At 39.7% G+C, this 143,213-nt stretch overlaps 10 protein-coding genes across 14 annotated transcripts; 8 read left to right on the plus strand and 2 right to left on the minus strand.

Annotated features, from left to right (window-relative positions):
* The first annotated feature begins 6,110 nt into the window (after positions 1-6,110).
* On the plus strand, positions 6,111-13,444 carry LOC117376079 (uncharacterized). Its single transcript, XM_033972482.1, has 12 exons — positions 6,111-6,366; positions 6,503-6,560; positions 6,649-6,796; positions 6,895-6,991; positions 7,069-7,325; positions 7,407-7,893; positions 11,764-12,045; positions 12,121-12,178; positions 12,269-12,416; positions 12,501-12,597; positions 12,675-12,931; positions 13,013-13,444. Exons 1-12 carry the CDS (start codon positions 6,111-6,113, stop codon positions 13,442-13,444), a joined length of 2,577 nt encoding a protein of 858 aa, XP_033828373.1.
* Positions 13,445-15,448: 2,004 nt separating this feature from the next.
* Positions 15,449-17,976, plus strand: LOC117376080 (arrestin domain-containing protein 3-like). Its single transcript, XM_033972483.2, has 6 exons — positions 15,449-15,773; positions 15,910-15,967; positions 16,040-16,187; positions 16,270-16,366; positions 16,444-16,700; positions 16,782-17,976. The coding sequence occupies exons 1-6, from the start codon at positions 15,518-15,520 to the stop codon at positions 17,331-17,333; spliced, it is 1,368 nt and encodes a 455-aa protein (XP_033828374.1). The 5' UTR covers positions 15,449-15,517; the 3' UTR covers positions 17,334-17,976.
* Positions 17,977-20,885: 2,909 nt separating this feature from the next.
* Positions 20,886-23,480, plus strand: LOC117376455 (arrestin domain-containing protein 3-like). The gene is made up of 6 exons (XM_033972944.2): positions 20,886-21,210; positions 21,387-21,444; positions 21,568-21,712; positions 22,222-22,318; positions 22,432-22,688; positions 22,839-23,480. The coding sequence occupies exons 1-6, from the start codon at positions 20,955-20,957 to the stop codon at positions 23,283-23,285; spliced, it is 1,260 nt and encodes a 419-aa protein (XP_033828835.1). The 5' UTR covers positions 20,886-20,954; the 3' UTR covers positions 23,286-23,480.
* Positions 23,481-24,040: 560 nt separating this feature from the next.
* si:dkey-245n4.2 (uncharacterized) lies at positions 24,041-29,430 on the plus strand. The gene is made up of 6 exons (XM_033972017.2): positions 24,041-24,176; positions 24,710-25,083; positions 25,380-25,518; positions 27,359-27,475; positions 27,790-27,880; positions 27,961-29,430. The coding sequence occupies exons 1-6, from the start codon at positions 24,125-24,127 to the stop codon at positions 28,157-28,159; spliced, it is 972 nt and encodes a 323-aa protein (XP_033827908.1). The 5' UTR covers positions 24,041-24,124; the 3' UTR covers positions 28,160-29,430.
* Positions 29,431-31,216: 1,786 nt separating this feature from the next.
* Positions 31,217-35,431, minus strand: aqp3a (aquaporin 3a). The gene is made up of 6 exons (XM_033972018.2): positions 35,219-35,431; positions 32,866-32,992; positions 32,649-32,786; positions 32,445-32,560; positions 32,142-32,359; positions 31,217-32,049 (listed from the first exon to the last, which is right to left on the minus strand). Exons 1-6 carry the CDS (start codon positions 35,324-35,326, stop codon positions 31,839-31,841), a joined length of 918 nt encoding a protein of 305 aa, XP_033827909.1. The 5' UTR covers positions 35,327-35,431; the 3' UTR covers positions 31,217-31,838.
* Positions 35,432-41,230: 5,799 nt separating this feature from the next.
* On the minus strand, positions 41,231-51,941 carry nol6 (nucleolar protein 6 (RNA-associated)). Of its 2 annotated transcripts, none has more exons than XM_033972015.2 (26): positions 51,802-51,941; positions 51,342-51,554; positions 51,151-51,267; positions 50,879-51,058; positions 50,629-50,797; positions 50,431-50,559; positions 50,197-50,360; positions 49,975-50,095; positions 49,848-49,906; positions 49,674-49,775; positions 49,485-49,600; positions 49,178-49,355; positions 48,942-49,064; positions 48,720-48,868; positions 46,273-46,348; positions 45,905-46,045; positions 45,710-45,827; positions 45,408-45,562; positions 45,116-45,279; positions 44,895-45,047; positions 44,671-44,768; positions 44,415-44,539; positions 43,210-43,299; positions 42,931-43,131; positions 41,970-42,071; positions 41,231-41,555 (listed from the first exon to the last, which is right to left on the minus strand). In XM_033972015.2, exons 1-26 carry the CDS (start codon positions 51,838-51,840, stop codon positions 41,406-41,408), a joined length of 3,432 nt encoding a protein of 1,143 aa, XP_033827906.1. In that variant the 5' UTR covers positions 51,841-51,941; the 3' UTR covers positions 41,231-41,405. The 2 variants fall into 2 exon arrangements, with proteins under 2 accessions (XP_033827906.1, XP_033827905.1); XM_033972014.2 differs by having other exon boundaries at positions 51,342-51,557.
* On the plus strand, positions 46,307-48,725 carry LOC117375702 (uncharacterized). The gene is made up of 2 exons (XM_033972016.2): positions 46,307-47,971; positions 48,053-48,725. The coding sequence occupies exons 1-2, from the start codon at positions 46,487-46,489 to the stop codon at positions 48,602-48,604; spliced, it is 2,037 nt and encodes a 678-aa protein (XP_033827907.1). The 5' UTR covers positions 46,307-46,486; the 3' UTR covers positions 48,605-48,725.
* A 601-nt stretch (positions 51,942-52,542) lies between the features above and the next one.
* wdr54 (WD repeat domain 54) lies at positions 52,543-54,897 on the plus strand. The gene is made up of 9 exons (XM_033972823.2): positions 52,543-52,856; positions 52,945-53,007; positions 53,081-53,147; positions 53,236-53,292; positions 53,888-54,015; positions 54,100-54,200; positions 54,292-54,454; positions 54,552-54,626; positions 54,712-54,897. Exons 1-9 carry the CDS (start codon positions 52,632-52,634, stop codon positions 54,841-54,843), a joined length of 1,011 nt encoding a protein of 336 aa, XP_033828714.1. The 5' UTR covers positions 52,543-52,631; the 3' UTR covers positions 54,844-54,897.
* Positions 54,898-63,008: 8,111 nt separating this feature from the next.
* Positions 63,009-91,533, plus strand: rhobtb4 (Rho related BTB domain containing 4). Of its 4 annotated transcripts, none has more exons than XM_055223983.1 (12): positions 63,009-63,151; positions 63,729-63,839; positions 78,447-78,648; positions 78,716-78,819; positions 82,010-82,195; positions 82,626-83,445; positions 83,869-84,088; positions 84,970-85,088; positions 86,977-87,127; positions 87,208-87,296; positions 87,377-87,482; positions 87,597-91,533. In XM_055223983.1, exons 3-12 carry the CDS (start codon positions 78,457-78,459, stop codon positions 87,773-87,775), a joined length of 2,166 nt encoding a protein of 721 aa, XP_055079958.1. In that variant the 5' UTR covers positions 63,009-63,151; positions 63,729-63,839; positions 78,447-78,456; the 3' UTR covers positions 87,776-91,533. The 4 variants fall into 4 exon arrangements, 3 of the variants coding, with proteins under 3 accessions (XP_055079958.1, XP_055079957.1, XP_055079956.1); XR_008648797.1 differs by lacking the exons at positions 63,009-63,151; positions 63,729-63,839 and adding an exon at positions 73,623-73,950 and having other exon boundaries at positions 87,597-87,835; positions 89,071-91,533; XM_055223982.1 differs by lacking the exons at positions 63,009-63,151; positions 63,729-63,839 and adding an exon at positions 67,600-67,669.
* Positions 91,534-95,970: 4,437 nt separating this feature from the next.
* si:dkey-40c11.2 (drebrin-like protein A) lies at positions 95,971-121,091 on the plus strand. Its single transcript, XM_055223984.1, has 16 exons — positions 95,971-96,339; positions 108,982-109,037; positions 109,955-110,067; positions 110,228-110,302; positions 113,157-113,303; positions 113,936-114,013; positions 114,089-114,240; positions 114,319-114,373; positions 114,828-114,902; positions 115,473-115,575; positions 115,667-116,146; positions 117,355-117,840; positions 118,138-118,236; positions 118,317-118,459; positions 120,083-120,134; positions 120,261-121,091. The coding sequence occupies exons 1-16, from the start codon at positions 96,248-96,250 to the stop codon at positions 120,404-120,406; spliced, it is 2,352 nt and encodes a 783-aa protein (XP_055079959.1). The 5' UTR covers positions 95,971-96,247; the 3' UTR covers positions 120,407-121,091.
* Positions 121,092-143,213: the final 22,122 nt, after the last annotated feature.

Genomic DNA, 143,213 nt, shown 5'->3' on the forward strand with positions numbered 1-143,213 from the left:
ACTATACTTAAATATTTGGAGTGCCTTTATTCTCTCATCCTGCATTTCCCTTCCCTTCTCTGTGAGTGTTTTCACTCTTTCACTTCTCCTTGGTTGAGTGACTCCTTCTTCTTTGGCATGGGATCAGTATCTTGCCTTTCTCCTGGCTCCAGGGGCTCTGCGCTAACCTCGACTTGAACTAGAGACTCACTTTGTTCAGTCATTTTTATGTTTAGTCAACTTAAGCTGTCACTAAATAGTGTAAGCTTAAATAAGAACTTAAATGCCCCTTAAAATGTACTTGAACTATTTGAAAATAAAGGCTTAAATTTGTAAAATAAAACTTTTCCCTTTGATCATAAGAAAATAATATGAATAACTTAAATGTTGATTACATCAATTTCAGTATTACCGAAATGTAACCAAAATGTTCTTTGAGCACTTAAACTTAAAATAAAATGCAGGATTCACATTACTGATACAAATGTACAAATATGAAATCAAATGTACAGCTCGATCAAGTGGAGTTAGCTTTAGCTTATAACTTACGGTGGCTGTGACGTCATAGTGAAGCCTTAGCAGAAAATGTTACCTTTATTAACAGTTCAATTAGTCAACCTTTATAATTGCCCTTTTTTACTTGGACTGTCTCTTGACTTGTGAGTCCAATTTCTTATGGCCTTATCTTGACGGCGATCCGCAGTCCCGTGCACAGTCCTGGGTCGCTTGTCTCTTGGTCACAGCGCACGTCCTGATCAGGCCCTGACATGTCCCCGCAGCCCCATGTGTCCAGGTAATGTTGTAGTGAGGGTTTTATAATAATAGGCGAGTCCGGCTCCTTTGTTCTGGCCCAACCGGGTCAGCATTTTATTTAACAAGTCACACTCTCCGTTCCCACATTGTCATTCTGCCGGGCGTAAACCCGTAAACATAACTCATGATCGTCCTCTAGTGGCGGGTCTATTGTGTGCAATTCAAACAATATACCATATTGTTACATCTTTTCTCCTTTTGGAAAGCTTTTCTTCAATTATATTTTTTTCATGGCTTTACCGAACATGGAACGTATTACAATTGTAAATAAAGATACCCAACACATATAACATCTGAAACAGTATGCCATTTTAAAGTGGCATGACCCCAAAATTCTAAAACCAACAGTGCTATAATTTCAAAACTTTCAAAACTTTTTTTTTTTTTTTTTTTCTCTTTACCCCCCATAATGAAATAATCACCTCCTTTCAGGGGAACGAGATCCCTGGCTGATCGGTTGTAATATGCACACTGACGAAGTTGATTGCTCCATAGTGCCTGCTCAGCCTGAATCACTGTGGGTTGGAAAAGGCTGGTTTTGACTGGGAGTAATGTCCTTGTGTGGCAGCTCAGCAGTCTCTGTGCTGGGCTGGTGTCCAGTCCTTGAGATGGTGTGTTGTGATGATCTAAGAGTGCAAGGTAGGGGTCTTGTCCAGAGGCTTTCGCTTTGTGTAACAGTCTCTTTGCCATTTTAACTGCAGACGCTGCTTTTCCTTTACTCTGTGGGTACCCTGGAGATGACGTTTTGTGTTCAAATTCCCACAACTGGCTGAATCTATGGAACTCTTGGGATGAATACTGTGGTCCATTATCAGAGACTACAGTGCTGGGGATGCCATACCTAGAAAAATGTGCCTTTAGTTTTTTTTTATCACTGCAGTAGATTTGATGTTTGGCAAAAAGTCTATTTCCCAATAGTTGGAGTAATAGTCAACTGTTACATGGTAATCTTTGTTGTCAAACTGAAATAGGTCAACACCCACTTTGGCCCATGGTCTGCTTGGTATATCATGTGGGTGGGGTGTTTCTTTTTGTTGTCTGTCATCCACTGACCTGCAGATATCACAACGGGCAATGTGTGTCTTAATATGGTCGTTCATGCCAATACAGAAGACGCATTCCCTGGCTCTCCGCAGACATCCTTCTGCACCCAGATGAGAGGAGTGTAGGCGTCTGGTGATGTCTTTATGGAGGGAAGCAGGAATAACAACACGCTCTCCTTTAAACACAATGGCATCTTGGTGACTTAGTTCATCTTGAAATGAAAAGTATGGTCTGATTTCAGGTGGTATGACTCTCTTGTCTGAAGGCCATCCCTGCTGCATCATTTTAATAACAGTTTGCAGTGTTTTGTCATCTTTTGTAGCTGTTCCAATCTGACTTGGACTGTTATTTGTGATAGGTAAGTGTTGCACCATATTAACGGTCTCTATTTCAGCTTCCACAGAGCCTTGAGGTGAGCATTCTGGGAGATAGGCTCCACTTAAAGTGTCTGCCAGTAACATGTCTTTGCCTGGGACATACACCACATCTAGGTCATATTTCTGAATGCGCAGCATCATTCGCTGAAGTCGTTTCGGTGTGCTCAACAGTGGTTTCCGGACTATGGTCTCTAATGGCTTATGATCAGATTGGACAGTGACTTTATGACCATAGGTGTACTGATGAAACTTTTCTATACTGCAAACCATAGCTAGAAACTCTTTCTCGATCTGGGCGTAACCACGTTCTGTATGTGTGTGTGCTCTGCTTGCAAACGCAATAGGCTTACCCTTCTGCAGGAGCGCTGCCCCCAGACCTGTGTCTGATGCATCACACTGAACCACCAGATCGTCCTCAGGGCTGTAGTACTTCAGAACAGGAGCATCTGCAATAGTCTTTTTGAGTTTCACAAATGCACTCTCATGTTGCTCTGTCCAGTCCCATTCTATGTCGTTGTGTGTCAACTGTCTTAACACTTCACACTGGTCTGAGAGATATGGGCAAAACTTGTCCAGGTAATTTACCATGCCCAACAGCCTCTGTACTGCTTTCACATCTGTAGGCCTCGGCATTTGCTCAATGGCACGAACCTTGTCCGGGTCCATCTTAAGCCCATTTGCCGTGAGGCGGTGCCCAATGTAGTTGCTTTCACTTTGTCTCAGTTTGAACTTTTCTGGATTCAGTTTAATGTTTTTTTGTTTGCATCGTTCCAGAAAAAGTCTCAACTTTGCATTATGGTCTCGAATAGCTGCTTCCTGACTCTCTCCTTGACCTGTGATTAGCACATCATCAGCAATAATGTACAGGCCTGGCAACCCATCCAGCGCTTGGGTTAGTTTTCTCTGGAAAACCTCAGGTGCCGGACTAATCCCCATGGGCATTCTAAGCCACCTGTACCGCCCAAATGGAGTAGCAAAGGTAGTTAGGTAACTCGGCTCCTCAGACAGCTTGACATGCCAGAATCCGCTCTTGACGTCACAAACTGTGAACACCTTAGCCTTAGACATGTCTGGAAGTACATCCTCAATAGTTGCTAATGGAAAGTGACTGCGTTTGAGTGCCTTGTTCAGGGGTTTTGGATCAATGCACACTCTTAGTTTACCACTTTGCTTTTGCACCACCACCATGCTACTGATCCAATCCGTGCTACAGTCAACAGGGGTGATGATACCTCGACGCTCAAGGTCCTGAAGCTCCTCTTTCAGCGGCTTCATCATGGCAACTGGAACTCGCCTCTTTGGAAGTTGCACTGACTTCACACTCGTGTCTATTTCCATTTTGTATTCCCCTTCCAGACAACCGTCTCCTGTGAACACATCTGCAAAATCTGTCTTAATTTGCTCAAATGTCCATTGCCCTTTAGTGTCCTCTTCTTTTGTCACAATACTGTCAATAGCCATAATATTTTCATAGTGCACCTTAATCAGTTTCATAGCCTCACTTGCTCTTTTACCAATCAATGGGACATTGCAATCTTTGTCTACCACTTGGAACTCTAGCTGGTACAGTTTTTGGTTTCTGGGGTTTCTCAGTTTCACTTTACATTTGCCCAGTGGCTTTACTTTGCTACCATTGTACATCACTAGCACAGAACTAGTCTCATCCAGTTTTACATCTCTGTTTAACAGATTAACAGGTAACACATTACATGTAGCTCCGCAATCAATCTGAAATCTGACAATATCTTTGCCTAAGAGTATACCTGCAAACAGTTTGGTGTCTTTTCTTGTTTCAGAGTCTTTAGTATTCACATTGTCATTTCGTCCCTCATCTCTAATACACAGAATGTCCTCATACTCACTTTCACATTCCGTTACATTGTGCACTGTTTTCTTCTTACTTGTTTCAGTGCGGGCTTTACATTTAGCAAGTTGTTGTTCCTACGGCACTTTTTTCATTTCTTGCCGAGTGCTGGACATTTTTGCTTGCTCTTTTCATGCGTCCTGCCGCAGAACTTGTATTCCACTGTGTCGTCTTTGTCCCTCTGCTGATGGCACGAAGCTCCGTGTACGACGTGAACTTCCTCCACTGTTATACCTGCTATGGCTTTGCAGTTCTCCCGGGACAATTCAGCTGCTCTGCAGAGTTGAACGCAAGTGTCCAACGACATGGCTCTTTCCCTCAAAAGCCTTTCCCGCATGTTGGCATTGTTGATACCAAATACGATTTTGTCACGAATGAGGGAGTCTCTCAAAGTACCAAAATTGCACGTTTTAATGAGCAGTTTAAGCTCAGTCACATAACTATCAATCGACTCGCTGGAGCTGTGATTCTTCGTGAAAAATTTGTACCACTCCACTGTCTCGTTCACCATGGGACTGCAGTAGTTATCAAACGTTTCAATCATGTCCTTAACCTTCCAGTCAGACTGCGCCGTGGCCCCCATTAAAGTATCAAGCAGCTCTCTGCCACTTTCACCAACCAGATAACGGAAGAGTGTCACTCTATTTTCCTCATCATCTGCGGCCACAGTTAATCCAACATACAGTTGAAACTCATCCCTCCATGTCTTCCATGCTTTAGACAAGTTGTCGGAGTCTAGACACAACGTCTGTGGAGCCTTCAGTCCGTCCATGCTGCTAGCTTGTTCACGTGCGATGCTAACCTTTGCTAAACAGATTGCACTTTTCCGTCTTCCCCGGTGCCTCCATGACACACGGCTCTAAGGGACGCAAAAAAGAAAAAAACTTGGGCAAGATTCACTGCCGCTGCCACCATGTTGTAGTGAGGGTTTTATAATAATAAGAGAGTCCAGCTCCTTTGTTCTGGCCCAACCGGGTCGGCATTTTTATTTTAACTAATCACACTCTCGATTCCCACATTGTCACTCTGCTGGGCGTAAACCCGTAAACATAACTCACGATCGCCCTCTAGCGGCGGGTCTATTGTGTGCAATTTAAACAATATACCATATTGTTACAGGTACTACAGACACAAGTGGTTTCCTCTACTGACGAATTTATTAGCATCCATCCTGCACATGAATCCAAATAAATACACTCGTGAAAACTAAAACACGCCGATAAAACAATAATTAACTTAATAAAAAATAAATACATTTGACAATTACCTTTTGAAACTAAAACAGACAAAACAAACCTCATTGGCTGTATACCGAGAGGGATAAACTTAGATATCTTCTTTCTTCTTAAATATGTCTTTAAACTGCGACTTAATTATCTGCTTTTAATCATGCTACTTTTCTTATTTTGCTGAGATCGCTTCTTCTACGCGACTAGCGTTGCTTCGCGTGTACACAGACCTTAAACTGCGCTACTGCGCTCTCTAGTGACACTTCACAAAATTACACTTAAATAATATAAAACACATGGAAATTAAAATGTGGCAGTTACACAACTCAATCAGTACTGAGTATTAAGTATTTATGAAAGACAATTAAAAGAAAACTTACACAGCCCTGTACAGTGCAGATGATAACAGATGATGACAGACCCTCTTGATGAGGCAGACTCCCGAGCACGTGCTTGTGCCTAGTATCCGCAATGTGTGCGCATGCGCATTCTTACATTTATTATTAGATTAAGCTATTTGTGTGAATGACTTTGAATTATTTCATATTTGTAACCTGGTAAGGCTCTTTCTTGTGTTTTTTCTCTCTTGAGCTCAGGGCCTTCATAGTTGCCCTGTCGCTGTACTCTGAGGGGACACTAGGGGGCAGCAGAGACCGCTGCTCCGCACTGTGAGGGGCCAAAGGCGTGGTCTGTCCCGTCAGAGGACCAGCTCCTGACGGGATCATGTTTGTGCTTTACGTTATCATGCTCAAGCAACAGTTGCACTTTTTGTGATCCTTAGTTTTCTTGTTTTCTGTTTTTAAAATGCCTACAGTGAAAAGATTAGAACTGACTTACGATGAGTTAAACGAGTATGGGACGTTTTCGGAGGGGGACACGATAACAGGGAAGGTTACTCTGGAACTAGAAAAAGAAACCAAGATCGAAAGCCTCTTCGTAAAACTTAAAGGCGACGTTAGAGTTAATTGGTCTGAAAAATATGGGGATAAATCCAGAAACTACAGCGCGCACACGAGACTGTTTAAACAGAAGCAGCTTCTCATCAGACAAGAGTCCAATGGTACGAGGGGAATAAGTACAAGAATCTGAGTGTTGGGTGGTCTAGTCTAATATTAGCTCTAACTACAAACATTCACTGTACCTGAAGCAGTGTTGAAAATAATTCATACTAAATAAACTGTTTATTACTTTTGCAGACACCAAACGTCCTGCAGGGATTCATATGTTCAAATTCAGCTTGAGTATACCACAAGGGTAAGTAAACAGGAAACAGGGTATCACATTTCTGTTTAAAGCATAAGTGTAGGCTGTAATCTTTATCTTTTTTGTTTTTGTTTTTTAGAAATATGCCCTCATCTTTTCGAGGTACTTATGGAAAAGTTGTTTACAAACTTGAGGCCAAGCTGTCGAGAAACTGGAGGATGGACAGTACAGATGAAAAGGAGCTTTGTTTTCGGTCAAAGGCATTTTCTAATATTGATCAAATGAATGTGAGTAATATCTCTCCATATGGTTACAATGAATACATATTAAACTGTCAATACTACTAAATTATTTATTACGACATCCAACTGTTTTTGTGCTCTAGTTGCCACAGGTCCGCTCAACAAATAAAGAAGTTGGTGTCTTCAGAAAAGGGACAGTGCAGATGGATGTTACAGTTGACAAGAGAGGTTATGTCCCAGGTAAGATATTGGTCTATAAGCTGTCGTAGTTGTCTTGAAGGTTTTATTAATCCCAGTAATATGTCCTTTCCTTCAAGGTGACTCTGTGTTGATAACTGCAAAAGTCAACAATTCCTCATCCAAAGATGCCACACCCAAATTCAGCTTCATTCAAGATGTGTTGTGCCGAGCAAGTGGAAATACTAAGCATGAAAAAAATGTAATTCACAGAGAAATTCGAGAGCGTGTTAAACCTCAAACTTCTAAGGAACTCAGATTTTCTTTCAAGATTCCTTCCAAAACACCACTGTCCATTCAGAACTGTAACATACTGTCTGTGGTTTACCGCATTAAGGTAAAACCACTAATATTGTCAACAGAATTTATCAGTATTGATGGAAAATTAGCATGTACTCATTAAGATTTTTATTTACAGGTATATCTGGATATCAGTTTTTCCTTTGATCCAGAGGTTGTGTTACCAGTGGATCTTTTCTGGATCAGTCCTCATTCTGCAGGTGGCGCGGTTGGAGGCCCGAGCGCCAGTGATTTCCCCGCTCCAGTATCTTTTGCTAGTCCTTATTCTCCAGCTGCAGGAGCATCTCTGTATCCAGAAACAGCTCAACACCCACACAGTCCTCCAGTGTACTCCGGAGCTCAGCCAGATGCATACGGATCTCCATTTTCCTCATCATCATCAGCCTCTGTTCTTTACCCTCCTCCTCCCGCTGGGCCAGCACACTCCCAGTTCACTTCAGCGCCACCGTCTTACGATACGCTGGAACCTCCTCCACCAAGTTACTCCTTAGCCCCACTTTCCTCTGGAGTAACTGTGCCTTCTGCCCCTGTGATGACTGAAAACTTCCTCTCCCGAACAGATGAGGAGCCTCCATCGTATGAAATCCTCTTCCCCTCATCCAATGGTTCAAATTCTCATCCAAAATAATCCAGTGTTCCCTTTGATCAAATTGTAAAGGTATTAACTGCTCTAGTTAGCTGATATAACAGTATTAATAGTGTGCATTTTTACATATAGCCTAACTCAGGGCAAGGCAAGGCAAGTTCATTTGTATAGCACAAGTCGTACATGAGGTAATTCAAAGTGTTTACAGAATAAGAAAGACATTAAAATCACATAAATAATCACAAATAATCATCATAAAATTACCATTAAAGGAGAAGAGTGCAGAATAAAAACCTTTCAGTCGTATGCACAGCTAAACAGAACCGTTTTGAGCCTGGATTTAAACATTGTCAAAGTAGAGGCCTGTCTTACATCTTCAGGAAGACTGTTCCAGGTTTTAGCTGCATAAAACTTAAATGCTGATTCCCCATGTTTAGTCCTGACTCTGGGCACCAGCAGGAGGCCGGTCCCTGAAGTCCTCACAGTGCGAGATGGTTCATATGGCACTAACATGTCAGAGATGTACTTTGGACCTAGGCCATGGAGAGAGTTATACACAAGCAGAGCTGCTTTAAAGTCTATTCTTTGAGCTACAGGAAGCCAGTGCAGAGACCTGAGCAGGGGTACCCAAACTTTTTGCAACGAGGGACAAATTTGGTGTGGTGAAAATGCGTGGGGGCCATTAATATTAAATGCAAATGAACTATTTAATTTTATTTTTTTTTTAACTTTTTATCACAAATGGCTTTCACCTTTCACAACCAAAATGAATGATACACAGATTATAAATATGAAAATGTGAACATTTAACCTGTGGTTTTGATAATCACAATAAAATAAATTCACTGAGATTTTAGAATGTATTCACCTCAGAAGTCTAAAAAGTTACTTGCTGCACTAATGTGAAGGGTCAAACTGAGATCTGGACTGTAGTAAAGGGTGAGAGTCAGTCAGTCTTGTCCTCGCATGTTTCTTGTTGAAGTTCATAACCAAAAATGTCTTCTCACATAAATATGTCGAACCAAACAAACTCAGCACTTACTTAGCAAAGGTTTGAATTACTTTAAACCTGTCTTTATCCAGTTGGTGATAAAAGTCAGCGAGAGCATGGCCTCTGTGCACAGCTCGGATTCTGCCATTTTCTGGTAAAATATAATATTGCTTGTATATTTGTATTTGTCGTAATGCTGGGTAATTTGGACCAAAAAGTGCAGTACTCGGGGAAATTTTACAGTGTATTTACAATATGTGAAATATCCTTCAAAAGTGGGGGTAGATCTGGCAGGGAGCAGGACGCTGGGTGTGGGCGGTGCGATGGGGCAGACGAGGCGGACAGAGCCGGGATGGGGAGCAGAGCGTGAGCCGGGGTCCGGGAATGGGGGGTGCTGAGATGGAGACGAGGCGAACTGAGCCAAGACAGGGAGCAAGGTGCGGAGCAGGGTCCAGAGACGTGAGATGCAGGGAACAAGACAAGGCAAGACAATATCAGGACAGGAACGAAGCCGGGAGCGCAGGAGCCGGGAGGAACCAGGGAACGGGATGTTGACACGCGGACGATCTGGCCCCAAGCAGGAGGTAGACACGCAGACGATCTGGCCCCGAGTGTCTGGTCCTGGCTCCTCATGGCAGGTGGTGGTGATTCCGCTGATGAGCTGCAGGTGCGCGCGGGTGGAGCCAGGAGCCCCGCCCAGCTCCGGCAGGTGAGGGAGGGAAGGAGCAGGACAGGAGGTAAAACAAGGACAGGAATAGTACAGATCGTGACAGTATTTTACACTGGTCAATAGTGCGACGGGCCACACATAATTATTTTTATTCCAGAGGCTAAGGCCAGTAGAAATTTGGGTATGCTCGTCCTAACTAATCAAATGGATTTAATAGGCTGGGTCCGTGTCTCATTACAATACTCTTAAAATGCTTATGGCACTCTTGCGTGATGATGTCATAATTTTTTTTATCACTTTCATCACCGTTCACGGGCATACATATTGATGTTTTGACAGACTTACAAAGTTGCTTTACTGCTTTGTAAAATGCTGTTTTCAAATTTGAAACTGCAGTGATGAGCATTCTCTCATTCACCTCTAGAGGTGATTTTCAGACATATGTTACCAAATTATGTTTACCATTATTGTTCTATGCAGTGTTTTTTGTGTCACAACTGTGATATCATACATTCTTACTTTTATCATACATTCTATGATGAAATGTGCTGTTTTACTCTGATATTCAGATTTGTCAGCCTGGTTTATGGTTAAGAACTCTATCATTTCTGGGCCTATCAACATGAAACAGACATGTGTGAAATCTACCCTGATATAAATATCTATAGCTTCAGGAAGTGGTGCTATTATTTTACTCCAAAGATGTGTTTGATTCTGTACGAAGTTGGAAGGTATGTCAAACAGAAAATTGTGGTTTGTGTGAAAGCCAAAAAGTAAAGCGCCCAACCAAAATCCAGTATATTTTGTTTTCATTTTTGGTTGGAAAAGATGTATGAGCTCTCTTCTGCATATTTATTCTGATTTCAGTGAATGCATGCACCCATACACACATACACACACACACATGCTGCATGTACACATACACACATACAGCAGATAAGATAAAATATGCCTTTATTAGTCCCACAGTGGGGAAATTTCAGTATTGCACCGCAGTTAAAGAACAGAAGGAAAATGGTACATGCAATAAAACAAGATAATAGATACATAGCTTAAAAATAGACTTAAAAAATAAACTCAAAATAGACTCTAATGTAACATCTCTGTAAAGCACACACACACACACACACACACACACACACACACACACACACACACACACATGCTGCACACACAGCACAGACACACACCTGCAGCAGGTTTAATGATCTTCCACAAAGTTTAAATTTTCCCATTAAAGGATCAATGGTAAAACCACCATTCTTTGAACACGTGCGCTTATTTATACACTTAGACACAAAATCTACAAATCATGTTCACTTATATTTGATGATTTAATTTTAACCATAGAATGTTATATTGTATTGTAAAATATTTTGTATAATACCGCATTACTTTTTGTTGTGATATGTGCCCAATGTGATAACTTCTGTTGAATTAATTATACAACTTGTAATTCCTCCAGGTACTACAGACACAAGTGGTTTCCTCTACTGATGAATTTATTAGCATCCATCCTGCACATGAATCCAAATAAATACACTCGTGAAAACTAAAACACGCCGATAAAACAATAATTAACTTAATAAAAAATAAATACATTTGACAATTACCTTTTGAAACTAAAACAGACAAAACAAACCTCATTGGCTGTATACCGAGAGGGATAAACTTAGATATCTTCTTTCTTCTTAAATATGTCTTTAAACTGCGACTTAATTATCTGCTTTTAATCATGCTACTTTTCTCATTTTGCTGAGATCGCTTCTTCTACGCGACTAGCGTTGCTTCGCGTGTACACAGACCTTAAACTGCGCTACTGCGCTCTCTAGTGACACTTCACAAAATTACACTTAAATAATATAAAACACATGGAAATTAAAATGTGGCAGTTACACAACTCAATCAGTACTGAGTATTAAGTATTTATGAAAGACAATTAAAAGAAAACTTACACAGCCCTGTACAGTGCAGATGATAACAGATGATAACACACCCTACTTTTATTATTAGATTAAGTTATTTGTCTGAATAACTTTGAATTATTTCATGTCTGTAACCTGGTAAGGCTCTTTCTTGTGTTTTTCTCTCTTGAGCTCAGGGGCCTTCTTAGTTGCTCTGTCGTTGTCCTGAGCGGACACTAGGGCGTGGTCTATCCGGTCAGAGGACCTGCTTCTGACTTCTTACGTTATCATGTTCTAGCAACAGCTGCACTTTTTGATCCTTAGTTTTCTTGTCTTCTGTTTTTAAAATGCCTTCAGTGAAAAGATTAGTACTGACTTACGATGAGTTAAACGAGTATGGGACGTTTTCGGAGGGGGACACTATAACAGGGAAGGTTACACTGGAACTAGAAAAAGAAACCAAGATCAAAAGCCTCTTCGTAAAAGTTAAAGGCGACGTTAGAGTTAATTGGTCTGAACCAGATGGAGATTCCCCAGGGGGCATCTACAGGGCGCACATGAGACTGTTTAAACAGAAGCAGTTTCTCATCCGCCAAGAGTCCAGTGGTACGAGGAGAATAAGTACAAGAAATATGTGTTGAAAATAATTCATACTTAATAAACTGTTTATTACTTTTGCAGGCACCAAACTTCCTGCAGGGATTCATATTTTCAAATTCAGCTTGAGTATACCACAAAGGTAAGTAAACAGGAAACAGGGTATCACATTTCTGTTTAAAGCAAAAGTGTAGGCTCTAATCTTTATCTTTTTTTTTTTTTTTTTTTTTAGAAATATGCCCTCATCCTTTCAAGGTACTTATGGAAAGGTTGTTTACAAACTTGAGGCCAAGCTGTCGAGAAGCTGGAGGATGGACAGTACAGATGAAAAGGAGCTTTGTTTTCGGTCAAAGGCATTTCCTCATATTGATCAAATGAATGTGAGTAATATGTTTTCATATATGGTTAAAATGCCAAGACTAGTAAATTATTTATTATGACATCCAACTCTTTTTGTGCCCTAGTTGCCACAGGTCGGCTCAACAAATAAAGAAGTTGGTGTCTTCAGTAAAGGGACAGTGCAGATGGATGTTACAGTTGACAAGAGAGGTTATGTCCCAGGTAAGATATTGGTCTATAAGCTGTCGTAGTTGTCTTAAAGGTTTTATTAATTCCAGTAATATGTCCTTTCCTTCAAGGTGACTCTGTGTTGATAACTGCAAAATTCAACAATTACTCATCCAAAGATGCCACACCCAAATTCAGCTTCATTCAAGATGTGTTGTACCGAGCAAGTGGAAATACTAAACATCATGAAAATGAAATTCACAAAGAAACTCGAGTGTCTGTTAAACCTCGAACTTCTAAGGAACTCAGATTTTTTTTCAAGATTCCTTCCAAAACACCACTGTCCATTCAGAACTGTAACATACTGTCCGTGGAGTACCGCATTAAGGTAAAACCACTAATATTGTCAACAGAATTTATCAGTTTTGATGAAAATTCAGCATGTACTCATTTAGATTTTTACTTACAGGTATATCTGGATATTAGTTTTTCCTCTAATCCAGAGGTTGTGTTACCAGTGGATATTTTCTGGATCAGTCCTCATTCTGCAGGTGGCGCAGTTGGAGGCACGAGCGCCAGTGACTTCCCCCCTCAGCTGCCAGATGCATACGGATCTCCATTTTCCTCGTCATCGTCAGCCTCTGTTCTTTACCCTCCTCCTCCAGCAGCACCACCACCTCCTCCCGGGCCAGCACACTCCCAATTCGCTTCAGCGCCACCAACTTACAATACGCTGGAACCTCCTCCACCAAGTTACCCCTTAGCCCCACTTTCCTCTGGAGTAACTGTGCCTTCTGCCCCTATGATGACTGAAAACTTCCTCTCCCGAACAGATGAGGAGGCTCCATCGTATGAAATCCTCTTCCCCTCATCCAATGGTTCAAATTCTGACCAAAAATAGTTCAGTGTTCCCTTTGATCAAATTGTAAAGGTATTAACTGCTCTAGTTAGCTGATATAACAGTATTAATAGTGTGTATTTTTACATATAGCCTAACTCAGGGGTGTCCAAACTTTTTGCAAAGAGGGACAAATTTGGTGTGGTGAAAATGCGTGAGGGCCATTAATATTAAATGCAAATGAACCATTTAATTTTTTTTTTTTTAACTTTTTATCACAAATGGCTTTCAGCTTTCACAACCGAAATGAATGATACGCAGATTATAAATATGAAAAAGTGAACATTTAACCTGTGGTTTTGATAATCACAATAAAATAAAATCACTGAGATTTTAGAATATATTCACCTCAGAAGTCTAACAAGTTACTTGCTGCACTAATGTGAAGGGTGAAACTGAGATCTGGACTGTAGTAAAGGGTGAGAGTCAGTTAGTCTTGTCCTCGCACGTTTCTTCTTAAAGTTCATAACCAAAAATGTCTTCTCACATAAATATGTCGAACCAAACAAACTTAGCTTTTACTTAGCAAAGGTTTGAATTACTTTAAACCTGTCTTTATCCAGTTGGTGATAAAAGTCAGCGAGAGCATGGCCTCTGTGCACGGCTCGGATTCTGCCATTTTCTGGTAAAATATAATATTGCTTGTACATTTGTATTTTACACTGGTCAACAGTGCGATGGGTCACACATAATTATTTTTATTCCAGAGGCTGTGGGCCAGTAGAAATTTGGGTATGCTCGTCCTAACTAATCAAATGGATTTAATAGGCTGGGTCCGTGTCTCATTACAATACTCTAAGATGCTTATGGCACTCTCACGTGATGATGTCATAATTTTTTTTTATCACTTTCATCGCCGTTCACGGGCATACATATTGATGTTTTGACAGACTTACAAAGCTGCTTTACTGCTTTGTAAAATGCTGTTTTCAAATTTGAAACTGCAGTGATGAGCATTCTCTCATTCACCTCTAGAGGTGATTTTCAGACATATGTTACCAAATTATGTTTACCATTATTGTTCTATGCAGTGTTTTTTGTGTCACAACTGTGATATCATACATTCTTACTTTTATCATACATTCTATGATGAAATGTGCTGTTTTACTCTGATATTCAGATTTGTCAGCCTGGTTTATGGTTAAGAACTCTATAATTTCTGGGCCTATCAACATGAAACAAACAGACACAAAGTGCGAAATCTACCCTGATATAAATATCTATAGCTTCAGGAAGTGGTGTGATTATTTTACCACAAAGATGTGTTTGATTCAGTATGAAGTTTGAAATTATGTCAAACAGAAAATTGTGGTTTGTGCGAAAGCCAAAAAGTAAAGCGCCCAACCAAAATCCAGTATATTTGTTTTCATTTTTGGTTGGGAAAGATGTATGAGCTCTCTTCTGCATATTTATTCTAATTTCAGTGTATGCATGCACCCATACACCCCCCCCACACACACACACACACACCCCTGCTGCATGCACACATACACACACATGGAGCACACACATGGTGCACACTCACACATACAGCAGATAAGATAAGATATGCCTTTATTAGTCCCACAGTGGGGAAATTTCAGTATTGCAACGCACAGTTAATTCAATTCAATTCATTTTATTTTTGTAACGCTCAAAATCACAACAACAGTTGTCTCGAAGGGCGTTCATGTTTTGGTTGATGGGGGAAACCGGAGTACCCGGAGGAAACCCATCCAGACACGGGGAGAAAAATGCGTAACTCCACACAGAAAGGCCTGGGTGACCCGGGGATCGAACCAAACCTTCTTGCTGTGAGGCATGAGTGTTGCCACTCAGCCACCGTGCTGCCTACAAACTTACACTTTCTTGTGTTTTTTCTCTCTTGAGCTCAGGGCCTTCATAGTTGCCCTGGCGCTGTACTCTGAGCGGACACTAGGGGGCAGCAGAGGACACTGTTCCGCACTGTGAGGGGCCAAAGGCGTGGTCTGTCCCGTCAGAGGACCAGCTCCTGCCGGGATCATGTTTGTGCTTTACATGCTCTAGCAACAGCTGCACGTTCTGTGATCCTTAGTTTTCTTGTTTTCTGTTTTTAAAATGCCTACAGTGAAAAAATTTATGCTAACTTACGATGAGTTAAACGAGTATGGGGCGTTTTCGGAGGGGGACACTATAACAGGGAAGGTTACACTGGAACTAGGAAAAGAAACCAAGATCGAAAGCCTCTTCGTAAAACTTAAAGGCGACGTTAGAGTTCATTGGTCTGAACAAGATGGAGAGGACTCCAGAAGCTACAGCGCGCACACGAGACTGTTTAAACAGAAGCAGCTTCTCATCAGCCAAGAGTCCAATGGTACGAGGAAACTAAGTGCAAGAATCTGAGTGTTGGGTGGTCTAGTCTAATATTAGCTCTAACTACAAACATTCACTGTACCTGAAGCAGTGTTGAAAATAATTCATACTTAATAAACTGTTTGTTACTTTTGCAGACACCAAACGTCCTGCAGGGATTCATATGTTCAAATTCAGCTTGAGTATACCACAAGGGTAAGTAAACAGGACACATTTCTGTTTAAAGCAAAAGTGTAGGCTGTAATCTTTATCTTTTTTGTTTTTTAGAAATATGCCCTCATCCTTTCAAGGTACTTATGGAAAGGTTGTTTACAAACTTGAGGCCAAGCTGTCGAGAAGCTGGAGGATGGACAGTACAGATGAAAAGGAGCTTTGTTTTCGGTCAAAGGCATTTCCTCATATTGATCAAATGAATGTGAGTAATATGTTTTCATATGGTTACAATGCCAAGACTAGTAAATTATTTATTACGACATCCAACTGTTTTTGTGCTCTAGTTGCCACAGGTCCGCTCAACAAATAAAGAAGTTGGTGTCTTCAGAAAAGGGACAGTGCAGATGGATGTTACAGTTGACAAGAGAGGTTATGTCCCAGGTAAGATATTGGTCTATAAGCTGTCGTAGTTGTCTTGAAGGTTTTATTAATCCCAGTAATATGTCCTTTCCTTCAAGGTGACTCTGTGTTGATAACTGCAAAAGTCAATAATTCCTCATCCAAAGATGCCACACCCAAATTCAGCTTCATTCAAGATGTGTTGTACCGAGCAAGTGGAAATACTAAGCATGAAAAAAATCTAATTCACAAAGAAGTCCAAGAGTGTGTTAAACCTCAAACTTCTAAGGAACTCAGGTTTTCATTCAAGATTCCTTCCAATACACCGCTGTCCATTGAGAACTGTGACATACTGTCTGTGGAGTACCGCATTAAGGTAAAACCACTAATATTGTCAACAGAATTTATTAGTTTTGATGAAAATTCAGCATGTACTCATTTAGATTTTTATTTACAGGCATATCTGGATATCAGTTTTTCCTCTAATCCAGAGGTTGTGTTTCCAGTGGATCTTTTCTGGATCAGTCCTCATTCTACAGGTGGCGCGGTTGGAGGCCCGAGTGCCAGTGACTTCCCCGCTCCAGTATCTTTTGCTAGTCCTTATTCTCCAGCTGCAGGAGCATCTCTGTATCCAGCAACATCTCAATACCCACACAGTCCTGCAGTGTACTCCGGAGCTCCAAGGACATATCCTGGAAGTTACCACAACCCTGTTCCTCAGCAGCCAGATGCATACGGATCTCCATTTTCCTCGTCATCATCAGCCTCTGTTCTTTACCCTCCTCCTCCCGCTGGGCCAGCACACTCCCAATTCGCTTCAGCGCCACCAACTTACAATACGCTGGAACCTCCTCCACCAAGTTACCCCTTAGCCCCACTTTCCTCTGGAGTAACTGTGCCTTCTGCCCCTGTGATGACTGAAAACTTCCTCTCCCAAACAGATGAGGAGCCTCCATCGTATGAAATCCTCTTCCCCTCATCCAATGGTTCAAATTCTCACCCAAAATAGTTAAAGGTTCCCTTTGATCAAATTGTAAAGGTATTAACTGCTCTAGCTAATACAACAGTAATAATAGTTTGCATTTTTACATATAGCCTAACTAATCAAATGGATTTAATAGGCTGGGTCCGTGTTTCATTTCAATACTCTAAGATGCTTATGGCACTCTTATGTGATGATGTCATAATTTTGGCTACTTCCGGGTGCACTTTCATCGCCTTTCACTGGTATCATATTGGTGTTTTCATATTTGAAACTGCAGTGATGAGCATTCTCTCATTCACCTCTAGAGATGATTTTCAGACATATGTTACCAAATTATATTTACCATTATTTTTCTATGCAGTGTTTTTTTTGTGTCACAACTATAGTATCAAATTGAACTGGAGGGCAGGTCAGAATTCTACGGTGAAATGTGCTGTGTAACTCTGATATTCAGATTTGTCAGCCTGGTTTATGGTTAAGAACTCTATAATTTCTGGGCCTATCAACATGAAACAAACAGACACAAAGTGCAAAATCTACCCTGACATAAATATCTATAGCTTCAGGAAGGGGTGCTATTATTCAACTCCAAAGATGTGTTGGACAAACCTTCCAACTTCACACAGAATCAAACAGAAAATTGTGCCAAAAAGTAAAGCGCTTAACCAAAATACAGAATATTTTGTTTTCATTTTTGGATGGGAAAGATGTATGAGCTCTCTTCTGAAGCTAACATGTTGCATTTCTCAGCTTGCTCCACTCTTGTGATGTTTTGACCAATCAGCTTTAGCCTATTCATCATGATGTTCCACCTTTTCCTGATCATTTTCTGCAAGAGTCTTTTCTGATTATTAACGTGTGCAACTTAGAGTACTACAGATATCAATAGGGTGTTAGCCAGGTTAGATGTGTCTGAAAAAGGTACCTAATTTAACGACACGTACCTCGCGTACCTCACGGGAGCATCAAGTAGACTACAGTCTATGGTACAAACAAAGCTTAATGCATAAAATTGGGTAGTTTTGTGGACTCAATCTCTGACAAATAATAAAAAGCTCAACATTATAAATTAGGATTGTTTTGCAAAAACAGTGAATCTCCCATAGAGTATTTGCACTACATCTGAAAATATTTAATAATCAAATCTTAGTACATGAATGTAGCCTCTGCCATGTTTTTTGGAATGTTTTTTTCTTTTAGTTTGTTCTGTTTTTTCAGATGTTTTCCTTCCAGTTGAACTTAAATGTATGTTGTTCACATCTTGTACCTATGCCTTAATTCTAACTTGAACCCCACAGCGAGGCCCTAAACATAAAAATGTGCGGACAAAAAGGCTCTAAACTTAACCAAAACCTCATGAGATCATCCTGACCTTTACCATAACTGTGCCACAGGCCTTTAACCATATCAGAGCTGTGTGAACATGGGGCAGAGGGAAGAGCTCACCCCCGTATGCTACTGCCCTGTGCATGATGTGCTTCACTCTTTAGATGTATAATATTGTGTATTTTTTACATGTAGTTCAACTAAGCAAATGCACTATATATATATATATATATATATATATATATATATATAGAGAGAGAGAGAGAGAGAGAGAGAGATTATTGTGTACATATTGTCAGGACTACAAGTCGCACCTTTTTTCATAGTTTGTCACACTGTGAGGACAATCTAGGCTTGTTTACTAGTATATACTGCTCCTATACCATTGAAAAAAAAAAAAAAATCAACATTACAGTAATTTAAAAGACACCAGAGAAAGACTAAACTTTTGTTCATGCCTCCTAAAAGAAAACTAGTCTGTTGACAGTTGAGTTGGTGAAGTTGTTTAGAAGCAACACAGAGGATGAAGAATTCAAGGATTTAGTGATTTGGAGTGAGATCCAGAGTAAACTTGTTAGCATGTTTTTTATGCTTTAATTATCTGATTAACTGTTAATATTATGTCAGGGTTGTCCAAACTATGGCCTGGGGGCCAAATGCGGCCCCCAGACCAAATTTTATTGGCCCTCAGGCCCTCAGGCCTTCAGTTTAACTGGCCTAATTCTTCATAATCAGTACTTTTTATAGCAAATTCCAGTAATCCTCCCAATATAACCTAAATAACAACACATTGCATTGTCATACAGAGCTAATATTACTATTTCAAGCCTTATTTAAAGTAAGAATTATCCACTGTATTGATCACTGGCCTGTGGCCCTCCGTGTCAAATATTTTTCAAGATATGGCCCTCAGTGAAAATAGTTTGGACACTCCTGTCTTACATTAACACCAGTTCCAGTTCTTCTCCAGCTCTGCTTTGAGCCCCTGGTATTTCTGGTTTCTTGTGTTCCCATCACTTGGTACTCTCTCTCTATCTCCCTCTCTCTCTCTCTCTCTCTCTCTCTCTCTCCTCTCTTTCTCCTCTCTCTCTCTCTCTCCCTCTCTCTCTCCTCTCTCTCGCTCTCTCTCACTCTCTCTCCCCCCTCCTCTCTCTCTCTCCTTCCTCTCTCTCTCCTCTCTTTCTCCTCTCTCTCTCTCCTCTCTCTCACTCTCTCCTCTCTCTCTCTCTCTCCTCTCTCTCGCTCTCTCTCTCCTCTCTCTCCTCTCTCCCTCTCTCCTCTCTCTGACTCTGTCTCTCCTCTCTCTCTCTCCTCTCTCCCTCTCTCCCTCTCTGTCCTCTCTCTCTCTCTCCCCCCTCTCGCTCTCTCCCTCTCTCCTCTCTCTCTCTCTCTCTGTCTACAACATTTAATCATTAGTTTATAATCTGTCACTGACATGTGTCAATGCCAGGAGTTCTTTTACCCTGTATTTCCTGCATTTTGGTGCATTTTACCAGGTTGTCCAGGTGACTGAAGACTCCCCCCAAAGGAGGTGCATGGCCCCCAGGACACTTTTTAATTATTTTTTTTAATTACCTTAGTTGAAGTTTAGCCCAGATAAGCAAATATAACTTTACCAACACCAGCCAAATGCAATGAGAATACAAACAGAAGGGGTCTATTTTTCAATAGCTTCTAACTAAGGAGACCTAGGGCCCTCACACAGAGTTATTATAGTGGCCCTAGTTCTCAGGTATCACTAGGACTTTCATAACTTGGTTTGGGGATCCTGGGTCACCTGCCTCAGAAGATATTGGAAAAAATCACTGATTTTCAAGTGGGAAATAAATCATGAAACGTTCACAAAGGGTTAATTCAGGAAAGCAGAAGGTACGTCACACCTGAGCAACAGGACGACTACAGTGACTACTACAGTAACTACTACAGTGACTACTACAGTAACTACTACAGTAACTACTACAGTGACTACTACAGTAACTACTACAGTGACTACTACAGTAACTACTACAGTAACTACTACAGTGACTACTACAGTAACTACTACAGTGACTACTACAGTGACTACTACAGTAACTACTACAGTGACTACTACAGTGACTACTGGAGTTTGTAGGTCACCTGACCTGGAAGTTATTGAAAAAATTGATTAAAAAGATACAATAACATAGAATAAAATATGAAATGGGTCCGTGTTCCTGCTGCGTGTGGATCGGTGGATCCGCCCCACGGTCTGCACCTGCCTGTGGGGCGGATCCGGACATCACCTCCCGAGGGGCTTTTTCTTGTTTATCATCTCGGTTTGCGCGTTATCGATGCGTAATGTCTCCAATCAAGGATTTCAAATTGAAGTATGAAGCTCTTAATAAGCAAAATTTTTTCGTCGCGGGAGATACAGTCAAAGGCACGCTGACTTTCACTTTAACAGAAGAAATGAAAGTCAAATATCTGTACGTGAAAGCTAAAGGAGACGCAAACGTGCACTGGAGTGAAGGACAGGGGGAGCACAGACACTCACACACTAAACATGAGAGGTTTTACAAAGCCAAAGAGCTTCTGATCCCTGAAAATGCAGATGGTAAGTAAACCTCGACTAAAGAAAATAAGACTGAATGTGTGTACTGGCAAATGTGTGTACTGGCAAATGATTCTGACTATACTGACATGTTATCCTGCATCCATTGTACAATAAAATGTTTAATATAAAACTGAATACTTGATATGATGTAAGATTCTCTCTGGGTTTAATTGCAGAAATTGTTCTTCCAAAGGGAGACCATTGCTATCAGTTCAAGCTTAAAATACCAGAGGGGTAAGAAGCAGACTTTTGAAGAACATACACACTTGTACTTTTACTGTTTGTATCGCTATAACATGCTATAGGGAATCTATCCTATATCTATCCTAAATGACACCAGATAAATTTGTCTTCCAGAAACATCCCACCATCCTTCAAGGGTTTTCATGGCAAAATTGTCCATGTGCTTCAGGCAAAGCTGAAAAGGAGCTCCATTCACCCATCTACTTCAAAGAAAAAGGAGCTGTATTTTATGGCTAGATCTGTTTTACCTTCTGACCAGGTAATAGCCCTGTGTGAACTCTAGTTTTGATACATATGCCATAAGTAACTGAATACCACTGTAATACCACATCGTCTGTAGTAAGAGATTTACTAAACCCTTCTTCCTCTTTTCTAATACCAGCTTTACACGGTATATTTCATCAGTTGTTGTTCTAAGTGTAAGTGTTTAGCAGCGTATCCAGGGAGTCGGTAGTCTACTTATGATCACACTAATTGTCCTGACTAAACCAAATCAAAATGATGCAAAGCCTGTTTGTAGTATATAGTTATATAGTTATACGTTTATAGTTGAAACATTAAGAAATTCCAGAAGTGATCTTGTTCTCCATAAGAATGAACCCTGTTACATCAGATTATGTTACAAAGTAAACACTAAAATCAGGCAAAACTGGTTTGGTATTCAGCCTTGTATGCAAAGTATGTGTGTATTTTACCAGAATACAAACAGTAGCATGTTCTCTGATTGTCTTTCAATGTAAATATGTATGTTTTTATGTCATTCACTAGTCTCCCCAGACTGGTTCGGTCGATAAAAAGGTGGGAACATTCTCCAAAGGTCAAGTTCATTTGAGTGCCACTGTGAACAAACGGGTTTTCGCACCAGGTACATACTTTGTCCCACTCATATTTGGACTCTCATTTTCCGGCTAACCGTGGCATGACTGTCTGTCCATTTGTTCAAATATATATTCTGATTTCAGTGAATTTTGTTCACAGGGGAAAATATACATGTTACTGCCAAAGTCAAGAACAAATCTTCCAAGAAAATGCGGATCAAGTATAGCATAGATCAAAAAACATTGTACCGAGCATACCACCATGCAAAGATTTATAATGAAACTGTGTGCAAAATTGCTGGAGAGAACATTGAACCCGACTCTGAGGGTGAGTTCTCCTGCTCCATCCCAGTCCCTGTAGATAGCAAGCTCAGCATCCTCAACTGTGAGATCATCACTGTGGAGTTCTATATGAAGGTATGAAGTGTTATTTATAATCTGCAAAATATACACTCTATGCTACAGCTATGGTTTACACAGTAATGCATGTTGTGGTTGTAATTTACTGTGTCTTTTTTGTCCCAATTTCACTTATTTTACTCTATCTCTTTGTTTTTGTTATTGCAGACATATTTGGACATCAGTTTTGGCATTGACCCTGAAGTGTCGCTCCCACTGATCATTGCTGCTCCAGATCCCATTGGTCAACATGGCTCCAAAAATGTCTCCGGGGCAGTATCTGGTCCGAGCTCCAGTGATTTTCCTCCACCTTTCTCTGGTCCTTATCCTCCGGGTCCACCAAACGCATATGCATACCCTCCACCAGGTCCTAATCAATACCCACAAATTCCTCCTGGGGGCTACTACAATCCTGTACCGGGCTACAGCAATCAAATGCCCCCGCAGCCCGTTGCATATGGGTATCCAGCAGCGCCTGCAGTGCCTTATCCAGGGCAGCCTCCACTCAGTACAATGAATGCTCAGTTTCCACAAAACCAAGCACCTCCATCTTATATGTCTCTCTATCCACCTTCACAAAGCGGAACAGATATGGACAAAAAGACACAGCTTTAAGCGCTCATTATCAAATAAATAATGTAGCAATACAAAAATGGATGCAAAACGTAGTCAGACTCACCTGTAAAGTCTACTTCAGCTGATTACTTTTACCTATCTGAGTTGTATAAAACCTCATCACTTAATATGCACAAAATCCTTGTCATCTTTAATTGTAATCTTTAAAGTTCTTAAATAAACATTTTAGCCAACACGAGTCACATTCTTTGGTGTGCATCATTATACAGGAAAAACATCATGTGACCAGTTGGCTGTAAAAGCTGTCCCATATCTCACAGTACAGGGTAGGGACCCCCATTCAAGTTTGTAGAGTGAACAGGTCTTTTAACAGATTTATGATCTTCACATCTAATTAGCAGTCCATGCAGTTTTCAACACAGTGGCTCTAACGGCCTTCCTTGCATTCCTAGAATACATTTTGGGCTTTGTTATTTCAGTCTATCATCGTCTCACCTATGTAATTAGTCTATTTTCATTGCACAGTGGGCCACAGCTTAAATTAAAATATAACTACAACAACACTATCTACAATGGAGCAGAATCCAGCAGTCAGGAATCAGCCCTACAATGTGTGTGACAGCAAGGAAATAAGGGATTTAATTCATACAAAGGCCCTATTCACAGTGTGATTATGATTTAATAGTGTTCGGATTAGCCCATATCTCCTGAATGGTCTAAAAAACGACAGGTTTGTGAAAATATCCATGTTTATTTCCCACTTGTTGCTCGTGAGTGATGTGGGATCCGGGGAAACTGTAGCCACGCCCACAGACACTTGCCACTGTCGCCACAAAGATGCAACAACAAGACTCTGCAAAGTTTGTCCTGTGCGCGCCATGGCGAGGACGCAGCTCCATGCACGTTTGGTCCTTCTCATCGTTTGCATCGGTAAGTTATGAGTAATGAGGTACTTTCTGGGAGATCATCTAAAGAAAAGCGTTTAGTCGCGTAAAAGAGACAGGATAACACACGTTTCGTCGCGCTTTAGCAGAAACCCAGTGCATATGTGGATATCTACGCGTCATAGCTTGTAGTATGCAGTGTGTAGTAGATGTAGTAGTAGTAGTAGTAGTAGTAAGCACCTAGACACCTATTTTAAGGCCATATAATCTGGAAAATGTCTAATAAGTGTTAGCGTACAGTCATACAGTCATTAGCAGCCTTACTCAATGCCAATTATGACTGTATTGGTTTACAACTTGTCCAAATGTTGCACAAAAGCCTGCAGGTTTAGTGTAGTGTACTGCAGCGCTTTCTTTGTAAATAAGTTCCTGTAAGCCTATGTCTGTTAGAGTTACCATGGAGTTCCCCACTTATTCTGCCCGCTGCATTGAGGAACAAAGCCAAACAAACTCCATTTTACCTTTTCCTTTATATTGCTAAATGAATTGGACTTTTAAATGTGGATTTTTTCCCCCTAGGTGCATCCTTGAGTGTTAGGATCAAGAACAAGCTGCTGGGGAAGTGTCTCCAGGGAGAGTCTGATGGGAGAGTGTCACTTGGGGACTGCAGTGTGCATGAATCCTCCCAACTGTGGCGCTGGTTTCAGGAGAACCATGCTCTGCAGAACCAGCAAACAGCTCTGTGTCTAACTGCACCCACCGAGCAGTACGAAGGTGTCCAGCTTCAGCCCTGTGTCTTCAGTGAGCTGTCTGGAGAATATGAAGAGGACGTGATGAGCAGACAGTCATGGTCCTGCTCCAAAAAAGGCCACCTCACTTTGAGTGGGAAAGGGCTGCATCTCAGTGCCATTCAGCAATCATCTTTGGTTTTTGTTTCCAGGGAACACAAGCAAGTGAGCAAAACTCTATGATGCAATTTAAAAATAAGACATATTTCATAATAATAGCAGCATATAACTGTTTGGAAATCTTTATTTAACATATAAATTAGGTGTATAGGTGGGCTGGACTCACTTGATGTAAACATAAACCATGGCATTTATAACCTCTTGTATAAAAGCCCTTATTTGTAGTTAATACTGGATACATACATAAGTGATACAAAGAAGAATAAAATACACACATGGATGAGGTCAGGCTCTTACATGTGTTAATGAAAAACCACACTGGGTCATTCTGTTGCATGCAGGGTAGCAGGTGGAGAGCTGTTGATAACCAGACCTTGTGTGATGAAAGAGGGAGCATGCATCACCGGGAGCAACATATTCAGTATCCTGGAAAACCAGTGGAACCTGGCATATCCGCTGTGGATGGGCGAACCCCGTTATGTAAGAAATATCACATTTCCATTACAGCATGTGCTATAAAGCTTTAGATTGTGTTTTATATACCAGCACAGCTATTGATTGTTACGTTTCATTTAGAAAACCATACACAACTATATTTTGAAATCACAAACAGAACATATTCAGCAGTGTGATTTGATACTTTAGCCTTGGCAAAAGATGAATGTTTAAATTTATCAACTGGACAAATCCTAAAAAAAACTTTAACTCCCCTCTCAAACCATTGCTTTTCTCTGGCTAAGATCTGTAACTCACTATCTTCAAAGGAGGGGTTAGTGCCTTTGAGATGGAGATCTACAGCAGACTGGGGTCCAGAGGAGCTCTCTCGACGGTGTTGGTACATTCTCTTATGAAGTGGCTATCTAGTTTCTCCAATGTAACGCTCACTGCACTCTTGACTACACTGAATGGAGTAGACCACATTACTTTGTTTGTGGCTCAGGGATTTGTCCTTAGGGTGGACCAGTTTTTGTCTAAAAGTGTTTGTAGGTTTCAAAAAGACAGGAATCTCAAACTGTCTGAAAATCCTCTGAAGTTTTTCAGACAGACCCACTGTGTAAGGAATAATTACACCTTTCCTTCTAGGTTCAGATTCCCTGTTGTCCTGTTTTTTTTAATCTCTCTTAGATCTGTTGAGAGGGCTTTCTCCACATGTTGTTCCTCCTTCACTTTCCCCTCTGTGTTTGTGGGCACCATTTGAGCTCTGTGTTGTAGGATTACTCCGAGTTTGTGCTGCAGTGGATGGTATGAATCAAACAGCAAGTATTGGTCAGTGTATGTGGACTTTCTGAAGACTTCTACCTTCAGACACTGGTCCTCTCCTATAGTTACTGCACAATCTAAGAAGGCCAGTTTGTTCCCCTTGGCCTTTTTCTGTGTGAACTTGATGTTTGGATCCATGGCATTAATATGTGCAGTAAAGGGTTCCAGAGCTTGAATTTTTGCGTGCTGTTTGATTCACACCATCCACTGCAGCACAAACTCGGAGTAATCCTACAACACAGAGCTCAAATGGTGCCCACAAACACAGAGGGGAAAGTGAAGGAGGAGGAACATGTGGAGAAAGCTCTTTTGGCTTGTGGGTATCCAAAATGGGCCTTCAATAGATATAAGAGAGCTAAAAAACAGGACAACAGGAAACGACTTCAGAGGATTTTCAGACAGTTTGAGAGTCCTGTCTTTTTCAAACCTACAAACACTTTAAGACAAATACTGGTCCCCCCTGAGGACAAAACCCTGAGCCACAAACAAAGTAATGTGGTCTACTCCATTCAGTGTAGTCAAGAGTGCAGTGAGCGTTACATTGGAGAAACTAGATAGCCACTTCATTGGAGAATGAACCAACAACATTGAGAGAGCTCCTCTGGACCCCAGTCTGCTGTACATCTCCATTTCAAAGACGCTAACCACTGCTTTGAAGATAGTGAGGTACAGATCTTAGCCAGAGAAAAGAAATTGTTTAAGAGAGGAGTTAAAGAAGCTATATTTGTTAGGAAAGAGAACCCTTCCTTCAACAGGAATGAGGGCCTTAGACATCATCACTCCCCCATCTATAACTCCATCCTCAGACCTAGACCAAGACAACAATAGCAGGATCGTTAAAGGTTGAATAGGGTAGTTTAGTCCCTCCCTTCAGATAGATATAAGGCAGTGTCCACCAGCAGCCTTTTTCTATGAATCAGACCTGGACAAGTGAGGGGTTACATAGACACTTTAGCCTTGGTTAAATTTGCTTAAACATTTATGCCATTAATGTTTTATATTTTTTGAATTTTAATTACTAGTATAAAGTAATATGACATTTGCCTGTTGTTTTTAACAGATGAAGGTTTAAAAGACTTTGAGACCACAGAGACGTACCCCGTCAATAATGTGTCTCTTCCATCAGTAAACACTAAATCTGCTGACCCCACCATGATATTCTTTAATATGGACTATGGTAAGTAAAACAAAACAGGCCACATTAACTAATAACATGAAATATATTTTTGACAGTTTTGACATCTCACTCATCAATATATCATTTTAGAAATACAACCTAAACCATAAAAATTATTACTTTATATTTCCTTCTTGGTTTAGTGTGTCTATATAGCACAACTGAACTGGTGGTGCAGTGGGTCTTGTAGGAGTGATAGTTCACCATTAGGTGGAGCTGTATGTATTTGTGTTGCATTTGCAAGACAGGGCATGTTTATTGAGGGTAATTTGTAATGCTTTTTTTTTTTTTTTCTTTTATATACTATTGCTCAGGTATGGGCTGGAAGATAACCATGCTTGTATTAAGCAGCTTGGCTTTGGTTTTGGGAACTATTATCCTGGTCCTTAATGTGTATTCTAACAGGTAAGTACTTGGGAAGAAAATCCAAAAATATGACTAAACAGTGTATAGATCTAACAGTTGCTTTTAATATTGTCCATCAGAAGGAAAAAGGTGGTGTGTGTTTTGAAGTCATATTCACCAAGGCAGGAAATGAGTGTCCCTGGTTCCCCGATGACTGGTGAAAGAGCACCCCTGACTGAACACGCCATGCGCCTCCCACAGTCCACCCCAACTCTGCAGAGAGGAGAGATCCTGATTGAATGGAAGGATGGCACAGTGACTCCTCTGTATGAGGCATAAGATCCAGCACAGGTGGTATGTGACATGGAGTGTAAAAAAGGCGCTTTTTTATAGAGTTATTAACATTAAACTACGGAAGCACTTATAGTTGTATTATTAAAGTACTTAAAACCATAAAAATGTAACAATACGTCATTTTAGTTGAGTTTTCGTCCTGTAAACTGACTAAGAACTTCGGAAATGTGTTCTATTCTCTTGTGACAGACTTGCCTGGCACTGGCAATATTGATTGTAGTAGTTCATTTTAGTAGTAGTGGAATATTTAGTTTATTTTACAGTATTTGGTAGTTTAAAAATGTAGATTGTAATGTTTGATTCTTATTATGTTGTAACAAGTCATATCTTTGTACATTTTTGTAATACTAGGATGCTTTTGCTACTACACTACACTACACACATTTATTTTTTTATTTTTGTACTTCATCATCATCATCATCATTAACCATAACAGTGTGGTAGGATTATAGTGAAGCTGCAGGTTGTAGGAATGCTTAATCACATACATGTTAAAGGTGGTGATGGAGGTTTAGCCCATAGCACGGAAACTTGCCAGCAGGAACCTGTTTACGGCAGCAAAACAGAGTGCGTTTTACTGTTTTTTGGGAGAGGCTGCCGTTGCCTAATGTCTAATTTGAGCCTTCAATTTGTAACATAGGTGAGCGACAAGAAAAATATAAACACTTCTCTAAACAACATAACATAATGTGCTGTGTGTACAAATGTGTACGTGTTGTAGTTGTCCATTCTGTGTGTGTCTTTTAGAAGGATCGATATTGTTGTGTTTTTACTGCTGGAAGCATTTACACTAATGAGAGGGCACAAAGTTTAATGAACAGCACTCTGGACTGTGAAAACTGCCACACGCTCCCTGGCTAACCACAGACACACTTTACAGGAAAACTACAGAATCTATTGCTTTATTTTCATGTTATATTTGCCTTTAGCCACGACATTAAATATTGTATAAAGCACTTACATATACAGCATGTACATTTTGTTGTGATCGCTAAAGTTTAGATTGAGCAAATAAAGTTGAAATCCCCTCATTATCCTCCCAAATTCCATCCCACTGTACAATAAACATTTTAAAGGAAAGCGGGGCCTTTTAACCCCTTCAATCCTCCTTTTCTGCATTCTGTAACAATAAAAAGCTTAGACATTGATTTTACTGTTTTCATGTTCAAATACTTACATAATGTCTTGTGCGTGTCATTACAAGTGAGATGGGAGGGTTATACCTCTTTCAATAAAATGGGTGTGTGTTGTTGTAGTCTGACTCAGGAGTCTTCTTACGCAGATGATCATTCTGGTTTAACATTCTGTGGACTGTGGGAAGTTATAATTGAAATTGAAGCATTACTGTCTCACACTGCTTGATACAGCCAGAGTTAAATAATTTTCTCTTGTGCCTCCTTTAATGCGACTGTTACTTTTTGATTTATAAAGCTATTTTTCACAGAGGAGGAGATATAAAAAATGTTGGACGTGGATTATGACACATCACCAAAATGAATTACGACTATAATCCTGGCAATAAACTAACTACGGCAGATGCTGTTTCAAATATTACAGGGACAACTAGTTCCTCTGGCTTTGACCTAGAATAACAGTAGGTTAGGTTTGGGAGTAAATACCTGGAAGCTCGAATAAGAAATTCTTTTTCTAAAATTGTTGTCTAAAAACTTGGATACAACTGAAGAACAGAATAGCTTCAAAAACAACAAACAGATGTGGTCTGAATGCGCTGAATCTGAGCCTTTTTCAGTATTTTCTTCTCACAAAAGGATATTGTGTTGGATATTATTGCTTTGTTATCATAAGTCTTCAGGAAATTAATATATGTCATTGCAGTGTCCCATGTGATAAAACCATGGCTGTATACATTTGTGTGCACGTGCATGTCTTAGGCATTTAAAGAATGCTGATTTATATTTGCTTTGAATAAGACATTTTTTCTAAAGTTATTAGTTTAGCCAGGATCACTTGTATTTGTATTTGGTTTGAATTCAAAGTCTATGAGTAAACGGGACACCTATCACACATGGCCAGCACATGGTACCAGCCTTTCCCTCAGGTGCTTCATGCAAAGAACGAACCACATTATAAAACTGCAGCATCTGGATCCAACATTTTATTGAATTTATTTATTATTTTAAATCAAATTAATTCTGGAAGTAATTGTATACATGCAGTTTTGTAGTGTATACCCTATTTTAAAATATTCTAACACCATAAATATACACAGTTCAAGAATTCCAGCCGTTATGTACATACACCTGTTATGTGTTCCTGCGCTCGTGTTACATCATGATGAAATATATCCAGGGCAGATGTTTTGCCTAAACACTGGCGTGAGCAATCTGGCTTCAGGGGGTTTAATGGGGATTTGATAGCAAATCTCACCTGCAGCAAATGCGAAAGGGAATGTAGATGGTATGTGAGCTGTTTTATAGTTCTATTTTGCTGCTAAAGAACCAGCTTTTCCACACAGATGTTTGAGTTATAATCAACGAAAAAGAAAAGTCACAAGGCCTGCTTTAACAAGTTTTTTCTCCTATTTTATATTAAAGAATAATTATCTCTTTTTGGCAATATGTGTGCACGAATAAGTAGGATGAGCTTGTTTGCACTGAAAGGTTACTACATTGTACCTCACCAGAAGATCTAGGATAACAGTTCAAACTGCTGAAAGATTTCTTACAGAGAAATCTAATCTAATCACTAAATTCCAGAAGGAGATAGAAAACACATGTACATATTTTGAGGCTGGCATTGGCTTGGTAGAAAAATATATTGACTGCTTGTGTTTGGCCATAAAAATTATACAATTTGCGTACTTTACATTGCATAGCCCCAAATAATTTTAATAGCTGTGTGTGATATTTGGTGAGATATAAACTCTTTGTGACCTTTTTCAGATGTAAAACACATCCATTATGGTTTGACTACATACCCCTGTTTGTAGGAATATGTAGTTATTCGTTAATCATATATTTTTAAGCTTTTCTGGAGGGATTTTAGCTCATGGTTGATAAAGTAAATTTACCGACAAGTGAAAAAGGTGTTTGTGTGCGATTTATTTGAAGTTACATACACTTGGTTATGAGTGAGTGTCCTGTTGAAACTTGTACACAGTCAGACACAGACATGGAAACTACACTAGAAATGAACTGAAAAGTGGAACAGCAGGTAACACGAACCACCTTTATGTCATGAAAGGTACCGAATGTTTATTGTATTAAAACAAAAGCATTTCCCCTTAACCTACATACACATTTCCCCAAACCACAAACTTAGTAAACCACAGAAAAACAATTGTCTAAGATAACAATTTACAACAATCAATTTAAACAATCAAATCCTAGCATTTATGAATTTAAATTGAATGCTTTTCGCCAGGTGTGGTTAGTATTGTTAAACGTTTTTGTTTGGACCACAGAGTTATCATTGAAAAGCAGTGGACTATGATTCAAGTACAGATTAAATATACACATTTTTGGAAATTAAAAGTGGTCAAAACACATCTACAACAACATAAAAAAAAATATACAAAGCTATGAGCATACTACAATGGCATGAAGAGTACAATACTGCAAGATACAAAATATTTAATAATAGAATTAATGTAATTCTTTGTTTTAAAAGTTTTTTTCCTCAAAATGCAAAAACAATTAGAGATTCAATGCAGTTCTTTGTTGCTCTCTTTGCTGTGGTCGTTGTTGGTGGTTACGTTTGTTAGCCTGACTCTCTCGTTCTCTTGCTGTGCAGCTTTGCGATCGCGCACTTCGCCCTCCACATGGAAACCCACCATCACCTGATACACCATTACACCGATGAGAGTGCCAATGAACGGGGCAAACGTGGGCACCAGGAACCACCCATTTCTGAAACTGTACACAGAAGAACGAGTTTGTTTATAGACAAGAAGCAGACAGAAGGAGTGAGATGATAACGTGAAACAACATGACACTTGCGCACTTACGTAAAAACGTCAACGCCCCAACCAGCCATCGCAGAGAAAACACGAGGTCCGAGGTCTCTGGCGGGGTTGACGGCGTAACCAGAGTTAAAACCCATGGACAGTCCAATGGCCAGAACCACAAAGCCCACGGTGAAGGCCTCCAGACCCTGTGGGATGGGGTTGTTGTATGGGTCCACAATAGCCAAGATGCAGACTATAAGAGCAGCTGTCCCGATGACCTGTCGCACAAGAGTTCAGTCAGGTTAAGTTAAGTTGATCTAAAGCTAAACTATGCTGGTTGCCGTATCGATAAATCATTAATACCTGGTCAAAAAAGCCATTCACGATAGTCAGATGCTTCCCGGGGTACGTGGCGAAGATACCAGCTGTAGGTGAGTTGCCGGTCATGTTGAAACATCCAGGGAAGTCCCACAGGGCATCTAATATGAAGAGACCAAAAAACACAATTACGTCTGGAACAGCGACTTACATTCTCATATAGAGCACAGTTCATTTATCATGACTTACCATAGTACATGCCGAAGATAATGGCAGCACCAAAGAATGCGCCGATCGTCTGGAAGAGAAAGAACATGGGGAACTTCCTCCAGCGCTCTCGTCCAAGGAGGCAGAGGGCAAAGGTCACGGCAGGATTAAGATGTCCTCCTATTCATGTGCAATAGTGTTTGTGTTATTTCAAGGTGTGATGATTATTGTAAATATTGACATGCGTCGTTGAACCTACCTGATATTTGGCCGCAGACCAGGATGCCCAAGGTAGCAGCGAACCCGAAGGCGAAGTTAACAGTGAGAAACATTCCGTGAGTCCCGCCACTCAACACCAGCTGGGCCACTGCACCCGTGCCAAACATCTGAAGAGAAAAGGTAAGATTTTTGACCTGATCTGACTTTATGAATCCATGCAACACAATGGTTTTCTCAGTAAGTCTGTGTCAAGTCAAACTGTAAGGCAAGGTGCTTTGATTATTATCTCTGAGACTAGGAAAACAAAAAAACTCATAAAAGCTGTCTTCTAGGAGCGAAAAGACTGCTATTGTGTTTGTTATGGCACACTTGAGTGCACTCTGCTGAATGTGTAAAAGTACACTCACTTCCACTAAAGTAAATGACTGAAGAATAATAGATTTAATAGAAAAATGATCACGTCATATTAAAAACACCACGTTGAACTGGGTTGGTTCTGTTTTTGGATTTAGGAACATCTGAGTTTGTAGCATTGTAACTCTCACATTTTCCCTGTGTTTTATATGTATGGTGAGACAAGTATGTGTGGTCTATGCTTAGGCTACAGCTCGTGAAGCGGTCTGATGAGAATGCTTTTCCATCACACCACACTACTGAGGGAACCACACACTTTGGGCCTGGCGCCTTAAGATAGTTCATCGTCGTTAGGGCCCAGTCTGTACTAACCAGACACAATTAAACTAAAATACAGCATAAATCTGCAGTCCATACTTAACTGTTGGGTTTGTGTCAACTTGTGAATGTGTGTGTCTTTCTAATGGACGTTTACTTAAGTTAAATAAATGCGGAAACATGCTATTTCTCTAAATGCCAGAGATATCCACTTGCAAGTGCTTAGTGACTTAGAGTGATCAAATTCCACCGTCTCATTTGAATCCATTATTCCACACAATATAGTATTATTCTATTTCAGAAAGCCTCAGAACATCTTGTGGTACATGGTTTTATGAGCATAACCACAGTTATTGTCTCAACAGGAGACCACTCTAACGGCACAGTAGCTGGAACACTGAAACTGCATTTTCCTGTTGATTAAAAGCTGAAGGCAAAAACATTTTTTGGCAAGAGCTAACTCTAAAAGTATGTCCCTGTCAGTATAAGCAAAGTGAGTGTGTATTCTGCTCTGCGATTTCCTTCCATTTGACTAAAATTAATCCATTAGGAAATAAAAGATAATTAGATAAGCTTACAAATAAACCATAAATCAGCAACATCTTAATGCGATTCATCAAACATCACGGTGACTGAGTGGCACTTAAGCTTCACAGCGAGAAGGTATGAGGTTCAAACCCAGAGTTGCCCAACCCTTCCTCTGTGGAATTTGCACGTTCTCCTTATGTCTGGGTGGGTCAGGGCACTCCAGTTTCCCCCATCTACCCAGCTGAAGGATGGATCAAATGCAGAGGGCAATAAAATGCACCTTAAACCTTAAATATCCAAGAAGACAAAATAGGTGTGTGCCAAAGTATACAGACGGTGCAAACACTTCTGCTCAATAAGTACAATGCAGAATTGACAGGTGATTTTTTTCAAGCGATAAGATGATAAAAAGAGAAAATGTCAACTCAACTTTTTTTCCCCATAGGTAGAATTATGTTTATGTGTGGTATGTTTGTATGTATGTACACTGTGTCACTATTAGTTCTATGACAATGCTCTTCAGTATGTGCATGTGTCACTGCACATGTGCCACACCTTATCTTTCTGTTCATCAATTACGTCTAATAACCTTCTCGACACTAAAGCAGTGCATGCCAAAAATATTATGTGGTTATTCTATTGCACGGTAACGCTATTACACATGGATATGAAATGTATTTGAGAATTTACGTCACAAAACAGAGCAGTACAGACGTTCACTGAACTCAATAGCAAATGTTACAAAAGGTGTTAAATAAGCGGTTACCTTATACTGAACAAACAGTGTTGTTTTGTTTTTGTGGTTGGCTAAAGGCTTTTGAAAAAGGATATTACAAGGATGGACAACAAACAGAACTTAGCACGAGGTAATTATTGTCTCCATACTGTAAATAAAGTTAACGTGGCTGTTCCTATTGAAAAAAATGCAACAGAAAATCTTTTTATTTTTATTTTTTTTTACTGAAATGAATTACAGTACTTGCTTTGAGGTTTAAACTGAGATATAGTTTATGCAATCATTCATTTCTCTTATGTATATGACAGAAAGCTAATAACCTTATCTTAACAAAGATAATGAGTGAATAGAGTGGCTTTGAAGAGGGTCTATTCACATCAAGTACTTCTACTACAAAGAATGAACTCATATTGAACCCACCCCAGCCTTACTTCACTTTAAGCTTCATGGGACTTACCACAAGGATGAGGGTGCCCAGACACTCTGCCAAAGCCTGTCGAAGCAACAGGTGACGGATCTGGAAGAAGCATGCTAGTTTCTCCAAGTACACCTTTTGCACACCCATGTTGTTTTCTTTTCTCGGGTAGAAAGAGCAGAGAAGAGAGCTGCTGCTGGTTGCTTGGTGGATGGATAAGGTTTTAGTGTGAGGCTGGTGAACAGGGAGGACCAGGACTTCCCTTTATACAGTGGTGATGATGGGCTTGGGGCTGGACCAATGCCAAGACTTAGCCACACCTACACAGCCCTGCCTGCATGTCATGATTCATACACCTATTACATATGTGAGGATTCACTGTTTTAACAAGACTTTTTAAGGGGATATTTTGACACAATCTTGAAATATGTCACTACTACACATGTATGTCACTTTTACCCTAAAAACCTGAAAATTTGAGTCAGTATGTGGAAATTGGCACACATGTTTAATTTATTTTACTGCAGGTTCAAACATTTTCACTATGGTGATACAAAATAAAATTGCATCTGTACTTAAACAGCACTCAAATTAAATTAAAAAGTAATATTAAGCTAAATATTTGAGCTAAAAAAAAAAGGTTTAGCTGTATTTACGTATTTATGACATGACTTTATGGGGAAAAATCTGGTCCGTGTGACGTAAATCCTTCATTATAACAACAACAACATGATTTAAAGTTCAGATATGGGTCAAAATGGGTTAAAGTTGTATTTTAGGTTTAAGTTCCACACTTGTCCAGCAAAATCTAGTTTTATGATCCTAAGTCACCAGTGATGGATGAAGAACTCAATTTTATTTCTTAAGTACAGATAAAAGTACAGATACAGAGGTAAAAAGTTACTCAAGTAAAGTAAAAATATCACATGAAAAAATCTACTTAAGTAAAAATATTTAAGCACTTGTTTAAAAATGTATTTAAAGAGTAAAAAGTCTAAGTATTTCTCACAAGTGTTAATTTGTTAAAGTGTAAATGTAGTGATATAGATTTTAAAATGATTCAGGTCTTATGAATTTTATGTATTTATTTTATTTATTTTGTTTGCTCAAAGCTGAAGCTTGAACTCGAAAACACCATGAACCTGATAAAAATAACCCCACAAATCATATGAAAAGTACTTGCTTTGTTTTCAGTCCTGTACAAAATGTAGTGGAATAGAAAGTACAGATACTGCTCTCAAATGTAGTGAAGTAAAACATATCCACTGTAAAATGTACTCAAGTAACATACAGATACCTATGAATTCTGAAGTACAGTACTTTACTACTTGTACTACTACTGCAAATCACAGCAGATTTGATATAGTTATTACAAATATGTGCATCTATCATGTCTGTGTAATCCCTCAGTCGTCCAGGTCTGATCCACAGTAAAAGCCAAAAGTTAAATCTGTCAACTGGACAAAAACGTTGTAAGAGTGAAGACGTTTCGCTGCTCATCCAAGACAATTCTTCAGGTCTGGTCAGATCGCTGGTGGACAGTGGTCAGTATAGTTAGCTCCTCCGTTCAGACAGATATAAGGCAGTGTCCAGCAGTAATCTGACCAGAACTGAAGAATAGATCAACGGACAGTGAAACATCCTACAACTTTTGGCTTTTACTACATCTGTCATAGCTGATGCACTTGTTTGTGCAGATAGGCTTAATTTACAACATTTTCTTTCTACTGCGACTGCCAGAGGGGGAAAAAAAAGTCATTTGGGTATTTCTTTCTTTTGAAATGCAGTGCAAAAACATGTAATATGTATCTAGTTACATCTCAACAGTGGCTCTCAGGTGTACAGATTACCTGCCTGTTCCTGTCTCATTTTTGCTGACCTGTTCTTTTGTGCCTGGTCTGAAACCTCATCACTTGGCATTGTGCTCTTTTTGTCTGGTTTCAACAAGGATGTGAGAATATTAAATTCCCACAGCCATGCTTTTATCTGTAAGAATCTGTGTGCCAGTTCTTACATGTGTCCAGGTTAAGACAGTGCTTGCCTGTTTTCTTATGAGGTAAGAATCAATTGAAACTAAGTATCAACTGTGCATGTTAGTTCAGACATGCATTTTGATGAGTAATAAAAATCTTCCACTTTCTCTCTACGTAAGTTTTATTGCACTGTGAACATGTGAAAAGAACGGCTCATCGTGTTATTGGCAACAAACGCACAACGTCACAGACATTCATAACTTATATTGCGCAATTACGAACGGAAATTATAAAATGTCTGTAGATTTAACGCTGCAGGACAGGTGTGAATAGACCACAATAATAATTAAAAACATAATAAGGTTAAAAAGTTTCCACTCATTGGTGATAAACTGCTGTTTCAGGAGTGTGAATTACAGTTACACAAATGTTAAGACTTGTGATGTCAATTAAACAAAAAGACATTATTTGCAGATCTCATCAAGTTGCACAATGAGCCACACTTATTACTCAATACTAACAATAATAAAAAAAAAATTAAAACTACATCCATTATTTTGGTAAAACTATATATTTAACAACTTATATTTTCAGCTTCATTGGAACTAAATTAACTGACTGTCTATAGTACTTGATGTGTCCAGATGTGCAACAGATGTGTGTCTGCAGCTGTGTGCCAGTCTGTATTTGTTTTCACTGAGGTAGAAAGCAGATGAGGAATAAAAAAAAAAAAAAGTTCCTGCACTTTTCCAGTTAAGGCTTAAGCAAGAGACTGGAGCCCAAATCACAACAATAGCCCTTTATGGAATGCAGTATAGTTGAGGAGCTGAGACTTGGAAACACTATTTTATTCTTATCCCTTTAATGTAATTTTTATGTCAGATGAAAAAAAAATATATATATACCAGTTTGTTTTATTTATTTACTAGTCACATTGGTTATTTTTCTGTATTTTTCTAACTACTGTCTCTAAAGGCTCAAGCTAAACTGCTGCTAGATATCAGCTTATAAACACGTTACCAACCATAACCATTTGACTGTATCAGAGTCTTGTATGTTATTCCTTTTTAAATTTACAACCGTAGTATGCGCTGTTGAAGAATTTCCACTCCCCATTTCTGAAACTGGCAATACCAGTTTCTGTTGTCTTTTCCCGAACATCTGCTGAAATGTATTCAAGGGTAAAGTAATCCACCCACAGATGCACGAGTAAGTCGAGATAACACACATTAATTGGAATTTTTCTGATTTTAGATGGCAAGGACGTCATAATCCCAGATGGGGGGCAAGAGCTACTTTTCTCTGTTGATTACTTTGTATTTTTTGTTGAAATATTGGAATAATTGAATTAAATTCACAAATATTGAACCTGATCATTTCCATCAGTGACTGGACCCTAGATTCTTTTCTATTACAGCAAAAACCTGCATTTTAACATTATTAATTTTCCCCCATCTGTATTAAATATGACTGGCCCTTAAAATGTTGTGAATTACTGAGTTTCAAATGACACAAATGAAGGTTATACATTTAGGGTTTAATAATAACCAGAGCCTAAATCATATTATGGACATGGAGGTGTCATATTTACAGATTATAAAGATACAGTTTATTCTCAGCCCCATTAACCTAGTTAACAAATACCATTTTAAATGTAAATGTGTAACAGTACTTGGGACTAGGTGGAATTTCTGCTGAAATCAGTAATGCTCAAAATGCTTCATGAAGTGACTCACAGACACAGCATGAAACCTCTAGAGTCAGGTTAAGGTCAAAGTGCACCGTCCCATCCCGAGGCTGGATTAGAAGTCAGGACTACGTTAACTGGAGGATTTTACAGATTGATCTTTTTTTTTTTTCCAAACTCATAATACAAGTCAACAAATAAAGTGGTATAATTTAATACTGCATACTAATTTTGCTTGTTTTGATAAATAGCTTTACCCCTTTAATGTAATTGTAGAGAAAGAGGAGAAGCATGATCGAAATCTTCCAGAGACATTTTAAATAGACTGTAAACAAGAAAACATGCTCGTCCCATCAGCACCTGGACAACCACATTTTCACAAAGGAGCAAAATAACATGCAGTTAGTGTGGAAAAGCACTATAGGCAGGACAATATTAGTGGGAAACAAAAAAAGGCTTCAAAACATCTGGAGACTATGAAATAGGTGGAATTTTTTTTCTGTCCATTCACATAATGTGCTTTGTTTTTCTCTTTGTCCTGAAGACAAAAATGGATAAATCAAAGCGTTAACACAGGGTATTAAGGGTAAAACGGGGTATTAACACAGTGATTATTTTTAGTTTGTGGTTTTAATGACAGACTGAAATTATTGGGCTAATCAGGATAAAGTAGTCATCTGGTAAATATTAACTGAAATGTAAATATCAACTATACACTGGCCATGGCAAAAACGTATGTTTTAATACTGAACGAGCACCTAAAAATTACCTGTGAACATGCATTTCATTCATCTGTGGTATAACCACAGCATTATAAAATGTGATTAACTTGGCCGAGACCAGACGTGTCTCAGCCCCTGATTCCTGTTGAAAAGCACTCTGTTTAGTGAACAAGCTTTAAAAATTACAAAACCACTTAAATCCGTTACCTGAGATATCCGAGGGAGGGAACTATAGGTTAAATGGGTTCATTGCCTCCAGTTTAGGGCATTTGTAAGACAAACAAGTACTGACAGATTGTGATTACACCTGATACTGGCTGGATTTAGATTTTTAAAATGCCTGGCACAAACTGTACTTAAGAGTATGTGTGCAGAAGTAGAGGATAATGCTGTACTATAGCATGTTACTCGTCTTATTTTAATCTGTAGCATGGTTCATGTGATTTGTGGATCTGGAGAAGGCATTCGACCGTGCCCCTCGTGGTGTCCTTTGGGGGGTGCTTCAGGAGTATGGGGTCCAGTCCCTGTATGACCGGAGCAGGAGCTGTGTTCGCACTGCTGGCAGTAAGTCAGACCTGTTTCCGGTGCATGTTGGAACCCGCCAGGGCTGCCCTTTGTCACTGGTTCTGTTCATTGTATTTATGAACAGAATTTCTGTGCGCAGCCAGAGCCCGGTTTGGGAACCACAAGATCTCATCTCTGCAGTTTGCAGATGACCTGGCCAGGACCTGCAAGAGGCACTGGGGGCAGTTTGCAGCTGAGTGTGAAGCAGCTGGGATGAGAATCAGCTCCTCCAGGGCCATGGTTCTCGACCGGAAAAAGGCGGCTTACCATCTCTGGGTGGGCGGTGAGTCCTTGCCTCCAGTGGAGGAGTTCAAATATCTCTAGGTCTTGTTCATGAGTGAGGGAAGGATGGAGCGTGAGATTGACAGGCGGATTGGTGCAGGGTCTGCAGTGATGCCATCTCTGTATCCGTCTGTTGGGGTAAAGAAGAAGCTACAAACGGCCGAAATGAGTTTCCTCCGCAGAGTGGCTGAGCACTCCCTTAGAGATGGGGTGAGAAGCTCGGTCACATGGGAGGAGCTCAGAGTAGAGCCGCTGCTCTTCCACATCAAGAGGAGCCAGTTTGGGTGGCTCGGGTATCTGTTCAGGATGCCTCCTGGACCTCCCTAGGGAGGTGTTCTGGGCATATCCCACCAGGAGGAGGCCCCGGACAAGACCCAGGACACGCTGGAGGGACTATGCCTCTCGGCTGGCCTGAGAACACCTTGGGGTCCCACTGGAGGAGCTGGAGGATGTGTCTGGTGTGTGGGAAATCTGGGAGTCTCTGCTTAGACTGCTGCCCCCACGACTCAGCCCCAGATAAGCAAGAAAGAAAATGGATTGATGGTTCATGGTTTGCATGTCTGTAACCAATCACTCATGTAGTTCTCACAAAGCCTGTCATTAAATGGGAATTCACTAATGGCTTAAAATAACAAATACTTTCTAGGAAAGTGCTATACCAGGAATCTACAACTGTAGAACTGTACAACAAATCAAATTAGCCAGCATGTCCACACATGCCGCTACATTTATATTGAACCCATTGTAAATGCCCATTTAATTCCTACATATATATTTTACTTAATAGAAAGATTTCATAACCGAGCATACAAATGATGCATCATTTCCAAAACAATAAGACATTTATTAAGACACTTAAGACACTTTATTACAGCAGTACAGTGATGTTTAGGTCCTCTCACGGCCAATACTCGTGATAATTACATATACACTACAATCTCTTTTAGAATGTATAAGATATTATATCAAAAAGGGAGAGTAAAGACTTGCATCTACACTGCCTAAAAGGTCCATCTTTCTGTTCTGGCCTCAACAGATTTGACCAAACCATTTCCCAGGATCTTGAAGTCCTCCAGAATTGCTTCCACGTTGGGAACTGTCTTTACATCTTCTCCATTAACTTCAACAGTTCGGGCTGACATTTGTGAGGTCTGCATGAGATTCAAAGAGATATGTTCAGTTTCAAACATGTTTTTTTTCCTTCTTTCACCTTGTGGCACAGATTATATAGTTATGTTCATTCATTGACCCTGATCTAGTCGTGACTGGCTCAAAATTCCCTTCTGGCCAGTCATACATCTCATTTATCAGTGAGTTCCAGATTTATTATTACATATTAGAAACTGGAGTATACATTTATGTAGAATTTCCTATGTGAGCCTGGAGGTCAGGGCGCATTGTGGAAAGGTTCTAGGATTTGAAAACTGCCACAAACATGCAATTCTTTTTTACATTATTGTTTATTGCATTAAAGCTATAAAACATATGCATTATACTTTGGAATGATCCATTTCAAGCATGCTACTGTATTTTATAAAGCTATAACATGTTGTATTTAACTTTACCTTGAATTGCAATGGTGTGAAGGCCTTTGGTTTCCATAAAACAGCAATCACTGTCCCACCATAAGGATCACAGAAGAAGAGAGCCAGATGCCCAAACGATTCCTACAGAGGAATAAGTATTTGAAAATATGTTACATGTTTCTAAACAAAATGATTAATGTACCAAATATCATATTTAAAAGTACATTATAGTCGTGTGTATTTTTATATAGTTTTGGCTCTTGTAAGTTTAAAGTTTTCTTCTGTTCCTAGAAACTCCTAACCCTCCATTCAGTGTTTTTCTTATGCCTCGTGTAAGTCATTGTCGTGTTATGTCCGTTCATTTACTCCCAAACTAGTCGTAACATGCTCAAAATTTCCTTGTATCACTGCACAATTCTAAGTATAAAGGGCAAGCATGAGTACAAGTAAGCCAAGCAAGATGTTGGCGTGATGTGAATGCAGGTATGTACAGTTCTGTTGTCCTTGTATTACACTTCCAGATCATTGTGTCAAAATTGACAGGAAGCATGAACAAAACACAGCACTGTAATTCTTCCTTGCCTAGGTTAGCAGACATAAAATATTGTAACATGGATTTATAATAAGGGCTTAGATTAGATTAGACAATACAATTGAACTGTAATCTGATTCTAATGACACTATGCCATTTTGGTGAAATCATCATCATTATTCAGAAGCTCTATGCTCAAACACACTATACCCCACCCACATGTCCTATTAGCCAGCCTCTGTCAGGAGTGAGTGGCAGGAGGATTTAAGCAATCAGAGTGAAAAGTGCTATCTCAGAAGCAGCACATAGTTTTAGTTACCTCCAAAATGAGTATGATGATATTAACTGTATATTCAATTGAGAGAAAATTGAAATCATGCTCTAAAAAAATGTCTTTTTGGCATATAGCCCACTGCCATTTACTAGCATCTATTCTATCAAACAAGTCTTACTGTGTTGCAGACTTACTCTGAGCTCATTCAGGTAGAGGGAGACAGGATTGTAGTCAACTACAGGCATTGCTCCCCCTGACTGTCCCACAGAGCCCTCTATAGTGCCCCTTGAGAAGGTAAGAGGAGAACGGTCCACGGCCTGGCTCAGGAGTGGAACCTGCTTTTGATTTAGGTGAATCAAAACGTCATAGGCCTCCAGAGGGGGGCGCAAGGCAACCTGAAAGTAAATTGTAATAATATTCAATTATTATTATCAAAGGTAACAGACTACAAAATTGCAAAGAGTTGTACTGACCCTCACATCTTGCGTCTCTTCACTGCACATCAGCTGACGTTCTAGTACTTTCAGACTTTCTGCAGCAACCATAATAATACGCTGAAGCATCTGATTAAAAGGCAAAGAAAGACATGCTTGTATTTCTGAACATGGGGTAAGGTATTTTCTGTGCATGAGTCATTAACCAATACATTTGTAATAAACCTTTTTTTATTACCTTCACATTTTTGAAAAGCAATGTGTATTTTATCTTCAAGTTGTCTTTAAGTATGCCTATCCAATCAAGATAAACACACAAGTAACTGCTCTGTCTTTTAATCTATATTTGTTTTTAAATGTATTTTTAATCATTTTACATTGTTCAATTTGTGTTGTGTATGTATGTATATACGGCGACCTTGAGAGCCTTGAAAGGCGCCTAACAAATAAAATGTATTATTATTATTATTAAGTCTTACAATATGCGAGTTGGGGGACAAAGAAATGAACCTATGATGATGTCACAGAGCACAGTTCCTGCCTCCTCCCACTCATATAAATGCAACTCTCAGAGGAACAGAGTTGAATTGCTAAACAAGACTGAGGTGACCACAGGAAGAGAATTTGGGTCAGCTATAGACCATGAGCATCTGGAGATTGTACCTTCTGTGTGCATTACTGTGTACAGCTGGTGTTTGTCATGATGGCACTCAAACTAAGGATTACAAGATTCAATATTCAACTTATTTTTCAATGACAGAAAAGAGCAATGAAAAGCGACTGGTGAGCATCATCCAATAAATTACTATGTAAATATGTTTGTTTATGTTGTTGAAAGGCATTCAAATTCATGTCTGTGGTTGCAGATTAATGATTTACACGAAGTGTTGGAACGACTTCAAAATAATCAATTTCCATCTATGAGAAAAAAGCAAGGTCATCTACCTATGGTATTTATTCCTGAGTTCCAGACTTAATATTAAATATTGAAATTTAGGTACAAATTTTTGTATAATTTTCAGTGTGAGCCAGGAGATAAGTGTGCATTGAGAAAAGGCTCCAGGATTGGAAAACTCTGTGACTGCTCACTGCCACGAACGTGCAATTCCTTTTTACATCGTTGTTTATAGTGTTTATGCTATATATTATACTTACAAGTTAATTAAATTTGTATTTTCATTTAAAAAGATGTTTGTATTCTGTAATTCATATAATATTTCTTGCATGTCGGCCCTGGCACTGACCTGTACACTCGGTGCTTGTTTGGTCCACAAAGACACTTTTTTATCCTTAGGCGTGGCTATGAACATGACAGGCAGGGACTCCCTGGAGGCCATGAAGTCGTTCTTGATCTCTGTATAGTCGGCCACTTCACATATAAGCACACAAAAAGTTGAAAATAACATATACAAGGGAAAAAATAAATATTGGAGTAAATGAGGTCAGTGTACGCTTTTGTTTGACTTTGACCCCATAGATTATCAATATTATTGTTCTTGCCTGTAAGCTGGTTGTTGAGGTTTACAATCAGCGGGTTGTTCCTCCAGTCAAAGGAAACAAGCAGATGAAGGAAACGCAGGAAGCCCACCTGAGGAGAACTGAGACACACTTTTATTTGCATGATGACCTACTGACTGAACAAAGGTATGTAGAAGAAAACATGTTTGTGTATTCATGTGACTGATGAGGAGGTGAGATATCTACAAACTACAGGGGGTAGTTACCCAGGAGGAGTGAAGGGTGCTGCTTGTAGAAACAGCCACGCTACCAGTAGGTCTGCTGTGTCATCTGTAATTTCACAGCTAAAAAGTTGGGCACCCAGCCACCGTTTAGCTAGACGACATACAGCGCCAAAGCAAGTGTGCTGCTGCTGAAGCCTGTTAATGAAAAAAGTTAGGACACAAGCTTGTAAATTAAACTGATGAATATGGGCAAACATGTTTACCCATGCAGCGTGCTTGTGAGAAGAGGCTTGTGAATCGTGGCCATTTCCAAAGTTTGAGCCTCCTCGGTATCTCTTACAACCAACATTCCATCTGCACCGATACTTTCCCTAAGAACCTGCGGCTCACGATGGTAGGCGATCTGGATGCGGAACACCAGTCCATCCTGGACAAAGACATTGCAAAGGGGCATACGTTAACTCTGCATTAACAACTATGTGTGAACAGTACACAAAAAACAGTATCTAAACAGACAATAAAATTATGCCTTGAACAACACAATATAAAAATCACCTTCCACACATCCAAATGAGTAGGGCAGGCTCTGAATGTATAATTATGATGCTGCTTCAATAATTCTCCCAAACGAATGTGGAATGCCGCTTTGATGTGACGGATTGCAAGACGATCATGAGGCCATTTCCCACTTCCCTCCATGTGGCAAATGACTGTAAAAAGAACAGGCCTTTGAGTTATGCATAGGCGCCTATTAATTTGCTTTTAGTTTGCAATGTCAAGGAATTAAATTACACCAAAGAGTCCTTTTATTACCAGTGTATCCTTAGTGTAAAGTTAGAAGCCCTGATATGCCTCACCTGTAATAGGAGTAATGTAGGTGGGACAGGGCTTGTTTTCTTTTGGTAAAAGAGATGTAAATTTCTTTTCCTTATCAAAAAATGAATAATCCACTTTGGTGAGTTGTGGTGGGAAGACCTGCAAATAATCATTACAAACTTCAGAATACAGTTGTGGTGGCAGTAAACAATAAGGCCTCATGTTCAGTTCTGTACCTGTGTGTATCTGAGTGCTGGGTGGGCTCCTTGAACTGAAGTGATAGCCAAAGGCAAACCTTCAAGCCTCCATAACTTTCTACTCAAATCATCAAAGGATTGAACCACCAGTAAACTCTCCTCCTCTCCAGAGCTGGGCACCTGTCAGGAAAATAGAAAAACAAACTGTAGAAGGCTTCCTTTTGGTAATGTGATGACATTATACACCCCCTAGTGGTAGAAATAAAGTAATACAGGTTTTTAACAAAATTCATTGTAGAATGGAGCAATAATATGTAACATCTATAACTATAACATATATAGAGAGTTAGACTGTATAAAACGTCAATTACAGTGTTAGAAAAACATATGAGAAAAATATAATTTACCTCGCGGCGTATTTTGATGACGTCATCAACCATCGCACCAACAAAACGAACAGAGGATTCTGGGACGTGCGCGTGCCTGTTTAAACAATTTCATTTAAGAATAAGCAAAGGCAGGGAATAATGTTGCCGTTTCTTATCACAGTTTAAAGTATGACGATGTTTTGACCGTGGATAAATGGACTAAAACGCAACTGGACGCACTCCGAGATCCAAGATGATGGGGCGCTCGGGCAGAAAGAGAAGCAGCTCTGTTTGGGATTGCTTTAAGCAAGTCGGAAACTATGTACAATGTATGAGATGTAACGCTACACTTAAGTATTGTGGCGGGGCAACCAGCACCATGATGCACCACATGAAGAAACACGCTGCAGCTCCGTTTACAGAGCCCATCAGGGAGGAGGTGGAGGAAAAGCCGATCATCTGCACAGTGGTATCCGCCGATGAAGAGGAAGGCACTTCCGGACAAATTATGTCTCAGGCGTTTCTGCAGTCTCCCATCCCCTCAACAGATCTACCCCAAAACATCGACAGAAAGCGTCTAAAGAGAAGTTCTGTTTGGGATGTATTCATCAGATCAGGGGATGAGGTTTACTGCACCATGTGCGACACCAAACTAAAATACAAAAGCAGTACAACCAGCATGATTTATCACATCAAAAACAAGCATTCAGAGGCACTGCCTACTCATGCAGAGGTCAACGAGCTCATCTGTAAAATGATAGAGAAGGACCTGCTCCCTGTCAGCGTGGTTTGTGGGGAAGGCTTTCGTGATCTTCTTGCATTTACGGTCCAGAATTTTAAAATGCCAACTCCCTTTGATATCACACGTTTGATTGAGGGACATTTCCATGAGAAAGTAGAGGAACTCCAGGTACAATTGACTAAAGTGGACAAAGTGGCAATAATTGCAGATTTTTGGACAGGTATTCCATCTCAGAAATATGTGACAGTATCATGTTCGTTCATAAGTGAGGACTGGCAGGGAAAGTGGGTTGTACTGCAAACTGAGAAGCTCCCCTCTGACAAAGGCCTCACTGCAGAATGTGTCTCAGATAAAGTTCTTAAAGTTGTAGAGGAGTGGGGTCTTGTTCAAAAGGTTACAGCATGTGTTCAGAACACAACTGACATATTCCCAACTTGTGACTGTGCCAAGATCACATGGGACTATGTTGCCTGCTTTGCCACAACACTGCAGTTAGCAGTAAATGATGGACTGTCGGAGGATCTCCTTCATATTATAACTGCTGCAGGGAAACTTGTTAGACACTTTAACAGTAACTCAATAGCTAATGAAGCTTTGGAGCAAAAACAGCTTCAGATGTGTTTGCCCCAACTTAAGTTAATTCAGTCAAACAAAAGCAGATGGGACACTATATGTGACATGTTTGAAAGCCTGCTGGAGCAGCGGTGGGCCATTAAAGCTGTACTCTCAGACCGCACAGTTTTCAACAGGCAAGAAGCTCAAGCACTTGAGATTGAAGATGACTACTGGCAAATTATTGAGAACTTTGCAACTGTGCTAGCAACACTGAAATGGGCAACAACCGCTATATCAGCCGAGGCAGAGGTATCAATTTCAAATATTTATCCAATAACCTTCAGCCTCATACAGGCACATCTAGAGCCTAAGGAGAATGATGTTGAACAAGTGGTTTCATTTAAACTGGCAGTGCAGACATCCTTAAGAAAACGTATGGAGGTAGGCACAATTTTCCACCAGCAACTGATACTCAAAAATATGCTTTGCTCTTTTCTAACAATTCATCTTTTTTGTTTACAGGTTGACTCAACTGAACTGGCATCCAAACCGGCCTTGATTTCTTCCATGCTTGACCCTCGTCACAAACACCTCAACTTCCTGTCTCCAACAGTAAGACTGGCTGCAAAGGTAAAACTACATGAACTGGTGTCAAAGTTGGATGTAAGAGGTACAACAGTGGCCACCAACGAAGAAGAACACAAGACTTTTGATACACCTAGTAGTTCTCAAGGAATGATGCCCACTCAAATCAAAAGTGACAGGAAAAATACTATGATGTTGCTGCTGGGGGATAACTACAGTAGCCCAGATACCACAGACTGTGAGGCTCAAGTAGATTACTATTTGAGAGATATAGCACTCTCTCTGGACATTAACCCTCTTAACTGGTGGAGAGCAAATGAACCACGCTTTCCCAAGTTGGCTATTCTGGCACGTCACTACCTTTGTGTGCCAGGTGTAGCGCTCCCATTATCAACTGAGGGTGGACAAACATTTGCAACTATGCGCACAAGACTGGATCCTGAGCATGTGAATATGCTCATCTTTTTAAACAGAAATGTGACTCATTAATGGTTTTCAATACAAATTAAATTGATGCCAGATTTTTTTTTACATGTATGTTAAGTTATTTCAAGTTTGTAGTAAGTCATTGTTGTTATTGCTGTGTTTGTGTATTAATACATACAGCTGTAGGAGATATGTGATGATTTGTTTGGGGACCAATCGTTTCTGGCAGATCGTCTCTCCATCCCACAAAACTGCTTCAGTGATGGCACCATCCTGGAACCGACGCAGCTCAGAGCGAGATCCCCAGAACTGGCGAAATTCAGCAGCCTAAAATACAACACAAATATGTGACAATAACTTGTGTTTCTTAGTGCACGTCTGACCGAGCAATACCACTGACCTTGGGGTTGTCTGCTGGTGGACCCCTTTCTAGAACAGAGGCTGCTAGTTCTGGTTTCAAGAGCAAGCCAAAGGACAAAGGTGGATGGTCTCTATACTTGGGTGCTTCATTCTGTATAGACCACTGGTATAGGAAAATTGAAAATTAATATATTGATTTAGTTGTTAAATATGTTAGAGTATATTAATAATGCCACATAGCAAAGCTGCCAAACCCACTAGACACATTTTCCATACCTCTGGGTCAGGAGCACGGGAGTGTGTAAGAAGCGTTATTCTCTGACCCAGTCCTCGCCGAATCAGTGATAAAATAGAAGGAAGTGAAGCATGGATGTAGTTTCCACTGAAGTCCATCAACTCATTTAGAAGGTTTAGCTTTTTGCAGCTTGCCTGCAGCTTTACTAGTTCACATAACCTGCAAAACAAGCATTTTACAACTTGCAGTTACTCCACATTACAAATACATTATACATTACATTAGTCTGTTTTGTCTACTCTGGTATTAAAGAATATGACACTAACTGGCTTGTAAATAAAGACTTACTGAAAGACGTGATCACTTGTCCTTATCATTGGTTTTGGGGTCATTAGAAGGCTCTGAAATCCATCCACAGTTGCATTATCCCAAAACTCCATTGAAACAGATGCCTCATGCTGCAACTAAGTAAAATACATGTTTTTACTTTAATGGGGCATTATTAACATCTTTTCTATTTTTTTAAATTACCAATACCTGTTTGTAGGTACAAGCAGTCATGTCAGCACATAAGTTAAGATGCCCTGATGGATCGACAAACACGACCTGAAATGCCCTGTGGAACTCTTCAAGTGATGGCTGTATAGAAGTGAAAGTGTTATTCAGTACATCCAATACAGCTGTCATTTTTTGCTTGTTCCAAACACTTACAGCTGTGGAATCTGTATTTTTTGCCAGGCTAATTCCATTTTCAGTCAGGTCTGTGGAGGCTGTAATTAGAATCATAGGTGAATAGACAAGTACTATACCTTTAAAATATAAATTGGGTATACCCTACCAAGAAAGTTTAAACTGTTCCGAAACAACTGATAAGCTGTCATACTATTACTGACTCTGTGAGTTGTCAGCAAATGGGCCAGAAGCATTGAGGCCAGAAATCCATTAAAGCAACCAGGGCCCTAAACAAGAATCATAATGGACAATTGACTTTATACAATGAAATAACTGAACAGCAAACAGAATAAGCACGTACACACAGGGTTATGGTTTACTACCTTACCTTGTCAAGTTGTCTTTGATGAAGCCAAACTTTTAGTAAGGCAACTGCATCTGCAAAAGCTGAGCACTGAGATTGAATGGCCGACAGAAACTGAAGGTGAGCACTAGGCAGAAGATCCCCAAGAATGGTGCTGTTATAATGTGGAGTTGGGGGCTGATTGGGTTCTGTGAAACCAAATTAAATAAAATCAAACATGAACACTTAATATTTTCTCCTCCTATCTTATCTTATTACCGGAATTAGGGATCCCAGTGTACCACTCCGTCCTAACATTATTTCTCTGGGGATGGAAACGACTTGGTTTGAAGAACCCGGGAGGTGGACAGGCATGAATGCGTACGCTAAAGCTAGACGATTCCTTGCCTGTGAAGAAAAATCATTCTGTCAAACTTTGCATCAAAACATACATAGCAATATGGTTATAATCCCAACCTGGTGGTCTTAACAGTAGAACAGGGCGAAGTCGATTGCCATGTAGACAAGAGTAAAGCAATGTTCCAATTTGAGAAGAAGTGGACAGGTGCTGAGCCAGACCGGCCAGATAGAGAGCTCTTTTCCGGGGATACCTTTGATTCAAGGCATCTTTTTCTTGGAGGACATCCTATAAGTGACATGGCTTGGTTTACTTTTTTAGTGCCATTATACATGTTAAATTATGATGACATTTAAATAATGGACTTACAGACGGGATTATAACAACTAGGTCAACCATGACATGTGGTTTAGTACAGGTGCCCAGTGGGTAACTGCCAATGAGTTCAACAGAAGATGGAGGTTCTATGTGAAATTTGCCCTTGGTTGTTTGAGGAACAAGAAGGAAGGGAACTTTAACAGTGCCAGTCAACCATGACAGATCAGCCATCTGAAAAACACAGGAATGCAGATACTGGAACCCCAAAGTACAATTGTAAACTTCCAATATAATCTATAAACTGCAGAATCTCATCAACATACCTCAACTTTTTCAGTTTTTGGCACAGATTTAAGAAGTCCAGTGACAGTCTGAACAAATGAATCAATTTGCTGTTTCTTTCGTTCACTTAAGAAAACTTCCTTTAAAAGCTCTTCCATCTGGAAATGGAGAAGATAAATGATTCACATGGAAACCACAACAACCTTTTAGTGTGCTTACGGTGCTGTGTTACCTGCATTTTGAGTAAACTACAGTGAAAAAGGCTCTCAGCTTCTTTCAGTTGTTTTAGTTCATCTACTGATGGAGGCCTGTACAGGTCACTTCTGGACATCTTTACGGGATGGTATTTCATCTCCTCATCTGTAGCAGTGTCATCATCAGGGGCAGATCTTTTGGCTTTAATCAAAGCCTTGCTTTCATCTTGGAAAGAGACCGGTGTTACCATCTGCTAAACAGAAATTGTTAATTATTTATTGTGAAAATATACCTTTTTTTTTTTTTAATTGAACTACAGACAATCTGTGGATTGCATTTGCATTTATTAACTTCACAAACTATTTACGTGACATTTAGTTAAAATAATACCTCTCCGGATTCACTTGATGATTAACTGTGCTGTTGCCAACATTACATTCTGTTTCAGAAAGGGTCAGTGGCTTAGCATAAGAGCAAGATTACACATGTCTTCTTACCTCAATTGAGCCAACTCCATCCTTTTGTTTCTTTTTCATGATTGAGGACGTTTTATTTGCGTTTATTATCCTAGTTTACAGAAGGTTTCATTTGTCTGCTTATCATGTGTGGAGCTCTCGCACGCGGAAAGGGGTCATTCAACCTTGCTACTAGAACATCTAACTCCTGATAGGTCGGAAAGTGTAAACCTCCATGTGATTGGCCAACTTATTTTATGACGTATAATAGTTTGGTTGAACGTGCAAGCGCACACAAACCATCGTGGACATATCAACATGATAGTTACATGGATGCGGTCAGACTTTGAACTTAAATATTGAGGATTTTGAGCAACCCGATGCAAAGTCAAAGTAATAATATTATTTTACGTAATGCCGACGTTAAAACACAGATCTCTGATTGGCTCACCGTTGCTCAGCAACCACCAGTGCGTGCGTAGAACGTCCCTCTTCACGCTGGTTTCTATGGCTGCGTCGGACGCCCAGATCATCCAGTGCTAAACAATCTGCTGCTACAGGCCCGGGGTTTTGGCAGGTTAAGTATTAGTTAAGCCATAGTTATCCCATTTAACCAATAGAACAGCCAAGCCCTATGTTGGAAAAGTATAATTTAAAGGATCATTTATTTACAGTGAAGTTGTTGAGTAGATCGTTTTGCGACTGCAGAGGAATAGCAGCTAGCGGCTAGGAAAACATTAACATAACGTTAATGCGTTCACTTTGTCTGATCTGTGTGTTACAATAATCGTTTTAAACTTACTATACAATAGTGCTTACGTTAACACCCATAACAAGTCAAGAAGTAATTTGAAGACACATAAACCTGCTAGATGTTTCACAAAGAAAAAAGTATCCAAATAAAAAACAGCGCCTCCGCGCTGTACAATAACCTGAGTGTGCTGCGCATCGCGCCACGGAAACTCACCTACTTCACTGTGGTCCACGCAAATGTGGTGAATATGGTGAGTGCATCTTGGGACGGACTGAATTACTCCCACCGCCAGCTACAATCCAAGGAGCCTAATGTGGCAACTAGCACATCACTCATTATGCAGGTTAGGTCATTAGTTATTGCACAGTCTTTATTACTATTTCTTTTTACTTCTAAAGAAAACACTAATTCTTATAAATATTATATTACAGGCCTCGTTCTGTGTTTTACCTTCACGTGAGCTGCTTGTGGTGACCTCCCAGAAAGGCATTCAGGTATCTAGGATTAATATTCAATATTATTCCCTGTTGTTGTTTTTGATTGTTTGAGTTTACTGCATCATTTCAGATGTATGAATCTGATGGTTCTATAATGGTGTACTGGCATGCCCTTGACACACCTGAAACACCCACAGGTAAACATGAAACTTCTACTCACCTATGATTTTAAATGAATATGTCTATATAATATAACGGAATGAAAAAAACTCATTTTTGTCATAGCCCAGGCAGTATTTGCCAGAGGAATTTCAGCAGTATGGGATAATTACATCTGCGTGGGCAAGTATTTTAAACATATCTTGCTAGTTTGAGATGAGCTAGAGCATGATGATCTTAGCACAGTGCATGTTGGTTTGATTTACTCCTGACTGTGATAATTTGAGATGGCTGCTGTAGTTCTTTAGGAACAACTTTAGTAGCTGCTTGGGTCTTGTATGGAAATATGGAAAGGTTGCTGAGTTCCAAAGTGAGTTTTCTGCTATTAGAGATATGTTTGACAACCTCCACCTTCCTGTTTCCTCAATGCAGCAACCTGCTTTTGAGCTGAACTACCACCAGTGTTGTCAAATTCAGACAATGTAATACATGAACAAAATGTACTACTTGAGCAGATAAATGTGTCAGTAGTGGAGGGAAAATGACATGCTCTCAAATGTTTAAATTTAGTTTAGAATTTAGTGGATAGTTTTATCCCAGAAAGAAAAAAAAATGAGAACTCAGTGAGCCCTTACCATCTCAAGCAAATCTTAATTGTTAAACAAAGGAGAAAACCCATTTCTTGTTCAGCAGTACATTCTGTACAAGCTTTTATTTTTTATTTTATTTTATTTTTTTACAAAGACGTACCTTATAACACTACACTGCTCTTATCCAGGTGTGTCATCAGGGTCTATATTAGTATTTGACATTCCAAGTAAAGGCAGTAACATCACATTATCGGAGGTCCTGGAAGAGCATAAAGAGCCTATCACTGACATGGCTTCAGAGTGCTCTGGTAGCCAGGTAAGTCTGAAGAGAAAATACCTTTTAATTAGAACAACAAATATTGGACCAACCTCCATCTATTGTTATATTTTATTTCACCAGGAGTGCATAGCTGACATGGTCAGTGCTGATGATGGAGGCAACCTGTGTCTGTGGAAAGCTGGCGAGGAGTTTCATTTACTGAACAAGATACCTGGTTTTGAGTAAGATTTGTTTTGTCACATGTGGTAGTTATGGGTTAAAGCCTGTTTCCTGTTGCTGATCTTTAATGATACTCCCTGTCCATCCCTCCAGTATGACCTGCTCATCTGTGAAGCTGTGGAAGGGCACTGTAGCTGCAGGTTATGGCACAGGACAAATCCGTTTGTATGAGGCTGTCACTGGAATTCTACATGTGGAAATTAATGCTCATGCTCGCTGGATTAACTCTTTGGACATTGCTCCATTTTCTGGCTTAGTAAGTTGTTGTAAAATACCTTTAAAAAAAAAAAAATCATAACACCATCTTAAATTCAAAGTAAAAGTTCTAAATATTTGTTCCCTCTGCTATTTAGCTTTTGTCTGCGGCTGAAGATTCACTAGTGCGTGTGTGGCACATGTCTTTAACTCCTGAAACCAACAGTGTTGAGGTAATCTTGTTTAAAAAAGTTTCAAAAAAGATTTATTTATTTATTGTGTGTATGTGTTTCTTACATGCATTGTCCCTTTTTAAAGGTGGCTCATTTACATAATGAATGTGTGACAGACACACAAATCTGTGGTGCCCGTTTCTGTGACGACGATGGTTATGCCTTTGCAGTGACTGGCTACGACCTGAGTGAGATCATACGATATACACAGACATAAAATAAGCTTTTGTGATCATTGGGGTCCACTGTACTGATGCAACATGCTTGTCATGAGTACAGCAAAAGATGAACATATAGTTACTTTGTTGTACAGTGTTGTAAAATACTTAATTTAACAAGGTTTACATGTATATAATTGTAGTATTAAATAAATTCAAATTAATTCCTCATAGATTCAACCTTTGTGCGATGTTGCTTAAAATGGTTTATATCAAGAATGTTAAGAATCCTGTATTTTATTTTGGATCCAGAATCACATTCTAAACCTTCACTGGCAAACTTCTCAATACTGCACTGAAAAGTCCCTTTACTCTAGAGCCACTAGATGGCGATGAATGTAAACCTTTATACTCTGCCATGTAGGTTTACACAGGGTCATGCTAGAGGTGCCTGATGTGTTTGAACTGTACATATGAATGGGGCTTTATTATAACATCTCATGACCATGCATTTACAAAACAGATCATTCTATTACCATGACTGCTGTGTTTCTGTTTAGAGATACACACAGTATTCACATAACCATCAAGAGATCAATTCCAGGAAAATAGCCTCAACAATAAAACTCTAAACTCATCTAAACTGCTCACTCATCACTGTAGTTTGAATCAGTTATGGAGATTACCCTAACAGACATGAGTGTAATCACCTTACCCATCTTTCTGACATGCTAGAGAAGCAGGTCAGTGAGGTGTCTTGTTTATCAGTGTGGGGCTAAGCATTAAATCCCTCGGTCCTGAGCTTTGCTGGTTTGCAGTCAACACTGATCACATAACATCATCTGACAAGGCTGTTTTGAGCCCACACACATGATAGGTTGCATAATCTGAATTTGGTAGATAAGTTGTTTTGCCCTTATAAGCACGGGAGACATGAAGACAGTTTTCAACTCATTCCTCAGTTATATGTTGTTTTTTTTTTACTTCAGGCAATGCAAACAAAACTTGAGGTCCTAATGTTAAAAGTTTGTATGAGATTTCACAATTTATTCAGTTGAGACCATTTCCATCAGGACATTCCTCAGACTTTACAAACACAAGTTTCATGGGCTAAATCCAAGTCTAATTTATCACCCAGATCTACTCCAGGGAATAAAATAAAGATCATTACCACGGAGTCCAGTTTCCTACCAGTTATAGCCTACTTTTAGTACACTCTGAAATAAGCACAGATGCCGTCTTCTTCTGTCTTCACCTAATTAGTCAAAGGGCACAATTTATAGAAGCATGTTGTTGAAAATGATACGAGTATGTAGGTGTATCATACTGTCTTGTTTTGGTTTGCAAACCAGAATGTTTTAGTTAGAGAACAATTTATCCTAGCCTGTCTGCTCTAGTGACAGTGACTTGTCAAACGTGAAGCCTGCTGGGACTGAGCCTTGCCAAGTGGGATAAGGATTGTAATCTCTGTACGGTTTGTTGCTACACAGCGGCCATTTGTGTGTTGGATGGAACCACCTCGCATAAAGACATCTTCTGCCTGAAATTAACAAACTACTACAATGAGACAGTCTTACATGTATGCACTATCGGGCACAAGGAAGACAGACCACAAACGTTGTCTATATGTTACAACAAATTACGGGTAATACTTTGCAGCTGATGTCAGCAACATGCTCTGGGTGTGTGATGCTAACTATAAGCTCTGCTCTGTCTGTAGCTCTGTTACTCAAGTTAGACTTTAATCACAGCTTTGTTTTAACACAATCTGACCATAAAGAACTGACTAAACTGGGACTACAACAGGTGAGCTGGTTTTGGCTGCTTTAACACGTTTCTCTCACATAAAATTACAGTAGGATAGCTAGCATTAGCCACTCTCACTGTTTTTGTTGCAAATCAAACCACTAAACAGCACCATGAACACTCCTATTGATTAGCCTTCTATTGTAATATAGTCTTGTCTATCAGGATTTTTGAATATTCTTGCTAAACAAGAAACGCCCTTGTCTGAAATGTATGCATTACTTGTAAATATAATTCTCTGAATTGGGCGTGCAAGGTATTTAGGCTCACTCCTTCAATTGTGTGTGATATTCATTAGGCCTAATCCTCCAGTTGGGTGTGATTTGCATTCAGTGAAGGCTTATGAAAAACAATAAGGAAAGTTTCACCACTGATCCCAAGTTTGAGCTGAGTTATATTTCTTTACTATGATATTCACTCCATAACTAAATGTAGAAATTATGAGTAATGACATAGCTGCATAAAATAGTTTTTAATCGAAAATACTGAAATACACTATCAAAGCTAAATGTAGTGTTGGAGTCTCTCAGAGCGATATAGCACAGTAACTCTCATCTTTTACAATTTGGAGAGAGGTCGTAAAAGCCAAAAGTAAAATCTGTCAACTGGACAAAATGTTGTAGGAGTGAAGGAGTTTCACTGCTTCTTCACTTCTGGTCAGATTACTGATGGACACTGCCTTATATCTGACGTTTTGATTTTACTTTTGGCTTTTACGATGGATCAGACCTGGACGACTAAGGGATTACACAGACAATTTGAAGTGATGATATTCTTTCATGATTGTTTTCTGTCATGTCATGCCTCATGGTTTTCTATAACAAAACAAAATACAAGGAGATTCCAATCACGTTTTATATCGCTGCTATTATTACAACAACATAAAGGTCAGAGGTTAAGTTTACTATTTTAAAATCCATGATGTAACTTTGATCTCTGGGACAGTTAAGCTCTGTAGTGATGTTTTTGCAATGATTTAAGCTACTCCTGATGTAAAATATAACATTAAACCAGGTAAGTTTAAAATATGGGCCTGTCCTAGATGCCTAGACACTCCTGCATATTCCTAGTGCCATCATCTCAGAGGCGTGGACCGGCAATGGGATTTAGGTGCATTAGTGTAAAATAAACATGATCAGACTCCACCATCTGCACTGAGATGGCACGGTTGCTTAGCATCCATCTACTGTTTGGGCTGCCTGACGTGGATGTGCTGACGTGATTTGTGTATGTGTGGCTATAGGCACAGATGGCACCGTTCAAATCAGGATGGATGCAAATGTCAACAAAAAACAAAAAAAAACTGAACTAATAAAAAGCTTTGTTAAAGATATACACTATGTAACTTTACTGCTGTAGGGTAAGCCACCTGCTTTACACGGAAATGGTGTCGCTTTCCCAGGAATGTTCCACAGTATGACATTAAACATACCTATACAGTACTGCATTTATTCTGTTTACAGGTGTTTTTATTGTTTATCCCGTAGTTTTGTTCAAAACATTAAGAAAAAAAAGCAACATTTTGATAACTTGCAAGTCTATAAAACAACAGATTTTGTCACAGTTTTGCTACTCCCCGCTCTTGTTTTGTATTTTGATCCCAAAAGGTGACATGAGTTGAAGAAGGGGGTGAGCCAAGATTATATTTAGTTGCATATAGTAAGGCTGGGTTCACATGACCTCTTTAGTCAAACACATTCCACAGCTGTTCTGTCTGTCAACAATAATGCAATTGATACACCAAATATGGTCTCATTTAGTGCGCCATATTGCACCATTTACTTACTTCATATTCTTCCCAGAGGGTAAAAATGTAAAAAGTAGTGTGTGAAATGATTATATTATAGTCACTGACTAATCAACTGATTTAATAGCTGTTTGGTTTATTGCACATTATGGTGATTAAGTGGTTTAAAATAACACTGATGACCCACAACATTTAGCAAGAGCTTTAGCTGTCACATAACCTTGGTTTTGTTTTCTTTGCTGAGTACCTGGTGCCTCCTCCCATCTGGCTCCCTGACAGCCTGCCAGGACACAGCCAGTGATATGAGCCTAAACACAAAGTGGTAAATGGAGCAGAAGTCCAAACATTGTAATCTGCTCCTGGGACCACTGGAAAGTATAGTGACCTGGACATTTGTTAGGCCACTTATATAACATAGCACTGACTGTACGCTCCCATAAGGAAAAAGAACAAAAAATGTAACTTTTTTGTTTTATAGAACTGGCCAGATTTTACATATTGATTTGAAAAGTGTAAATGATCATATGAAACCTGTCTGTAAACAACCACAACAGTTTGTTTTCCTTTAAAATGTATATTTATAAGATCATCACAATGAGATTTAAGTAAATAATTTGTAAGTTTGTTTATTAAGATAAGAGAACGATAATAATATTGCTAATACAAGTTACAATATCTGGTACTGATGCTTTACATACAACATTTTAAAGTATTGCAGCAGCTTTTTGTGACCTTTTTCAACCCTCAAACATGAAATCAATCTGCAATCAACAATAAAACCCATGTACGCTTGATAAAACCTGAAGTTGTGACACACATGCAGCATAGGCCTGTGCCAGGACAGAGAGAGTTAACGTGCTCATCTTTGTTTCCATGGTGACCCGTGTGTGCTGTCGGCGTGGTGACGCCAGTGAGGAGCGCTGCGCTGTGGCCGTGCTGACATGAGCCATACGTGCCAATACCCAGCTGACTGCTCACAGCGTACGCCAGAGCCTATTCATAGCACCTCGGTGACGCCCAATAGGGACACGGTCTCACCCAGACGACCAAGCGGGACATCTACCCCCAAAACAGACTTCTGAAGGGAAAGACTGAACAAAATATTACGTCTTAACTTCAGGAAGGTGACTTTGGCTCGAATGTCAACAAATCTGTGTGATCTGCAGATAAATCAGTCTAATTTAAGTTGTTCATTTGTCCAAATAATATGACGTACACAGTGACTTTTAACTGCTTGAAGCTTTATAAATCCATCCAGAACAACAAGAGGACGTTTATGACCTGCTATCTACAGTATAATCCTAATCCTACTAGAATTCCCACTGTATGCCATCTGTACCGTCACTTTTGACAAACATGATAAAAGATCACGATGAACACTTGTATCCGTGAGATGCATGAGAGATTATCCACACTACTTCTCACTCAGTGCTCACTTAAGCGCTGCTGGAGACTTTGGATTAGAAACACATCTCAGACCAACATCTATGAAAGTCAGAGTGTGACTGATATCCTCAAAGGCTTAAGGTTCTACTATTGGCACAACATTTGTATTTCTATTTCATTTATAAATCAGGGTAATGCACGATTCCATTAAAGGAGACATATTACCAGTACTGACTTTTAACTGTGTTATAATCGTTCTCATGCATCATTAGTTTACCCAGAGTAGTTTGAATGTTTTATGCATGTTTGAGTAATCCTGTATCGCCTTGTGTTTGAGGCTTGAGTGCTCAGATAAGTTTGTTTACACATCCCCCTTATCCCCGCCCACAGCCCTGTACAGGATACTTAAAATTCTTTTAAAAAAAACAACAAAAAACACAAACGTTACATATTTTTCACACATAAAAACAATGAATATCCACTGTTTGCTGCAATGTTCCTGTTTCTATTGTCAACTCATTTGGATTATGTGTTTTACAGTGAACATACAAAATAAACATCTACATTTGTGATGGATTATTACTAGAATACAAGCTTAATATGTCTTCTTTAAGCTTTTGAGCACAAGAAATAATCTGTATACTATTATGCAACGATCTGACAGATACTACCCCGCTAGGCCGATGCCGGTGGATGCAAATGATGTGTGTGTTATGTCTGTGTGACTTTTGTGTCGTGATCTTTTGTGTCTACGTTACATGTAAAAAACTGCATTGTTTGTTTGTATGAAATGAGCTGATATGGACCTTTTACGTGGACCTGAGTTCAGCAGTTTGGCCCCTTAGGAGAAAAGCTGACAGACAGTGGATGGAACTGTGTGGACTCTCCCATTATGCCCCTTTTGTGCCCAAGTCTGTGCAACAATTGTGAAAAAAGCAATAGCTGCATGCAACAAAAGTGCTTCACAAGTCCTTTTTAGAATAAAGGATGCACCTGGCCAAAACAGAAAAATATAATAATGAAAATGTGATCAGCAGTTGTATTTACTATAAGTGTTTTTACTGCACAATTGTCATGTTACGTACTGTCGTAATCTTATGCCTGATTCATGTTTCTGGACTGTGTTGCTTAGGACCTGCTTCAGTGAGAGATAAGAACAAGTCCAGACAGATCCACACTTCTCTTTGCTCACAGTTTTCTTTCTTTTTACATTTGACAAGAAAATGGTGCTGTTTTCTCTGATTTTCATCCTCTTTCTCAAGCTCTTTCTCAAACTGTGGTATGTCTATCTCTGGTGTTACGCAAGGTCCTTCAGGTTCTTCTCTAACAGCTGTTCATTTTGTAGTTCTGCCCATTCAGAGTTATTTTTATTCACTTTTTTGTCCTCCTTTTGGACAATTTCTTATTTAAAACTACAACAGAAATGATGTAGTCCACTTTTAGACTTGGTTTAGCCCAATATAGACGTGGTTTAGTTCTTGTCATATTCAGAAAGCCAAATCTTTTGAGGAACTAGGTGTAAAAACTCAGAACAACTGGCATAATTTAACCTTCTTTTGCTATTAAAGTAATTGCTCATGCTAATATTTTGCAGTATGTTTATAAAAAGCAAAATGAATAACTTGATTACTTTGATGGCTGTCTATCTTTATCCAACATTTGTCACGAGAATGGTTTCAATAATTCGATAATTTTCCGAAAAATTGGGGCTTTGGGTCAAATACAACGTGTAAAAGGTCTAAAAAAAACAGTTTTTACAAAATTGTGCACGCATTTTACATCGAAATATACACAACTGACCATTGCAAATCAATCATCATTCCTATCCAAGCGTATTATTGTTTCGTAGGGTGTAGTTGAAAGCAAAGTTTCAGTTTCCACCCAGCTTTGTGTGTATCTGGGTTGGTGTTGATGTGGCAGGTCCAAAACATAGAACTACAAGTCAAACAGTCTGAGCTATACACAAACATTGATATTACAAAAGTGGTAATGGAATGAGGTGTTGTCAAATTACACTGAACCAGCCTGTCTTCATTTGTCACATGTCATTTCAAACTGGACTATTGCCAAGTCAGGAGCATTTTATTGTATTTAGACTTTCACTGCACTTTCCATCAGGGTGAGGAGGAAAAAAAGTGTACAAAGGCAAAGCATGTCCATGTGATGATACTACACTGTTAAACAACTGCAGGATAATGATGTTAGTAAGTTTACTCATGATGGTGACAGTAAGAGTGTTTGCCTTCTGAACAAATGAACACTGTTGTTGTGTCATTGGGCAAGACTCTAAACCCACCTTGCCCCCATTGTCTGTGTACACTGGGGTGTGTGTGAACAGGTGAGTGGTTCCTTGATGTGAAGCTTTAGAGCAGGGGTGTCAAACACATTTTCACCAAGAGCCATATCAGCGAAATGGCTGCTGTCAAAGGGCCAGATGTAAAATAAATGTAACTACTTTTTAAAATTGTAATTAACTGTTTCTGTATTTATTACTTCTTCAAGTTACAAATATTACATATGCATTTGATGTAAAAAATAAATAATAAAATAAAAAGCTGTGTGACTGCATGTCTCCTGATAAAATAACACTTTAAGCTCATAGCTTTAAATTTACCTTGTCGAGGGCCACGTAAAATGATGTGGAGGGCCACATTTAGCCCACGGGCCTCGAGTTTGACACATGTGCACTCTGAACTTGGATGTGATATTGCCCTGACTTATCTGTAGGGAACCGTTTATGAAGCATTATTTATGTTTCAGTTTGTTGTTTAGTGCTTTTAATGTCTTTTTTTATTAAGAGTTTTGAATCACCTTGTGTACGAGTTGTGCTGTACAAATACACTTCCTAAGCCCGCAGATGTCCAGTATCCAAGCACTACCACGTCCCATCCTCAAGTATTTCTTTTATAAATGTGCACTTTTTTTGGATGTCAGTGTTTTTGCTGACGTTTCCACCACCCTGTAATGACACAGTCCTACCACAGCTTGCTAAAGTGAGAGATTAGTGTTGTCTTTTAAGCAGAAATAGGTAAAATTGGACAATAGTGCGTTAGTTTATGTGTGACATGAGCGCGCGCACAGATTTATCCAGTCATAAACAGCTTCTCCTCCTGTCATCCCTGTCCTCCATCCTTCCTGGGAGCCTCCACAGTCTCCACTTTATGAATGGATGGGTGTGACGGAGCTGACAAGCAATAAGGCTGTCGTCACCACGCACGCACAGAGACGCTGGTGTGCGTGCTGTCGCGCTCGGCTATTGCCCCAGAGTGAATAACTGAGCTCTGCCACCGCTTTGGGATAGACATCGAGGGAAGAGGGAAGGGGAGGAGAGGAAGAGAGAGGGAGAGAAAGAGAAAGAGAGAGAGACTGCGCCGAGTCAGACCCGCGCACACCCCAACCAGAGAGCGCAAACTTCAGGCGAGAATCCGGTAAGACACGAGACAAGACACTGGGACAAAAACAACAACAACAAAGATGCGGTAGAAACAAGAACAATGTGTGCTTTTTGTGCGCAAGCGATGTAAAGAAATGCGCACATCAACATGCGAGACACGTGTGATGAAGCGCAAGCTGGAAAAAAGAGGAAAGATTGTGCAAAAACTAAACTAGACTATTTATCACATGAGATCAAAGCGGAGGAAAGTGATCCAAACAAACCAAAAAGTGCGTGCGTTTGTCCGCGTAGGTCCACGCTGCGTCTGAACCAACAAAGGAACGTGGAAAAAACTCGCATCAGGACCACAGCCCAGACAGGCTCTAGGCGCAATAACGCACCAAGCCCTGTCTGCCTGCAACGTGCTTTCAGACATGCAGCTTTGGAGACATGCAGTCTTCTTGTAATTACGTCCCCACTGGCGTCTCTTTGGTTGTCTAAGGCGGGACAATTTGCAGTTTTTTTACTTTGTCAGAGCAGGCACGTAGAGTCAGGGCTTTCCTTTTGTGCTGAGTTTAAGTGTCATCTAACGGAATGCTCTCCAAGTGATCGCATTTGTTTATGTGCCTTAGAGTTGAATGGGCGTGAACCTGAAGTAATATCCAGAGTGAAGAGAAAGAGATGTGTGGACAGCGAGGGAAGAGCAGCTGAACACATCTACCAGCTGCGAATGCTTTCTAGAGGTAAGGCTTTGACACTTTGAGAACCTGCACATTTTAAACTCCAGCTAAAAGTGTAGCATGTGTGTTTCTATATGCAACCTGTAACCTGTGAAGACTTGCATGTGGGATTTTGCATAAATTGTATTAAATCGTGCAAATTGATCAAGCCCCAGTGGCAAATCAAGATGTTTATTTGAATAGATTTAGCTCAAGAAGCCTCATCATCATATTTCACAATTTGTGCTGTTATAAATAGGCTTATGTATGAGTACCAGTTTGTTGCACAATTGTTGTTGTGTGTAACAAAGTTTTTAAATTAATTACATTTCAAACAAGTGTCATTATTCTCTTTGAAGCATAGTTTAGTCTCCAGATGTTTCAGATCAAACTACGTTCAAAAAGTTGCACAACTTAAACCCAGTGCACAGAGGGTCAACACGCCGTTTAAACCTTTCCCACAGCATTTTGTTTTTATACCAGCAGCTAAACCTGAAATGCTGTAGAAAAACAAAAAAGATGCCGACATACATCTGTTGTATTTTGTTGGATCACTCTGTTTATCATACATGTTTTATTTAATTTAATAATTTCTCTGCAAATATGAGGCCAATAAGCTCTGATTTGAAGCTGTAGAGCTGATCCGTCTCTGTGCCATGTGTTGTGTCTTGGTCCCACAGGCCCCTATGAGCGGGTGTGAGCAGCAAGGCACAAATTCAGCTTATAATTTGAACTATAAAAAGCATAGTGTAGTCCTTCTATGTGAAAACTGAAAGAATGTGGCTCTTTTAAAGCAAAGAGACATGAGTGCAGCAGTGTGTTTTACTGTGAGTATCAGAGATGTGCGGCTCATGAGCTGGATGCCCATTCTCCACATGTGTAAAACTGTGACTATTTTTCCTCTACCTGCAGAAGCCAGAAGAATATAGCCTAGAAACCAAACAGCTGTCAAAGATTTGCTTGCGTACAGCAGTGCAAAGAATAACAGTGGTCTTGCTGGACATGTTCCCATGTTTCCATGTGAGAAGAAAGCAGGTGGCAGAGACAGTTATAGTTTGTGTACAAAGTTGACATCAGTTCTTCCGCTTTGTCCCACATGACTGTGTTTTTCTATCAGCAGTGGAATTTGAACCATTCTTCCTTTGGGGCGAGGCCCGGCCCTCTGTCTGCTGCTCAGGCTCAGAGGAGGTGCTTGTCTGCAGAAGAGAGGACTGCTGTGTATGTAAACCCAAGGGTTTTCCATTGTGACTGTAGCAAACATTCCTTCTTGTGGTATGTTGGAAAAATGGAGTATGCCAAGCCTGCATGTGGGAATGTTGTATGGAATGATAAATTCATTGTTGCCTCAGTGTTACACTTTGACTGACTGCTGCAATTGACCACCACTGTCACTGTGCAGAGGTGTTCTCTCCTTCACCTGTGATGTAGTATTTGTAGTAGGTGCTACAGTAAGTGTTGATTGGGGGCAAATACATGGGGCCAGTGATGCTAAATGAAGCCAGCAGAACAGTTCTAGCATGGATGTATATATTTATATATGCTTAATAAATGGTGCGTACGTGTAACTATGTTTGCAAGTTGATCCCTGAGTGTCTTTTTCTCCAGCATCTGCTCCTCTCATTTAGGGCGGAAAGCCAATCCTCTCACCGGCACATGACGGCTGATTTGGCATTCGGATGTAGAGCGGTACAAAATCACACAATGCATTTCACACCTTTGGAGGTCCTCTGAGACTTCCATACTGATAGCTGTGGATGGGTGGAGCTGTTTTATACTCTCTACAAGTACAGGGGCTTTTTACCTCTGCGCCTAATATTTATATGTCAGCACATATTGTCTATATAGTCAAACACACTAATCAGACTATATGTCTGACTAGTGTGTTTGTTTATTTTATTTTATTTTTTTAATTTTGTATTAATTAAGTAAATTATTCAAGTCATGATGTTGCTATGTGTTTGTTTCGTGGTTCATATCAGTGCGTTTAATGTTAAAATGTGCCATGGACACATTCCTCAAATGTGGAATAATTTAATAGCATAATAATAATGCTACAAGTCTTTAATTATACCTTCTCTGGTTCCTAGTAATAGCTTTAAACTAATCCTAGAGAGAGAAACACCCAAGTACCATTCCTGTTAATCAAGGTTAGACGGGTTTCAGTGAATCATAAAACAGTTGGGTTTTAGTCATAGACTGTATAGTTTTAATCTATAATTGTGTATTTGGGTTGTGTGCTGCCCTTAGCTTTGGTCAAATCTATTTTTATGCACATGTGTTACTCATGAATGAGACACAGTTTAGGTAGTTGAGGCGGGCGTGCTCTTGTGTTGGTGTTACTTACACAGAGCACACACAGACAACAGGCTGAATCAGATTTGATAACCTCATGTAGCAGGTTGAGATGAGAGCGCTGTCATCACTCCAGTCTGTGTGGTCTGCTCACACATCCAGTAGACTTCTCAAAGTGACACACTACATATTATACACTTTGCCTATTTCAGCCCTGATCTATATTTAGATACACACCGATGGCAGAACCGAACAGGGATCTGCCAGATTATTTGCAACACTGATTTGTTTTGAATCCTAATTATTGTGGTGGTAGATCTTATATGGTCATCTTAGGACAATAACAATCTCTTAAAGAAATCTCTTTTCCATTGGGTGTATTGTAAAATAAATAATTAATAAACACAAGCCATATCATACCTATTTATGTATTGCACTATGGCATAATTGCTATTACATTCCTCAACACGGGTCATGTTATACAGTAATATTGATTTACTGAGTGTTATCATACTTCATAATGACTGTCATCGTTGCAGGTCAGATTGCCGTCCACTCGATAGAATCAGTTATAGTGGGGTCAAACACTGTATCTGTTAGTGTTTACGTGCAAAGAATACAGCAAAACCACTTAACCAGCTCAACTTGAACATCACTGATCTGGATTACACTATTATGCACCCGCCCAGGCCCCTTACTCTTGTTCTATGATTAAAGCCCGTGGATAGTGCAGCTTGGCAAGGGTTTGACATGTGGTCACAGTGTGTGGTGACTATTACATGTCGCTTGTATCACTGGACCATTGAGCAGCAGTACGGAAACAACTAGATACCGGTATAGATTTTTCCATCACACTATTTCGGGATGCCTATGGTGCATTCTATGATTAGGCATATTGTTGTGCATTCGTTTCCAGTACATTGGATTTCTATTGTTGAAAACACAGAAAAGGCCATACATGAACTTGTCTGACTGAACTTGTTTGCATAGTGAGAAGGTGGCTAATGCAGACTGTGTATTGTCAGGTTGTTTTGGAGCTACAGCACAATACAAGGAACTGACTGTGCCAGTGCAACTAACAATCTATCTGAAGTATAACAAGAGGTTGTTCCGGTGTACAAACAGGCCTAGCCCTAATCTTACCTTTGTGACTTGATGTTGTTTTTTACTTTTCCATAAACTCTACATGCTATCTATTCTGCGAAAGTCATAGAGATATGTATGTAATGTTGGTTTGACTCCCTGTAGAACTGAAACATAAGCATAAGTGCACTGTGCAGTTATAACAGCAGCATCCCTTTATCTCAAACCACTAATGTATTGATCAGGCTGCACTTTTGGAAGCCTATAGACTCTAATGCGAACAGTGCTGGGTCAGTGTTCGGGCTGTGTGCAGCGTGAACTCAGCAGGCTGCAGCTCTGCTCCTCTGAGCCCGAGTGAAGTCCAGGGCTGTTTGGCTTGGCTTCACTCTCTGTTTAATCAGCCTGTTTCTGGAATACTCACCGACCGGTGTGCAGGCCAAATGTACCTCTCACTTTGCAAATCTTCATCATAGTCACAGGTTTGTACCATTTTAAATATATTTTAAGCGGATAATAACAACATATACCTAATACTGTTTAACAGATAACAATGTGAAATTCAGCTCAAATTGCAGTTTTGATTTGATTTCAGTGTATTGTGCACCCCTACTATTGTACTGTCTTTGCTTTTATCTTTCAGCTGTTCATTTGCCATTGGCCTATAATCCCTTTAATTGTAATCTTTAACTGTAGCCTGCCATGGATGAGTAGAAAAAGGCGACTCTTTGGTAGCCTACTTGCCTTGCTTCTACATTATCCAGCCCTGAGCACAGAAGCTGTTCTGTCCAGAGAGGAAAAAACATCCTGTCATGTGTTTGCATTCTGTGTTCCACATGAACCATGAATATAGCATAAAAAGATAGTATTCAGTTTTATTTCTATTATTGTAAGTACAGTATTACATTAATCTGACCACAAGGGGGCAGATGCAAGCATGCCCTTTATGCCACCTGCAAACTTGGGATAGATTAAGATGGCAGAATCGACAAAGGCACATGTTTCAGGCTTAAAAAGAGAGTGAATATGTTGTGAATCAAACAATGAAAAAGCATAAAACTATTGTACATGTGTCATCATTATGGACATAAAACATAGGTAGTTGGTAGAAGCGATTCAGTAATGGGGCTAAGCAAAACAATTGAAGTATCAGTCATTACCAGACGCCAGCGTAATTCTTCATACTATACTCTTGGGTTACTGTGTGAAGATGTGTCTCAGTGTGCAGCCCAGCAGGCCCTCTCCAAGATCTGTTTACTAACCTATATTCTGTCTCCTTGTTCCTGTTATAGCCCTGGTCCTACATTCACTTCCTGATCCCTCTGATCATCCTATTTCTCAACCTGATTCTCTCTGTGGATGTCCCGTAAAGCCCTTGACCTATTCAGCCTGATTGTAACCCATCATTGGAGTCCACAGCCACAGAAACAGGCAAGAACAGCAATCAGGCATAACCACAATAACACTGATAGTAAAAATGAACAGCACAGATAAGTGTCAAGTGGCATGTGAGCCTAGGTATGGTATATTTGATATCTACAGTATGTGTATGTACATGAGGTAGTGAGAAAAGAATGGTCAAATATGCTCAGTATCTGTTAATGATTCACAGTGGTGGAAAGGTGACGCATTGGAGGTCAGTCTTATGGTATATTGCTTTTTGGAGGCTTCAAGTATGTTTTTAGTCTTACTATTTTAGACTTTAGACTTGTGGACAAATTACACTTAATCAGATTACTTGTCATGGATTAAGAAGCGTCTTTTCTGACTCCTGTGTAGTATATGTTCAACGGTGTATGTGATCTCTCCAAAGCCGTAGGTTGACCTGAGAACTGTGATGTCTATAGTACGTGATGTTATGGAAAGTTCATTCCACAGAACAAGTCTGTGCAGAGGACTTGCAGAAGAGTACATGACGACATTTGAGGCCACAGTGTTTTAAGATTTAAGGGAATTCCCAGCATCTAATCAAACCATGACCTCAGACAATCTGTAATAAAAGTGTGACTGTGTTTAGATAGTACAGCAACAATCCTCTTGTTAAAACTATTTATAACAAATGTTTTATTTTGTTTTTGGTAAATCACAATACAATGTTCTTAGTTTTTCTTTTCTTCCTGTTTTTTTTTTTTTTTTTGACAAAACTTGGTCTGCATAGCTTTTATTCCAGAGCCTAAAGGCACTTCACATTCCTGACATATTCTGCCGTCACCACAGCAGATATGACCTCCTCATTCATCACTAAGACGGGGAGGAAGATTCCTATTGTCATCATGTGTGCTGGAGCTCCCCAAAATATAGAGCCACAAGCAGAAATGTGCAATTCAAGCAAAAACGTAACACTAGTAGTGTAACAGCAGACATAAAAAAGTGTATATTTAGCTGCAATGTGTTTGCTGAAGTAATCTTTCAAGTCCAATATTTTATTACTATTGAAATGTATTGTAATGTATACCAAATTATAGAATTGTATAGATCTTATGAATTATCCTCATGGAAGCAGTTCTATATAAATATTTGCAATATTTTAAACAGTTGGTTTCTGTTAAATACCAATTTCACTCCCGTTTCTGTCAGTTCATTCAAAGTAATGATTCAACTGCAGCTTTGCACAAGCAGAAATGAGAGTAGATAAGACCAGCCACAGATAAGTTAACAGTAAACAATACGGGCAGTTTCTCTCTATAGGCTTTTCTGTGCTGACTTTTAATGGGAGCCCTATCTCACAGCTGAATGTTGTTTTTCATTTTCAACACATCATCAGCTGTCTCTAAACAGGCTGCTACAGAACATGCTCTGTTTCATACCAGAACAGCTCTGACACTTTTGTCTGTTTAACGGTGCATGTGTGTGGAGACCAGAGAGAGGGCCAGAGATTGAGAGGAGGATAGAAAGAGGTCCAGTCCCTTTGAGGGACCTAACACATTATATGGGCGCTTAGTTTTTTTCCTTTGGATTTTCAGGCTGTCTAGTTCCCATACTAGACTTTGTATATTCTCTCTATGGGTTTGAATGTGAACTTAAGCAACTTTTTGTTTCCTATTGGTCCATGCTTGGCATAGTAATTTGGCATGTTTTGCCAGTTGGGCCTAATGGTGCGACCACTGCCACTCACTCTGGTCGAGCGTGTTCTGAAAAAAGATTCAAAAACATTTCAGCCTTAGATTTATTCAACAGCTTTGGTGATTTTTAAAAAAATGTTAGTAGTTTTTGTCTTGCCTGCTTGTGTGGTCTCAGACGACCCTCTGCCTCTTACAGTGTTGCATTTATTTATCAAGGTTTGGGGCAGACACAAAGAGTACACTGTCCTCTTGTGTGTAGACAACTTCATGAAACTGACCCCTGCTTACATGTGGCTTGTCTGTCAGTGAAGGTAGAATTTAATCTTTGATACTGTTATCGGCTGCAGGGTGCTGAAGACCCACTGCAGCTCTGACCTACTTGTGTAGAGTGTAACGTGTGTGTGTATTTGTTTGGGATGCTGTGTGTACAGGGCTGGGTTTTGGTGGACGCGTGGAGTGTGAGAAGCTGTGTGTTTTGACAGCTTTAGAACAACTCCAGCGCAGTATTGGAGCAGGGGCTTGCTGCTCTGTTGAATATTCGGTTAATTCAAAGAGGTCAGAAGGAGGCCAGTGGAGGAGTGGACACTGACGGCGTATACTTTTGAAAATAACTTGATTTACTTTTTATTATATTCTTGCTCGGCAGCAGGACCACACATATTATTTTGTTTTGTCAGATGCATCATAAATTGTAAACATGTCTCTCATACACGGTCAAACAAGAAACACTCAGATGTCACAACAGCAAAGACAAGCACAACTAAATTGAGACACAAATAATTGCATTTGTTCCTTTTCAATCTTAGTTTAAAGTCCTGTCTCGCAAGTTAATTGAATTTTTTCAGTATAATAACCACTATAGAGTAAAATACTGTATTTTATGTAGCTAAAGGGACAGTGAAACCTACTAAAAATTAAGGTTTGATAATTAATTCTTGCTCTAACCCGACAATTCTTCATCTACATTCGCTTCAATCGCACAGTGTGGCAGATACAAACCAAAATCACATGCAGCTGTTCAGTTCTTGAGAAGCATGTGTAAATGAATGTTTCGGTCTCACTCTTGAAACTGTTTGTCTGAGGGTTTTCTTGGTGTCCGTGCCAGGGAGTGACCTCAGCTCATTCTCCCACCTTTAATCTCAACAGTGCAAATGCTGGAGGGAGTCAGCTTCCCACACAGTTAATGAAAGAGTGATAAAGCTTATATACAAAGATCCACAGTGCCTCCATACTACAGTAGCTGAAAAGGCAGACATAACCTCAGCCTGTCCCGCTTGAGAATTCCTTTACAAGTACATCTACTTGACAAAGGGGCTACCTCTTCAGAATTCTAAGAGCTTTTGGTGGTGGAACATTGGAAGCCCTGTTTACTTCTGCAGCATTCCAGCCCATCTTTCATGCTGTTTTATTCGGACCATGCCAGAATGGGCAAAGGCCACTGTTTTCTCAGGGTCTTGGTCCTAACTAAAAAAAGAGAAAATATGAATGAAATCATGAAACAGCAAACAAAATTGGAATGATTAGATATCGAAGCTAAATTCCTATTTCTTAACCTTACTCCGCATATTTAAAATGTTGATTATGAAGTTGTTTTTACGTGTAACTGTTGGTATAAGCGTTGTAGAAAGGCACTTTTACATCCTGATTATTCCAATTATAAATCCAAATTTACAGCACTTTTTCAAATCTCATTATGGAAACAGTTAATCCAGATGAATTTAGAAATGCATGAAGTCTTAAATAATCTCTAAATACATTTTTTTGGTATAGCATGAGGCATTATTTGCATGGAGTATAAAATATGTGAATGTATATGTGTATTCACCCTGTCCCGATTGAACCTGTCATTGTACTGGAATACGTAACACAGGACAGATAATCTAACATCCCAGACATATACACGGGAAGGGCTTTTCATTGTCTCCTTTGTTATTGCAGCCAGTTCCAGCCTCAGCCAGCAGATGTCTGTCTTCAGTCTTCTGAGGGAAAGCTAGGTCAGACAGCCCAGACTCCCTTGGACCAAGAAGACTGTAATATGCCCCAGCTACTGTGTGGTGATCATAGAGATGCAACAGTAAAGTAGCATAACGTCTTACATTTCTATACCTCACCTTAGAGCAAAAGCACTGTTAAATAACTACTTTACCAACATTAGTACCACCAAATTATTTCATAAGCTAATTTATTCCCCTCTATATACTATTAAGAAGATTTTACAGAGCAGTAATCATTATAGACTGCCTCAGAACCAGTTAAATGCCACCCCTTCTTTAGAAACCCCTGGGGACTCCTGAGAATCTTCTGGGACTCAAATCTGGGTCCGGACCAAGTTGGGAATCACTGTGATAAATTGTTGGGTAAATGAACCATCCGAAAATAAAACACTATTCATAGATCTACTTTTCTTCCATATGTGTTGCTATGTGGCAGCTTGTTGCTATGCCTGCACACCCAGAATAACCAAAGAAGCAACAAAAAGGCCCATTACTCATTAAAATGACCATTTCATTATAACTTGTAGCCACTGGGCATCACTTATCATGTCAGTGTAGGATTAATATCACACTGGTCTGGTCATATTCAATTTAATTCATCTTTATTTCAGACTCGTGGTCCATTAAAAAAAACAAACAACAACAACAGACAGACAGTAACAATACAAACAATAAACATCTATGTTTTAAAAAGACAACCATACCACAGATGAAACGAGTGGGCAGAGTAAGATCATATTAGACAAGAGCAAAGAGAATAGACTTGGTACTAGGAAGGTCTGGGCCATTACGCGCGCTGGTTTCTCTTAAACAAAAGACAGCGTGCTTTACGGACAGCGTGGGGTTAACAGGATGAGAGTGCAGTTTCAGGGCAGGACTATAATTCCGGATTCTCGACTCGATTGGTTGCTGTGTTGTCATCACTATGCGCACGTTTAAGTGTCACCCTTGGGTCTAATTGTGGACACGAATAAGCAGTCTGTTAAACGACGCAGCGGAGCAATGTGGGTCACAACTGGGAAGAACACAGCCTTTAATTAAAATATATACTTTCTGAACACTAAAGACATGAGGCAGGGTCATGGAGACATTATAAAGATGCGTTTTGGTGTGTGGCATGTAGGGTTATCTGTAAAAATAAGAAAAAACATACTATTTGGCTGGTGCGTCACGAAACCACTCTTCATATATTTACATTTTATTTTAAGACAAACGCTCAATTCAGGCAGTGTCTAAACATGCACAAATATACTTTTACTATCTGGGAAACCTTGTGTGTCTGTTTTTCTGACTGTTCTTGAACGCAACAAAGGAAGAGCTGAGCGTCTTGTGTCGTGACGCGCAGACTTGGAGGCGTGTCTTTGCACAAATCAGCTGGGGAAACAACAACAAAAAGGGGTGGCTCAGACTAGAACACGTCCAAGCCACAATTGTTTCCATGAATTTATAAAACTACTCAGCGTGTAACAGCTGATCAGCCCAGCAGACAGTTCTACTCCAGACCAGACGGAAATAAGACACTCTAAGGACAAGGATGTGTGAGCAGACAGGGGTCCTCGCGCAGCGTCTGCAGTTTGAACGTGCTCCTTAACCAAAACCAAGTCGACAATTTATTTTTTCTCTTGCTTCTTCGTGCTTTGTCCGATTTAGGGACGGGCTAAATCACCAACAGAGTGGCATGTGGGTCAATTCCGGAACCGTCGGAAGGTAGGAACCGTCTCCTGCACGAATAGTAGGTCACATGCCTCCCAATGCATGGAACAATGTGCACAAAGCAACCATCAACTCTAACGGTCTCCTCCTGACTTAAAACACCACCGGGTGCTTCTGTTTACATCACATGCCATTTCACAAAGAATTCACTTATTCCATGATGAGATCCATGTGTAAAAAGCTGATATTTGTAAACGTTTGTTTTACTCACACAGGAATTATTATGTTTAATCCCACATGTGTTATTGAAGTTATTGTTACTGAGGCGTTTTGCTTGTGCGTTATAGTGCAGCAGATGGGCTTGGCGCGTTACGCAAGACCTAAGCAGTACAATTAGACTGTAGGCAGACGTCCACCTACATTTGTACAGTCCACAGAAACATAATCAATTATAACTTTGCCTAATTTCTTGTGTCAAGTTGTTGTCTATATAAAAGAGTGGGATTTGATTAATTGTTGACGTGCCATTCCAGAAACTATGAATGGACCAGGTGTTTATGAATGACTGCAGGGAGCAGGGCTCCTGAGGTGCTTTTCATTGATGGGGACAGAGATGCTATGTTTCCATAGGCTGTCTCATCCTGGACGTGCTCTAACGCGGTTTCTCACTGGTGCTGACCGCAGACAGTGGAGCTTGTTCAGAGGTCGAACACGCGCCCAACTCCACTGTAATGTTGATCCAGGGCTGTGACGTCACGGGCCGATAGAGTTACGCAGGTGTCGTGATGCTGTCACCTTGAGTCTGTTAGATATTTTAAAAACTACATTTTCTATAAATAGCCAGTTGACTTCTTTGCACGATATGAAGGATATGCAGATATTCGCTGTGTTGTACAATAGTTTATGTCATATTGGACATGGTTTCTATCCAGGGGAGGAAACTTGCTCTCTCATCTGATGTGTGAAGTAGTGGACTCACTGTTCATCATCACTGTTGTTAAGGAACAATATGACTGAAAGGGAAAAATAGCACACAGTGGTTCAAAATCAGGGCAGGGAAGTGTGTTGTTTACAGTGCATTTACTCGGGCATACTGGAGTGCTGTTCTATTGACTTTTTCATTCACTCTGATAGATGTGTAGCACTGACGTCAGTGACTGGGTGGGGTTTAGCACCAAGAGCATCTGCAGTGGGCGAGGTGACTCTGCTGTGTGCCATATGAGGTCTACTGTCATCCAGCGGGGAACCAGGCACATCAGGTTATATAACTAGTCTGTGCCAGCTGCGCCTATGGCAGTGCCCCCACCCCCATGCACACACACACACGCACACATACACACACACACCCACACACGCACACACACTACTTCTGCTGACACTTAACACCTGAGAGTAATGGAAAACAAAAGGTGATTCTTATAAATTTGGACAAAAACTTAGATTACATAGACGAGTGCACATGTCAACAAACAGACGAGACCCACTGATCACTGATGTGTTCAACCTCGTTACACAGTCAAACTCAGCATAGTGACTGCACATTGGCTCATTATTAATTACACAGGCAAATGCAAACTTATTAATTGAAGTCCAAAGCCTGAAAATAGAGACTCTGAAGCTTTTTAAATGAGCTTTTTCTGCACTAGAAATACTGAAAGTGTTGCATAACAGAGAGGGAAAGTCAAAAGGAAATAAACCGGACGTGCATCGAGGCTTTATTCGTGTGGTGCAGGTTGTGACCTTATTACAATTTATATTCCAGATTTACACATGAAAAAACTGAAAAAGTACAGAGGACTAGATGTTGGCATAGTACAGAATACAAACAATACAAGTTAAAAAGTAGAGACAGCTTGAATTGGAAATGTGTGGGAAATGTTCTCACAGAAGTGTCCTTAAAGGAAAGCCATATTAGGAGTGTCTTTGGTTGACTGGTCTTCCGGTGCAGTCTTAATCTGCTGTGCTATATTAAGTTTTCTCATCGTGCTTTTTTTTTGTATCTATCTGTTGCATCTCTCATCAAAGAATTAGAGCAAAGGTTATAATATTTGCACTACGTATAGCCTTAATATTTATTTATTTATTTATTTATTAGTTTATTTGAATAGGGACAATGCACATTAATCGACATTTCTGTAAATGCGCCAGTATTAGCTATACAGCTAGTTTCCAACTGCAGTCCCTATGGCAAGATGTAAAATGCCACCACACATAAAATACAAGATTATAAAAAGTTAGTTTGGTAATTAGTAAAATGTTTTAAAAGTTAGTACAGGTAAGTAGGCAATTAGTAAAACACTGTGACAAAGACAGACAAAATCTACAGACATAACACAGAACAGATGAGGCTGGCAGGCAGCACATGGCAGCACAATTTCACATTTGATGATCACAGGCTTGATTCAGAAGTAACCATTTTTTCACCATGATTTTAAAAGTCCTGAGTGACTCAATAATGAATAAAGCATGAAGAAAGACTTAATTTATAATGAACAAATACTTTATTAAGAATGATTCAGGCCTAGTAACTACATAATTAAAGATTTTAGGTTAAAAGATAGAGTTAGGGAATTCATTAAGTAGTCATTACACCAAAAGTATACAATAACATTTGCTTTATGTCCCAGTCTTACTCATCTGTGTACAGTATCTGGGCTGATGATGAGGTCTAGACAAGTTTGCACATAAATGATTGCTAAATATAACTTGAAAACCGCAGTTGCACATATTTTGAGTGCAGCGATGTGTGAGTGCATTGTCGATTGATGCATGAGCAGCAGCCTGCAGCCCAGTGCAGAACTACACATGGAGCAGGATGATATTTGGGATTTTGTCTTCATCCCACTCAGAACTTTTTGATAGACAGACTGCGCTTACATCATCGCTCCCAGCATCCTGTACGGAACAATCTCTATCCCAGAGCATTGACTTGTTTGTTAGTAAGCCTTACTCCGTCTGTATTTACTAAATCCTTATTGGTCTGGTATTTAAACCATAGACAAAAGCAGTGCTCACCTGTAAATCGGAAGAAGTTTGTGTTGTATATTTTTATCATTTCAATATAGAACCAGTTCAAGTTATTTTCTTTCTTTTGTGCTCTTTTAAATATATTTTACATTTACACTGCTCTTTGTTTAGTTATTGCAAAATAGTAGAAAAGCATCTAAACTGTGCAAAACCTTAATAAATACATTTGACTACACTTGCAATTAAAAATAGTGTCGTATTATTACATGAATCATAGTCATAAAATATAATTGCTTCCTCTGTCTCTCACTGTATCTGCAACTGTCTGAAGGTCATGCAGATAAAAACTGACCTAAAAAGGAGAGTTGTTTCAATAAATCTAAAGGATAAGGTCAACCGAGCTTTCAGACACATTTCAGGTCTCGTTCTGTGTCGCACTCTATGACGTCAAATGCATTTTATTGAAGTAGCTGCAGAAGGCTATGCAAACACAATATTGGGAATGTATAGAAACATGAGAGCTTCCATGGGGCCTTACGAGAGCGCACACGTGGCTCATATGTCCAATGAATAGATGCCGTTTTTAGCTGCGGCGTCTGTCAATGCTTGACTGAAGTGCTGCTTTGGCATTCATGTCAATGGAATAGCAAGTGAGACCTTTATGAATGTTTCAGATGCTCTATTTATGGGACTTGGGATGGCTCTATAAACAAGTTAGCCGCAGGGACAGATGGACTGATTTGCTGACTATAGACCAGTGTGTGGGGGTACGTGGGTCATTATGCAACAAAGTAGATTCTTCCAGGAATGTAAAAAAAAAAGTGTAATCATGTGTTTGGACATGCCAGAAATGTTTGTAAGCTGTTTATGGAAAGGAGATTTTCATAAGCTTTTCACAGTTGTGTGTAGCTTTAAGAGGAAGTCAGTTGAGCTTTGCACAGAATTGCCAACATCCTGTGCCAAGGCTGTGGTCAGGCGTTGAGGTGTGCTGCAAAACCTCAACCACAACCACAAATGACACTTTACTCTGCATTAGAGTATAATCCAGTAACCATGAATGTTAGGTTGTAATATTTGAATTATATGGCATGTTTTCTTCTGCTAATTGCTCAAATCTAGTTTTGCATGGTCCTCCTGTTCCCCAACAAGATACATGTGATTAACGGATTAGCCTTAATTACGATTCCGTGTGAGGGTGGTTGCAAGTGTGTGATATTTTGATATTTGATTCACTTGACAAAATCACTGTATTTATTGCTTTTTCTACAACTAATTGCATTGCTTTTTGGTGAAATTTGAGCAATTTTAAAAGATTTTCCGGGGACTGGTGTTGGTTATAAGCACCGTGTATCTGTTCTTATTCAAATAAACAATAAAATTAATAAAAATAAATACATCTGTAGTTGATCTCTATTGACTAACTGGCCGCTATACACAGCCTTAGTCACCATCTTTAATGACAAGTGAAAAAATACAGATTCTACTCAATAACTGTCGATTAACAAGAAGGAAATCACTTGAAATGCATCTATTTTTGCATTACCTTGCCAGTGAATATTAATCTTCACACATTTCTCTCCCAGGGCCCTCTCCATGGATATAGACACAGACTATGAGCGGCCCAATGTGGAAACCATTAAATGTGTGGTGGTCGGGGATAACGCAGTCGGCAAGACCAGGCTCATCTGCGCGCGGGCCTGCAATGCCACCCTCACTCAGTATCAGCTGCTCGCCACCCACGTGCCAACCGTCTGGGCCATTGACCAGTATAGAGTATGCCAGGAGGTAAGTGCCTTTTTATGAAGCTAAAACCACTCAGACGATTTTAGATTTTAATGGATGCGGTGTGCAGGTGTTAGAGCGATCGCGTGATGTCGTGGATGAGGTCAGCGTGTCTCTGCGGCTTTGGGACACCTTTGGGGATCATCACAAGGACAGAAGATTTGCGTATGGCAGGTAAGCAAATATAAAAGTCTCTAGATATAATCACGTAGGAGTAAGACCACGAACAGACAATTTTTCACCTGTATTGTCAATAAAAAGCTGACAGAAGTGATTGATATAGAGCTTGGGATTAAGACGTGCAAAATCTTCAGAGATACATTAGCTAAAACATTCTTAAAAGTTTAGAAAATAGCTTTGAGGTCACAACTGGTACTAGAATTAAGTCTACATTTATTACATTGAATCTTAAAATCTTCATTTGTTTAACCTTAGTCTAACTTGATAATTCTATGATTTCTATCCGTGACCATGGGTTTCAGAGTGGTGAAAAGTTGCCATAGCAATTAACAATTTAAAACAAAACCTTATTTCTCTTGAATGGGGAAAAAGGACCTCTAAGTGTTGCAAATAACAGGAAGAACAGTGCAACCAACATGATAAAAATAGAGAAGCTGATCAGGGCTTTTTAGAGAAACAAATTGCATAAGTATTACATGAATCTAAATTGTTATAGATATTTTATACACATTAATATTGCCCTAATTAGATATACTGTAATAACAACAGAAAGAAAAAAAGCTCAAGGAAAATGCAAGAATAGTAGATCACTCAAGGAAACAAGAGAACCACAGCTGTTTCATGCCCAAACTGCAGTGTAATCCAGCTGCCATGCTCTCCGCTGACCTCTGATCTCCGCCTGTTACATCCATGCTCCTTCAAACATGATTGGATCATCACTCTATCCTCTTACTCCATATCCTCTGTCAAAGCTGCTTTATTGGCTTGAGATGAAAGTTTATTTTTCTAGAACAAAATCTGTAAAGTGACAGGAAAGGATTAATGTTTGACCTTAGCAAAACGGCAGCCTGGCGTGAATATTTAAATATCAATAGGGAAGTGAAAAATGTAAATGAAGTATGTGCAGAAATAATGATTTACTAAAATGTTTAACTGCACTGTTCAGTTTGCAGTGTAAAAATCTACATAAAACATCATGAAATTAGCAAATTGATCAAGTGACATAGATGCTTTTTTATAGAATCAGAATGACATTACCTATAATCTTACATGCAATACAACTCTAACTTCTAAATATAGTACAAGCTCTCTCAAACATATTAAACTTCTCTTTATTCATATCTTATGCATTATGTAAATCACTAAGTTAAAATTGCTGCACTAAACCTGATGCCACGGTCTATAATAAGCAGCGTTCCGTTCTGCATCGACTGTTTGTGTAATTGTGTCCTATTGTTTTCCCTCCACATGTGCCTCCGTGCAATAGTACACTGTTGTGTTTAGTGCTTGTCTCTGAGCGTGTCCCGTGTGCTCTGTCAGACTGCAGTCAGCTGATGGAGACGCAGTGCCAGCTCAGCAGTTTTTCACCGGCCTCACTCGCAGCACTGACCCATAACCCTCTTCCCTGTATATTGTATTTATGTGACATTAGTTGTGTTTTTCTTTAGGGACGTATTTCATCACCCGTGTGTCACCTCATTTGACCTCTCCTCTCTCCTCAATGCCCTTTATTACTCAGCTCTTCCCCATAATACATATGACCTTGTTGACCGTAGGGTTATGTTCAAATCATAACGGCAAATGTCACACACCTCGTCTGGAGTTGGACGTTCGTTTAAGAAAAACAAAATGAGAAAAACTAGGTCATCTCATTAGACATTAAAAAAAAAAAAAAGTCAAAATATTACTTAATCTAGCATGTCAACAATCTTGTGTTTATGGCATCTGTAGCAGTATTATATAATGTTACATATTTATAAGATGAGTAAGATGTCCAAGTGTATGCCCCTTTACAATAATAATAATAATAATAATAATATGTAATTTTTGATGTAACACTTCTTCCTCCACTTCTTCCTCTGGCCTGTTCAATCAATTACTTTATACTTAAATTTACTTTATAATCATTCAGTTTAATGTGATGTAATATATAACCCTCTTAATTTTGAAGCTTGAAGTTTTTACAGTATATTCATTGTTTAGTCTGTGCTCCTGCCTTTGAGTAGTATAATTATTTTTGCTATCAGGGATGCCACAGTATAAACATTTACTATTATGATTATTGTGAGCAGAAACATTCATTCAACATAATTTATTCATTATTCATTATTATTGCCACCATGAACTAACACATAATCCTTTCACATTGTCTAATAGATCACGTTACTCTAACATGTGACCAGCTTTATGAAATCAAACTTTCTGAATGATCATGTTAATACCACATAAACATACAAATTGAAAATTTTGAGTCTGAAATTGTCACAATAATATTCTTTAACTTTAGGTATCATAATTATTGATCAACCAATTAATCTTGACATGCCCTATTGCTGTCAATTATTATAAAGGATATTTGTGTCTCTAAGCCATAGAAGTGCAGCGTGTTTCTTTGATGTTTGAGGTTAAAAGTCCCTGGTAGTTGTGTTGATCTACATGTAGATGATTTAGCAGACTTGTAGTGTCAGCATTTACCCACTCCAAATGAACCATGCCACTGATACACTGATATTGACACATCTTTATTAACCATTACCTAGAAATATGTCATGGATTAGAGATAACGACAGTCCTCGGTAATGTTAACCTGCCTAAAATATCATTTAAGCAAATTACATTATCTGAGCTATTCTTAGTCATCTCTTTGTGACCATGTAGCCTTAGAGGGCTTAGATGTGTTTATGTAAGAGGAAAATAGGCCACACAAATCAGTAGCCTGGAGGTCCAGACATGTGCACACAGACATGGAGCCAAGTCCAATACGCGCACACACATTTGGCTCTCTGTATTATTGCTTTCTGACACGACCCATCAGGATTGCACAATGTATAATAGAAATCTTGTTATGTAATAGCTGCAAATGCAATATCTCTCTAAATGTATATTGTTATTGTCTTGTTTTGAACGAGTCTAATACATTTCAGTTGTTTTAAATTAGCGCTGTGCAAACAAACATGTTTTAATCAAGACCAAGATTCATTAATTTCTAATGGTCTAAGAGTCTTTTTAATCGAGCGGCCCACAGTCAGTTGTCTTAAATGTCTTTGATTAAAAGTGTATTGTGCAATTTAAAATCCTTACTTTACCACTACAATTCAAAGGAAGCATCATAACATAATTTCCAATCCCACACTGTTTATTAGAGATCTATAATTTTGGTGTCTATTATGTTTTATGCCTGTAGGTCGGACGTTGTGGTACTTTGTTTCTCTCTGGCTAACCCAAACTCCCTGCGTCACGTCCGTACCATGTGGTTTCCGGAGATCAAACACTTCTGTCCTCGGACGCCTATCATCCTGGTCGGCTGCCAGCTGGATCTGCGCTACGCTGACCTGGATGCCGTTAACCGTGCCCGCCGACCCTTAGCCAAGTGAGAAAACGTCTGCTACACTATGCTCTTTTTAGATAGAGGTATTTGAGGCCAAACACCAAGTTATGAATTATAGATGTAAAGATTTCCTTGCCATTGTTTGAAAACTTCTCCAAGATGTACAGTAATGGACAAAGCATTGATTTCCTGGCGACCTCAACCACACTTGCTACTACTTTTTGATTCTAATCTTACCGTAAACCCTAACCTTAACCTAAATGAATCATGATGTTATCTTTTTACCATGTAGTCGGTCTATTATTGAAGGATTTACCTGATGTTTGGTCCTCACAAAGCAAAAGGTCCCTATGAAATGACTGTGTTTACAGATTTCAGTCGTCACAATGCCCACACAAAATCAATGCCAGTGACATAGCATAAATTTAATTAATTAATTTTAAATTAAGTTTGTCTTTAATTTTCTCTACAGACCCATTAAACCAACAGACATTCTCCCACCAGAAAGAGGCCACGAGGTCGCAAAGGAGCTTGGTATCCCTTACTATGAGACAAGTATAGTAGCTCAGTTCGGAGTCAAGGATGTTTTCGACAATGCCATCCGAGCCGCCCTCATCTCCCGCCGCCACCTGCAGTTCTGGAAGTCCCATCTGAAGAAGGTCCAGAGGCCACTACTCCAGGCCCCCTTCCTACCCCCTCGCCCTCCACGGCCCATAGTAGGAATCCCAGACCCCCCGCCGTCTGATGGAGAAGGCCCTGATTCTCTGTTCTGCCAGCCCCTCTGCGCCGATGTCCTCTTTCTCCTCCAGTGCGGCGCCACTCGAGTCTTCGCACACAAAGTTTATCTTGCTACATCCTGCTCCAAATTCTATGACCTGTTCACTCTGGATTTGGGTGGGTTATCTAAAGGGCAGGTGGGGGAAGATCAGGAGAACAAAGAAAACATGGAACTAGAAGAAGAGGATGAACACACACGGAGAGGAGCGAAGGAGCAGGCAGGTCGTACCAAAAGTCTGGACATTGACAAAGATGGGATTCAGGGAGGGGTGCAGGTGTTGAGCCGACCCCAGCTCCTGCAGCAGGGCTCTCTGAGGACTTCCCAGAGTGATAACGCTCTGCCTTCTCGAGCTCAGTACACAGTGGGGGTGCTGGGGACCGGACGGGCACTTTCAGGGTGGGGCAGGGGTTTTCTGAGTGTTTGTCTGGAGCATGTGGAAGATCCCATGACGGGACGCCCTCGACTGATGACTGTGGTTGCCATGGATGCTCTCATACAAGAAGAACCGTTTAAGGTAATGATAATGTTTTCTTTTCATTAAGTCTACAATGCAATATCCTACAACATACAGTACAAGATGTGAACTTTAGAATCCAATGCTTAGGACTGCTCGTTTCTAAAAAAAAGACTGGATATTTTCTTTTTTGCAGAGGACATTCTAAACAATCTAAATAACTGCAGAATTTTTGACTCAAATAGCAATTTTGATTTGATTGTAACATGTTGTGCAGCCCTACCAATGGTTGAAAGGCACACATTTAGGCTTGTAGAATTTATATGTTCCTTCTGTTTATTTTGCCATGTTTTTATCAAGTATAATCCAAATATACACTAATGTTACTCTCCAAAACATATGTGAAAACACTATGATTATGATGCATGCATATTCCTTGCTTGCATGATTCTGCACATCTCAGTTTGTCTTCGCTTCTTCTAGGCCGTGCTCCAGTACCTCTACACGGGCAGCTTGGATGAGGGCAGAGGGGATCTGATGCAGGTGGCCACTATAGCCGAGCTGCTGGAAGTGTTTGACCTGCGGATGATGGTGGCCAATGTGCTGAACCGAGAGAGCTTCATGAACCAGGAGATTACCAAGGCTTTCCACGTGCGCAGGGCCAACCGGATCAAGGAGTGTCTCAGCAAGGGGACTTTCGCTGGTAAACCGCACACACAGTCCATAGGTTTCAAAACACACTGCTCGGAAAGATTATTGTGAATGTACTTTTCTATGTGAATATCGTGCTAATATACAATAGGCATAGTGCTGAGGTGTACTAGCGCTACACGTTTTTAGAATACGATTATATTTATGAATCTGCTTACCGTAGTTTGCTTTTTGTGCTTTGTTTGTCTTGTGGCGTCATGTGTCTTCAGCTTCTTATGAACTTTTACACCTAAGCATTTGCACACTATAGCCTTATTATATTGATTGTAATCTTCACCACTTTTACTCTGCATATCCACATACTAAATGTACTCTACCAGTTTACGTTTTTGTATAAAATCAACTGGAATAATTTCAAGATGTATATATACTCAATAATTGATGGTAATTTGGTTAAAGCAGCACTTTGTAGCTTTTCTGGTGAAGCGTCTGTCACCTTCTTGTTTCCATAGAGATCTTATTGCCATTACAAACGTTTTTATAGCGAAAAAATAACTAAAATAACACACATCATTACTATGAGCGGTGCTGCCTTGCCACAGATCTGACTCATTACTTGTCCTGTACGTGTCATTTGTTTGACTCTGTGGATGTTGAGCACTTTTGGGGCAAAGCAATAAAATCTCTATGGATACGAGAAGGTGGCACCCTCCACCAGAAAAGTTACATAATGCACCTTAAAATACATTTAGCTTACTCTTTCACATCCACTTTCACTAGCTGTTCTGTCGCTCTGTCAATTTATCTCTCGGTCTACCTGTATCCATGTCTGTGTCTCTGTGTGTCCTACGGTGTATGTCCCTGCCTGTCTTTGTAGCCTGGGCTCCTCTGTGGCACTCCACAAGATGAATGCTCTTTTCCACACGGTTTCAGATGTGGTGTTCCGCCTGGATGATGGCTCTCTTCCGGCTCACAAGCCCCTGCTCATCTCCAGCTGTGACTGGATGGCTGCGATGTTCCGTGGATCCTTCATGGAGAGCTACACTGACGAGGTTGGTCGAGATCTGCTTTATTCGACTAGACAGATGTGAGCATGAAAGGGAGTGGAGAGTGGGGAGAGACAATCAGCAATTTAACAGAGGCGTAAATCCATTTTGCTAAACTGAAGGCGGCACAGAGTCTAGTACAAATGTTATAACTTAATGAGATTGAATAATGCAACTTTATACATCATGACCTCAGTGACTGTAGATATGAGGTTGGTATATTAAGTTTTATCGACAATGCTGCAAAGACTTTAATGCACAATATAGTATTAGTGTATAGTGACTATTTTCTATATTTAGTAACATTGTGTCTTGTGGGTACGAGTTACTGTGCTCTGAGAGGCTCTGAGTTGCAGGATTGGGTACTTTGAGTGTCCTCTGTCCTTAGACTATTCAGGCCAGGGCTTTTCCATTGGGCCTGACCTACCTACAGGAAGTAGATTAGTTCACCACTCCTCCGTAGGCTGTGGAGAAACAGATCCCTCGAGTATAGTTTCTTGTGTCTAACCTTGTGTTACCTAGACCCAGGTGTAAAAAGTGAAGTAGGTTTCACATATTTTCACATTTTGTGTTAACTTGAAATGAAAATAAACATGTTGTATGAGTGGGAGAGAGTGTTTGTTGTAGACTGGATGTGAGCTGGGCTGAGGGGGCACAGTGTGGACTGCGGGTGGGCTGCTTGTGGCTATGGTTACATTAAGTGAATTTGCTGAGACACTGTTTGAGTGTGTTAACACAGCGAGCTGCAAGATCCCAGTTTTCATTTTTGGCTGTGTAGGTGGGCTGTAGTCACCATACATAGTTAATGAGTGTGGTTCAAATCATTTGTAACTTTTCCTCCTAGTTTAAAACTTGGAACTTGGAAAACTTGTGCACTTTCTCACTCTGCTTATTTATTTCAATAGTGTTCTTTTGATCCCACTGACCTTCCTCAAGCAACACACCTCTTGTCCAGTCAGGTGCACATATGATTTGTGCAAGAGCTTTAGTGTAAAGCAGACAGTGATCACTAAAACCTTAGGGGATGCAAAGCCCTATTTTAGTGCTTTTTCACCCCTCTAGACAGAGCATTTTTTGTTTCTAATAATGCTAATGATGTTTAAATTAAAGTGTTACATAACGTGCACAGTACTCCATACACATATGCCCTGCAGGATTGCTGTTGACATGAATCTGTCCTGTTCTCAGATAGAGCCTTCAGTTCTGGAGACCACCCATGTCTTACCATTGTTGCTTACTACTCCTAAGGATAGGTCACTGAGCTGACATTCTCCCTAATTGGTTGTGGAAACTGAGGTGAAAGAGTGTCTCGGTTAGGATCTCCCTGTGGGGTCAGGCTATTGCTGTCATTATTATTTAGTCTGCTTCCGCACTACAGTCCCATAACACACAGGTAAATGAATGCCTGCTGCTCAGGCTTACTTCATTAGGCTCTTCTATCCTAATGTCTTTATGCTATAGGGCAGCGCTCTATAAAGGTGTAAGGCTAAGTTGGTGTTTTAGTTGGTGGAAAGGTCTTTTAGTGACCTAAAGAGGTTACTGTGTGAATTTTATCCAGTTATGTGTCTCGCTGTATTCTTATAATAAGGATTATATTCCATTTCTAACCACTTCACTAAATACAAACACAAATTCCAGTGAAAAATCAACATTTTATAATCAGCCTGAACGTGGAGGATCTGGTTCCAGTCTTGCATGGCAGAAACGCACAGTGAGGTGTCAGACATATTAGGTACATCATTAGCCCCAGACAGTGCTTTCATCTGGGATCACATCAAAGCCTGCGTGACTTAACAGGATATCCTTTGCCCTAATGACATTTACTGTACAGTTTAGTATGTCACTAAACCCGCCACACTTGTGCAGTATAATTATAATTTTCTGTTGGTAATAGGTGTCCATCCCCAACACAAGCACAGCATGTATGCGAGGGGTGCTGGAGTTCCTCTACTCTGGTCTGCTGACTCCCAGCCCAGGTCTGGAGCCCATAGAACTTATAGTTCTGGCCAATCGTCTCTGTTTGCCACGCCTTGTCGCACTCACCGGTAAATTCGTATTTCATTATCAGCCGTCTAAATTTTACTGGAAGACGCTAACAATACTAACAAGCTGTTTGTGTCCACAGAACAACATGCTGTTGAGGAGCTGCTTCAGTTGGCAGTGAAAGGAATGGATATTGATGGGCAAGTGTTGGCCTATTTGGAACTTGCACAGGTTAGAAACAAAAAAGTATTTTCTAAAATACATGTAAACTCCTCTGTCATTAAATAAGTCATAACATATTTCTGTTGCAGTTTCACAATGCCAAACAGCTGTCAGCTTGGTGTCTTCATCACATCTGCACTAACTATAACAGCATATGCCGCAAGTTTCCCAAAGATATGAAGGCCATGTGTCCAGGTACTGCTTCTGTATCTGCACAATTATAAAAACTACACAGTATAAACACAAACAATGTGTTACGTACTTCAAATGTACTTAAAAAAAAAATTAAACTATAATATGTATTTGCAGATAACCAGAGGCACTTTGAGAAGCAGCGTTGGCCTCCAGTGTGGTTCTTAAAGGAGGAGGACCGTTACCTGCGCTCCCAAAAAGAACGTGAGCGTGAGGAGGAGATTCTGCGCAAGCAGCACACCAAAAGGGGCTGGTGTTTCTGGAGACACCCGTCTTCCTCTCCACACATCTCCTGAAGTCTGCTCCCGAGGCTAAAGAGAGAACTCAGTCACAGCACTACTGTGCCTGAATGTTTGGTGAATGTTTGGGACTTATCTGATGAATTTGGGTTTAGGTGTGGTACAGTGGTGTGAATATGTAGCTGTGGGTGACACTTGTGCTTCCCAGTGCCGTCCTTCTGTTCCTCCACTTAAACTGGTCCCTCCAGTGACAGAGCACCCAGAGTGTGCACTGGGTGCAAGGGCTCTGATCTCTCAGTTTGCATCCTTCACACTGACCTTAAGGCTCCCTGTGCTGAGCTAATTCTGCCTTCACTTGTACACAGACTGTTAGCTTGCACACATAAACACGGTCACCCCTCCAAAACCAGCACTGGAAACAGGAACACTGATAATGTCTTTTTGATTTTTATGATATTCTGTCCTCTTCAATATCTTTCAAGAATTACGTTATCAGGAGACTTCATGGACACTACTCCCAGAAAAAAAAAAAAAAAAAAAAAAAATTGCTATGACTTGATAATGGCAATTAACCCCCAGTCAAGTGGTCTTCTGTGTCTATCAACAAGCTGCCAAACTCTTTGGTGCTTGGCAGAAATAGAAAAATGCAAACTTATATGAATGATCTGAATTAACCCCTATGCACTTTGTATGCGCTCTGACAGTGACCACTACTAACGACATAGGTTTTGGGGACCTCTTTACTGGCAGAAGGATAAGTGCTTATTTTACTAACAATTTTACTTGTTTTATAATACCAAAGCTGTGATTTATTTTAATCCAAACATGGTTCTGCAAAAGGTGATGGAATATATATTTAGAAAGTATTTGAAATATAACTGTAAGGTGTAGGTTTGTTTTTTGGAGAAATGTACATACTGCCTTCCATTTCCTTTTGCTATAATTGAAAATGGTGCTTAACATATAATTTTATAGTGTTCACATGCAATTTTATGCTGACAGTGTCTCAAGAGTTTTAGTGTTTACCACAAAACACTTTTGAAGGTATTCAAATGGGAAAGTATTGTGATTCTTCTTAGCGTGTCTGGGCTCACATAGGGTTGGTGATATTAGAATGTGTAAAACTATGACCCACCCCATGGCCTCTGCTGCTTTATTTTATATAATTCTTCTTAACCAGAAAATAGTGCTTTTGTTGTGATTGAATAGTTGAAGTGCAGATGAGAGCACATCACATTTGTTTTTGTTGAGTGATAATTTCTTTGGGCTCTGGGCCTTTATGTGAAAACAAGACATTGTGGTGATGACTTTCTATTAACACATTGTTCTATTTGTGTTTGTGTGCCCCTTAGCATCACCAGTGCGACTGCTGCAGAAAGACGGATTGTGTGAGACACGTGGTGTGTTCTCCATGGGAGATGTGTCAAAGTTATTGTCAGCTACAGAAATTGAAGGTAGAAAGGATCTCACAAGACTTAAGTGAGAAATTGGCAAATTCCTCTTTGAATTATGTACAAGAGATGGAAAAGCATAACCAGGCTCCGTCTGTTATTTTAGTACATTCAACCAGCTACATTTGTTTTCTTTTCAAACTGACACCTGAATATCCCGTGTATATTTGGGTTTAGGTGGTTGCATGGATCTGATCAGTAATTCTTTTCCTATTGTCCATGTGCCTTATAATAGTTGGACAACCAGAGTCAGGTAGAATTTCAGCTAAATTCTCAGTAAGAATCTGCAGACTGGTTCTGTGGTAGATGATCCACAATAATCATATAAAGGGTGATGGTGTTGTTCTTATGCACTCTCAGCCATTATATCAAATGGAGAGGTCTTCTGAGCCAACCTGAGCCATGCCCGTGGAGCACCTTTGTCTGTTTGTCATAGATTTGCTGACAGATGGCCTTCACTTAAACTTTTATAATTGTAATAGAAGCAACTTTGGCCTTAGAATAGTTGGCTTATTTCATATTGTGATAATGTTTGGTTTTAATGCTCCACTTACCTTTTAGAGAGGAAGCTAATCAAGCAATGGTTTGACAGCTTGATTCCTGCAGTCTACAGAGTTAAGCACTGGCTGGTCTCGGTGCGTAGTGCACGGTTAGCCTGTAGTCTTTACAATGACACTCGGTGTTGGAATGCACTTTCTTTGGTTTGATGTTTATTACTATACCTGTGCTTAACACAAATGGTTTATTATGTTCTATTTTCTGATGATTGTAGCATGCTATTTACACCTATACCCTAAAATGGTTATTGTTAAACTCTGTGGTAGCTTTTAATTTTGCTATGTTGCTTTATGCACAAATCAGCTTTACTAAATGAGCTCTATGCAGCTCAAAGTAGCATATTATATTAGGCAAGCACATCCCCAGAAGTTCCCAATATGCAAATCAATGGGTTCTTGACCAAAGTGTTTGGTTTGACCCTAAGGTGCTGTTACCATTAAAACATTTCTGTCAAATTAATACCTAAAATTTGCAACGGCCAAACTATACTTTTGAATTGTATACACAGAAATAAGTAATGGTAGACCCTAAAAATAAGCAGTTTTATCTGCATGTGAGGAGGAAAGATTAGGTTGCATGTTTCTTTGAGCATTCACCCTATATGCATATGGATTTATTAATGTAAATGATAATATTTTGTTTCTGAATGCTTGCTCACAGCTTCTAATTGGCTTTGGGTTATGGGATAATGTGAAATATTTCTTTTTATAATTGTGCAACACTGACACCTACTGGCCAAAATGTGTTTAGTCCATTATTTGCAAGGCCTCATTTCCAGTAGAGCCTGCCATCACTGTTAGGTGTCTCCTTTTCTGTGCCTTGAGTTAAACCTCACTCTTTTGGCTGTGTACTGGCTCTGCATCCACAGCTTTCAGAGCTCTAAAGAGTTGATAAAGCCAAGAAACACACAAGAGCACAGAAACTACAGTAGGCAGCTCTCATTTCTGTATAGTATCTTATCGCACGGTGTTTTTGACTTCCTTTACGATGTTTAAGAAGCATTATATGAACTTCCACCTGCACGTCTAGAGTATTGTCTATGCTAAAATGCTAACAGGTCATATTTCTAACCCAGCAGTTAAAGCAGTGTTTTTCCAGTGTTGCATTCATTGAGGTGCCTGTATGTCTTGCGATGTAGCCTGTCACTACTAATATTGTGGACATGCCCAGTTCTTGTCCATCTTCTCTTAGGTCTTCTTCTCTTTAAGCCAAAATGAAGTCAAATACCCTATTCTTGCTTAGCTACAATAATTTATACTGCAATCTTGCAAGGAGACTTATAGAGTATGTAAATTGTGCTTTAAGTCAAGTTGTAAGTGTTGCTGGTTTAAACAGAAAAAGCATAAGTTTCTCTCCACGCTTTATGTGTTAAAGTGTTTGTATGAGGCCCAGTGTTTTGGGTCATATACTTCTACTGTCATGGTGTTTAACCTCCGGTCTTTACTGTACTTTAAGTGGATGGTATTGACTTGGTCTGTAGTATTATGATGCACCTTTGTTCCTTATGACTCATATGGTATGGGTTTTTATTAACTTTATTACTACCACTTTTGTTGTGTATATTACAATAAAAGGCAAAAAGAGCACACAATACACAACTAAAACTATCAAGGGCTTTCAAACAATCTACAACAATCAGAATGTTTTTGCGACTGTTGCAAAAATGTTGTGAAGCTTAACGTTTGTAATATTTTTAAACCACTGATTTGTACAAAAAATATTGAGAAAATGCGATAAAAAGCTTCTTTTTGCCATTTCAGTATTTTGATGTTTGACATGGGTTTATTAAAACTGATAATCTTTTAATTATGACTCATATTTTTCTTTATATCATTGTTTAAAAGGAGAGAAAAGGAGAACCATCTAACTATTCATCATCTGCTCGTCTCCATGGAGATATTGCTTTGCTGAGAAGGTTCCACAGTGTATTACATTATATAGTACATGTATATATCTCCATAGAGTAAAAATGCATGCTTTTCTATGTACGTTTGAGCAATAAAAACACCAGCAAACTGAAGTTGAATAAATACAAACTAGATAAGACACAAAAAGTAAATTATAAGACATACAGAACAGTACAAGCACCCTCTAGTGGAGAAATCACCGCATCAGCTCCACCTGAATATTTAGAGCAGATAAAACAAACGCCCCATCTCGTATGCTATGATGTGTGAGCATTTTCTTAGTTTAAATGAAAATATTTGATTACAGACCACAGAACTGTGTCATCTGCTTTGTCATTTGCTCCAATTCTCATTTCCCACAAATGTTCTGCTTTAACAGGCTCAGAGACACAATGACGTCACCACATCTGGCTCCCATTTTTCAGACTTCCCCAACTACAACTACACAAAGGGATCTACATTTCACAATGATCTGGTGATGGACTCATGAAAAAAATATAAAACTTATTTGGATAAACACAAAAGATGCCATTGCACGCAGAATTGTAACTTTTTGGCATTAAAAGTTGAACATGAACTAAGTGAAATGATTAGATTTGGGTTGCTCTTATAAGATGTAGCATTATATTCTACCTTTGGATGATGTTTTTTGTTATTATTTTTGTACTTTTAATAGCCACAGAGCTGCAACAAGCGATCGGCTCCATATATTTGAATAGCTGAAGCTTGAGACAGGTGAGAATGTGGGTGAAAATGTAAAAAACATATGTAGCTCCCTTCTGGACACATGTTGTCTTCTGAGAAAGTGAGGAGAGTAAAAACGGGCTCTAAAGGCTGTTTTGAAGGTGCATAGCTGCGGAGTGACCTCATCTGGAGGCCTCCTGATAGGATGCCTATTTTCTGCTAAAAGTCAAGACCAACTGCACGTACGTCTGGCATCGTTTTGGATTTTACATGTCGCTTTTCGGGCCGTGATTGACAAATAAGAGCGTCTACTGCATTAATGACTGCAGCTGTACCTGGATTGACCTATGATGAAACGATTATAAGTCGTTTGTTTACTAGAGCAAGTAGCTTCTCCCACTTCTACCTCATTAGTATGTGGAAAACGATAACAGACTCCCCTGGCGGAGCTCAGCATCGTTTTACCTGGAGGAGGACAGACCGAGCCACTCAGCAACTTTGATTCCTCTGGAGCCAGAAATGAGATGAGAGAAGAGCCTGAGATTTTGAGAAATTAAGAGAGATGCTAGAACAAACTATTATTGAGGATATGGCATTAAAATAGTGATAAACCAATGCTATACCTCAGTACTTCACTCATATTCTCCACATTTCCTCACACACCACACCAGTAATTACTAATATAAAACAAAGTACAGTGATTTTTTTTACTTTTCTCTTTCATTTTTTCCTGTCAGAACCTGCAAAGTGAACAATCAGAAAGAAATCGGATATTTACTCACATCAGATGTAACTGTTTGGCATTTCTATAATCTAATAACTCCAGAAATCACATAATAACAATCAGATCTTTGGTCCACGCATAAACATATCCACTGTTTATAGGTGATTAAATGGAATAGATTAGTGTCAAACTAAAAGCCAAATTATAGCAAGATTTGTTCCAGTTTGACAGCTCAGATGGAACAGAGTGATTCATTTATATCTAGCTGTTCAAATCACAAACCTCAGCTATTAAAATAAGACCACTCACTATTGTGTCATTACACGCTGTTGGTTTAGGCTACATGAGGAAGGCAGGAAGTCTGTGATAATTGGACATGCAGTGGACCAGAGGAAATGCCAAAGCCCCTTGAAGTATGAGAGTGCAGCAGTTTGTCCACATTACTGGACTTAGTGTCTCAGGGGCAGGGGCCTCTAATGGCAGGAAGGAGAAGAATAATGTGGCGTGGGGATGTTGTGCCCTTTGCCCATTTGCAAACAGGTTACAACTAAAGTGTTGTTTATTATCAGGTGAAATCAATAAAGGTGCTGCAGCTGATTTTGAACCATGACTGAAGACGTGTTTTAGTTTAACCCATTAGTCTCTTCTCTCGCTCTGATCATTGCAGAAAAACAACTTACACTCAGTGATTATACATGGTACTGTTAATGTGCCTTTATGATGTTTACAATTATGATTCACTGTTTTAAAGCTTCCATCTGGAATTAGATTTGTTGTAATGTCACATATCACCACTAGGTGCTGTCAGTGTTACTGCTGTTTCACAGTGTGCCAGGTTTGAACTGACAGAAGAAGAACAGAGACAAGGTGAGGGGAGGAGGGACGGGTTTCAGATCTGACAATGCAAAAAAATAAATAAAAAATAAATAAATAAATAAATAATCAAATAAGCATACAGTACACATAGTAGCTTTAAGTTACACCATATCACTGAAGAAAAAAAAGCAAGTTGTTTTTTTTTCATTGACAATGAAAAAAACAAAAAAAAACAAAACACCACAGATAGACAACACCACAGATGGACAGATAAATAGACAGATAGATAGATAGATAGATACATAGATAGATAGATAGATAGATAGATAGATAGATAGATAGATAGATAGATAGATAGATGGATGGACAGATGAATGGATAGATAGATGGATAGATACATAGATGGTTGGATAGATAAATAGATGGATGGATAGATAAATAGATGGATGGAAAGATGGATGGATGAATGGCTGGATAGATGGATGGATGAATGGATGGATAGATGGATGGATAGATAAATAGATGAATGTATAATAGATGGATGGATGGATAAATAGATGGATGGATGGATAGATAAATAGATGGATGGATAGATAAATAGATGGATGGGTGGATAGATAGATAAATAAATAGATGGATGGATAGATAAATAGATGGATTGATGGATAGATAAATAGATGGATGGATAGATGGATGGATGAATGGATGGATAGATAAATGGATGGATAGATGGATGGATGAATGGATGGATAGATAGATAAATAGATGGATGGATAAACAGATGGATGGATGGATGGATAAATAGATGAATGGATAAATAGATGGATGGATAAATGGATGGATAGATAAATAGATGGATGAATAGATGAATGGATGGTGAATGGATAGATGGATGAATGAATGGATAGATGGATGGATGACAAAATGCCTTGTTAACCAGCTCTATTTTTTTTTATCTTAAATAGCTGCTACGTTACATTTTAAACTTATGTCTAATCTAAAAGAAAGACAAGCCAGACGCAGACATAAACATAATTTCAGTCCTACGGCATTTTTGCGTCAATGCATTTTAAAGAAAGAATAATTTGTGGCAATTACGTCACATTTGATTCAACTTTGCCACTCTACAAATCCGCCAGTTTTCAGACTGAAGTAGTCCTCTGCATTTTCAAATAGCTGCCTGCTCCAGACTCCCTTCCCATGAAATCAGGTCCTGTTTGCCTTTTTTCTTCCCTCTTGTGACACCGTAAATGGCGTCTCTGAAGTCTGCCAAGAACCAGCGGAGGTCCACTCAAAGACAAAGACACACTGGCACATGCACAGCTGGCATCCTTTTCCTTCACTCCCTTTAAAAACCTCATACAGAAATGTCATTTCAAAAACAATATCCATTTCTATGTGGTTAATAACAGGCCTTCATGAGTCCTTCCAGTTTGGTTTTTATGACATGCAATAGTTTAGGGTTTCTGTGACTCTTTCTATGTATTTGGGATTTGATGATAATAAAGTGAGAAGACAAAATGCACCTTTTATTACAAAATTATTTAAAACATTACATATCCACTGTTTATAGGTGATTAGATGGAATAGATTAAGCTGGAAATCCAAATTTTTATTAATTAATTTAGGGAATATATGCAGAGGATTTCATCAGGGCATCTGGCATAAACCCAGTGTCAAACTAAAAGCCAAATTATTCAAGTTTTGTTCCTGTTTGACAGCTCAGATGGAACAGACTGATCCATTTATATCTGACTGTTCAAATCACAAACCTCAGTATGACAAAAACACAACTATTAAAATAAGACCACTCACTATTCTGTCATTACACGCTGTTGGTTTAGATTTGTGCTTGTCCAGTGGTTTGAAACTAAATATTGTTTTTGTACAGCAATCCCAAAATTGTGTCTAACTTGCATAAAACCTGAGTATTGAGCAAAGAACAATGCAAACCCCTAGATGTTTCTCGTGCAATAATGCGTTCAGGATGCCAAGTTTACAGCTCTTCTTGCGGGTAAGTTTCACGTCGGTGAGTCGCACTTTCCTTCCCGATGACCCAGCAGCCAGTGAAGTCATTATTACTCCTTCCACTCTCCCAACAGGAGGTGGGGCTTTTGTTGAAAACTTATTCTACCCTAGTGCACAAAGAGCAGCGTGTATTGGCAGTCCTCCCCTGCTCACTGGGAGAGCGCAGCGCCTGCATACATAGACCTCTCCATTTTACTCCAACTCCAAGCTTATCCGCTGCATGACCCTGCATACCTCCACTGCTGCACTGACGTTTGCTGTTTGGTTCTTTGGCTACTTGTTGCACGTAGCCAAAAAGCCCGGATAGTTGTCGTGGGGTGAATGAAGAAAGTTGAGGTGTGCTCTGGAAAGTTTTGGCACGATGAGCGCACGGACGATCAACCTGGATACCTACAGCCTGTCACTGCTCACGGCTAAAGAAGACATCATCAACCCACGCTCATCTATTAACTGGTAAAAACACTGCATCTCGATTAAATAAAGCTCCTAACATCCTTACAGCCACTCCTATTTACACCGCGGTTATTAAGAAACACTTTCCCATGCCATTTGTGTGACTAAATATTGCGCAAGTATTGTTAATTTTTTTTTTCTGTTGGCTCGGTTCTGTAAGTACTTTGAAGTAACAAGGGAAAGTAGGCCTAACAGTTCAGAATTAAACCCTGTGTTAATGCAGGGTGACAGGGTTTTACGCACGTCCAGCGTCTGGTGCGTCTCCATGCGCAACACCTGGACACTGTGCCTGTGCTGTTACCAAAACCGTGCACACCTCTAAAAAACTTGGCTATTGTCTTTGGGTGTCAGGTTTCTGCGGGTGTGCTGATCATTGACAGGGTTGTCTTTCAAGGACTGGCTCTTTAATTTGACAGCCAGACACAGTATACATCAGCACCTACTCTGATAATGATAATTGAAATGCATTAACCCTAAAAAAGTTTGTGTTTTAGTGTAGATTGATGTCTTGGGTACACTGCCATTTAGATCTACTCTTCTATGCACTTTTTGTAGACTCATTTTACAACTTGCAAAGACTAAATTAACTATAGTCTGATAGTAATACAATAGATAGATTCCCCCTTTTGAATGGAGGATTGTGCACAAAGGAATCTGTCTTTTCAACCCACTTTGTTACAAGTTTTTCCCAGCTTTATGACTCATAGTCGAGACCATCTTGCCAAAAAACACATGTGCTCATAACTAATGCATTTCTACATCCCCACTATCTTTCTTTTCTTCACTTGCAGGCCAAATCTTCACCAAAAAACTCAACACTGAATGCTTTTACTTCTTTACGCAGGTTTTGGACAATGTCAAACTCTAGATTTTCTTGAGCAAACTGAAATCGATTGAGTTTTAGTAGCAGGGAAAAAGGGAAAAGAAGTGGCCTACTTTTGAGCTTGTTTGGAGGGGGTGGGGGGTTATGATGTCATGATTCTGTCAAACAGCTGAGCAAGACAGATGTGAACTTCTCACTGCTGTGTGGATAAGTCTGCCTGTCTGAATACCACTTTTAAATTGCACTTGCATCCAAATGTGTGTTTATCCGGATGGGGGTGCATGTTTGGCTCACTGGTCCCACCCCCACACAGCTTGGCCTTGAGTTATCTAATGACCTTGTGGACTGAATGGGAAACAGACCCTTTGTGGGCACACTTTGAAGAAGAGAGAAGCCGCCTCAATGCCTTCCCTTGCTTTAGTCTTATGTCCAGCATCAGGACTGCAGGGGGTTTAACACCTAACAGCTAGATCTCTTCCATTTGTGCACTGTGCAGACATTTGGTTGCATAGTTATTTCTGGGCCATAAAATGTCTTTGTTTTGGGTTTGTTCAGTGGATTTACACAAGGCCACCAAGGCAGTTTACAAAGGTTTGGACAGTTTTACAAAGCATCATTAAAGGTGTATGTTATCTGGTAAATGGTGTAGTTTAGGTCCAAGCCACAGAGGAAATCGGAGTTTGAGGGTTAGTCTTTTTTTCATCTGACGAGAAAGACTATTTTACTTTGTTACAAGGAACCAGTGATTATGTGGAAATATATAAACAAAACATAATGAGTGTTTAGGTGATTGTACATTGTGAGAGTGCACCATGGTTCTGCTCCTGGATTTGCTAAAAGACAAGTACTTGTAGCTACATGAGTTAACCATTCTTCTGTTCTATCTTTTATCTTCTATTAAAGATGAATTATTGAATGAACAACATTGAGCAACTGGTTTTCTGGGCAGAGTTCCAGAGCTGACCTGTAACTTGACATGGTGGTGTCAACTGGTGGTGTCTCCGTGGAGACTCATATGTTTAATTTGGAACATTTGAGGCAAATCAATCATTTTCAATAACCAGTATCTATGGAGACCACAGACATTGGTTATTGGGATCCAGGTTTTTCAGTTCCAATAGTGATACTGACTTTAAGTATGACACTTATTTCCTTAAAACACAGTTAATTTATTACACAGGACATCCGGAGATCTGACTGTGTTATGCAACTGTTATTTATCCTTCAAATAACTACAGAACAGCTTTGTATAAATAAAAGTTCACATTTTATGAGATAGACCAAAATCAGCCTGTATATTTGCTCGTTTCATCCAGTTAAATACTCAACCAGGATATTGGCTTAACAGATATCATGGAGCTGATACTTGCAATGAAAAGCAATAGATTTAAAAACAAATATGGGACACATATAATTGTGATGCCGTCAGAGTTTGTGATATCAGATGAAGTTTTATTTTTTATCGAGCCCTGAGGTGGTTGTGTTGCTTCTACTTGTCAGACGTGGAGCAGGCTCATGCATGATTAAGTGAAAACCCAGGACTCAGGAGAGCTGGGCTATAGTTACACTGTAGATGGGATACACCTGTAGGTTTAGGTCAGGATACATGAGGCAGGGGTTCCTCTGGCACAGAGCACTTTTGTACAACTCTAGGTGCAACTTGTCAAACAGGGCATCATTTTACTACTATTCCAAATGCAACAGTGACTTTACATATGTATTATTGGACCAATATCAGAAATAATGGCACGAACTCCCAATAAATGCAGGAATTATGATCATATTTTGGGGGTTGGAGTTTGAGGAAGGACACTCACTTCCGCAATAGGGTTAACTTCTGCTTTTGTCTCTTAATGTGCGCTCATTGTTTAAGTGATACATGATGGTTGTTGACCTGACTGAATTTCCCTGCTTATTTAATAATAATAAAAAAATGATAGGAAATCAAAAACACAAGTGTCTTGCATCCTAAATTTGGAAAACTTCTCTGAATTATGATGGCTTTTCCACTAAAATAATTGATTTAGCTATTGTAGCAACTTTGGAAGGGTCACATTGATTTAGAAACACTATTTAGTTTGCAAAGATGCATGGGTGGCATGTAGGAATATGATGACAGTGATAGATACAGTAATAGCTGTTATACCTAGATTTGTTTAGGTGAACCCCAGGCAGCACAAAACCATTGCTTACTGCTTAGATAAACATTGTTTGGATTCAGAAGGGTTTAGGCTGAAGCACTAACTTAATAGTAGGTCATTTGACACGATGAGGCATGACTAAATAAGATTATGTCGGGGTGTATGCTGTATTTTAAGCCTTTGTGAGCTATAATTGACATCTTTGATTGATATTATAAAGTTTTAATTGGTATTTAAGCTGATAAATACCAATTAAAACCTCCTTAGGGATGTTATTGCTTTGCCAAATGTTCCACAGTTGCATGTATTCAAATGAAATAGCTAAAAACTACCTAAAAACATTCATTTTTACTGGCTAAAACTACCTTAAAAATCATCCAATACAATTACTGTGAGTGAACTCATCTCTCCATAGATCTAACCTGTGAATTGGTCTGGTGGAATCAACTTTGTCTCTATGAAAATATAAATTCAGTGCCAAATTGTGGAACATTTCAGGCAATACAATAACAATCCACTAGAAAACTGCACACATACTGCACCTTTAAGCACAGTCTAACAATTAACCCGTTTCTTGTAAATGTCTGAATTGTAAATTATTTGAAAATTGTAATTCAAAAAGCTCTAGACAACTGTATTTGATTCCTGTAGAGGCACAATGGCCAACCTCCAGCCACATACTCAAATAGTTTCCAGTGCAAATCTCTCATCTCTGTGCCCACAATAGCAGACTAAATACAATGCTGTTTCTTGTGTTGGTTCAAACTTGCATTAAAATCAGATGACATTTTCAGCACCATTAAGCAAAGGGCTGCATGGGTGGCATTTCTGGGTGTGTCACGATCAGTTTTGAGGGAACTTATGATTTTTTTCTTCAGCTCTGAATTTCTTAGAGCTTGAGTTTGTTTTTACGCTGTACACCTGTGCAGCTGAAACCGCGCCTTTTGCAAACAGTCATAGAGAATATCATGTTCTTGCAATGTTGTGCCCATGGAAAAATGCTGGGTTTAGACTGTAGGAGTCAGAGCTAAAGGGAGACAGTGTGTTCTGTGCTTCCCTGCCAGCTCCCACACAGCTGCCTCATTATTAAAGAATTAACTCAAATCTGCTCAGCACAACATGAGGGCCATCCGGTCGCATTCTTTTGAGGAATATGTCTTCCAAAACAGCTTTGATAATAATTTTACTACAGAGCATGATACTAGAAAAAGCTGGAATGCACCAACAAGGCTAAATATAGAAGAGCAATGTTCTGATATAAAAATAGACAAAAACCTTGATTCACCTGGAAAAAAATATGTACAAGGCGACCATCTGGTACAAGATCAAACTGCCACTTTACAAGATATTATGTGCCATTTTATTACTCATATTTGTGTTTAGTACATGTGTCTTTGCAGTGGTCATCTCTTTCCAAACATCTGTCATCGGAAAGCAATATATTATTATTATAGTAAAGCTACAGTAAAATATGGTCATTGAATTAGAACCAAACACTTTTCTAAACAAAATGCCAAAACTATAAAGGCTGCGTAGTAATATTCAAATATAATGAGACCTACTGATGCGTATATTAATTATTACAACTTTATGAATTAAGAACATCTACAATTTGAACCTGTTTTGGTCACTAGCCTTACGTTGGGCCTATATCTATCGGACTGTGAAGTGTCAGCTGTGTTTGTGGACTGACTCGCCCGGTTAACCCCACGTCGCCATGGTTACAGAGGGGTTACCGAGCTGTTAAAACGACAGGCCGACAGGGGTTTGTGATCATAAAGTTGAGTCGGGTGTAAGGTCTCTATTTCCCTGTTTGTCCATTTGGGCCGTGCAGAATGGAGGCTTAAGGGCAGACTGTTGTCCTGGAGACCCTGGTGGGAAACGTTTGGACCGGGTGAAAAGTGACTGATGAAGCTTGGACTGGGTGCAAACAGCGAATAGTCAAAAACACTTATAGCGACTGAGGGCGGGACGAAACAGAATTCCCACAAGACGAGACACGAGATTGGATCTACAACAGGACAGGACAAGATTTTGACATAATTTATAATGATTTATAGTAGACCATATATTCGTAGAACTATGGATTCTCAAAATGTGTAACTCACCAGCCTTAAACCTTTTCCCTTGCACAATCTTTGGCCATTTTATCTCGTAATATCACAAGTTAATGTCTTCTCTATATGGGACATTAAAGATTTAAGAGTTTGACATGGTTGTGGTGGTTCAAATGAGAAATAAAACTTTTGTGTATGTGATTTCATGGACTTTTTTGCTGAAATCCAAAACACAGACAGAGTATAACTTAAGTACATTGACAACTGACATATTTAACTAGTCTCATGTCACAATCTCTCTTTATGGTTGCCACCGTTTCAATGCATATGTAAAATGTGATGGTCAAACTATATGGTTTTTGTGTCTTGTGTCAATCTTAGTTAAGTCAAAAGCGCATTCTTCATTAATTTATGGCTTCATTGTTTTAAAAAAAAATGCTGAGCCAAAATTTTAACACACTTAGAGCAGTAGGTTAGCAGCAGTAGAGTCCAGAGAATCATTCCCTCAGCTGTTCTTCTAAAATGACCACTGTAGATCTATAGAACTGTTCAATGTGGGAAACGTGGTTGTGTAAGAGTGTTGATGTTCAGATGGGAGGGTGTTTCTGTAGTGTGAGACAGCATGCAGGAAATGCCTGAGATATCCCGATGGAACACAGCTTTAAAGATCTCCTCTGCTTTAGTTCACTCTGTTTTCTACTCAACAGTATATCTTTATCTGTGTCTAGTCTTCGGCGACATGTAGGTGTTGAACTTTGTCCGCCTATATTGAAACAAATGTTCAGCCGTCTGCAAAAACCGCCCCCGTAATATTGAGGACCAAAGTTGTGGTGACATAATCTTACCGCAGAACATTTAGAATATCAAACAAACTCCTGAATATGCCCACAATCCCCTTTATTACATTATTGGTTCATGTAAAACTTCCGTAGACTATCACTCCTCATAGTTGGTACAGAATTGTGCAGAGTTCTTCCACCACTACCTCCACAAATCAGAGTCCAATGAGGTTCATCTGGTCTAGATTCCTTTAGTTTAGCTTGATTTCATACCTGACAGTTTCGGTTTTTCTCAGAGTGGTCATGTGATGTTGTTGTGATGTGTCTGGTCAGCTGATTTAGAAAGGTTTTGGTGCTATCTTTCTACCGACGGAGGCAGGACAACAGCGGCATCTGCAGTCCGACAGGTGTGTGAGAGTAGAAAGGCCCCCTCGTCTCGGTTTAAAGTCAGACACTGCTCGCTCTCTGCCCATTACACCCCCATTTACTCTGGTGAGGTGGGTGAAGAGTACTGCTTTTGTGCTCCTCAACTCTACAATCAAACATCCAACTTACAAGACAACTCCTCCATTTGAGAGTCCTCCGCGTTAGACCACTCTGCGTTAAACAGCGAACCAGAGCTCAAATAAGCACAGCCATTAGTGTTATTATTGTTATAAGTGCTAAAGACATTACATGAAGTCTCGTGAAGTTAGCGCTTAGGATAGAGTTTCACAGAGGAAAATGTGCTCCCTAAATAATTGGTACATGCGCGGCTCTGCTTACACAATGCCTGGCTGCTGTGGCCTGTGGATTAACTTGTGTAACACTAGTCCAAGTGTTATCCATGCAACGGGCTGGCACGCTCTGAAAAACTTTACGGTTCTCTGTTCACAGTCGTATGTTCTTATGTTCAGTTGTTACAGTTTGTATCTCCCACACTCCTTTCCATGCACAGACCTTCTCTCTCCTTCATCCTTGGCACGCTCTTAATGCCGTATTTGTTTAGATGGTAAAATTCTAAATTCTGACCGACTGTTTAGCCAAAAACAAAATATTTTCCCTCTCTCCACCTCCTTGCAACATTCCTTTCTTCTCACCATTCTGCCTCCCAAATGTCCCTGAATTGCTTGCTTGCTGCATAAAGCCACTGTTCTTTTGTATAATCTTTGTTCTTTATCTCCTCTGTCATTTTCCTTGACAATTTATCGCACAGTGCAGACTAAATAACTTTAGTGGTCTGTAATAGTCTCCTGAGATGGCAGTGTCCTCCACCCTGACAAATGTTCTTCAGATAAGTGGTTCTAGCAAGAAGGGTGGACCAGAGACGCTTTTATTGTTTTGGGGAATATTTCACTACTTAAACAGTTGTCCCTGTATTACCTTGTTCTTGTTAAAGATTTGACGAATAGCGTACGGCTGAGCAATATCGCACAACAACGTACTGTTCTTCTAATGATTGATAACAATTTTGATAACAATTTCGTCTTTTTCTCACAGCTTTCAATCTTAAATTCATGAATGAGCCTGACCTTTAACCAGTGCCATTGTCCAATTTGTCCTTAGAACTTCGAACTCTTCTCCAAATAACATGTTTTTACTCGTAGAGGGCTGGCTGTGGTCCTTTTGAGTAAACAGCCCCAAGCAGATCAATGACAATTTGAAGTGATTGGCGTTATATTCTTTTAAAATAAAGTAATTACCCTGCTCCACCTTAATGTCATAGATACTAGAGGGATTTTCGGTTAACGGATGACTTCTATAATGTTGAATGACAAGTGTTCCTGTTTGAATTTTGTAGTTTGAATATGTTACTAGTGGACAAACGACTATCACTGTATCATTAGCCCTCAGTAATGTTCTCTTTATGAAGGTTATGGGAACTCAGAAGGTTATTTACCAGTAGTAAAATGGCCGCCTCCCCAGAACATTTGCATAATATGAAGACTAAAAAAAAAAGCATCTCAAATATATTGTGACATCCTCTGAATCCAAATCCAATGCAGACAGCAGAGGGTAGAGAAAAGGTTAACCACAACACAGAGGTCTGGGTCACCTCTGAGCAGGAGTATGTAACAGCCCAGAGGGGAGGCCCAAAATATGAAACATGAAAAATGGTGGGGTTCAGTGGGGAATGCACATGTGAGACAGCAGCAGGGAGGGAGGCCAAGAGTAATGTCTTCTCATGCAGGCCTTAATCTCAGCCCTGAGTCCTGGTGAGAACTCAGTCTGTGGTTCATTTTCTCATATACTTCTCCTTGAGCTCAGTTTATCATATGGTAGAGGCACGCGTAACCACAAATCTCCCATATCTCCCCCACTGGCACAAGTGGAATGAATAAGCCAGCGATGGGTCCGTGAAACTGCAGACTTCATATATAGATGTTTGCTTTTTTACTTTGCTTTGCTTTACACAGAATTGCATTAAATCTAGCTATCTAGGTCACCTCTCCACAGATCTGACTATACGTTTATAAAGGGAAAGCGGTTACATCTCCATGGAGACAAACGGCTGGCACACCCATCACCAGAAAAGTTACTAATGCACCTTTGAAAATGAGTAATCGGTGAGAGTCACAAGTAAATCTACTTCTTGTCACCGCCCCATGGTGATAGATGCACAAAGTAAAAGTAGTAAAGTACTTTCATTTAAGTACAAGTAAATTTTGCGGTGGGTCCTTTTTACTTTTACTTCACTATGACTACACTACATTTTTGAACTAGCTTGAAAAGTGAAAGTTTTTTTATTAAAGTTTGAGACCTGTTGAAAAGTCTGAGGGTTTATTTTTAACACGTTCATAGTCTGAGCAAACACAAATACGCAAATAAAACATCTAGAAAAAATATTGAGTTATATTTAGTTGTTTCTTTTGCACAAATCTTTATTAAAACTGATACATTAGAAGCCTCAAAATATGCATGAAATACTTTACTTTTTTACTCTTTAAGCACATTTCTAAACAGGTATTTAAATTTTTTTTAGGAGATTTTTTCATGTGACATTTCTATTTTTACTTGAGGATTTTTTTGCTCCAGTATTACACTTTTATTTACGTAACAAAACTGAGTACTTCTTCTTCCACCACTGCCTCCCGAAGACAAAACAAATATAAGCTGCATCTGGAAATGAATTTGACATAGAACTTACGGTGAATCAGTGCATTCCAGCGTGCAGGAGATTTCATTTAGTGCTACAGCTGGTATAAATATAATATAAACAGTGATTTTACTTGTATACACAGTGGGACGAGTACTTTGAACACTTATTACTCAGCTGAATGTGCAGGAGCGTACAGGTTTCCCCAAAACTCCAGCTATTGTCCTTCTGTCACAGCTCAGCGTACAACTATGTGCGTCTGCGTCTGTGTACTCGTTTGTTTGTGTAGAAACGTCTGACTTAACACTGACTTCCATTCCATTGAACATTTCTCAGAGAACACATACAGTCCTATGTCGTCTTCTTCCTCTCCTCTCGTCTTTTCAAAACTCATACTGTCATTGCGTGTTTCTACTGTCACTCCCTTTTGCAAACTAGAGATCAGAGATGGCTAAATTTGTGGACTGTAGTGCAAAGAAAAGTCTGTTTTTGTCATTTGTCACGCAAAATGTCATGTTTCTTCTGTGTCAGTCAAATCGAGTTCCTCAATGACCGATGGGTTAAATATAATCACTGAAAATCACAAAAAAATCGATCTACAACTTTATTTTTAGGCAAAATCACCCAGCTCTACTTCTGTGTAGTGTAAAATGTATGTCTTGCCACTTTAAATAACTTACTTTTACCAGCTTGATCTGCATTTTTCACTTAGCCAAGACAATTTTGAACATAAAAAATAGTTTATGAAGTAATAATATCCAAGTTTTTTATTGTATATTCATTGTTTCTTGGGAACCTGATTTACACATATTTTTGAAACCATGTAAGGTCAGGTTATCTCAGTGCTAAACCTAAACTAAAGATAAAATGAAACAAAATCTTATCAACAAAACTACATTTTTATGATGACTATACATGGCCTTTGCGATAAGTAACTTTTACAATGACAAACACTGCAGTCATATTTGGTAGTGTCTCCTTTGTCTGACCCTGTTGCTCTGAGTTGGAAACGTTTGCACTTTTTTCCTCAGCGCCTCAGAGGCAGTGACCTCTGACCCCCGGCGACTCGTGAACGGTAACCTTAAGGAATGCTGCCGTGACTTAGGATCACTCATGTGGATTTTGGTCTTAACTCGGATGCTGACAGGGCTAATGATGGAGACGAGGTGATGCACTAAAAATCAGCTCAGATAACACTCCGAAGGCTTAAAGAATGTTTGTAAAAATTAAGAACAATTCACAAAAGTTGGCTTGTAAAAAAGGAGAAAGAGATGGATATCAGCGGGCTCGTTTCTATAGCGCACACAATATGGCGACTGCTTCTTTGTTTTCTTCGCGGCTGAACAAACACTGACTTGTATTGTTATTCTTTGCTGTTACAAAAGAAGATTGTCTGCGCTAAAATAAGTTATTCATGAAAGCCGCTTCAATGGAATAAAAACTTTTTATAGCCATTCTTAGTGAACAGGATTCATACCGCAGGCAAACATGATGCTAAAAGAATATAGAAAATGATAAGGGAATGCCAAAGGAAGTAAAGATTGTAATGCAGTGAAATGTATTTGTTAACGATTTGAATTGACAAAATATACACTTGCAAAACTACACAGCTGCTGCTACTACTTGAACTCGGGACAAGTCACCTACGATGTCCATAAACAGGCAGCTGGAGACTAAAACAAAAGTTTAAAGTTTTCTTTCAAGCTCCAGTATTCATTGATAGACTTTGATAGATTTTTTATTAGTTTTCTTAAATATGCATCTGTTTGCCACGTCTGTCACCACATTTTTTTATATCATGCTCAGAATACGAGAACTTTAGTGACCGCACATCTTTTGGTAAATGTGTCAATTATATCCATCCGTTTTCTTCCGCTTACAGGTCACAGGTCGCTGGTTAGGGTTAGTTATATATAATGTGCAAATGCAGAAGTATCATTGCATGTCAGCGCGTCTATAAATATTTATCAGGAAGTCAACAAAACTTAATTTTAATCCCACAAATTATTCAATCCTGTATTTTTAAACTGTTCGTGGCGTGGCGGAGTGCCAAACACATTATGCAAAGATCCTTAGGTTGACATTTGACCTGTAGTAATAGCAGCTTGTGGCCTGCAGATGTTTTTGACACACCCCCTGAAGTTCTGCAAAGAAATTTACACTGACAAGCACGCAAGCTCCTACACAGACGAGAGAGCTATTTATCACTGCGCCGGCCTCTTTAGTCACACACTGTTACCTCAGACAGACAGACACACACTTTAACATCGTTCCAGAGTAAAAACACTACTGTAATTGTGTGTATATTAAACATGCACTATGTAACTTTTCTGGTAGGGGGTGCCTTCTTTTCTCCATGCCTTATCTGCCCTTCTATCTTTCTTTATTTATCTTTATTTCTACAGGAGAACCCACTGAGATCACTACGTCTCTCTTTATCATAGGCGCTCTGTTTAAAATGCAACACAAGCAGAAAAACAAACAAAACAAGTACACAAGTCCATACGAAACATTAAAAACAGGCGCAGTTGTGTGTATAACAGTGCCTTACCAGATTATAAAATTGCGATTATGTCACTAACGTATCCAGTTTTGCTTTTCCTTGCACTATTCACGTAAATGCATTGGAAAAAACATGCATTTTTACTCTGAGTGGGCTTGCCTCGATGCAGATCTAACCCGTAATGTGGCCTGGTGGCAAGGCAAGACAAGGCAAGGCAAGTTTATTTGTCTAGCACAATTCAAAGTATTTCAAAGTGCTTTACAGAATAAGAAAAACATTAAAATCACACAAATCAAAACATAAATAATCACAAATAATCATCATAAAATTAACATTAAAACAGAAGAGCGCAGAATAAAAACCGTCTCCTGCTTGAATTTGTGGGAATAGATGAGATTAATCCCGTATTGCGCAACATTTCAGACAAAACAATAACATCTTAGAGCAGATAGTGTCGCACAAGTGAAGCGGTGAAGTTACACAACACACCTTTAAATAAATTCAACGTTTCATAATAGTGTTTAAAACTAATAGGCTGCATAAATAATCAGATAAGAAACTTCTCACGCTTTGGAGAAGTCAAGGCAAAAGGCAAAAGACAAACAGGTGCATTCATCGTGACAAAAGGTTCAAGACTTTCAAAGCTAAATACAAAAGGTACTTTCTGTGTTGTTTTTACTTTATAATATGCAACTTCTATGTGCAATGATTTGAAAGTAATGCTGTAAATGTTATTCCTTCAAATGGGAGTAATTAGGTAGCCAATGAAAACAGCAGCGTGCTCGACAGCTGAAGTCTGTGTGACATTTGGGAGTGGTTGGACAGGCCTTTACCTGCACAAATCCTCCAGCAGCGAATGGAAAAGATGTTAGTTTTATCCATCAATATTTACACTTAAAAAGCAGCACTATTAGACGTAAACCGCATCTACGTACACACAAGGTCCACTGGGTACCACAGGGAAGAAGGGAAATGAACACAAACAAAAGCAATGTCACACGTAAAGAACTCCAGAAGGCATGTTTTGCTTTAGTCGAAGTATGTGCTTCAACATTTCTGACCATGTAAGTCTGTCAGATTCTCCCCCTGGGCACTGAACAAGACTCAAACTCTTGTACAACCAGATGTCTACAATTGTTCTGCACATGTTGTAACGCTTGTGTAACTTTCCATTTTAACTCTATATTTACTTAATAATACGGTATATGAATGCGTGACTTTTAATGTATGTTTCTGAGCGTTCGACCTTTGGTTTGTCTACAGGGCACTGTTCATCTATGATGGAATCAGCAACAAGCTCCGACTGGCTGAATCAGGAGGTAAGGTGCAGAGGCAAGAGTCGTGCACAATATAAAGTTTCAACGTGAGCTTCCAAACAACTCGCCAATACAGCTCTTATGATGTTTAATTATCACTTAGAATCACAGTTGCCTCTTGTATTCATTAAAATACAACACATAAATAGTGTGCACAAGGTAATGACACATGCTTTCAATAAGTTTCTGTTTTGTTTTGATGGTTATGCTTTTATATATTTAGTTGAAACATTTGAAGTATGCTAAAACATTTGTCATTTTCTTATTTAACTGAAATATCTCAACAGTTAAACTAACCGGAAACAGTTAAATAATGTACGATAACAATCAGCAATGGAACGTAACAAATACAAATCATAAAGTACTGTACTTAAGTTGAATTTTTAGGTGTCTGTACTTTACTTAGGTGCATTTTACAGTGGATACTTTTTTACTTTTACTTCACTACGTTTGAGAGCAGGCATCTGTACTTTCTACTCTGAAAAGTAAAAAGTACTTTTCACATTACTTAAGGGACTACTTTTACCATGTTTGTGGTTACATCCAGACTAAAGTTTTCAAGTTTAAGCTTCGGCTTTGAGGAAAACAAAAATAAATACACAAAATTCAGAAGAAATTGATTTGGATTGATACTGTTAGCCAAAATATGTATCATTTTTAATCAATCACTATATTTAACACAAACAAATTGACTTTTTTTTTTTTTTTTTTTTTACTTGAGTAACTTTTTACCTCTGTATCTGTACTTTTACTTAAGTAGCAAAGTTGAGATCTTCATCCACCACGTATAACAATACTTCTTTCATTTCTGAGCAGATCATATAAGTATACAAAAACATATTCTATAAAATCTATATCATCATTTAAACGTGCATCTTTGACTCATTTATTTTGTTTTCTGTGCATTTGTTTTCACTCAGCGGGGGGTGTGGCAGAACTGGCATCCAAGTTCCACATCGCCAAGCCGCAGTACGGACTCTGTAGGATGGGCAGCCCGGAGAGCGGAAGTCCCAGAACTGCTATGATTATCTGGGTGAGAATTTAAAAGTTTGATTTGGACGATTTCCTTTGAACCAGACCGAGACTTGCACATGTATCAGTTAAACCCCCACAGTGTTGTCTAGCTCATATTGTCTTGTCTTGAGAATGGTATGGCGTGAATGTAAGTATCTACTTCCTGCGTTTGTCTTCAGATGGGTCAAGATGTGGACGACTACAGAAGGACAGAATGTGCCACCCATATCCCAGCCATCAAAAACTTCTTCAAGGTACACAAACTTCCAACTAATAGCTCCGAGATCTTTATTTTTATGACTTAAAACGCATAAATGGTGTTGATGAATCTGAGTGTTTTTAAATGTCTTGTATCTTTCGTCATCCCTGCACTTTGGCACTCTATATTTACCCACATTGGTTTACTTTGCATTGTTTTGTGCTTCCTGAGCTCAGTTCCTGTCCCATTACTGTTTGTTCTGTCTGTCAAGAATGTAAAAACTTCAGCTCAGTCTCTTGTTGATATATTTATAGTGACAAATAACGGCATTAATAAGAAAAAGACAAGCAATCTTAGTTCTGAGGAGTAGTATTAGTCAGGCTGTGGCACTGGTGCGTGGATATCTCATGGCTTCACATTTCCCACTTGGTCTTTTGTGAAAGCAGAGAGGGTTAAATGACCCTTGAGTTACTGGTTTCCATATAAAGGCATCACCCAGTCAACTGGCCAAGCATTTGTGGAATGTTTGTTGTTTTTTGTCTATGTTTTTGAAAGCGTGAGTAGGGTCTGGGAGTTTTTTTGGGAGCTGTCTGCAAGCCCCTCACTCGTCCATCAGATATGGGTGTGTGTATGTAGCAGCGAGTTATATACATTTTCCTCTGGGGTTTACATAATTAGGGTTAAATTAGATGAGTAATCAGTGCGTGTTTAATGTTTGATGATGATGAAGGAGCGTGTGGGAAATGGGGTTCTCTGCTTATTTAAGGCACAACAGTGTTGTACTGATAGCAAGTAAGTAAAAAAACAAACATATTTCTTGTAAATCGTGTTTCAACAGCAAAATATATTACGTCATACACAATATCCAACTGTGCATGTCTTCTTAATCAGAGATAATTAGAGTTATCTGAGGGTTTTTGTCCGTTTTCCAAAGCCTTGTTGTTGTTCAAAAGTCACAGATGCACTAACACTATAAACTTTTACAGTACGCCTAATGCTTTCCAGACACTTGTAGTACTTATTCTGTCTGGTTAAACCATATTCACAACATCTCAACCATCACCGTAGCGTCTTTAGGCTCTGACTGGCTGCGTGTCCCAGCTGGCTGTGAGGATTCTGTTTGGGCGAGCCTGCACGTTTGGGTGTGGATACTCGGCTTCATTGTTGGAATATGTTACAAAAACCCAAAGATTGTTGACTTTTTTCCCCATTGTGTAGTTTGTTTTCAAGTCCTGAAGTGACGTAACACAAAGTGGCATCGCAGCAGGTTTTCTGATGAAGGATAATGTCAAAAGTTAAGTTTCAAGCTAATAAGGTTGCATTTGTGTTTTTTAATTGAGCCTGAAAACTATAACGTATGGATGCATTATGTAACTTTTCTGCTTGTCTCTATGGAGATGCCAGAATTGTTCTAGAGTATTGCATTGAACTCCATCAAGACCCTGTTCATCGAATGCATGTTTTTCATAGTAAAAAAAACAAACAAACAAAAAAACACAAACCATAAATAATAAAAATAAAAAATAATAATACAATTATTATTATTATTATTATTATTATTATTATTATTATTATTATTATTATTATTATTATTATTAATAATAATAATAATAATAATAATAATAATAATAATAATAATAATAATAATAATAGAAACATTGTTACTTTTACTATCACTTAGTAACTAATTAACTCATAACTTATTTTTATTTTTCTGTCTTTTGCCGCTGGGCTTTAAATAACATCAGAAATAACAAAATCACCTTGGATCTGTGGTCTGAATTCACACCAAAACCACAATCTGTTCATGTGTACGTCTATGATTGCACACAGGCCTAACAGTGTCACAGGGGCCTCCCTAAGTGTGTGTGTGTGTGTGTGTGTGAGTGTGACAGAGTGATATGGATTACATACACTACACTGACGTTATATTACAGGGTGCTTTGTGTGCTCGGCTCAGTGTCACTGTCAGCGTTGTCACTCACCTCGAGCTGTGGTTTCCAGGAGTTTGACAGTCCTGACTCTCCATCCACAACATATAGACTTTTTATGATGGAACAGATTCTCAGGTCACACAAAGGGCAAAGATAAAACCTACACCAGACATTGCTTAACATTGCTTTTGTTCTACTTAGCCCTAAAAAACACAACAAAACATAATCTCCGAAAGGAAATTTCTCCATTACAGGACAATAAATGTTAGTAAATTATGAAACTGTATGGAAACATAAAATTATAGCATCTCACTTATAAATTATGTGTGCACCAAACTGATATTTTGTCATAATGTCCCCAGCAGAGGGAAGCACTGACAGTTTAAATGAGACTAAAACAATAGCTTATAGTGTGTAGTAAGACATGCTTTGTAGTGAAGCACAGAAGAACAATTCCTGAAGAAAGACGCACCTCCTTGTGACTTTAGTAGTTGAAAAATACAGTTTTGAGGGAGATGGACCAAACAACACAATTACTCAAACATCTGTGGAAATGAAACAAAACACAGGTCAAAGTTTGCTTTTAAAAAGAGAAACAACATTATAACAGGGTTGAAGTTCTTTTAGTCACATTAAGCAAAGCATCTTGCATTTTATACGTTCTCGTAAAGTGATACCTTCTCAGTTTTGTTGCAGTAGAGTTTTCTCTGGCTCACCCCTCCTTCAGATGTGTCGCGTTTCACCACTTTTCCTTTAACCACCCAAACCACCATGTTGCTCCCCTTGTGCCTAAGCCTGGTTTTGTTCTGAGTGTTTAAAGCAGAGCTGTTGCACAACAGTTTGGCTGTGAGCGTGCATAGCTCTTACACACAGTAAATGAAAACCAAAAGGACTGTGTGTCTGTCTAGATTTATGTCTGTTCTGTAACACACAATTTATGTTGGAGTTCATATGAATTTGACTTGTGTGTTTCAGGAAGTGCACGTGTTCCTCAAAGCAGAGAAGCCTGAGGAGGTCACGGAGGAGAGGATCAGGGCTGAGCTCAGTAAAGCTCACACCAACTCTTCATCACAGTGGCTGAGGAGGAGCTCGCAATCATCACTGGATAGAAAAGATGTTGTGGTAGGTTTCATGTAACACCACAAACATCCACTAGAGGGAGACAATGACTGCCTGTTTGTTTTTGTACAGCTTTGTCTCAGCTGTCATAACTTGAAGACAGTTTACTGGTAATCATAGTGTTTGGATGAGAGTGTGACAAACAAGTTCATCAACTATTAATCCAATAACTCACAATGACTTTCCTTCCTTGCCATAAAGGAATCACTGCATTCTTTTTTTTTTTTATAGTGCTAGGTGTTAACTACACAGGTCATTCATTATTTGACAGTTTGTTCATTGTAAACTGCTAATTGATTTAACAACTTAGTAAAATAAATAGATCCATTGGCTTTCTGTTCAAAACTGCAGTACAGATGGCCTTTGTGTCTTCATAATTGTGTTGTGTGTCATAGTATGTGTATTTATGTATGTATGTATGTATGTATGACCAGAAGTCTAAATATTTTTAAATAAACGTAGGTATGTACAAGGAAGTGGATGCAAATATATTCTAGCCTCAAATGCAGAACAATATAGGATTATTCAAACATATATAATCAATCGAATTACAACTTTGAGTAAACTAATGATAAAAGAACACTGTCATAACAATCTAATAAAAGTTGTACCTGTACTGTCATCCTCTGAAACAGGGCACAAATTACAGAAAAACTAACGCTGCAATGGAAATGCGACTAGCGAACCGGGATTCCTTTTGGGCACGAGCAGAGGTACATATCACCATCATCTCTCTCAGACTCTACGCTTTTGCAGTGCATTGAATAAAACTGTGCATTGTTTTGCAGCGTGAAGAAGAGGAGAGAAAAGAGGAGGAGAGGAAGAGGGCAGCAGAGGAGAGACGAAGACTGGAGAGAGAACGAGCTTTGAAAGAAAAGCAAGATGCAGAGGAGAGAGATCGAAAAATGAATGAAAAGCTAAAAATGATAGAAGAGCAGAGGTAAGCGTGGCGTGAAACTGTGCTTTTGCTTACCTCTTGTGGCCAGATGTGGTAAAACACATGTCTCTTGTCTTATAGAAGGAAAGCAGCGGAGCAAGAAGAAGAAGAACGCAGAAAAGAGAAGTTAAAATGGGTTAGTTGTAAAATAAATAGCGTTTAAATACATACAGGCACGTTTGAGAAAGAGGCATTAAGTGAAAGAATGTAAAATTGGTCAAATAAATTGGTTAAACTGGCTATAAAAACTGAATTGAAATAGTATACATACAAAACAAGACTGGTTGTAGTTTAACTGTGTGTACATGATTGTGATGGACAACTGCGCTAAAGTATAGAGCAGGGGAACTACACAATCCTTATGGAAAGATAGGGCAAAGTGACACTCCGTTTCTTTCACTTAGTGGCGTTATAGCAACAGTAAGACAAGGAATGACAACATTTTTGACACTGCGTTATCTCCAATGGTGTGTGTATAATCCACATATACATCAAACGCAGTGCAGAGCCACACGCATGTTTCCTGTGACTTTTGAGTGGTTACGCTGGGAGCAGGGCCGTGACACGTGTTTCTGTGTTTGTGCTGACAGGAGCAGCAGCAGAGGGAGCACGAGGAGGAGATGAGAGCGCGCCTCAAAAGAAGTGAATCGATTGAGAAAGCAGCAGTAAGTCCATGTCAGCCAGACCTGTGCACAATGCCACGGATGTTTAGAATTAGCAATGTGTTAGGGCAGGACCACAGTTACACGGAGTTTAAGTGAAAAACACAGTAGACTCTGGGAGGTTTTAAGACAGGAATTTATAGTTTCAGACCATATATTTTAGTATTTGCTTTAAATAATAAATTAAGAGCAGTTATTGTTAGATTATACTGTCCTAAATGTTCGAGGGGGAGGTTATTCTTTTGCACCGCTTCACATCTATTCAATTGCAGGTGTTTCTGTTGATAAAAGTACCCTAAGAATATGTGTTCTCCACAGATCTGGCCTGTAACTTGTATTGGTAGCGCTACACTCTTGTCTCCATGGATACAGATAATATTAATATAGACAAAGCAGTAAGATCAGCACAAAGATGAACAAGAGGTGGACCCTTCACCGGAAATTTACATTTATGAGTTGGAAAATGTAGTAATCTTCCAGCAACAAAGTTTAAAACTAATTTTATGTAACGATAATAAAAGTCTTCATTGGCCTTACCTTTCTTAACTAACCAACCGTGTGTTTGTGGTGTAGGAAGCTGCAGCGTTAGTGTCCCAACGCACCATGAACCCTCGAGAATTCTTCAGACAGCTCTCCTCGTCTTCATCACAGAGTCCCACCAGTCCCTCTCGCTCTGGTATGTTTCAGATGGGAAAAAAGTGTTTATGTTTAGCAAATTATTTCAGTAAATTCAAAAACCTTCTCATGGCTTTAATTATGTTCCACAGGTAAACCGTTCAGGCGTTACCAGCGCAGTCTGACGGACACAGCTTTCATCTTCTCCAAAGCCGAGGAGAACTCTGCAACCTCCCCTTGTAGTTCTCCTCTAGTGTCCCCCTTCTCCAGAGCTGCTCCCTCTTCATTCAACCGGGCCACTTCTCCACCCACAAGTCCAGTATTTCACTCATCCACCTCTCCACAAAGAACCACCCTATCCCCGCCCCTGTCGCCCCTCCGTCCCGCCCCGCCGTCCTCCGTCCTGCCCAGTGTTCCATTGGCTAACATCCAGGTGAGGGGGAGGGCGCGGTCACCCTCAGAGCCCACCGCTCCACCGGCCTCGCCTACATTACCGTCCACTGTGGGGACTTCTTCAGACGAGGCTATACCAGGACTGCCACCGATTGTCGCAGAGCACAACACTTTCAGTTTTGAACAAAGTGTTTCCCCGCCAGCACCGAGGGCTTCACTACCAGACCAAGCGATATCAGGTGAGAGACGAACGACAGGAAGGAAAAATCGTGTGTGCGAGATAAAGGAGGACTCTGTAGGTTTTCTGATGGAGGGCAGAACTATTCTTTTCTCCATAGAGATGTTTTTGTTTTGGCTAGAATGTTCCAGAGTCCAGAGGTGTTTCTACAAATACTGAGTTGAATACAGTGGTCCCTGGTTTATCGTGGGGGTTACATTCTAAAAATAACCCACAATAGGCGAAATCCGCAAAGTATTCAGCTTTATTTTTTACAATTATCATATATGTTTTGCAGCTGTAAAATCCTCACCACACACTTTATTCACTTTTCTCACACAGGCATTAACATTTTCTCACATTTCTCTCTTGTTTAAACACTCTCAAAGTTCAAACCTTCGTAGGCGCCTTTGTCGGTGCAGAACGCTTCATCGACATTGTGGGTTTTGTCAGAGAGAAAACTTGCAAATATACAGCACTTCAGAGTCAATTATAGTCATTATAGAATGAAACCAAAGATCAAGACCTGTTTTCAGGCCCAAACATTTGTTTGAGAAATAAAAATATAAATATTTTCTGTAAATAAAAATGATAGCTTTTAAATACTGTACCAATAATTATAATAATCAACCTATTAGGTTGGACACATAAGAAATGATTAATAGTAACTGACACGTATTTCATAATTCCACTGACTGTTCCTCTTCGTCCTGGTGCTGCTCGGCTGTAGTGTCTTTTCCACTGAAGGCCTTGGTGCAGGTGTCTTTTTCTGAGTGCAAACATACAGCACTTCAGAGTCACACTGCAATCCAACTTTTATGTAAATTTGTCTGAACACATTGTGTACTGTACAGGAGACACGGCACGGAGGAGACTGATGGACAATGGTCTATAGTCCAACAGCCAATCAGGACGCAGAACACAATGCACGTTCATACACTGTAAAAAGCATGCAAAATTGCACTAAAAAAAACGAGGGACAACTTTATTGAAATACAGATACAAGTTTATACCATTACAATGAAACATTCTAGGCAAAGCAATGACATTTTCATTAGAAAAGCAGGTCACAGACAGTCGACCAGAAACAACAGATTAACAACAAAAAAACAAAACAAAAAACAACACACTTGAGTAATTATACAGATAAAGTAAAAGAAGAAAATGAATGTTCTTATATAAATTATTAACTGGCACATGGACTTCTTAACAAACCTTTTCTCTTTGTAGCTGCTGAGCTGGCCTCAGAAATCAGCTACAAAGTACAGACTGTTCTCGTAGAAGAGGATGAAGAGGAAGAGGAAGATGTGAAGGAGAAAGAGGACACTCAACCTAAAACAGAACCACAGCCCGATCCAGAAGAGTCTGCGGAGGAAAATGAGACCCGAACACAACTAGAACAAGTGGAGACTATTGAGGAAGAAGAGGTCACAGAACCAGAGGAGACTTCAGCAGAAAAGGAGCAGGACCAAACAGAGAAGAGGGTAATGGAGGAAGTGCATGGAGTCATGGAGAACACAGAAGACACTGAAGCTGAGGTGAAGGAAGCAGAAGAAGAGACAGAGCAGATTATGGAGGAGGAACGTGTCTATGTAACATCAAAGGAGCCAGAGCAGCAAGAGAACGAGGAGATGATCGCTGAAGATGGGCCTGACGAGTCAGAATCGAACGAACCTGCTTTACTTACACAGCATGAGGAAAGTTCAGAGATTATAGGTAAGTTAAGTACTAAAAGAATCAATCTCACACTAAAACAGCCAGGTTTGGAAAAGTGTCATTTAACAAGTAGGTTTATTACTGTATTCACTCTGCAATGTCTTAACAACAATATTAATGCAACTTATACAGCATTCCAGACACTCAAAGTCGCTTTACAATTTTGTACATTATTCATTCGCTCCACACTTGATGGTAAGTTACTATTGTAGTCACAGCCGCCCTGGGATAGACTGATAAAAGCGAGGTCACCGTTTACAGTGAAGTGATGTTTGTGCATGGTGTACTTTTCTCTAGACCCCATATCTGAGGAGAGCCTGGGAATCAAATATGTGACACCAGACCTGGGAATTAACGTGATCACAAATGGAAACTCAGTGGAGCACAATGGAACAGGTTAGACATACAGTTATCAGGTAGTACAAGCTTCACACTGCATGAATCCTAAAATAAACACCTGATTTTTTTTTTTTTAGATCACTCTTTAAGCCCTTCTGATCCTGAGTTGGACAGTCCTGAGCTTGCAGTATACTATAATGTGCAGGAGGAGGAGGATGATGAAGAGGAGGACGATGTTTGCATCCAAAAATATATCACAATCTCAGACAATGGAGAAGAGGTATTGTTATGTTACAGATGGCATCAACATTTTATAGGTCTAAACAGTGGGAAAGAAACTGAGGCAGGTGAAACTGAATGTGCAGAGTTTTGGTGTGGCATAGTGAAAACAACACTAAGTAACACTAATATTTGTTTTATAATTCGCTGGTTTATCATAAAATGCAGCACAAAGACTATAGAAACCTTTTTCGTTTGTGACCTTATAATAACAACCACTGGCATTCAAACCAGGACCAAACCAGGACTAATCCAGGACCAAACAAGGACTAATCCAGGACCAAACAAGGACTAAACCAGGACCAAACAAGGACTAAACCAGGACCAAATCAAGACTAAACCAGGACCAAATCAGGACAAAATAAAAACTAACCCAGGACTAAATCAGGACTAAATCAAGACTGAACCAGGATCAAACCAAGACCAAACCAGGACTAATCCAGGACCAAACAAGGACTAAACCAGGACCAAACAAGAACTAAACCAGGACCAAACAAGGACTAAACCAGGACCAAATCGGGACTAAATAAAAACTAACCCAGGACTAAATCAGGACTAAATCAAGACCAAACCAGGATCAAACCAGGACCAAACCAGGACTAAATTAAGACCAAACCAGGACTAAACCAGGACTAAATAAAGACCAAACCAGGACTAAACCAGGACTAAATCAGGACCAAATCAAAACTAACCCAGAACTAAATCAGGACCACACCAGGACCAAACCAGGACCACACCAGGATCAAACCAGGACCAAACCAGGACCAAACCAGGACCAAACCAGGACCAAACCAGGATCAAACCAGGACCAAACCAGGACCAAACCAGGACCAAACCAGGAACAAATCAAGAACAAACCAGGACTAAACCAGAACCAAAGTAGAACAAAATCAGGACCAAATCAAAACTAACCCAGAACTAAAACAGGACTGCACCAGCACCAAAGCCGAGTTCTTTTCTCTAAGTGAGGACTAACCCAGGACTAAACCAGGACCAAACCAGGACCAAACCAGGACTAAACCAGGACTAAACCAAGACCAACCCAGGACCAAACTCAGTCCAGTTACAGGTTTCACAGTTTTATTATGGGGTCCAGCTGATGACCCGGGGGAGGGTCTCTGTGGCCTGTCTCAGTCCTGAGTCTATGTCCCCAAAACACAAAAAATAGGCTATGTGCAAAATGTTAAAGTAGCCTTAAGTATAATGTTTTTTTGTTTTTATTTTAGGACACACTGCAGACCTATAGAAATTCACTTGGTAGGCTGATAAATAGGAATGCACATGTAGCACTGCTTTTGAATGGGTGTCACGCCTTGTTTATGACTGTTGCTGCTACATTTGACCCCGTATCATCTGGAAACCCCCTGAAATCACTGCACGACCTCCAGATTGAGATCCATTGCATTATCAGACAAAGTGTTTTACAGCTGACAATGGTTCAGTTGTCTCCAAAACCACCACCATCATGAGAGGTCAACGTGAACCAAGTTACTATGGTTACCCAGACAGGGATGCATATTCACTTAATCTGACCTGTACTTTTTCAGTTCTCGTAGTAGTGAATTTCGATTGAAGAAAGACCACTAGTGATTACAGACATTTTCTTCACTTACTTTGTCCTTAGGTGTTAACCGAGCCACAAACATGTGTCCGAGCGTTGTACGACTATCAAGCAGGTAAGCAGCTGCAATTTCAGAGTATAATTGTGAAGCCCGAATGCCATAAGTGCTTCTTGTACTTCCGCGTAGCAGGAGGTATGATTAACCAGTCTTCACCATGTTATTTTGTGGTCTTTTATATAGAGGACGAATCAGAACTCTCCTTTGAACTCGGTGACATCATTAGGGATGTGGAGGCCGTGGACAAAGGCTGGTGGAGAGGTTGGAGCCAAGATGGCCGACAAGGCTTGTTCCCAGCCAATTACGTCGAGACCATATCACCACAATGACTTCGCGACACACCCGTATATATAGACGCTCAGGAAATTGCTCTTATACTTCATCCGCTCACTAGAACTACTTTGTGTTGCGTGAAACTTTCAATATTGTTTTATCCTAGCATGAAGCCGGCCTCATTTGTTTTGTATAAGACCTTTTCCCTTTTGAACCAAAATAACTTATTGTTGCGATACACTCAAAATGAGAGGGGGAACAAACGGATGACAAATGATCACAAACTTGTTTTTTTCCCATAACCATTTTTTCACATAACAAGCATTACTTCCTACTCCCAATTTGTTGTGTGTATTTTATATATAAATTACTGCTTTCTTGGCTGGTATGCCTAATCACATATTGGATGTCATCTTATTACCCTGAGACATTTTGTAGAACTATATTTGTTTACAACATTTTAATTTACAAACAACATGACATAAAGAAGCACTGTGCTGTTTTTATATGTGTGTCTGTTTAGTATGGGGTGTCTTTTTCATAATACTCTTTCATTATCACGTTCATTTGTCTTTGTACATTCATTTCACTAAGTTCTGTATGATCCCATTAAACTACACTGTATATAAGACTGTATAGAAACACAAAAGCTTACTTATACTATTCCACTCTTGAATGTCTTTCTAAAGTTCCAGATGTACTGCACCTGATAATACTTTTATTAAAAGTTTGTCTACTGTATCACACTGATTTGAGGTATTACATTTTATTGTATGTGACCTCATTGGAGGGAAGGGGCCGGTCTTGCAGATTGACAGTCAAACTTTGCTCAAAAAGTGCAAAAAATAGAATAATAATTTGAATAACGCAAATGTCAGCAGGTTTAAATTGATTTTTCCAGTTTGTATGTCACATAAACATATTTAAAGGTGCCTTGTTTAACTTTTATGATGGAAAAGGGTCCGCTATGCACTCTGCGCTTTTCTCAATGGATATGTTATTGGTGTGGCCAGAATGTTCCACAATAAGGCATTTAATGTATAATCTTCAAAACAGGCAGGACATTTGAAAACAGACCTGAGTAGCACGTCTAAACCATGAAAACCTGGTTATAACATCGTTCTCGGGTAAATAAAGTAACACATCATCGAGCGGTACCAACCACTGACCCACACCTCCCACAGATGAATACTGTCATTGTGTCCTTGGGCAAGACACTTAACCCACCTTGCTCCTAGTCTCTGCGTACACTGGTACTCTGCTGTTTGAATGTGTGTGTCAATGGTGAGTTGTTTCTTAATGTAAAGTGCTTTGAAAATGGAAAAGCGCTATAAAAAAAATGTGACAATTCACCATATTACTCAGTACACACATTGTTTAATTTTTATGACTCTACTATGACAGAAAAGCATTCCAAAAACTAAAAAAAGAGAAAAAAAAGTTTGTCAATTTGCAGTGCCTCGTATTTACCAACAGGTGGCGACATTGCCTTTGCTCACACTGGCCCCACACACTCACTGCCTTCCATGGGACAAAAGGCAAAATATTTTGACAGGCAGAGAGAAGGTGCATTGTTGGGATATCCACACTTTACCAAGGCTAAAAATTGCTAACACTGCTACACCTCAAACAGGATTTTCTTCCAGGGAAATTTGATTGATTAAATATGACATTAATATTTCTTAAGCATACACCTTTAGCATTTTGGGGGATGCTTTGGTGGTGCCAGTTCAGTTTGGGTGTTTGGCAGCTGAAATAGAGAGGTATAAGGTTTTGACGTGGTTAGATACGAGCTGAACTGATGCATGCTGACATACTCTGTAAATCTATCCAGGAGAAGCTTGTGCCCGTGTTATTCCAGGAGGTTAATCGTCGATGATATGTGTGAAAAGGTGATGAGCCTTTTATAAATCAGTAATTGGAACGAGGGCAGAAGAGCGTGGAACGGCTTAAAACAGCTTGTGTGTTTCAGAGGGATTTCCAAAATAGAAAGGGCAAGTTTTGTTTTTTTTCATATATAAGGTATAAGGTAGCCCTAGCATGAGTTAAGGCAAAGTCTGGAGTCAGATTAGTTTAGACAGTTATGCCCTCCTATACCCAAGTCGCCAAAGCCCTGTTCCCATGGTCATCCCCACAACACCAGTGGTATCTTGTCTACTCCGATTAGGAAGAGTGATAAGGAGGGGCCAGATAACGTGTCAGTCAACCTTGCAGTCTTCTTTTCTGTCTGCAGGCTGTACCTTAAGTGATCCCCATCCTTAGACACATTCACATCTTATTGTTGTAAAGACGCTCCTGAAATAATGTTAGTGCAAGGATTTAAGTAACGTAAACTACTGGGGACTGGAATTAAACGTGCATAGGATAAATGTGGTTGGGTAGTAGTAGTCGTATAGGGCAGCAGGGAGACTATACAGTATGTTGTTTATTTTTAGTAGCAAATTGGAGTCATATAAGTAGTTGTGACTGTTAGAAGTGGAGGAAGCGGAAGGTTTTTCACACCTTTGGCTAAAGAATTTACTGTTAAGTACAAAATGGTCATAATCTCTCAAATGCTCTTTTTAGTTTTTACTTTTAAATAATGGTCAGTATAAATCTGATGCTATTTTATGGGTGTTCATTATAATCAAAATGGCAGAAACATTTCCCCCTCAAAAAGAACAAAAATGGTGAAAGGACAAAGTTACATAAATGACGTACCTCCCTAAACACTGTAGAAAATGTGTATTGTTAGTAAAATAAGTGTCATTAAGCAAAGATTAGTACGAATCCTGCAAGTATACATGAGTGCAATGTACAGTGGTGCGATGTAACAAAGTAAAACTAGTAACATATTGTACTTAAATCCAGAATTTAGGCATCTGTACTTTACTTGGATACTTTTTATGTTTACATCACTACATTTGAAAGCAGGTATCTGTACGTTTTACTCCACTACTTTTTTTTTAATGATTGTTTGAGACCTGCTGGAATGTCTGAGGCGTTTATTTTGAACATGTTCATAATCTGAGCAAACAAAAAAGTACAAATAAAAATGGACAGAAAAAATACTTCAATACTTCAGTTGTTTCTGCTGAACAAAACTCAGCACAAATTTGTATCAAAATCAATACATTTAAAGCCTTATAAATCTCCAAAATATGCACAAAATACTGTTACTCTTTACTCTTTAAGTACATTTTTAAACGGGTACTTAATACTTCTCACTTTTTCATGTGATACTTTCATTTTTACTTCCTCCAGTATCTGTACTTTTACTTAAATAACAAAACTGAGTAGCACCACTGACCATGTATATGCAATTTACATTTATTATTTTCATATCTTATTCTTTACACAAAAGTAACTTATTTTACACAAATCCACATATTTGTTCTGCAACTTATTCAGTACATTTTCACAATTTCTTGCTTGTTTCACTTTATTTATTTAGAATCAAACATAATTTTATTTGCTCTTTGTCTATCTTTATATTGTGTGTCCGTGTTATTTCCCCTGTGGATCAATGGCGTTGGTGTAAGTCAGAGCATGAGCATATACATATACTACACGACTACTGTAGTTAACTGTATATGACCAGCACTCCTTTATCCCGCCTTTGCTATCTCCTTTCTCACTGACAGCCTGTGTGAGTGACAAGTGTGGGATAGCCAGGGTGAAGTGGCGCTGGGGAAATGCCACTCACTGTATGTAGCGTTATCAGCACCCAGGCCAAATGACACTAACCTAATCCGACCTGGCTGCTCAGAGCTCTGGGGCCCGGTGGCTGTGTTTCTCTTCTCCTGTGATCAGTGGAGAAGATGCATGTACACACACTAAAACACACACTAAAACACACACAATAGCTCATGCACGCACACTATTCTTAGCCCGCGTTTGTGAATCAACCCTTTTCTCCTTGCCACTTCCCAACCCCTGCCTGTCATCTTCTAACTAATAGTTTGCCACAACTTTGGTGATTAATTACATGTTTGGGAGAGGTGTCAGTTTTTACGGAGCCCACAAAATTCTTTCTCAGCATTCTTGTGTAACCCTGACTTATCTCGGCGAGCTTGCAAGCACCTGTGGGCAAGTTTGAGTGGAAATGCGTCTAGTTTTCATTCTTGGCACTTGGCAAAAGGGAAGAAGACATGTGAGGAGAGCCAGAGGAGAAGGTTGCGAGTCTCTCTTTGGGGTTTGATGTTGTCTAAAACACTTCTTTTTATGCCCCAACTCTGCCATCTCCACCTCAACATTTTACAGTATCCACAGCGGTATTGCCTTGTGATGATTTAGCAGCAGGCATGCATCATTGTGCCCAAAATAGCTCAAAAGCACCTGTCTTTCCCTTAAATAAAGCCTTTTTGTTAACATCTGCACATTACGGAGGACCCACACTGGGAAAAAAGTCTCTTTCAACTTGATAATTCTGACAGTGCTGCTGTCTGTGTGTTTTTTTAATCGGATAAATCAAGTAATGTGCGCTGGTGATGGCACGCGATGTGTAAACTGTGTATCAAAACATGAATCTCATTTCCCTCATTGTGTTTAGTGCTGGAGACAAATCAGCTTTAGATAAGTTATAATTCCATCTGCTGTAAGTCATGTTAAACCATTGCTTTTAGACGTCTCTCTCCTGCCCGACATTGTCCTATCCACATTTTTCTCTTAAAAGATTATCGTCAAAACCGGTACAGTAGATAAAGCCTTAGAAGATCATGATGACGCGAGCCAAGATTTCACTGTCAGCATAGAAAGAACCTATTAACTTCTATGGGCCTCTTTGGCACAGATCCCACTCCTCGGCAGCTTCTCTGGGCCAGAAACAATGAGCAAAGGATTAGAACATCTCCGTCTTAAAGCAAGAAAGTAAAGGACAGATCTGTGAGCAGTCATAGAAGAGACTATTGGCGGCGTTTTCTCTTTGGGATTTTTCCTGTCATGAATCCCAAGGGGCTTTTTGCTTTTACCATACAAATTCTGTGCCTGCAATCAGCTAACATGTGGCATTGTGATCCGATCACAGGGATCTTTGTCTTTCTCGGGCTGGTAAATGGTGGAGTCTTTGGTTCTATTGTGAAGGAATCTTCAAAGTGCTCAGAAACCACGGGGGGAAAGTGGTAGTTGTTAATTAATGCAACAGACTTCCTCTAAAATGCTTTATTTTTCTGATTGCAAAGATGAAAACAAAAAATGCATACTTTAATTCTTCCTTGGTTTAATCCCTGCCTCGTCTTCAAATGGCGTTCCTAGACTTTGAAATAATGTTGTGTCTCTAAAAGCACAAGTGACTTTTGTTAAACAGGCCTTGTTCCAGAAAAAATACAGTCGTGTTCGAGCTTATTGTTTTTGGTCTACATCATCATTTACGTTTCCATCCAGTAAATTCACAGTTAATGTATTTTTCTAAAACGATATTTTCTGGGTTTTTGACTCTTATTGAAAATGAAAGAAATTGGAAGCATGACAGAAGCAATGGCAGCCTCTGAAAAGCACTGAAACCATCCAAGATCAATGTGGGATAAAGGGCCTTAATCTACTGATTTACTAAATTGCTCTCAATCCACTAAATGACTTTAAATGTTGACACGGTTAGCTTGTATTTCATAAACACCAGTAGCAACTATTACTTCCACAATAGAGACACGCCGTCAGGATTACTTTAACTTGAGGGCCTAATTGTTTTCAGAAGTCATCGGTCAGCTTGTGTAGGTGAATGACTCTAAGCTCACGCGGACAAGGCTTTCTGTGCTGCTGCTGTGCTCCTGCCCTATGGACTTCAATCACTCCCAGATGCTCCAACTTTCCCCTAGACATTTCATTTCAAATCTCTTTGTTTGGGAGCGATGCCAATCACGCATTTGAAGAAACGGAATGCACGGTAGAGGAACACGGATACGTCTGTGCTGCTGCTCTGCTGGCTGTCTATGAAAAGTACATGGAGATGTGTCTAATTCATGGTGGAGCCTGAGGACATTTAGCTGGATAATGTGTGACATCTATTCTCACACCATTTAGGCTAACCCCACAGGGACGCATTGTTTACTCCACGGCTGAACTAAATGTTTCCAGGCGGTTAAAGGTATAGCCACGAAAAACAGCTTAAAAATATGTTTAAAAAGCCACCCGTTTAAAAAGCCATGCGCAGATCATGATTTTGTGTTCTGCTAATCATAAACCACAATAAAATGGACGCACTGAAACAGGTCCTACCTTTTCATTGTGCCATTTCACTGTGACAAGCACGAGATTTTTATTTACTTGTTTTTATTGTTGAAAAATGGTTAAAGGGCCAGTATTATGCTATTTTTGGATCTATGTTATAATGTTGTTTCTGCATAAAAAAAAATAAAATAAAATAAAAAAAAAAACATACTAGGATTTGTAGTTTGTTTCATTCACACATGTCCTGTTTTTTGATGTAAGTTTCAGATTTTTACATTGACTTTTTTCAGTCAGGCTCCCATTGGTCGCATAAAAATCAAAGTTTGAGGGGGCGCTACTGAGTCGTCATTTGTTATTTTTTCTCAGGGTCTTCGGTAACAATAGACTTCAAGAAAAAATAACGAAAGATGACTCAAACTTTGATTTTCATTGGGCCAACTGGAAAAACAAAACAACCCCTGCATATTTAAAGTTCTTCTCCCAAACAGAAAACATTCTGTTCCACCTTGTGATGTCATGTGGTAATACAGGAAGTGCATGTGTGCGTGTGTGTTTTTAAACTCCAAACACGTTCACTAGAATAATTTGGATAATTTCAGCTCTGGAATTTCCACTGTCTGCTAAACAAAAGCTAAAAGGTAGCTGCTAACTTGAAAACTACCACTTCATGACATCACAAGGTGGAACGGAGCATTTTGAGCTTTGGAGAGTGTTGCTCAAACATGTGTGGAAGACATGTTGAGGAAGTAAACAACATTCTAACATGACTTAAAGCTCACAAGAGTGAATTTTGTATAATATTAGACATTTAAGTGGTATTTTTCCACCTTACATAATGACCCGGAGACATATAGATACAGGGGAAGGTTATAACGAAGATTTTCAGAGGAATCAAGCCTCAAATTTTGGATAATGCAGAATTACTCAAACATGAATCAATTAAAATAAGCTGAGGGAACACTGCTACATAGTTAAAAGCTCATAAAAGTCAGATTTGCATGATACGTAGCCTTTAACATTTCTATACAATGGCCCCAAAAGGTAAAACAAACAGTAAACACGTATGAGCAACCAGAAATCAGATACTGCTACTGCCAAAGTCAAAAGAACACATCTACGACACATATATGGAGCAGCTTGAAGACATTTAAAACAAAACGTGAAACCAAAACGTGTAATATTTATCCTAACCTATTTCTAAAGTACTGCAAAGACTTCCTCGGGATAGTGATGTTAAGTCTACAGATTTATAGCGGAAGAGACACCCAGAGCCAGCCCTTGGCAACCTCTGCGCAGCGCTAGTCCCAGAGGAGAGAGAATGATGGAGAGCAAACTGCTAATAATTAATATGATGATTACACAGACTGCAACAACACAAGAGACAGACCTTCACACAGCCTGGCATCGGTCTGACCAGGACAACACATCTGTCTAGCATCTGTCTGTTCCACTTTACGGGGGTTACACTCAAACAATTACGATACGCTGTTATTCAGGAAAAACAAAAGGGAATATAAAAGTTTTAATGGTAAATTTCATGAAGCACAATGTAACTTTTTGCTTCTGCTTCCACTACCTGTTTGTCTCCTTTATCTATGCATATATGTGTTTCAATTGCTCAAAATAACTTGGCAAGCGTGCATTTTTACTGAAAGCAGGGGTGCCTCTCCACAGATCAGGCCTGTAACTTGGCTTGGAGAGAGGTTTCATGTCGTTTTGTGTCTGTGTAATCCCTCAGTCTCCAGGTATGATCCATAATAAGAGAAAATTCACTTCTGTAAACTGGACAAAAACGTATTTGAGTGAACACGTTTCGCTGCTCATCTGAGTTGCTTCTTCAGTTCATCAGTTCAGGAATTTGACAGGAACTAAAGAAGTGGCTGAGATGAGCAGGAAAAAGCTCAAAACACTCAAAAAACTTTTGGTCCAGTTGACAGAATTTAATTTTTTTTTTACAGTGCTGTATCGCGCTACAGTCCAGGCAATCTCCATTAAAAAAAAGGAGTGGCTGAACCTCCATTAAAATAGTTACATTTAAAGCATTTACGCTGAAGAAAGCTTTAAATAAAAAAATAAAATAAAATAAAAAATGTACTTATTCATCAAAACCTTTAGCTGAAACATTTTGAATACTTAATATCTAGGGATTCCATAGTTTCCGGACTATAAGTCACACCTTTTTTTCATAGTTTGTCCAGGGTGCGACGTATGCTCAGATGTGACTTATATATGAAATTATGAATTATTGATGATATTATTAATGTTCAGTTCTGTCTATGCTTCATGTAGCTCAATAAATAGTGTTACGTTAGCGTGCTGTACTGATATTCAGCCTGTTATTCAACATTTTATTGTTATTATTTTAACTTTCCTTTAAAGATAAAATGTCTGTTCTTGGTCTAAATTTCCCCCAAAAAATGTGACTTATAATCCAGTGCGACTTATATATACTTTTTTCTTTATTATTATACATTTTTTGGCTGGTGCGACTTATACTCCAGAGCGACGTATAGTCCATAAAATACGGTACAAGCCATAGAAAATAAATGATAACTTCACCAAGAATGCATGCAACATTTTAAACTATAAGATAATAAATTATTGTTAAACTCAAACTGTGAAAAGTAATCAGCAAATGCACATCTCCCTAACCCCGCTCCATCCTTTCAGAAATGGGCCTTATTCTTTTCTGCCTTGCTCTCAGCTTTTGCACACATTTCGTCTTCGCTTGTCAGTTTGGCAGCTGCAGACATTTAAACTAAATAAATCCTGCCTGCTAACCAACCCCTAAACTCTACCTGCCAAGTACAGAGCTGATACTATAATTCAAAGTCCAAAAAGACCATATAAATGTGTTTAGGCTGTAACAATACCCCCTAAGCCAATGGTGCATTTGTGGATAAAACCCCTGTCCTATTAGCTAAGCCACACAGAAGAATAACAACATAAAAACGTCACGGGCGCACTCATTATCAACCCGCCTCTGCGTCGTTTCATGTGTATGTGCATGTACTAATCTGCCAATAGCTTCCATGTGGGCACCCTTTCATTTGTTAATATAACTAGCATCACGTTACTTGGGGATGAGGTGATCCCAATTTCTCTAAAACCCCAAGTCTTTTCCTGAATGTGCTTGACATGTCCCGGATTTCCTCCCATTTGAGCTGAGGGAGGGTGGGGAGAAAGGGAGACGGGTGGGGGTGGGGGGGGCATGGGCGGCACTGTGTTTGCACTAAAGTGTGGCTTGCCGAACTCCCTGGTAATGGTATATTTGTGTGTGTCAAATGCAGACAGCCCAGAGACAGAGGGGAAAGAAGAGGAGAGGAAGGAACGGCGCGCAATTAGGCCGATGCGAGTGTGAGGGGAGAGAGATGGCAGCAATATAGGGACTGTTGAGGCCTTTTCAGAGGCTTTGGCCAGCTCTACCCCCCCCCTTCACCACTACACACACACACACACACAAGCATATACGCACATACAGACACACACATGCACACACACACTCCTCACCTCTGTACCGCACTGACTCCCTTTCCATTACTGCAGTGGAAGGAACAATAAAGAGCCTGAATGAGGATGTGTGGTCGGCCAGCGCAGCACAACTGGACAGGGCTGGACAGGTTGGGCAAAGTCCTCGAGGCCTTCACTGTATACTCCATGTCTGTGTGTGTGTGTGTGTGTGTGTGTGTGCGCTTTAACTGTCAGTGTCTTGTCACCTAGACGGCAGACCAGGATTACTATAGTAATCTTGCACTTCTGTGTCCAACTCTAATTTTAACACCTGTACAACTCGCGTCAAAACTTTGAGAAACTTAGTACTGACCGTGTAGAAGTTTTCACCAACTTTTTTGGATGCGTGTGTTCAGATTGGTTTAAAAGTTGCAGGGCTATCGATCAAAAAATAATGCAAGGTAGTGTAAACTGCGCCGATACTGCAGACAAAGTTGTAGAATTCACTTTTGGCATTTAATACTCCAAAATATCTATGTTGAAGTGAAAGTTTTAAGAGTATCTGATAAATATATATTATCACAGCGTGTTAGGATGAGCATACAGAAATTCAATATGTAAAAGAGAAAGCAGATAACACAAAAATTCCTCTACAGACTGATGAAAATAAACAAAAAAGCTTTAAATTTGAAATATTTGTCCCCGACTCAGGACCACGGTCATCAAATATCGTAACATTCATGGAAAAACTGCTCATCACGAGACAGAAAACTTGCTATTGAACAAGTACTTTAGTGAAGAGGTTTGTCACGTCTTTGTTTCTTTGTTTGAAGCTGACACATTTGATCATGTCTGCTGGCGTCACATGTCACTCTCCGTATGGCCCGTCGTCCTGACAGCTAACAGGCCGCCAGCCACACGATCATGGGTGCTGTGTCGGGCGCAGCGGGGAGGTCGAGCCGAGGCAAGCGAAATGCACCATGTGTGTCTCCGAGCCTATTCAACGCCTTTATACATGTGTGTGTTTTATGTGTGTGTGTGTGTGTGTGTGTGTGGGCGGGTATTTGTCACATTGTGGGGACTAAAGCCTGTGTACACACTCACAGACATAGTTCAATTTCTTATGAGGACAAATATCAGACCCCAGATATAAACCCTTTATTATTACATGGACACAATGATTCAAATTAAGATATTAGTTAAAATATGTTAAGGCTGTTTAGGATAAGCTTAGACTTATGTTCCCAAGAAGCATGAAAGTGCGACATATGTGTGGTATTCATCACATTACAGGGACTAAAATCAGTAAACACACTTAATCTATAGGGACCTGTCTCTCTCATAAGAACAAAAGTCAAATAGGCTATGTTGGGGTTGAAGGTGAGGTTGACAAGTAGACTATGGTTAAGGTTAGGTTATTTTATTTATTTATTTGATTGGGACAATGCATGCTATTGAACAGACATGATAAAACATGAATGTAAACACACTGGATTGTAGTCAAAGGGTATTTTCCATCTGTTATCCCAAAGGCTGGGGTCACAAAAGGGCCAAAATAAAAATTGCGCTCTACACTTATTGCACAGTTCCCTTAATTGGACATTCCACTCATTGCACATTCCACTCATTGCACAGTTTCCATTAATGCACCATTCAAAATATTGCACCTTCTACTCATTGCACATTCTACTCATTGCGCATTATACTTATTTCACAGTTGCCATCATTGCACCATACAAAATATTGCACCTTCTACTCATTGCACAGTTCCCTTAAATGCACATTTCCCTCATTGCACATTCCATTCATTGCACCTTTTACTCATTGCACATTCTACTCATTGCGCATTACGCTTATTGCACAGTTCCCATTATTTCAGTCAGTTTGGCCCATTCAAGACACTTACATTTTATACCCACCCCCTTCATATTTTGCCCAAACACACAAATATGTCTCAATAGAAAATGCAAAGGGACGTGTAAGTCAAAAAACAATGCAAAGTGCTCCACAAAGTTATAGAATTCACTTTTGGCACCGGATACTGGACTCCCAAAATATCCAGGTTGTCAACAGATAAATATACATTATCACACTGTGTTAGGTAGGGAAAGGTTGGCACGTAGCCTAACAATGGTTAAAGTTAGGAGCGGATCCAATGAATTCAATGTAGGTCCATGTATTGTCTCTAAAAAGCACGGAAACCCAACATGTGTGTGCGGGGGTCAGTCTGAAGGGATGGACGTGTGCCAACGGCCAGAGTAACACCATGTCAGAGTGCTAGCAGACGATGCCCATTTCAGAGACACTAACACAAACAGACAGCTCAGCCATGAAACCATTTCCTCTCAGGATTTATACTCCCCCTTCTCTCGTTTTACACCGCGTGTGCATCAAACAACCAATGAAGTCTTTATATCTGGACTTTCAAAAGTACTTGCTAATACTTTACTATTAAACTACCATTAAACTACACTAACAATATAGCATTTTTTTTTTTTAGATTTTTGCCTCACTTTAAAGCAGCTACTCGCAACTGACTTTCCCAGATCATAAGCCATCTGGATAGATAAATCATTTGTGTAAAAGTTAAGATGCCACACACAAAAATAATATCTGGAAATGGCAAAAGAAACGTGTGAGGGCCACGTCTTTCTCTTCCTAAAGGTTGTCTCACACATCTTCATATATATATATTTTTTTACTAGCATCAGCACAGATTTACCTCGCTTCCGTGGATGCAAAAATAAAACTCGACTCCATACTCTGTGATCACATGTGAATGAGGAAGACGTTGTCTCCATGGCAGCGATGCTAAAAAATAAATAAATAAATGTCTGGGCCTGTAATTGCCTTTTAGAGCCCTGGAACATTGCATCATTATGAGATATTTCTAACAAAGACCATTTCTGTATTTTTAAATTTGAGGGCAATCATATTACATAGAGGCTACTATGGAAATTCAGATGGTTTCATTGAAAGATATGAATAGTCGTAGGCTCATAATAGTTGTGGCTTTTGCCTGAATGACCCCTTTTGGTTACGGCGTTGCTTTCCAATCGTTTTAGCTGTCATCCACGGTCAGACGAAAAGACTGGTGGCCACTTTTTGGTCAAACTATAATGTATTTCACAGGTGTGGTGGCAGTCTGGGCGTATAATTGGTAATGGGCAGAAGCAGCTAAAGGGGCCCCCGATGTGGCACCTGGAGAATCGCATCACCCTCGCCAGTTTTCAAGCATTCAGTCTCTCGCGCTCACACAAATGGCTTAGATGTTCATTGGAAGCGGGGGAACTGGCTCTTGTTGTGAATGTATAAATAGTCGTCTCAGTGCACAACATGTTCTGTTTTGATGTAATTATGGTGCAATGAGAAGAAGAAGAAGAAGAAGAAGGAGAAGAAGAAGTCTGGTTTAGCTGGTAACTCTCCAGGGCAGCTATTGTCAAGTGTTTAACAAGGGATTTGGTAAAGGCAAAATGTCACACCTGGCTCATGATGGTGTGATTTCGACTGGGCGAGGAGGACAAGTGGGGAGAGGAGTGATAGAGTTGCGAAGAGAAGAGGTGGAGAGATGGGAAAGACAGGCTTACGGGTGCACCATAAATACAGGATTTATACAGGATTACACCTGGCTGAGATGGAGGACAGATGTTGTGGTCAGTCAGAACGGCGTGTAAAATTCTTTAGCGTCTTCTGAACAGATTAACCAATTGCTAATATCAATTTTGTAAGTAAGTATGTAAGTATGTATCAGTTTTCCTCATTAATTTATCAAAATGGCCTCTAAGAATGAAGGTGCACCAAGTAAGCTGTGCAATTTATAGGTATCTCTAAGAAAGCAGCAAAGTCTGTATGCAAAACTTGACTGATAGCTGAGTTACGCACACTGACCACAGGGGGGAGCACTTATCCTTCCCGCATCTACCACTGCAACTTTCAGGGACTTCAGAGCTGAGCAATCTTTTTTGGTCCATTGTTCCTTGTTATAAATCAAGAAGTCCAAAGTGTGTGATGAAACGCACAACACGACCTATGGGGCTAATCAACCTCTCCACTCACTCAACATCAGACCAAACCTCTTCAAACTCCCAAATATTTTTTGAGTCTTGATTATCAACAAAAACATAAAACAAAGAAAACATGCTGAAAATTATCCTTTTATCAGCATGTAAAGTAAAACAATGTAACTCAACACTCGTGCCTCTTAACACTTGTTAGGGCCCATGGCATTGAATGATTTGAATTTTTACTCCAGCGCGTCTACCCCCCCTTTGTGAATTAATTAGTCCTTGCCAAAGCGGGCCACATTTGTCATTTGAATTTATGCTAATGAGCGCCGAGGTCTTGAGGAAGAGTTGATAGGCCGAAGCAGCTGCTCTGTCCTTGCGGGGCCTAGCTGTCTCCTCCTTTTAAGTGCTCCATCTCCGAGCGTCCTCACTCCTCTCTCTCACGTTCTCCTCCCCCCATCTCCTGCCTCCATCTCCTCACCCATAGCTGGGTCCCTCTGTCCTCCTTGTCTCTTCTCCTAACATGGCCCTATCACCCTCACTCCTTCTCTGCAGTCTCCCGCTGGTGCTGGGCTCCATGACCTGTCAGTGGAGAGGAGACTGCCAGTGTCCTGGGCTGATAAGGTGGCTAATTATCCTGCACTTCACACAGGCGCAGATGCACAGGGGGAAGTGCATGGGCAAACACAGCCATGCCTGACACTATAACAGTAATGCATGATGCTAATATGATCAGAATAAATGTTTTGTTATACTTTATTATGTTATTTGACACAAATGGGTGAGAGAAAATTGTATTCATTACTTGTACATTTCTTCACTGTAAAAGTAACATAATGCTTACTTAAGTAAAACATGAAACTCCTGCTGCGATTAGGGCCACATGACTATGGGCCTATAAGGCATGAACATACTCATGGTTTTATTTACAAAAGATTCACACAAAAGCACTGCACATTTTTATTTTGCATATCACATATGACATGTGAATTTTAAAAATCTTGTTGAAAGGCCACTATTAACGCTGCAGCAACTTGTATGGCAAAGTACTGCTAGCTCCAAACTATTCAAAATTATTTTGACACAAGACATGCTGTTGGTAGGTCAACCAAAATGCAATCTTTTGTGTTGGCCTCACACCTGACCACAGGCTGCTATCAGTAAAATCTGTCTGAAAAGTCTTGGGCAAATCTTGGTCACAATTTTGGGAGCTGAGCGCACTCAGAGCAGCCTCCCTGACTCCCGCCTGATGGAGTAGAAATAAGCACTTTGCTGCAGCTTTGGCTCTGCTGTTGAAAGGGTTGTGCTGCTGCAGGGAGAGGGCCATGTTCTGAAACGCTCCATTTTCAAGCAGTTGAGGAAGAATGTTAGAGGGCCACTCAGTTATATTATGACTGAGCTTCAAGTCTGAGACATACAGTCTTGTGCATATGTGTGTATGCATTTTTATTTTTTTGATAAAACATTTCTTTCAAATTGACGGCTGCTGGTTATTTCTGAATTCAGTTCAGATTATAGAATTAAATTGACAACTTTTATTTGTCAAAAAGTCCTGACCAAAATCTTTAGTTCTCAAACATAAAATAAGGAGCCATTTGACCCATTTTTAGTTTTACTAATTGTTTTATTTAAATGCATAATTTGTAGTACATAGCCTACTGTAACATTTCACCCATTTTTATCTTGTATAACTGTAGTTACCCTGGAAATAGTATTATGTAACGTGACCTGAAATGACAAAGAAGTATGATTTTAGATATTGCCAAAGTGGTAAGATGCAGCAGCAGTAGAGCAGCAGCAGCAGTCGTAGTAGTAGTGGTAGTAGTAGCAGTAGTAGTAGTAGTAGTAGTAGTAGTAGTAGTAGTAGTAGTAGTAGTAGTAGTAGTAGTAGTAGCAGTAGTAGCATTGATAGTGGTAATGCTATAGTGCTACAGGAAATAAGTATGAGTAAAAGTAGAAGAGGAGTAGGCCTACATACACAGCAAACCAAACACTTTTATAGCCTTTACTTAAGTGTGGTATTTTGCAGTAATTGTACTTATACTCAGATTTGGTAAACTTTTTCCACTCCTGTTAAGACAAACTCTCAGATGAGCTTAAAAACTGTTAAATCTTCTAATAAACTTAGCATGCAATGTTGTGCCGACTCTATATTTATACTTTTTAACTTAATCAAATTACATTGCAAACTTTACGTGTTTATCGCATGGTTCCCAACACCCTTGAGTGTCTTCAGTAATTTGGCTGCTTCACATTTCCACCTACTCACAGAGAGGAGAGTAATGTCATTTGGTGGGGATTATTGTGATCTTTCAACACATCTTTGGGGAGTGAGAGCAAGGAAAGTGATAAAACCCTTAGCTTCTGTTTTAACTTCCATATTTTATGCCTGCCTCCCGATTGCGGTTCATTTCCTCCCTCACAGCGGCAAAAGCCATATTATGTGCTTGTCAAAATGGATAAACGCCGCAGCCAAGTGTTGGGATGAGAAAACAAATAAGTAGGGAGACGTTTCGTGTAATCGCTTCTGCCAGAGAAAGGCTTTAAGAAGAACATAAACACTTGCTGGAAATGTGCCTCGTGTGTGCTAATTCCCAGCGCGCTTTTGTTTGAGTCTCATTCAACTTCAGGACCATTTCATAGCACGGCGTGATGAGATGTCAGCCACGCGAAGACACGCTTAAAAGTACTTTGCAGCACGGTTAGCAACCCAAAATATGAGATCATGTTACCTTGGTAGCTTGCAGAACTGTCGTGATTATGTGTGAGGGAATTAAGAGGTCTTTAATTAACCTGGCTTTGAATTTGGGAAAAAACTCCATGAGGGGTGCGTTTTTGGAGAGCTTTGTTTAGCAGGTCATGGATGCACTTAAGTTAAAAGCGCACACATCTCATCGGCGTTGGGACTAAACACCGGCTGGACCAGGACTAAACCAAGACTAGAAGCAGCAGAAGGCAGCAGTATCTCAGTTGGAGGAGTGGTTATCCTCTGATTTAAAGGTTTGAGTGCTTTGCTATATAAAAATGTGAGCGTTTACCACTTTGAACAGGACCAAACCGACTCTAAATCAGGACTAAACAGGGTCAAATCTGAACCCAACCAGGACAAGTGTGAATGCAGCCTTTAGTTTACTGGTGCTTTTCACTATAAGGAGTAGTTGCTTTTCACATGAGAAAAGTTCCCGGGACACCACTGCTCTCCCACAGTCCCAGCAGCCTCCACAGAAGTTCCCATGGTGGTCCTTGGACGGCTCACAGTGAACTCTGTGTGGCAGGCAGATAGGGAATGCCTGTCGTCTCACTTTAGTGCGACTCGTACACGACAGATGAAGATTAAAATCTACTGCAATCAGTGGATAGCGCTAGAACAATAGTACGTCTGGCAATGGCAATTCTTAAAACAACAGAAAAATATCTAGAATAACTGCTCACGATACATTGAAAACAGAAATGATTTGTAAAACTGTCACGTCCCATAGCAGCTGATTAAAGATAAGGTCATGCGCACAGTGATAGCAAAAAAATTACAAATTTAGCTACATAAGATAAAATGCGCTATGAGTTTTAACCATTCACTTGGTATGTACTTTTAAGTTGGATTTCGAAAAAAAACTAACAAACTATAATATTTAACTGCATGAATAAACTGTGTACACTGCCTTTACTATACAGCTGCACTCCCAACTCAACCTTTAACCTTTTAAAAAGTGACAGACATCTAATTGGGGAATGTTGTGAAAAGCACTGAACTCGCTTACAATTAATACATAATGTTTTAAAGAATAAAATCTCACTAAAGAGCTTTTACGATCAAATTCTGACGATTTTACTACCAGTATTTTGTTACTATCCTCGACCTTTTAGATAAGCGTAGAGTTCCCAGGTACGGACCCTCGCTCACATCTACCAAAATAGAAAAAGGCACCACGAGAATTAGAAAAAATAGCTCGACAGCATGAAGAAAAAACTATAGTGACCATAGAGACACTGTAAAGTTTCAAAGAAAAAGCTTTTCTCTGGTTAAATATTAACGTCCGAGCGAGCACGCGGCAACTTCCTTCATAACTTCTCTAGGTGCCGCACACTGGCTCCATTTTCCATCTGAACTGTGGCTTTTAAAGGGAAAAAAAAGCCTGTATCTTCTCCCCGCCTCAGTGGCCACAAAGCTTTAGCACAATGTTTCTTTCAGCTAAATGTCACATCCATATCAACAAATCAAGAAAACCTCACATAACTTGTATGGCTAAATCTACAATCCACTTCTGTTTACATAGTGAAATGGAGCAGTGGAAGAATCGATTTATTCTCGGCGCTCAAGAAAAAATAAGTCCTTGTGATGTGGTTGGAATTTTAAGGAAAACCGTTGGATGTGAAAATTTGGAGAACTAACACACGGGTTATTAAGCGGAGCGTTGAGGAGTGTAGTGAATTGTATGAGACTAATTTCAAAGTGATGTAACTGCACGAGGAGCTGTGGCTGTGACCTCTGTGTCTAGGGAACTCATTTTCACTGAAACTAAACACCGCCGTAATGTCTTCCTTGGAATGAGCCAAGCCAGAGCCACGGTCCAATAAAAAGGATGAGTAAATACGGAGAATATAAAATAATATTGAGTAATGTAAAATAAAACTACAAAAACTCAAACCGACGACCTCTTAATTTCCTCTTCGTTCACGTTCAGTTGTCAGAAATATATAGTCTGTCTGAGTGATTTTGCTGGACCAAATCGCGCTACTTAGGCTGGGTTCTTCTCTCAAACTGAAAACACTTTGTCCCACCTTGTGATGTCATCATGGGGTAATACAGGAACTGCTCCACTGTGTTTTTAAATTCCATGCGCTTTCACTAGATTCATTTGGATAATTTCAACCCTGGAAATGCCGATCACTACTGAACTAAAGATAAAAGGTATCGCTTAACTTGGAAGCTACCACTTCATGACATCACAAGCTGGAACAGAGCATTTTGAGCTTTGGACAGACTAAAAATAAAGGTTTACTCACAAACAAAGCACAACTCCAGGTATGTTTTTGAGGAGGGAACAGCATTATAACATGATTTAAAGCTCACAAGAGGCAATTTTGTGTAATATAGGACTTTTAGCAAAACCGTATTTATTCATACCCACTGTAATTTTAAATCCTTGAGGTTTTATGTTTTTTTTTTTTTTATCTGTCTATATCCGCTGGTAGAGATGGTTAGCAGAAGAACATGAACAAGTTGTAGATTCCTGTGAACGATGTCAATTTGTAATGAAGTGGATGTTGTTTGAACAAAGTTTCCAATTATATAACGCAGGTAAGTACATTAGCACAGACGCACGAAGTTCCGTTAATGTTGTAATACATTTAGAGCAAATTTTAGAGTTTTTTCATAGTTTTTAACAGTCCAAGTGACCTCCATCATAGTCACGGGGAAGAGACAAGAGACAATCTGGCAGCAGTAGTCGTGTTGTGGCTCCGGTTCCATAGTTTCTTTAATCTCCACGTTTGGCGCTGTCTACAAAACGACGCCACACGACCCACAGCTGATTTTTCACAACACACCCAGTGCAAAGCTACCGGCATAAAGCTCCCAAAAGAAGGCGAGGTCAAACTCCTGCAGGACTTTTATTCTAAACGAGTCGCACCTCAACAAAAGGAGTGAACTGCAACGCATCCATACCACCACATTTGTATTATATATTGATTTGTCTTTATACTGTGGGGCAGCTACTGCATTTCCAGTCTCAGTTACACTTATACTTGTCACAAATGAGTCGATTAATTGTTATTCTTGTTGGTTCACTCACACCACAGAATTGAGGGGCTTTTCCTGTGAAGTTCTTCCAAATCTCAGTGTATAGTACAATTTAACATAGACAATATACCAAGCGTTTGATCCACATTTACTTAACGCAAGCATTTACTCAAGGTTCCTGTTGGTTCACTCGCTCCTCTATATATAAAGGCCAAATAAAATTGAGTGGCTGTGTGAGGCTGGCTGGTTGCAGGCCTGCAGTATGCTAATTGGTGGGCAGTCCAGCTGGCATGGCTACACTGTTTGTATTGCACTAGTGGGGATGTCAGGACTGGAGTGGACTGGAGTGAGCTGAGGGGGCGACAGGGGCTATACACCAGGACCAGCCCTCCTCCAGACTTGGCTGCTCCGCCTAAATGGACTAGATCAATCACAGTGGACGGCTTTGTGACAGTGAGTTAAGATTCTCCGGCACGGCGCAGCGTTTTTGGACATGGCAGCCCTGGGCAAGACTCGAGTTGGCGGGCTGGCAAACTGCTCCTCTTGCTTTCCTCGAACTCACTAAGCAGATGGCAATGGCAAGGACGGAAGCTGCAAGGGCCCAATCCCGAGACTACTAAAAGACAAGTGATGAGAACGATTAGGGAGATACGGAAAAAATGACAAAATAAAAATGGTGGCGCGGATTGACTCATGTTAGCCAGGTCTGGGCCACATCAGATGCAGATGTTTATTGGGCGTGAGGTTAGAGCTTATGATGGTTCCGTACAGTGGTGCATTATGGGAACATGTCTGAGGTTTGGCTGGCTCCACTTCGCTCAGAATGTGTAATGTGTTTGTGTGTGTCCCAAGAGGTGGTTCTGTGTTGTGGCATCCAGAGATGGTGGCTAGCTTCATGGTGAGACAGTCATAAGGGAGAGTTGATGAGGGATTTGACCTACATTGACATAAAGAAGGGAGGGATGCATCATTTTACAGTGTACAAAAACATTGCAAAAGTGAATGATGCAACAGTAAAAGACAGTGAATCCACAGGCCACCAAGGTTTAGTGCATTTCTTTCCAGGTTGGACTTGTTTTTTTTTTTGTTGAAGTGAGTTACTTTCTTGTTGCACAACATTAACCAGATTTATAACGTTGCACAAACTCGTCTCCGCGTTGCCAAATCTGGTAATATTTTACGACTGAACAATCACAGATACCGCAAATGAAACTCAAGCCCGATGTAGCGCACATTTGGCTCTACTAGGTGAGCCACTGAACAAATATCTTGGTTGTATTGTGGGGAAAGATTCGTTTGTTGGTGCCAGTGATAGTAGATGGAGTTTTACGACAACACAAATATTTATTGGAACTTTGAGTACTTTGTGTGTGCTGCGTGGTGCTCTGGACAGTGTGACTAATTGGAGAAGCCTTTTTGTTATCACTCGTCTCTCTGTGGTTGAAATGTAAACAGTGTGTTATGAAAGTGCCCTTATGGCATGGAGGGAAGCAAGCAAGGCCGCTCTGGCACTTACACGGCAGGCCTTATAAATAAGTAATGGCACTGGACGTGTAGTGGTTAGTCACAGAGGAGGAAGGTCCGCGCATCAACCCCACCTCTGTTTGGCTTGTACATATTTCATAAGATGCTGGGGCGGAGGGAAGTGGAGAGATCATGGGTATATGGGAGGGTTGCTGAAATAAAAGGCGGCACACACAGGCTACTCTCTGTTCACTGTCATGGGCCTGTTACTATTAATAAAAGTGAGTGTCCTCTCCCTCCACTGATACAACTCAGGCTGTTTTTCCTTCTTCACGCATTTGACAACAAAATAGAGCCAGCTGCCGAGTGCCCACTGGAGCCCGGAGAACACAGTACAGGTTGCACAGTGTTAGCTTTAACAATTAGGACAAAGTTTCCTGTACAGAATCCAGAGGGGCAGTTACGGGCACCACATTGATCAATGCAGGCATGGAAAAGTTCACACAAGTTTTTTCTTCTTTCCGTGCTTGTGAAATTCAACTGTATGAACTAGTGGCCAGAGGACTGTGGAAGAACTTTACATGTTCTAAAACCCTTACATTGGATTGAACTTTTAATGGCCATGTGAAAATCTTTAAAAATACAGACGACTGCTTTCGTATCAAGGATGTAAAGGTGCACTATGGAACTTTTCGAGTGAGGGTCTGCCACCAGCTTATCTCCATCCACTATAAAAGTTACAAAGTGAACCTTAGCTAACGTTTGCCAATTATTACCACTGGATTTTGATTTTTTTTTAATGTAAGTTATGTTGGTTCATTATAACATAACATATAAGCCTGGAGTTGTGTTTTGTTTCATTCACACATGTTTAACACACAAACCTTCTTCTCTCAAACAGAAAACACTCTGCTCCACCTTGTGATGTCATCATGTGGCAATACAGGAAGTGCTCCACTGTGTTTTTATACTCCACACACCTTCACTAGAATCATTTCGATGATTTCAGCCCTGGAATTGTTCATCTCTACTGAACTTAAGGTAAAAGGTAGGTGTTAGCTTGAAAACTACCACTTCATGACATCACAAAGTGGAACTGAGCATTTTGAGCTTTGGAGATGTGGACAGACTGATAAAGAAAAGAATTAATCAAACATGTGTGAATGAAACAAAACACAACTCCGGGTCTGTTTTTGAGGAGGTAACAGCATTAGAACATGGCTTAAAGCTCAAAAGAGTCAGGTTTGTGTAATATAGGAGTTTTAATGCATCTAAATAAATAAGTTTTAAGTTATTTCTATGGAAACAGCTCTTTCAGAACAGCACCTGAACAAGAACCCATTAAACTCATTAAAAACAAGGTGGTGCAAAAGTCAGAGTTCACATGTATAATGATCTGTGTCACACTTCAGAACTACATAGTAAGAACAAATCTGACACTGATACGTTGAAATAATATGGTCTGTATTTCATGTATCAAGAAAACATGCCATTTTCTTCATTCACTTGTGTTTTTTGCCTGTCTAGCCTGTCCCTCTGACTTTCTGTTTGAACGCAGAATGTCAGAAAACTGCAGTGTTTGTTTCGACCCCAATGGACCATGTGTTTCTGTGATTGGTTAATCCACCTTTTTAATCACTCCCATCGGAAATTAGGGAGACACTGCGTTTTATCAGTCGAAATGATGAGTTGCCAGGTTCAAATCAATTCCACATTTGTTCTCTTATAGTAAAAAAAAAATTAAAAAACAAATAAGTAAATAGACAAACCAACAAACCCTCTTTATGGCATTGGTTCTTTTATGGTACACTGCTCCCTACTACAGTGATAGGTGATTTACTTTGCCTAATAACCCATGCATTTGTGTCGCTCTGTGAGGTACCATTGTTCTTGATTTATTCCAGGCCCAAGGTTTGCAGGCTCCAGTCAGCCACAGATCCTTACATAAATAGCATAAAACACATTAATAAAATCCACATTTTTTAAATATTACACACCAACCTCAGTTTTCCTAAGAGAAATTTCTACAAAACCGAGGCTGACATTATTTTGCCAGACGAG

Source organism: Periophthalmus magnuspinnatus, chromosome 9 (assembly GCF_009829125.3).
Source record: "Periophthalmus magnuspinnatus isolate fPerMag1 chromosome 9, fPerMag1.2.pri, whole genome shotgun sequence".
NCBI lineage: Eukaryota > Metazoa > Chordata > Actinopteri > Gobiiformes > Gobiidae > Periophthalmus > Periophthalmus magnuspinnatus.

Bases quoted from the DNA above. Each gene is read 5' to 3' on its own strand.
- LOC117376079 (XM_033972482.1), top strand. From the start codon at position 6,111: ATGCCTACAGTGAAAAGATTAGAACTGACTTACGATGAGTTAAACGAG. The intron at 12,046-12,120 runs GTACGAGGAGAA...TTACTTTTGCAG, and splicing joins CATCCGCCAAGAGTCCAGTG to GCACCAAACTTCCTGCAGGG. The intron at 12,598-12,674 runs GTAAGATATTGG...CTTTCCTTCAAG, and splicing joins CAAGAGAGGTTATGTCCCAG to GTGACTCTGTGTTGATAACT.
- LOC117376080 (XM_033972483.2), top strand. From the start codon at position 15,518: ATGCCTACAGTGAAAAAATTTATGCTAACTTACGATGAGTTAAACGAG. The intron at 16,367-16,443 runs GTAAGATATTGG...CTTTCCTTCAAG, and splicing joins CAAGAGAGGTTATGTCCCAG to GTGACTCTGTGTTGATAACT. The intron at 16,701-16,781 runs GTAAAACCACTA...TTTTATTTACAG, and splicing joins CTGTGGAGTACCGCATTAAG to GCATATCTGGATATCAGTTT.
- nol6 (XM_033972014.2), bottom strand. From the start codon at position 51,840: ATGAAAAAGAAACAAAAGGATGGAGTTGGCTCAATTGAG. The intron at 49,065-49,177 runs GTATGGAAAATG...TTCCTATACCAG, and splicing joins CCCGTGCTCCTGACCCAGAG to TGGTCTATACAGAATGAAGC. The intron at 45,048-45,115 runs GTAAACATGTTT...TTTCATTAACAG, and splicing joins CTCACAAGCACGCTGCATGG to GCTTCAGCAGCAGCACACTT.
- LOC117376455 (XM_033972944.2), top strand. From the start codon at position 20,955: ATGTCTCCAATCAAGGATTTCAAATTGAAGTATGAAGCTCTTAATAAG. The intron at 21,211-21,386 runs GTAAGTAAACCT...GTTTAATTGCAG, and splicing joins GATCCCTGAAAATGCAGATG to AAATTGTTCTTCCAAAGGGA. The intron at 22,319-22,431 runs GTACATACTTTG...TTTTGTTCACAG, and splicing joins CAAACGGGTTTTCGCACCAG to GGGAAAATATACATGTTACT.
- si:dkey-245n4.2 (XM_033972017.2), top strand. From the start codon at position 24,125: ATGGCGAGGACGCAGCTCCATGCACGTTTGGTCCTTCTCATCGTTTGC. The intron at 24,177-24,709 runs GTAAGTTATGAG...TTTTCCCCCTAG, and splicing joins CCTTCTCATCGTTTGCATCG to GTGCATCCTTGAGTGTTAGG. The intron at 27,476-27,789 runs GTAAGTAAAACA...ACTATTGCTCAG, and splicing joins ATTCTTTAATATGGACTATG to GTATGGGCTGGAAGATAACC.
- si:dkey-40c11.2 (XM_055223984.1), top strand. From the start codon at position 96,248: ATGAGCGCACGGACGATCAACCTGGATACCTACAGCCTGTCACTGCTC. The intron at 114,241-114,318 runs GTAAGCGTGGCG...CTTGTCTTATAG, and splicing joins AAAATGATAGAAGAGCAGAG to AAGGAAAGCAGCGGAGCAAG. The intron at 116,147-117,354 runs GTGAGAGACGAA...TTCTCTTTGTAG, and splicing joins ACCAGACCAAGCGATATCAG to CTGCTGAGCTGGCCTCAGAA.
- wdr54 (XM_033972823.2), top strand. From the start codon at position 52,632: ATGTTTCACAAAGAAAAAAGTATCCAAATAAAAAACAGCGCCTCCGCG. The intron at 53,148-53,235 runs GTAAACATGAAA...TTTTTGTCATAG, and splicing joins CACACCTGAAACACCCACAG to CCCAGGCAGTATTTGCCAGA. The intron at 54,201-54,291 runs GTAAGATTTGTT...CCATCCCTCCAG, and splicing joins AACAAGATACCTGGTTTTGA to TATGACCTGCTCATCTGTGA.
- aqp3a (XM_033972018.2), bottom strand. From the start codon at position 35,326: ATGGGTGTGCAAAAGGTGTACTTGGAGAAACTAGCATGCTTCTTCCAG. The intron at 32,787-32,865 runs GTAGGTTCAACG...GCACATGAATAG, and splicing joins GGTCTGCGGCCAAATATCAG to GAGGACATCTTAATCCTGCC. The intron at 32,561-32,648 runs GTAAGTCATGAT...TCTTCATATTAG, and splicing joins TATCTTCGGCATGTACTATG to ATGCCCTGTGGGACTTCCCT.
- LOC117375702 (XM_033972016.2), top strand. From the start codon at position 46,487: ATGATGGGGCGCTCGGGCAGAAAGAGAAGCAGCTCTGTTTGGGATTGC. The intron at 47,972-48,052 runs GTAGGCACAATT...TTTTGTTTACAG, and splicing joins CCTTAAGAAAACGTATGGAG to GTTGACTCAACTGAACTGGC.
- rhobtb4 (XM_055223981.1), top strand. From the start codon at position 73,922: ATGTGGGTCAATTCCGGAACCGTCGGAAG. The intron at 78,820-82,009 runs GTAAGCAAATAT...TTATGCCTGTAG, and splicing joins AGAAGATTTGCGTATGGCAG to GTCGGACGTTGTGGTACTTT. The intron at 83,446-83,868 runs GTAATGATAATG...CGCTTCTTCTAG, and splicing joins TACAAGAAGAACCGTTTAAG to GCCGTGCTCCAGTACCTCTA.